At 48.1% G+C, this 144,179-nt stretch overlaps 1 protein-coding gene and 1 long non-coding RNA gene across 2 annotated transcripts; both read right to left on the minus strand.

Annotated features, from left to right (window-relative positions):
• Positions 1-37,279: 37,279 nt before the first annotated feature.
• On the minus strand, positions 37,280-38,332 carry LOC126537819 (histone H3-like). The gene is made up of 2 exons (XM_050184902.3): positions 38,150-38,332; positions 37,280-37,677 (listed from the first exon to the last, which is right to left on the minus strand). The coding sequence occupies exons 1-2, from the start codon at positions 38,280-38,282 to the stop codon at positions 37,400-37,402; spliced, it is 411 nt and encodes a 136-aa protein (XP_050040859.1). The 5' UTR covers positions 38,283-38,332; the 3' UTR covers positions 37,280-37,399.
• A 6,516-nt stretch (positions 38,333-44,848) lies between these two features.
• LOC129386469 (uncharacterized) lies at positions 44,849-107,213 on the minus strand. Its single transcript, XR_011893918.1, has 3 exons — positions 107,097-107,213; positions 85,581-85,673; positions 44,849-45,256 (listed from the first exon to the last, which is right to left on the minus strand). It is a non-coding gene; the product is annotated as an uncharacterized lncRNA (long non-coding RNA).
• Between the last annotated feature and the right edge of the window lie 36,966 nt (positions 107,214-144,179).

Consider the following 144,179-nt stretch of genomic DNA (forward strand, 5'->3'; position numbering starts at 1 on the left):
TCGATATAAGAGGTGTATGTTTCCCCGGGAAGTTGCGTGCGTCCATCAAGCTTTGTCTTGGCGATCTGAGAGCGAACGTTGGGAGCGCCAAAAATCTGCCGAATCTGGTGTTTCAATGCCGCCCAGTCAGGCAAGGTGCTCTCGTGGTTGAGAAACCAAGTCCTGGCAACGTCAGTGAGGTAGAATGCGACGTTGCGAAGTTTGTGCGTGTCATCCCACCGGTTCGACTCACTCACGCGGTCATAATTGTCCAGCCAGTCATCAACGTCTTCACTACGAAGGCCAGGAAACATGGTGGGATCGCGCTGCCGCGCGCTGACGGTCCCTGAAGGGACGGCCGGTGGGGCAGACACGGTGACGCCGGAGGCCCCTGGAGGATCTTCTTGGGGCATGGAGGCGGAAAGGCGGAGCAAGCGGCGGCCGGAACGAAGCTCCAGGGAAACTCGAAGGCATAGAGGACCAAGGGATCGAAAGTAGCCTCCACCACTTGCGAGACAGCTGTTAAGTCTCAAGGGTAAAGTAATGCTCACAATATATATATATATATATATCTATATATATATTGTGACGAAGAAGATCGGCAGGCTGAAAGGCCCCGTTGCCATCGCGTGACACGTACCCAGTTCGTTCGCTGGCTGCGCCCTACCTGCTGTAGCCGCGTTGGTCGCTGCTTCTCTACGACCCGAATTAACCCCCCCTTTAAAATTGGTGGAGCTGCTGGGTACAACCGGAATTCTAGAACTTCGCAACTGGACACTGCAGCCTGTTTTCATTATGCCGGAAGAAGGACCACCGCAACCACAACCCGCTGCCCCGGTGACTACCATGGTCTGCCCCGGCCCGTTGTGTCAACGCGACCCACCCATCTTCAGCGGTGCCGAAGACCATGACGTAGAGGACTGGCTCGCTGACTACGACCGGGTAAGCATCCACAACCACTGGGACGACACGAAAAAACTGAATTACGTATCGTTTTATTTGAGCGGTGTCGCCAGCGTGTGGCACCGCAACCGTGAACGTGATCGCACGACGTGGACAGCCTTCAAAACTAACGTGACGGAGGTATTCGGGCGCCCCGCCGTTCGCAAGCTTCGCGCCGAGTAACGTTTGCGCAGTCGTGTGCATCAGAAGATAGAAGATGTTGTTGACCTCTGCAACCGCGTCGACCTCACAATGGCTGATGCCGAGAAGATCCGCCATATCTTACAAGGCATTGAAGACGACGCCTTCCAGATGCTGTTCGCGAAAAATCCGGCTACAGCCTCTGAACTCGTCAGTCTTTGCCAAAGCTTCGATGAACTCCGCAAACAACGCATAGCCACCCGCCAATCTCCTCCTCAGGCGACTTCAATGTCGAGCTTGGCTGTTTCCCCGGATAACACGTCGCTACTGCTACAGATCAAGGAGTTCGTGCGTGAAGAGGTGGCTCATCAGCTTTCTCTGATTCCCCTTACACACGGCGAGTCGAATACTCCATTGGCGCCCGCTCTCCAATTTGCCATCAAGGAGCAGGTAGCCGACCACATTCGACTTTCTTTCCAGCAGACTCCGGTTGCCGCTCCCCTGGTGTACGCCGAATTCGCTTCGACGCCTGCACCACAGACCTACGGTCCCCATCGCCCGCTTTTGAGCCCGCCCGTATCCGCTCCAGTCCCGCCACTGGTGCAGTATGCACGACCTCAAGCTCATTGGCACACGGAAGACAATCATCCGATTTGTTTTTCTTGTGGTCGCCCTGGACACGTAGCACGTCACTGTCGCCTCCTTACACCAAACCTCCCAAACAATGTGCGTCCATACGCGCCACGTTTCCAAAAACGCCGCAACTATTCGGACACCTTTAAATCTCCTCCTGTCGTCGACACCGCATTCTCAGCCGCTCGCCGTTCTCCTTCTCCTCGCCGCCGCTCCATTTCCCCTATGCACCGGCGTCGGAGCCCTCGGCGCCAGGAAAATTAAATATCGCAGTTCAGGTGACGAGAACTGCGGTGTCAGCGAAAGGTACAAGGCCTCACACTTCTCCGAACAATCTCATTGAAGTCGCTATCGAAGGAACATTGACGCTAGCACTTATGACTCGCTTCTGCGTTGCCGCGCTCTAGAAAAACAAATCATGGCTGTTCGGAATGCCCGCGACCGGGCCGGAGGGCAAGCATGCAGGTCCCGACGTGGGACTAGCCGTGTGCGCGACGAGTTCGCGTCCTCGCCGGACCTATAAAAAAGTTTTTCACTCACTCACTCACTCACTCACTCACTCACTCACTCACTCACTCACTCACTCACTCACTCACTCACTCACTATTCACAGTTGTCCCCATGCTATCGCCTAACATCACTATGCGGCTGCAGTTCATGTTCACCAGCAGTTCCAATGATTCTTTGTATGCTCCCCCTTATGCAACAGAAGCTTTTTATCATTACTACACCATCTTACATCAAGCCTCCTATTTCCCTACTTTTCACAGTAGATACCATGTTGAAATTCTGCTATATTTAGAATTCCGAATTGATAAAATATGATACATTTACTAGTTTATTGCATATTAACTCATACGCCTTTCAGATGTATACTAAACATTGTTTCTGTGTCTTTGTCGAAGACTGACGTAGCCCGGCATTTATGCAAATTAGGGCACGGTATGGCAGTGGAAAAGGTGGCACACAGCTGGAATCATCCAGCATCAATTTCATTCTCTCAACCTATCTATGCAACTGCGGCTGCTACCTGAGCTTCGCCCAAGAGAGTAAAGAATGCTGTGCCGCTTAGCCTGGACGTCGCATTCGTCAGTGCTTGGTGGTGAATAGTGGTGAATGCAGTGCCTATGGTGTGGAGGAGACTACAGAGCACACACTGCGCCTCCGCCCATATTTTAGAGATGAAAGACGACTTCTGCTCGTCCATGAAACAGCTTAGTAGAAAACCATTCAACTAGAACAAGCGTATGGGCCTATGGCCTCGCATATCGCAGCTACAAAAGATCGTAAAAGTGCTAAAAATGCTGTTGAGATTCTTGAGAGCTACAGGATTGTGTGAGCATCTCTATCCGGACAGAGTGACCGTGTGCGATATAGAGCAGAAAACTGTTACTTCGTCGCGATATTCATAGCCCACTTTCCGTTTTTCTCCAAAACTTTCCCTCCCATTTACCCTTCCTCCAGTACCGGATAGCCAACCGTGCTCAATCCTGGTGAATCTCTTTGCCTTTCATACATCCTTCCATATTGACAAGCGAATGCGATAGCAAAGAGGGATGATATCTCACTATGTGGCATATAGCCGAATCAACGAGACTCTCAGAATTACCGCTACACGTGTGAAATGAACACTAGTTCGCGTACATGGTCTGTCTCTTTTTTTGCTCAATTGCTCTTGTTTGAATGCCTCTTCTGCTGAATAGTTGCACCACATTTCTTTTCTTGTGGGGTATTTTTGAATGCGAAAGTGTTCGGCAGACTTAAAGCTATACGTAGCACAGATGCGTTCTTTATTCACTCTACATTGACATTCTGCTATTGTAGATGGAATGGTGGCTCTCACCTGACAAGGCAACGGGTCAGTTTCATACAAGCCCGGCAAGGACCTTTCACTTCCATTTGACACAGTAGGAATTTTCGACACGATGAAAAACGTCACGTGCACTACAAGGAAATGAGAAGGTGAACAAGTACTTTTGTTAAATATCACTGATGACGTACGCGCTCCATGCATTCTAGGTTCAGGAGCATCAGCTTTGTTCTTTTGTCATTTTCATGGAAAGATGCTTACGCACTTCCTTTATGCTAGAGTACAGATATTGTTCTTCCTGACCTCCTCGCAGGGTCAATGGATTTTGAAACGTGAACAGAGTTAACGAAAGCATGATCCTCATGCGTCATTTGTGAAACTTCGTGATTTGATATTTCGTCGACATTTCAGCAGATATTTCACGCAGATTCGTAGACTGCTACCACTTTGTAGTAAAACACATTGATCTGCCCTTCTGACCTCCATCATATTCTTGCTGTTGTCACTTCAACTCTAACAATGTGTTCCAAAAATTCCTAAATGTGGCCAACACTTCCCCAATATAGTACTAAAAGAATTTTCCTGCTGAAACCACTGCGAAATATGAAACAAAATAAAACACTGGTGGGTAAATGCGAAGTACCATGTATTTCTTATGCAGTGTAGTATACAACGCAGTTACGAATAGCGTGGCAGTGGTGCGCGAAGTGCGTAGGTACTGTTAATCTTTCGCCTTGCTCGCTGGCTCAGATTACTAGTTATTTTCCGTATGCATTGTCAGGTACGCTCTAAGCCACTGCTCGAAATGTTCTCGTTGAACGGGAGAACATGTTTTTTTCTTTATAAAGAATGGCGAGCTACGCCAAAAAGTCTGATAAATACAAAGCGATGACTTGCCTAATTGCATCACCAGTTTCATCCACAAAAGCACTGGGGGTCATTGCTGTAGACGCGCTTGTTAGGTTTGAACGGGGGGGGGGGGGGGGGGGAGGCGGAACTTGAAGACAAGTGCCTCGTCCTAACATACCGGCTGGACTGCGCAAACACACGATGGTGGACATACCACAGCGGCGCTCTCCAGAAGTAAGTGAAGAGCCTTTGCAAGACCTTGTTGTGCTTGAATATGAGAGATGTGATTGATGTCAACTGCTATGTTGAAGCTTTGAGTCCCAAGCACCGCGAATCTGCTTCACGGTGCACAAGCCATGCTTTTAGTGATAACATGCGCTGTTACCTTGGCCGTAGCTTTTATGAGGCAGACGCTTTTAACAAGCAATGGGTGCAAAGCATGACCAGCGTGTTTTTCTGGATCTTTGAACGGTGTCTATTTGGTATTTCTTTAGTTTTGCACAATACAATCGTTTCTATCTACACAGCAGTGTGTGTCTGAGCCTAAAGAAACGATAGATGACCCAAGAAATATTTAGAAGCAATAAGACTTTATAAGTATTAGCAGCTTCTTCATTTTATTAACAGTAAAAACAATATGCGGTCATTTTCCTTAAACCTCATCAGCTAATCTGTATCACCATTCTCGATTCCGCAAGCCTATTATCTTGCTCATAAATTGCACAGACGCACCATTCAATCCTCCGAACCCTTAGCACACCAAAGAGCTTAGGAAGAGAGCCTTCGCCAGCTCCGACCTCGAGGATCAGTGACGGCTGATTACGAGTGCCCAGGACGTGGCCCAAGCTCTAAGAGTTCTGGAATGAGCACGCCTCTCCATAGCTGCATTTTCCTAATAAAAAAGTTTATTCTCGCTCTCTCTCTTGCTCACACACACACACACACACACACACACACGCACGCACACACACACACACACACGTATATATATATATATACATATACATATATATATATATTGTAAGGTGGGTTTATTCGGTTCGCAGAGCAGCAGCGACAAACTCAGCACCAGCAGGTAGGGTGCAGCCAGGGAACAAACAGGGGTCGAGCCACGCGATGGCAACGGGGCTTTTCAGCCTGCAGATCTTCGTCACAATCACCCCCGTATTTTAAGAGTAGCCATCCTGGCGACTTGAGAAGAGGTTAGCTGGTCGGAATACTGTTTGAGCCGGTCCATGTGTACAGTCTCTCGCCCCCGAATACGCAGATCGGAAGATGGCGATACGGGTTCGACCACGTAGTTAAGTGGTGACCTTTGCGCAACCACGCAGTAGAGCCCGTGGTACTTCGGGAGGAGCTTGGACGAAACCCCAGGAGCAGCAACAGGCGGGACCCAAAACCACACGTGTGAGTCGACGGGGAAGGGGCGAGAGGGAGGATTAAGGTCATGACACTCTTTTTGGCGGGAGTTTGAGCAGACGTCAAAGAACGGGTCAGTTGTCGGCATTTCTCGGCTTGCTGAGCAACCGCAGAAACAGGTGAGCAATCAGCAGGGTCCGGCCGGTACGGGAGCATCTTATCATTGGTGCTGGAGGAATGGCGGCTGTAAAGCAGAAAGAATGGTGAGAATCCAGTAGTGGCATGAGAAACAGTGTTATATGCGTAAGTGACGAATGGAAGTACAAGATGCCAGTTGAAGTGGTCCAACACAACATACATTGATAGCAATTCACCAAAAGTTCTGTCGAATCGTTCTGTTAAGCCATTGATCTGTGGATGATAAGCAGTAGTAGTGTGGTGAATAATTCGGCATTAAGATAGGAGTGACTGCAGGACGTCCGAGAGGAATATGCGGCCCCTATCGCTCAACAATTCACGAGGTGCGCCATCGCGGAGAACGAAGTTATTTAGAATTATTGAGGTGACGTCTTTTGCTGATGCGGTAGGCAAGGCGGCGGTTTCAGCATACCGTGTCAAATTATGTACGGCGACAACAATCCATCGATTGCCAGCGCCAGTAGATGGAAGAGGCCCGTATATATCAACGCCGAAACGGTCAAATGGCTGAGCTGGGCATGGAAGTGGCTGGAGAGGTGTGTTGGAGAGATGCGGGACACATTTGTGTCGCTGGCAGGCAATTCAGGAGCGTACCTATTTGTGGACGAAGGTGTACATTCCTCACCAAGAATATCGTAGGCCAAGCCGTGTGTAGCTTTTGACACTGCGCCATGACCACACTGCGGGTCAGAGTAAAAAGCGGAGGATAAATCTTGTCGTAGCTGGCGGGGCACTACTAAGAGCCATTTGCAGCGGTCATTGTGGTAGTTACGGCGCTATAAAAGTCCGTCGCGGATTGTAAAATGCTGCGCCTGTCCGTATAACGCTCGAGGTGCCCATGCTGCCGGAGAACTTGACCAAAATCGAATATCATGAGGATCCATGGGTCTTTTCGCTGCTCCGATGCCATGTCCAGGATGTCAAGTGGTGAAATGCCATGTCTGTATGTAGAAGTACTTCTGTCTGAAGTAACTGGGAAGCGCGAGAGGGCATCGGCGCCAGAGTGTTTGCGTCCAGAGCGATAGGCAACACGTATATCATATTCCTGGATTCGGAGGGCCTACCGAGGGAGGCAGCACGCCGCTCTTTTAGCTTAGACAACCCTCAAAGAGCGTGATGATCCGTCACCACATCAAAGCGTCGATCGTAGAGATATGGGCGAAATTTTTGAAGAGCCCAGACAATAGCTAGGCACTCTTTTTCTGTTCCTCAATTGTTGGCCTCAGGTTTCGTGAGGGCACGACTCGCATAAGCGACCATGTATTCGGTATTAGTGTTCTCGCGTTTTGCGAGCACGGCACCAAGGCCGACAACGCTGGCCCCAGTGTGAAGTTCTTGGATATATATATATATATATATATATATATATATATATATATATATATATATATATATATATAGATATATATGCATATATATATTTATGCAGTCACAGCTTGGAAGCTGTGACTGCCCTGCCCGTCGACGTTGGGCTGCTCCGAGCTCTGCCTAATAAACACCGTTAGAATTGGTGGAGGTGCTGGGTACCCTCAGAAGATCATCCTGGAACTCCAGTCTCGTACCCTGCCATCTACCATGCCCCAAGACGCCTCCCAGCAAACGCCTCCTCCTGCACCCACTGCGTGTCCAAGGACCTTTCACGTCCGTCAAAGAACTGCGCACTTTTGTAGGTTTGTGTTCCTACTTCAGGCGCTTCATTCGCAATTTCGCCGCCATCATATCGCCCCTGACGAAGCTCCTTGGCAGCAACGGACCTCTCCATTCGTGGTCGTCCGAGTGCGACGAGGCGTTCACTAAGCTCCGCCGTTTGCTGACTTCTCCTCCCATTTTGCGCCACTACGACCCAACGGCACCTATTGAGGTACACACAGATGCCAGCGGTGTTGGCCTCGGCGCTGTCCTCGCGCAGCGCAAATGAGGGTTTTCTGAATATGTTGTGGCATATGCAAGCCGTATGCTTACTAAAGCCGAGACCAACTACACCGTCACGGAAAAAGAATGCCCGGCGATCATCTGGGCGCTTACCAAGTTCCGGCCCTATTTGTATGGTCTACAATTTGATGTCGTCACGGACCACCATGCATTATGCTGGCTGTCGTCATTGAAGGATCCCTCAGGCCGTCTCGCCCGCTGGGCGCTTCGCCTACAGGATTACGATATCCGCGTACTGTACCGGAACGGACGCCAGCACGCTGATGCTGACGCCCTCTCACGTTCTCCCTTGCCAGTCGACAATCCCTGCTGCGCAATATCCCAGCTTGACGTTTCTTCCGTCGACATTGGGACCATCTCTTCTGAGCAATGCAAGGACCCCTGGATTGCCTCCATCATGGACTGCCTTGCTGATCCGTCATCGCAACCAACCACTCGTGCATTGCGCCATCAAGCTCGCCATTTCGCCATTCGAGACGACCTGCTTCACCGACGCAATTACACCTCTGACGGCCGCGCCAGTGGTTATTAGTTGTACCTCGAAGCCTGCGTTCTGAAATCTGCGCATCGTTCCACTCTGATCCACAGTGTGCTCACTCGGGACTTTTCAAAACCTACCAGCGCCTCCGACGACGCTACTACTGACGGGGAATGTACAACTACATTCAAAAGTTCGTTCGCTCATGCCCTGACTGCCAGCGCCGAAAATCTTCACCCCACCACTCGCCAGCTGGGCTGCAGCCTCTACACTGCCCTACCCGGCCGTTCGGGTGCGTTGGCATTGCTTTGTATGGGCCACTTCCCCTGACGTTGTCTGGTAATCGCTGGGTCATTGTGGCGGTAGATCACCTTACACGATACGCTGAAACCGCCGCTCTCCCAGCAGCTACAGCGCGCGATGTTGCATCATTCCTGCTACGCCGATTCATCCTGCGGTATGGTCCACCTCAAGAACTGCTCAGTGATCGCGGACGCGTCTTCCTGTCCGAAGCAGTTGAAGCGATTCTCAAAGAGTGCCACGTTGTTCATCGTACGACTACGGCGTACCACCTTCAAACGAATGGCCTCACAGAACGCTTCAACCGTACGCTCGGCGACATGCTTTCAATGTACGTTGCCTCCGACCACACGAACTGGGACGCCGTTCTGCCATTCGTCACCTACGCGTATAATACCGCTACGCAGAGCACCACTGGATTTTCACCCTATTTCTTGCTTTATGGGCGACACCCTTCGCACACCATTGACACCATTCTGCCGTACCGGCCGGATGCATCCGAGTGCGTGCCTATTTCTGCCACGGTCAGACATGCAGAAGAGTGCCGCGACCTCGCACGGGCCTTTACTTCCGCTCATCAAGAGCGCCAGAGGAGCACTCGCGGTGACGCCACTGCCACGGTCACCTTCGATCCGGGAGCGCTCGTGTGGCTCTCAGTTCCTTTAACTGCCCCTGGCCTCTCATCGAAACTGGTCCCTAAGTATGAAGGCCCTTATCGTGTTCTCGAACGCGCATCTCCTGTGAATTGTCATCGAACCAGTTGAGCCATCTTCAGACATGCGCCGCCGTGGACCAGACATTGTCCATGTCGACCGTTTAAAGCCTTACTACGACCCGCTCATCGTGACGAGCTGTTAGGTCGCCGGACGGCTCCCATCTCGCTCCCGGGGGGTGATTGTAGCGAAGAGAGACGCTAGTGGGTTCAGCGCTACTGGCTCTAAACGGTAGTGGGTCGAGCGCTCCTGCTCAGCAACGGCTCTCGTGCTTGGAGTGAGTGAGTGAAGAAACTTTTATATATACATATATATATATATATATATATATATATATATATATATATATATATATATATATATATATATATATATATATATATATATTGTAACGGACAATTAAGGAAATCCAGATACAACTATTTATTGTGGGCGAACTTGTGCCCTGGGGTAAATAAAAAGCACTGCCGCGTTCTAAACGGGAGATCAGGAAGGCCTTCTTCTTCTCTCTCGAGCGTCGCTTCACCTCGTCTTCTTCTTGTAGACGCCGACAACGGCCACCTGCGATGCGAGTGCGTGCGGCGAAAACACGTGCCATTATTTCGTCGTCTTTTCCTTCAATACTCCGTTGTCGTCTTGAGGGGGCGCACGAACCTGCGCGCGTTGTTTAAATGTTTCTGCCTTGTATCATTATCCCCTCCTCCAAAACGCATCGTCCCGATGCGTAAAGCGACGAAATTGTTCACAAGCAGTTGTCCACACTAAAGTGGTATATGGCACAGAAAAGATGTTTGGTCGAATAATCACTGCCTGTCATAATATGGCTTCAGTCTGACCACATGTACAGTTTCTGTGCGACGCCGGCATCGTGATGAGCTCACTTGTCCTTCTGGCGTAACTTCGTAGTTCAGGGGACTGATGCGGCGAAGTACTCGGTAAGGGCCGAAGTAACGGCGCAAAATCTTTTCGGACAGGCCGCACGTCCGCACGGGGATCCACACCCATACTCTGTCACCTGGTGCATACTCGACTTCCCTTCGTCGCAGGTTGTAACGGTCCGCGTCGATGCGCTGCCTTTGTTGAATGCGATGTCGCGCCAGCTGACGTGCTTCTTCGGCCCTCTATGTAAAGTCACTGACGTCAGGGTTCTGTTCTGTACTGTCGCTGACAGGCAGCATTGCATCCAAGGGTGTGGTAACTGTTCGACCAAAAACAAGTTGGAATGGCGTTACTTGAGTGATTTCTTGCAATGCGGTATTGTAGGCAAATGTCGCATAGGGTAGGATCTTGTCCCATGTACGGTGTTCTAAGTCTACGTAAATTGACAACATATCGGTCAGCGTCCTGTTCAATCGCTCGGTTAACCCATTTGTTTGAGGATGATAGGCAGTTGTTTTCCTGTGGCTGGTATGAGTCAATTTCATGATGGATTGCGTCAAATCGGCGGTGAACGAAGTTCCTCGGTCCGTGATAATAATTGCAGGGGCACCGTGTCGTAATACTATCTTGGTGACAAAGAATTCAGCCACTTCAACGGCCGTTGCACTGATTAGAGAGGATGTCTCGGCATATCGGGTTAGGTAATCGGTCGCTACTACAATCCATCGTTTCCCCGATGACGATGTCGGAAAAGGACCAAGCAAGTCCATTCCTACTTGTTCGAACGGGGCTCCTGGGGGTTCTATTGGTTGAAGGAGGCCTGCGGGCTTTAATGGAGGCGTTTTGCGTCTTTGGCAATACCGACATGTTCGTACATAATGCTGCACTGAATTCAATAGCTTTGGCCAGTAGTATTTAGCATGAATTCGGGCGAAGGTTCTGCTCACTCCGAGGTGTCCTGCTGATGGGTCATCGTGACAGGCTTCTAAGATTTCCGATCGCAAAGCTGAAGGAACAACGAGTAGAAATTTCTCTGTGCTGTGCTCAAAATTTCTTTTGTACAGGGGTGCTATGCAGGATGCGCCGAGTTTCTCGTTCACCCGAGTTTTACCCGAGTTTGCCCGACGGCAGTCAGTGAACGGAGATAGCGCAGAACGCGCAAAAGCTACAGGCAAAAAAATATGTAGACAAAAAGCCGCGTATGACAACGTGAGCGCACCCTGCGCGGCACGCTGCTTCCACGTTTCAAGCGCAGAAGGCTACACAACGAAACGCGCCAGCGCCGCGTATTGTTATCAGCGGATTATCGCAACTTAGCAATACCGTGACTGTCCCGCTGTCTGTCTGCACACTTGCCGTGAACCGCTTGCCACGCCTTTCCCGGGCGCGTCTAGGGCGTGCCTCCTCTTTCGTGCACTATCATTCTTTCCTCCTTCGAATGCGAACAGGGTACATGAAGCGCATTCTTGCACCTACACTTTCACTCAAACGAATACGTTAAAGTACAACAAATAAAATAACGAACATTTTTATTGCTTTAAGTATCTGTTTTTTTGTTTTCAGTGCTAGAAATTTGTGATGACAAACGGAGATCGAGCAAATTATTAAATTTTGCACTTCTTGCCGCGAGTGGCGACAGTGAGGCGAAAGCTTAGAAGCAGATACATTGAAGAGGGTCACACACACGAGGGCGTTCATACAGTGATAAGTTGCCTAGGGGCGCTGCAGTACCATTCTCAATAAAGTCAGTCAAGATCCATGGAGAGTCATGGCCACTCTTTCTCTATTAAGGGAATAGAAACGCAGCGCCGCGGTACGGCTGTTCATCGCAGGCGCTTCACTAGGCTTTTAAGGTCCCCGCTTTAGCAACTAAAAACGACACAACGGCTGTCGTTGCAAAATGGCGGTATGTTATTTTAGAGTCCGTAGTGACGCAGTTCAGTGAAAATGTATCAGTTTATTTTTGTGCGCGAAGCCTCTGCGATACATTGCGAAAAGTGCGTGCTTCCCAGCGACACAATTCATCGCTTGTCATCGCTTGCCCAGTGAAGGTGCCTCTGAGCGCATGTACGCAGTATATGAGAGTGTTGTGCAGTCGAAGGTGCTTGCGGATGACCTCTGCTGGAGCCAGCAGCGATCGCAGATGGATATCGTAACGACACCGCAGCAATCGCATTTGGCAGGTGAGGGCTCTTGTGTGCAGTTATGAAATCAGACTTCGAACGGAGAGAGGTGTTGGAACTGTTGAGTGCGCAGTGCTTGTGATGAAGAAATGCCATTGCACTGGGTCTAGAAGACGAGCGATTCTCGAACGCTGATCGTGTTTACGACGCTGTGGCTCCGTTTCATCACCGATGACAGAGCAGCCATCTCATACGACTGCTGCGATACGCACTCCTTAGCATCGTCGTCCCCCTCGGCGCATCGACGCCTTGCAAGCAGCTACAGTGACGTGCCGACAATTTACTGTGCGCTACGCGCCTCAATGCAGGCAATGAAACCGTGTTGTGGGGCCATCTGAGCCCGAGAAGATGTATGCATAAGCCAGCGACAGCCAACGCTTTGTTTTTGATAGTGGTGCTCAGTACATCACCGATGACAGGGCGTTGTGCGTGCTTTATGTCGGCGGTCAAGATTGTTGATGCCTCTCAGCTCGACACCGCGTCGCTGTTGCCGGAAGATAAGTTGGGCGTGGCCCAACTGTAGTGGGTGCGCGCACAAGAGTTACATGCCTCGCGTGGGGCGTGACCTCTGGTTTTGATTGACAGGCGAACTCGTGCTAAACTCGTACATCGCGAAACCCCCTCCGAGTTCAACTCGGGAACATGGCGGCGGCAGCAGCAGCCTGTGTCAATGCATCCAGCGGCAGCAAGCGTCAGTATGACCGTCCGGACCCGTTCACCTACATGACCGACGGAAAGTTTCAGCGTCATTTTCGCTTGTCGAAGACATCAGTGCGCTTGCTGTGTGACGTGCTAGGCGAAGGCTCTCGTCTGCGGAGACAGCGTGGCGGGCTTCATTCGCTCACCGTCGTAGAGAAAGTCCTCTGTGCCCTCTGTTTCTACGGGACTGGGACTTTTCAGGGAAGCGTCGGCGCCGAGCGTTACATTGGACGCCATCAAACTACTGTTAGCCACTGTGTCAGAGATGTGTCTGACGCGCTTATCGATGCGGCAGTGCGTAAGCGGTGGCTAGCTTTCCCGAATACTGCGGCTGAGCGGGCATATATAAAAGAATGCTTCCTACTTCGTGGGAACATTACGAACGTAGTCGGGTGTGTCGACGGAACGTACGTAGGAATGAATTCGCCTTCAATGTCAGCGTTACTGTGATTAACATTGAAGCAATATTTAGACGCGCCATACTGCCAAATTTCTCACATCTGTGTAGCCGACTGAAATTTTGTGTTAGCGACATCTCACATGCGGCTGCTTATGATACTGACTTTTTCGCTGGTTGATGACTTTTGTCCGGTTGTTCTACTTGTCTGTCAGGGTGCCTTCCAAATGGCTCACTTTCTTGGGAAAGAGGTTAATTAAGTATAAATAGATAAATGGATATCACAAATTGTGTGAAGTAACCTATGAATGCTAATTTCATAAAGAACTTGGGGTTCTTCATTGGTGAAGTAATTTAGTATGCACAATGCTGAACTTTGGTCATGCGTAATCTATCGGCCGCACTATGAAACAGCGAGGCATTGCACAATTTGTTGCAGCGCGAGATGTGGACGTTGCGCCAAGCCGGTTGTGCCTATGCATTTGTGACGAAATGAAAATGCATTAAGAATCCTGGTGTATTGGCTTGCATGAAGAAAATACTTCAGAGTGTTTGCTCTGTTCGCTGTCGATGCATGTGCCAGAGGGTCAATGCATCTTCTTTTTTTTGGAGGGGGGGGGGGCGGCGTTATTCTGGATAGATAAATCATATATTTTCGTCTCATAATGGGGCTCTAATTCTTAAGCAGTAGAACAATGCACTTCCAATGCTCTGCAGAACTCTCTGTACGTGAAGATGTCATGAAGCACCAAGGCAAAATTACATATCGGGAGAAATGTGGTGCAGATGCCAATGAAAAGTGGGTCTTTAACCCACCATGATAAAAATAAATATTGCAGAGCATATAGACCGTTTGTACAGCTTTAGAGCAATGATTACACAAAATGTGATACGCTCAAATGAGTAAACACTTGCCACAATGCCAAAGTAGGATGAGCGACATGCAGCATATATTGGCATTGAACATGTCTCGTAACCGTTATTTTTATTGTAAGCCCTCTCTGTCACACCTTTCCCTCCAGCACTCCCTTTACTGAAATGTGGCACTGTCTTTCCGTTGGTGTCATGATGGTAATGGTAACGGCAGCAGCAAGGCTGGTTAATGCTTGCCCCTTTGATTTGTGTGAGTTTAGTGGTAAAAAATATGGCACGTGCATACATACACCTGTGCTGCAAAATTTAACACTTGTGATTTTTCGGAGAGCTAATTTGTGTTGGGGTATTTCAAAGATGTGCGCCATTGTGGCCTAATAACTAGAGCATTGGTGAGGTTGAAGACTGGGTGTTTTGGTATAGAAGCTTGAAATTGAATTGCACAACAATTCGACGGGACATAAAGAGAAATACAGACAGCAGAATGCTCTGCTGTATGTGTTACTCTTCTTCGGGTGCCGTCGAATTGTTGTGCGATCCAAGTTCAAATAGAGCATTGGGCTTCTTTGGTGCAGGACCGAGGAAGTGTGAGCTATTCGACAATATGCCAGTGCCTTGCCACACAATTATGGAAGTCGGAAGGTTTGCAAACAAAGCTTTGCTTTCACATCCACCTGCTCATGTAATACAAGCACTGATTGAAAGAACCATCATACAAAAATAATGGTAAAATCAATGGCCTGTGAAAAGTGTAATTTGTATATTTACACTGTTGACACAATAGCTGCCATACCGGCCTCAAAATTGTACTGGACAGAGCAGTTTGTTTCCTATGTGAAGCACAACCTTCCATTACATGCTGTGCAGATAACCAAGTTCAGTTTGTTTTGACGTGCTACAGAACATTCACTGTAATCTGTTTTTGATTCTAAAGAAGTGCCAAACACCACCTCTTTTTCAAGGATGTCATGGGAATATTTGGCGAGACCTTTTTACAGCCCCTCATAATGGAAGTGTGGCCAGCCAGCTTTGCTTGGATGCCTTTATAGATTTCTGCTCCTGATCATTGTGTGCTATCAAGTTGCAGAAGTCTATGCAACTGGTGCAAGGCATTACATGTTTCTCTAGTCGGATACAACTTTAGGAGGCTGCGGAATCTGCACTTTAAGGCAGGTGAACACAAGCCTGCACCAATGGGCACGCACTCTAGACTGACATCGTGTCGCCAGACAGACAAATACCTGCTCGTTGGAAAGGGACTATTTCTTTAGACATAGAGGCAATCGACTGCTGCGCTTTGGTCATCTGGGTGGGGCCTCTCCTGTCTTCTGAAGTTTTATCCGACTCTAAAGGATGCTGCTTTTCATACTACACGAAAGGACAAAGTGTACAATTATTTGGCCTATGAAATAGATACACAAGAAGTGTGCTATGCAAGGGCTTAAGATGTGTGAAAATTAGTACATGCAATTATAAGACAATGTTAAAGAATATGTGGTATCGAACATGTATGTAACGGCACATTTGAATCTGGGAGTGTTGCAGTCATTTGCACAGTCTATAGGTGATAGCATGATTAAACTCCTGCTGTTTCCTGTCTTCATTGTGAATTATGCACACCGTTCATCTTGTGGCTAATCAACACGCACTGTATTCTTGCACATAGAAAGAACAAACAACGCAATGACGTGTATGCTGCATTATTCTATTTTTATTTACATGGTGAAAGAGTGGCACAGGTTGTCTTACGTTTTTGCCTATTTTGAAGGGACACCAAGTGCATGTTACAAGTCTCCTAATATGCAAAGCACAATGTTTACTGCAATAATTTTATTCATCTTCTTGAATAATAAACAAAATATTAAACTGAAAGCTCCTTTATAAGGTGCCTTCTGTGGGCTCGACAGGAGAGCAGTGAGGGCACCGATACTACTGTTGCAGAGCAGCCCTCTGGACCTCTGCCACACACTGAAGAGCACGTGCCTGGCGCTCGCCTACTGCCACCAGGCGGTTGAGTGCCTCTAGCAGCAGAATGTTTTGCTGCAAAAAAAGTGTATTGGAATGAATCAGCCGCATACAAACCATTATTTACAAAGAAAAATGCTCGTTGCACTATTAGTACCAAGTGCTATTAACTGTGGAAGCCTTTAGTGTAGTATGCATAATAAAACAATGTGTCGGGACAACGTTGCTTTATTTTTCATAACTGGGGTTTTCTTTTTCAGAGCCAATTGTCATGTTGATTAGTGTGCCAGCAGCTGAGGTGCCCCCCACCTTCACGAGTCTCTACTGTCAGCACCACAAACCTATTTTTGTTCGCTGCAAAACAAATGCTTCACCCTACAATCCCGTCTTATACGAGCTGATTGCATCCTATGCCTACAAACATATTTTTATCCCATTACGCAATGTTCTACCATACTCGGCTGTAGTTCTCTCTCCTGTCATGCTTATGTAATCACCTGTTATGAATTGGCAACAAGTGATCGAATACGTGCATGGCCTGCCTGCAGATTCCATTTTTTTTCTTAATCTCAACTAGCATATCTGTTGCCACGGTTTACTACGCCACTGTCTTCCTGCCTTAATGCTATCTCCAACAATTTTTGTTACATCGCTTTCTGCACAGTCCTTGACATCTCAAGTTTCTTTGTTAACCTCCAGGTATATGTCCCATATTGCATAATCGGTAGAATGCAATGATTCTAAACTTTTTTCAAGGATATCGGTAACGTGGCGATCACGATTCGGTAATGCCTTCCATGTGCTGTTCAACCCGTGAAATTTTTGTATAAGTTTCCTGCTTTATATCAGTACCTGCTATTGATATTTCACCTGGATAAAGATACTCTTCCATAAATTTTGCGGGCTTGATGTCACTCATGAATTTCTGTTATCTCGCGAAGTTAGTGAAGGTTACCTTCATCTTTTCCATATTTTCGCTGGCCCGCTTGCATGTAAAAGCACGAACACTCATTGGTTCTCACTGCCTTCTTTAAGCTGCTGGACATTCAGTTCGTTACTACGAAAGTGACTTAATCCGTGCACTCTTATTATGCTACATATGAAACAGTAGAAATATACTTATCTGCAGTTTGTAGATGTCTCCTTCACTGTGTTGGTAGCGAGATCCATCGTCGGTACCACCTCCTTGTCGCATCGTAGCTATATAGGCTGTCTTCCTTTTTTACACACTATGTAATGTTCGTGACGCTCGCAGTCACGCAGAGTGGATGAACTCGCAGAAGCAGCACCGGACAAGTTGTTTCTTCAGCACGGCGCCGTGAACAGTAGGTGCGCGTTGCGATATGTAAAATCGCCGAAGCTATTGGCAGTCTTACGGTGTGCCCGGAAAGATTGCTGACGGAGGAACAGAACTATCCAAGAAATAGTGGTCATTGTCGAGCCTGATCACTACGTCGCGCACTGCATGCTCGTTATACGAGTTTGTTTACACTGGGCCTCTTCGATGTTTAGCCGCCATGCTCGCCCGGTGAATGGATGTGATGACGCCACCACAGCGTTCCCTCGTGGTATAATGCGAAGCGTACTAAATTACAAATTAGTCTATGGCATATTCAGTGTACACGTTGTAAGCTTTAAAATGCTTCTATACCACGTTAAAGTAACTAATAATATTGTACTAAATGCATTTGTTTTATAACTTGCTTGTGCATGTAATGCACTCGGTGGAACGACAAACAAGTGAAAGAAGGCACGACCATGCACCGACGATATGATCACGTGAGCCCCAGTTTGTCGACCGCCCAGAAGGCAACGCCCAAGGAATGATAGCCAGCCAGGGTGAATCTAGATAAACCAATGAAACTGGAGGCTTGTCGAAAGATAAACTGTGTCTCGGTACCATTAGTGCTTTCATCTTGGGGTGTCGCCAGAGCTCGTGAAGATCCCGAGTTTCGCCAAACTCGGCGCATCCTGCATAGCACCCCAGGACGCCATTTCTCATCACATACGATGACAATCCCCGGCAGAAAACTCGCGGAACATGGACGGGGTGTCACTCGAGGTGCCTGATGAGTAGAAGCAACTCGGCGTCAGACTGCTGGTGTTTGGCCATCTCAGACGTGATCACGGCTCCAAGAAACGGAAATTCGTCTCCATCTTTCACAGGAGCAGATTCGACCGGAGCACGTGACAAACAATCAGCGTCACTGTGCTTGCGACCTGACTTGTACACGACCGTTATGTCGTATTCCTGCAGCCTCAGACTCCATCTAGCAAGTCGTCCAGACGGATCTTTCAGGTTTGCAAGCCAGCACAATGAGTGATGGTCACTGATTGCTCGGAACGGTCTACCGTATAAGTATGGTCGGAATTTTCCTATGGCCCATATTACTGCGAGGCATTCTTTTTCGGTGGCTGAATAGTTGGTTCCAGCCCTCGAAAGAGTGCGGCTAGCGTATGCAATCACTCTTTCCTCTCCGTTTTGCCATTGAACGAGGACGGCACCAAGTCCTAAATTGCTGGCGTCTGTGTGGATGTCTGTTTCCGCTTCCTCATCAAAGTGCGCAAGGACCGGGTGGTTTTGAAGTCGCCGTCGCAGCTCATTGAATGCATCTTCTTGTTCACTGTGCCATACGAAAGGCATATCTTCTTTCGTTAATCGCGTTAACGGCTCGGCAATCTTCGAAAAGTTTTTGACGAAACGCCTGTAATAGGCACAAAGTCCTAGGAATCGCCTAATGGCCTTTTTGTTGGTTGGTCTAGGAAACTTTTCTACTGCTGTGGTCTTCTCAGGGTCAGGACGGATGCCTTCGGAGCTAATCACATGGCCGAGGAAAAGGAGCTCATGGAAGCCGAAGTGACATTTTTGTGGCTTTATCGTCAGCCCTGCTGAACTAATAGCTTTGAGCACAGTCCTTAGTCGTTCCACATGCTGAGCAAAGGTGGTAGAAAAAATCACGACATCGTCGAGATAAACCAGACAGGACGGCCACTTTAACCCGGAGAGCACAGTGTCCATCATCCGCTGAAAGGTGGCAGGCGCGGAACAGAGGCCGAACGGAAGTACCTTGAATTCGTATAGTCCGTCTGGTGTGACGAATGCTGTCTTCTCACGATCCCGTTCGTCCACTTCTATTTGCCAGTATCCGCTTTTGAGGTCGAGAGAGGAAAAGAATTTCGCATCCCGTAGTCTGTCGAGGGTGTCATCGATCCTCGGAAGTGGATAGACATCCCGCTTTGTGACGACGTTTAGCTTCCGATAATCAACTTAGAAGCGCAAGGTCTGATCCTTTTTCTTTACCAGCACCACAGGCGAAGCCCATGGGCTGGTCGATGGTTGAATTACGTCGTCTCGAAGCATTTCTTCGACTTGTTTGCTGATGATCTCTCTCTCCTTCGGTGACACTCGGTAGGGGTGCTGGCAAATAGGCCTCACAGCTTCGTCGACAATGATGGGGTGTCTGGCGATGGATGTTCTCTGGACTTTCGATGTCGTTGAGAAACATGAGGCGAATTCTCGTACAAGGTTCTCTATTTGCTGCTTCTGGCTCGGTGATAGTGCTACTTCGATGTGGACGGATGCGAGTATGGAGTCTTCGTTGTAAGACTCCAGTAGTGCACCATCGGAAGAGCTCAAATCCGTAATTTGTTCATAATTGTTAAGGCGGGCAATGACGGTTCCCTTCGCAACATGCTGAACTTCATTTCCAAAATTAGTCAGGAAGACATTTGAACACCCGTAACGCAGCCGAACAAGGCCCCTTGCCATACAGATCCCTTTTTCGAGTAAGAGCCCAGTGTTACTGTCGGCTATTCCTTCATAGTCGCTGAATACGGTGCCTCTTACGGCGACAGCTATGCTGGATCTTGGGGGTATTGTGACGTCGTCGTCTATATTCTGAAGCGCATCGAATCGTTCTTCACACTCGAACGTCGCGATGGCGTGCTTCGTTGAGAACGACACACAGGATTCCTGCAAGTTGATAACTGCACCGTTCGCCTGCAAAAAGTCCATTCCAATAATTACATCCCTTGAGCATTCTGATAGGACAATGAAACTGGCGACATATGTAAAGCCGCGTATTCCGATTCTAGAAGTGCACCTGCCCACCGGGTTGATAAGGTGTCCACCGGCGGTTCGAATATGCGGTCCTCTCCTAGGAGTCAACACTTTTTTCAGTCTTCTGGCAAGTATTTTGCTCATAACGGAATTGTCTGCGCCTGTGTCTACTAAAGCAGTAATTTCGCAGCCGTCTATAAACACACATAAATCGGAAGCTACGTCACTCTTTTCGCAACTGCTCTCGCGTCCGTCGTTATATTTCAGAATCAGCGCTGGAGGCTCCGTTCTTGCGTCGACAGCGGCCTCACCTTCACAGGTCACCGGTATTAGTTTTCCTGACGTGGGCTTTGGGGGCGTCGCCTTGGGGAGCTTGAGTATGGACGCGGGCTCGGTGATCGATGCCTCAACGGCACTGTTGACCGAGGTTGGTGTTGCTGTGAAGTCTGCGGGCTTTGGCGCGTTGACAAATACTCCTGGATCTCGAAAGGGCGTTCACCGTTTCTTGGGCAAGGAGCGTTTATGGAAAACCCCCGAAGTCCCGCTCTGCGGTATTCGCACATCCTGTAGAGATGACCAGCTTCGCCGCAGTGGTAGCACAGCGGGATTCTATCAGGAGTGCGCCATATGTCAGCTTTCCGGAATCTCGTCTCCGGCGGAGACGGCAAGAACCGAGGTTCAGGTACATGCGCAGTTGCCGCGACGAAAGTACGTCCTGGAGATCCTCTGAGTACCTCGGCGTACGATACCGTCGGCCGTACCGGTTACGACGCTTGCGGCTGTGCTGGTGTGTGCTGTTCGCGGACGGCTTGTCTCACTTCTTCGCGAACCACTTCTGCTAACGAAGAGACCTCTGTGGGGCCGTTGTTCCGCTGTTGCCTCTGGAGCTCTTCTCGAACCACAGACCTTATGAGTTCTCGTAAGACCTCGACGCTGTTCCCGAACATTGCCGGCATCGCATCCACAGAGGCGACGTTCATATCGCGGTTGTAGAGTCTCGCACGCTGTTGAAGAGTCCTTTCCATAGTTGTCGCCTCGGAGCGGAATTCGGCGACGGTGCGTGGAGGGCTGCGAACCAAACCAGCAAAAAGCTCCTGCTTCACGCCGCGCATCAGGTGCCGAAGCTTCTTGTCCTCGCTCATGCTCGGGTCGGCCCCGCGGAATGAGCGGGACATATCTTCGAGATACATTGCCACGCTTTCGTTGTTTCGCTGGCTTCTTGCTTGCAAAGCGGCTTCAGCTCTTTCCCGGCGGTCTGTGCTCGGATACGTGGCCAACAGCTCCTGTCGGAAGTCATCCCACGACCGGAGGACCGCTTCGTGGTCTTCAAACCACGTTCGCGCACAGTCTTGCAACGCGAAGTAAACGTTGCGGAGCTTCCGGTTTTCGTCCCATCCGTTGTAGTCAGCGACGCGCTCGAAGCCTTCCAACCAGTCCTCGGCGTCTTCGAAGGTGTCGCCGTGAAAAAGCTCGGGCGGTCGCGGCTGATCAACCACGATGCGGGTTGAGGCTGTCTGGGATGTCATTTCTGTATTGTCTGCTGCTGCTATTATAGTCTGCTCCGGCAAAAGAGGAAACTCGGGCGGCTCACCACGTAGGCGACGGCTCGTGCGCTGGTGGACGGGCGTAAGCTCGTTGGGTCTGAGATGGCGTGGTTCCGGGCTGCTTTCTCCAACTCGAATTGGGCTGGAAATCATTACCTCGCACCTCCACCAGAATTGTAACGGACAGTTAAGGAAATCCAGATACAACTATTTATTGTGGGCGAACTTGTGCCCTGGGGTAAATAAAAGGCACTGCCGCGTTCTAAACGGGAGATCAGGAAGGCCTTCTTCTTCTCTCTCGAGCGTCGCTTCACCTCGTCTTCTTCTTGTAGACGCCGACAACGGCCACCTGCGATGCGAGTGCGTGCGGCGAAAAGACGTGCCATTATTTCGTCCTCTTTTCCTTCAATACTCCGTTGTTGTCTTGAGGGGGCGCACGAACCTGCGCGCGTTGTTTACATGTTTCTGCCTTGTATCAATATATATATATATATATATATATATATATATACGTATATCTTGTGACGAAGAAGATCGGCAGGCTGAAAAGCCCCGTTGCCATCGCGTGGCACGTACCCAGTTCGTTCGCTGGCTGCGCCCTACCTGCTGTAGCCACGTTGGTCGCTGCTTCTCTAGGACCCGAATTAACCCCCCCCTCCTTTAAAATTGGTGGAGCTGCTGGGTACAACCGGAATTCTAGAACTTCGCAACCGGACACTGCAGCCTGTCTTCATTATGCCGGAAGAAGGACCACCGCAACCACAACCCGCTGCCCCGGTGACTACCATGGTCTGCCCCGGCCCGTTGTGTCAACGCGACACACCCATCTTCAGCGGTGCCGAAGACCATGACGTAGAGGACTGGCTCGCTGACTACGACCGGGTAAGCATCCACAACCACTGGGACGACATCAAAAAACTGAATTACGTATCGTTTTATTTGAGCGGTGTCGCCAGGGTGTGGCACCGCAACCATGAACGTGATCGCACGACGTGGACAGCCTTCAAAACTAACGTGACGGAGGTATTCGGGCGCCCCGTTGTTCGCAAGCTTCGCGCCGAGTAACATTTGCGCAGTCGTGTGCATCAGAAGATAGAAGATGTTGTCGACCTCTGCAACCGCGTGGACGTCACAATGGCTGATGCCGAGAAGATCCGCCATATCTTAAAAGGCATTGAAGACGACGCCTTCAAGATGCTGTTGGCGAAAAATCCGGCGACAGTCTCTGAAGTCCTCAGTCTCTGCCAAAGCTTCGACAAACTCCGCAAACAACGCATAGCCACCCGCCAATCTCCTCCTCAGGCGACTTCAATGTCGAGCTTGGCTGTTTCTCCGGATAACACGTGGCTACTGCTACAGATCAAGGAGTTCGTCCGTGAAGAGGTGGCTCGTCAGCTTTCTCTGATTCCCCTTACAGACGGCGAGTCGAATTCTCCATTGGCGCCCGCTCTCCAATTTGTCATCAAGGAGCAGGTAGCCGACCACATTCCACCTTCTTTCCAGCAGACTCCGGTTGCCGCTCCCCTGATGTACGCCGAAGTCGCTTCGACGCCTGCACCATAGACCTACGGTCCCCTTCGCCCGCTTTTGAGCCCGCCCGTATCCGCTCCAGTCCCGCCACTGGTGCAGTATGCACGACCTCAAGATCATTGGCAAACGGAAGACAATCATCCGCTTTGTTTTTCTTGTGGCCGTCCTGGACACGTAGCACGTCACTGTCGCCTTCTTACACCAAACGTCCCAAACAATGTGCGTCCATATGCGCCACGTTTCCAAAAACGCCGCAACTATTCGGACACCTTTAAATCTCCTCCTGTCGTCGACACCGCATTCTCAGCCGCTCGCAGTTCACCTTCTCCTCGCCGCCGCTCGCTTTCCCCCATGCACCGGCGTCGGAGCCGTTTGCGCCAGGAAAACTAAATATCGCAGTTCAGGAGGCGAGAACTGCGGTACCAGCGAAATGTATAAGGCCTCACACTTCCCCGAAGAACGTTATTGAAGTCGCAATAGAAGGAACATTGACGCTAGCACTTGTCGACACCGGCGCTGCACTTTCAGCGATAGATGCCCGTATTTGCCGCAAGATAGGAAAAGTGACGACGCCGCTTTCTGGAGTGTCTCTTAGAACTGCCAACGCGCAGCACATCGAGCCATCCGGCGCCTGCACTGCTCGTGTCGTAATTCAGGAAGTCCTCTATATCACAGACTTCATCGTGTTGCCATCATGTTCACACGACGTCATATCAGGTTGGGACTTTCTCTCCACAAATCATGCGATCACTGACTGCGCCCGCGTCGAAATCGAGCTGTTTCAGTTTTCGACCGATATTATCACTGACCATAAGGACCATTGTCGCAAAATCTCAGTTTCAGAAGACACCGTTCTACCTGCCTGGTCTTTCACTTTTGTCAGTATCTCTTGTGACTATGTAGATGACGGCACAGTACTCTTCGCTCCGTCTGAACTCTTAGTTCGCCGCCGTTCACTACCACTGCCGTTTGCCGTCCTCGAGTTCAAAGCTGGCGCCTCTCTCATGTGCGTCTCAAACCCATCGGCTGAACCAATTACTTTACGCCGCCGTGAAAGCCTTGGCAGAGCAGAGCCACTGACCTCATCTTCAATATTTGACACGATGGACGACTCCACTTATATTGCTGCTCTCGAGGCATCGCGTCCTCAGTCACTGCCGCGTTCTTTTACGCCAGCTACTGCCAGTGACCTTACGACGACGCAGCGCGACGAACTTCTTCCCTTGCCCCAAGGCTTCTCTTCCTCGTTTGATTGCCAAACAACATCACTCGGCCGCACAACGACTGTTTTGCACACTATCGACACTGGGAGCCACGCACCAATTCGACAGCGTCCCTACCGAGTATCGGCGACTGAAATACACGTTATCAATGACAAGGTGAAAGATATGCTCAATCGCGGCGTCATCCAGCCTTCTAGTAGTCCTTGGGCATCACCAGTCGTCCTAGTTAAAAAAGAAGACGGCACCATACGATTTTGCATCGACTATCGACGGCTTAAAAAGATTACCCGAAAGGATGTATACCCGTTGCCACGTATTGACGACGCACTTGACTGTTTGCTAGGAGCGGAGTATTTTCCTCCTTAGATCTCCGTTCTGGCTACTGGCAGATGCCCATGGCTGACGCTGACTGTTCTAAAACCGCGTTTGTAACACCAGATGGCTTGTATGAATTCACTGTAATGCCGTTCGGTCTGTGCAATGCGCCCGCCACCTTCGAGCGCATGATGGACGGCATCCTACGTGGCCTGAAGTGCCATACTTGCCTCTGCTGCCTCGACGACGTTGTCGTCTTTCCACCTGAATTTCTGACCCATCTTCGGCGTTTACATCAAGTTTTGACCTGTCTCCGGAATGCTGGTCTCCAGATTAACTTAAAGAATTGCCCATTTGCAGCTCAAAACTGATTGTAATAGGCCACGATGTATCCGAAGAAAGCATTCTTCCTGATCCTGCTAAACTTTGCGCCGTATCGGAATTTCCGAAGCCCACTAACTTGAAAGCACTACGCAGCTTCATTGGCCTATGCTCCTATTTTCGAAATTTCGTTCGCAATTTCGCTACTGTGATCGCACCACTTAACCAAGTTCTCCAAGGTGACAATGAACTTTCTGCTTGGTCGGAAGCCTCTGATGATGCCTTTACAACTCTTCGTCACCTACTCACGTCTCCGCCAATCTTGCGCCATGTTGATCCAAGCGCACCTACAGAACTTCACACTGACGCCAGTGGTGTCGGCCTTGGTGTCGTGCTCGCACAACGCAAGGACACTGATGCCGAATACGCTGTCGCTTATGCCACTTGTGCCCTCACGAATCCTGAAGCGAATTACTCAGTCACAGAAAAAGAGCGCCTGACTATCGTATGCACTCTTCACAAATTTCGTCCATATCTCTACGGTCGACGCTTTGACGTGGTGACGGATCATCACGCTCTTTGCTGGTTGTCCAACTTAAAGGACCCGTAGGGCCACCTCGCTCGGTGGGCCCTCCGAATCCAGGAATATGATATCCGTGTCGTCTATCGCTCTGGACGCAAACACTCTGACGCCGATGCCCTCTCGCGCTCCCCAGTTACTTCAGACAGCAGCACTTCTACCTACAGACATGACATCTCACCACTTGACATCCTGGACATGGCATCGGAGCAACGAAAAGACCCATGGATCGTCATGATTATCGACTTTTTGTCAAATCCTCCGGGAAATTCGGCACCTCGAGCGTTACGCCGACAGGCGCAGCATTTCACAATCCGCGACGGACTTTTATACCGCCGCAACCACCACAATGACAGCCGCAAATGGCTCTTAGTAGTGTCTCGCCACCTACGACAAGATTTGTGCTCCACTTTTCATTCTGACCCGCAGTGTGGTCACGGCGGAGCGTCAAAAACCTTCACACGGCTTCGCCTGCGATAATATTGGCGAGGGATGTACAACTTCGTCCACAAATACGTACGCTCCTGCATTGTGTCCCGCATCTCTCCACCGCACCTCTACAACCACTTCTCTGCCCAGATCAGCCATTTGATGTGTCTGCATTGATATATACGGGCCTCTTCCATCTACTGGCGCTGGCAACCGATGGATTGTTGTCGCCGTAGATCATTTGACACGGTATGCTGAAACCGCCGCCTTGCCTGCCGCATCAGCAAAAGACATCGCCTCGTTCATTCTAAAAACTTCGTTCTTCGCCATGGCGCCCCTCGTGAACTCTTGAGCGATCGGGACCGCGATATTCCTCTCGGACATCCTGCAGTCACTCCTATCTGAATGCCAAATTATTCACCCCACTAGTGCTGCTTATCATTCGCATTCCAATGGCTTAACAGAGCGATTCAACAGAACTCTTGGTGACATGATATCAATGTATGTTGCATCTGGCCACTCCAACTGGGATCTTGTACTTCCGTTCGTCACTTACGCATATAACACTGCCTCTCAAGCCACTACCGGATTCTCACTATTCTTTCTGCTTTACGGCCGCCATCCCTCCTGTTCTCCCGTACCGGCCGGACCCTGCTGAATGCTCACCTGTTTCTGCGATTGCTCAGCACGCCGAGAAATGCCGACAACTGGCCCGTTCTTTGACGTCCACTCAACGGTGCCGCCAAAAAGAGCGCCATGACCTCAATCCTCCCCTCATCCCTTCCCCGTCGACTCACTCGTGTGGCTTGAGTGAAGAAATTTTTATTGCAGGTCCGGCGAGGACGCGAACTGGTCGCACACCTGGCTAGTCCCACGTCGGGACCGGCAGGTCTAGCCCACCGGCCCGGTCGCGGGCACGCCGGACAGCCAGGACTTGCTTCTCTAGAGCGGGGCTACGCAGAAGCGAGTCCCACTCCTCCTTGATGAACTTGGGGTATGTCGACCCGCACTCCCACAGCATGTGCGCTAGAGTGGAGGTCTGCCCGCAGGAGGGGCAGGCGTCGTCGTGATACACGTCCGGGTAAGCCTCGTGGAGAACGGACAGACACGGATACGTACGGTCTGCAGAAGCCTAAACGAAACGGCGTCAAGAGCGTCGACGGCGTCAAGAGCATGAGCAATATGGTTATATATCCGAAGAGCAAACTGGCCTCCGTCCTGCAACGGGCGGCCAGAGAACCTCCTACTGCTCTTCATTTCACCCATCCTTCTCTTGTCCGTACGCTACCAACACGCCTCTGAAATCTCGAGCTTCTCGCCGCAAATGCCTTCTCCACGTCGTCGTTCAGTATCACCTCTCAGACCTTCCTCTCATGTCTCCAACGCTCATTTAGAATTTCTCGTATTTTTACAAAGTATCAGAAGAATTCTTCTTACGTGTCTGTGCTCCGAGATAACCGACTCCAAATTTTATTTTCATTCGTAGGATTACGGCCTTCAGGAGAGGATCGGCGCAAAGCTCTTCCCTAATGTGACGCCGCTGTTGCCTGTGGCGTTTACTCTGGCGACGGGGCGGGTTGATTGTCAAAGATTATAACTGACCTTTTCGCCGCCCGAATGGCGAAATAAGAAAAAACCGAATCCGGAACCGCGGTTGTAACACGTGACCTGTAACCATGGCGGCAGCTGCCATGCCACGGTAATGGCGCGAGCGGAGAAGCTGGAGGGCAGTGCGGAATCGTAATGGTGACTAGACGAGCGGGCATGGTCCTTGCCTGGTCTACGTAAATGAAGTGACTGCTGATTTTCATGTATTGTAAACTTTATTGAAATCCAGAGGCCCACCGCACTGTCATATCTTGATTTCGCCAGCTAAGTGGGGAAGGGGAACCATTATCATCTATGTCTATGCCTCCGCCCTGTTGTCAGAAGAAGCACTGCACGTGGGTGCCGCGTCAAGTCAGGGAGGAACTTTGCACCGATCTTCACTCTCTTACATGCGTAATCATACGAACGACAATTTGGAGTCGGTTATCTCGGAGCACCGACATGCTAGAAGAATTCTTCGAAGTCAAACTGTGCAGAAATATGACTGCCTCTAACTTTTGAATACAAACAGAAACAGTTACTGCAGTCAATAAAATGTTAATTATTCAATTTTAGTTAATTCGGCTGCTGACAGCGATAATTATGATGTCACTTTGTGTCCCCCTGGCCACAAGACTTATTTGCACAGGTGGTGATCGAGTGCCCCCAGTGCCTAATTTTAAGAAAACCATAAAGCTTAATTTTAAACACCCGGTTAATTAAAAATCTTAACCTTCGTTCTAACTCAACTTTCTGATTACAACTCTTCTTCTTACACCGCTCAATACCTGAATCATCTTATATTAACACCGTACAGCATGTTATACTTTGAATACAAGCTTTGTGCTGCAAATGGCTCATGTCACTTAATGTTAGACAGGCCATCATTTCTTTCCGCCGCCACCGTCAATATGCAACTCCCACCTAGCGCCTTTATGATGGTGCTTTAATACTAACAAACTGTCTGAAGTACCTAGACCTTCGATTTTCTTCTGATTTAGTATGAACCGTACGTATGGCAGATCACAAATTCAGCTAGCATAGCACTTGGATACAAGCACCGTAACCTAGCCCTAGCACCCTATTCTCTTAACTGGCGGACCTCCCTGTCTTTACGTCTCGCCCGCACTACTTTTATTGGCCCAAAATTATAGTACGCTAGCGCTGTCCTAGTTCGACATCAGTGGCACAATCGGAGATAATTCTCCGAAATGGGAGTTCACTTTGCGTTCAGTTTCGCTTTGGCGAATCCTGTGAGGTGAAACTGAACGCAAACTAAATTCGCGTTTCCAACAACGATCTCCGGTCACGCCTCAGCTTAACCTAAAAAGCATATCTGAACCAGTTCCAAGCCGGACAGGTAGATTCTTCGTTTGCATTTAGATCAATAACCCTAGCATATCAGCAGTAAAAATCAATTGATTTCTCCACCCTTAGCCTCTCGCCGTAAGACAGCACACATTTGCTTTTATGAACGATTCTTCCATTTTCTCCCAGTGGTTAAAAACTTCATCCGGTCAACTTATTGCATTTCCCGCCACAGCCATTCGATGGTAACGTAGTAGGCAACAGCATGAGGGCTACCGGATGACTAAGCTGCAATAATGACAATGGCACAATCGCTATGTTATGGTGACTACCGTATCACAACGGATCCGTAGCAATGTCTGTCTCACGACGACATAAAGACGATGATGGCTTGACAAGGGCCATATAGTTATGATCGAAAGACAACAAGATAATTATAGAATGAGGAAGAAAGACATCGATAGAAAGGAAAATGTGTTGTCGCAACAACGGCTTGACGACAAAAGGATGACGTTTCTCAAGTAATAACGATAGCAAAAAGACAGCATGATGACATCGACATACCGACTACAGAATGACTAAGTTCGAATGACAACGGTACAACCACCACAACGCCATTGCGACGATGGTGCGAAAATGAATATATGATGACGTTTGTATTACAGCGAATGAATGACGTTAGTGACATAACAATACTATGAGCACAATGAGATGACGACGATGGCGTGACGACTACTCAATTCGTACGGCGACTGACTGTAGACGACTACGGCATGACAATGATGTCATCAAAAGCGTCGAATGACGAAGCTGGGGAGGCGATGGTGAAATGAGCACGATGGCCTCACGGCGAAAGTATGGCGAATGCATGACGACAGCATGACGACGCTGGATGGGAAGTCAGCAGGATGACGATAGTCTTATGACAAACCTGAAATGACGACAATGCAACGATCATGAGGGTATCACGATCACATTTATTGTGGCCTAAGCTATTACAGAACGTGGGTGACTGGGTCGGTGTAAAAGCCCTGTCGACGACTAATGACGAGAGCCTGAAGGGATGACGACAACGCAGTCGCTACGACAGTACGGCAGCCACGAGCACATGCCTAGTAGCATGCCATATAAGAAAACTTGGAGCCCAGTGGCCAATAGAAACGGCGGCGGACGCGGTCGTACGTGAGGTTTACCCCAAGATGTCCTGAAGAACAGGCAGGTCAAGGCGGAGAGTACTGGCGGAAGAATCGATGAGAGCAGAATGTGCGGAGAAGAAGTCTAAGCCGAGGATGATGTCGCGGGGACAGTGGGCGATGATTGTGAATTGCACAATAGTGGAGTGATCGGTGAAGGAGAAGCGGGCGGTGCACGTGCCAATTACAGGGGCTGTTGCGCCATCGCCGACACGGACAACAGGCGTTGTGGGGGGCGTGATTATTTTCTTTAGCCGGTTACGAAGGTGAGCGCTCATTACCGACAAAAGCGCCCCAGCGTCTATAAGATCACACACGCAAACACCGTCGATTTGCACGTCAAGAAGGGTCATATGAGTGGGCAACGTCAGTAGAGGATTTGTCGGCGTAGGGAGCAATGCAGCGTCACCGCGAGGCGCGCCATCGTCTAGTTTTGCGGCTGGGAGCGGCGTCCGAAAGGAGCCGGCGAATAGGAGCAACGGGGCTGGGGAAAGGATGATTGTCGTCGTTGGGGCGAAGGCGAACGAGAGTAGCAGTGGTTCCGCGCAGGAGAATCATTGGCGGCTGCGGTATCCTGTGTTGGCTTCTGGTTTCGGTTTTGGGTCGTTTACGTCAGGGCGCCACTCAGCCCCAAACGCTGTAAGTTCCCTGCAGCGTTTCCCCTCGCAGAAATAAAATCATTCTTGGTCTGGTCCCCAACTGAAGCAGTACGGCTTTTTCTTGCGGCGTTGCGCGCCCTGGCCGTTTAGGCCTCATGCCATAGATCCTCCATCCGGCCGCCCCGTCGAAGCTACAAAAAACTGGCGACGAGGATGGGATACGAACCCACGCGGGTCACACTCAACGGGACCACGACAGAAATTTGCAAACCGTCCTGTGTACAATAAGTAATGCAGGCATGCAGCTTAATCACAAGTGCGTATTCTGTGTCCCAGAATTTACTTTCTTAGGACATAAAATTACTGCAAACGGCATCCGGTGGATAGCAAAATTCAGGCAATCGTGGAGGCACCAAAGCCTAAGGACAGACAGGCTCTACATTCATTTCTGGGCCTTACGGGATATTATGTTTAATTCATGCCGCAGTATGCCGACGTAGTGGAACCGTTAAGGAAACTCCTAAGGCAAGGACAAGCCTTTGTCTGAGATCGGGATACTGAATATAGCTTTCAAGCGTACTTGCATGACGCCCGGTAGTACGCATGTTTCAACCGCATTTTCCTATTGTTGTGACAGTTGATGCTTCTGATGTTGGCATAGGAGCCGTCCTGCAGCAAAAATGCGGAAATGAGCTCTTTACAGTAACTTTTGATTCTCGTACGTTGTCTTCCGCAGAACGACGGTACTCTGTAGGCGAACGGGAAGCATTGGCATGTCTGCTTGCGAGTGAACACTAGCATGTTTACTTGTGGGGTCGACAGTTGACTCTACGAACTGATCACCGAGCTCTAGTCGCATTGCTATCTTCAAAGGGTCTTGTACAGCTCCCATGAAGAATCGCAACGTGGAATACAACATTGCTACAGAGCTACAGGCATATGCTGCTGTACAGTCCGAATTGTCCTACATGGATAATCTGCTTCTCCGAGGTGAACGTATCGTTCCTCCTGCTTCCCTGCTTCAGACACTCATCTCTATTGCTCATGAAGGCCACTTAGGCATTACGAAAAGCAAGCTCAGATTGGGATGCATCTACTGGTGGCCTCCCATGGATAGGCACGTTGAGGAACTTGTGGGAAACTGCTTTGTGTGCCAACAAGTAGATAAATCTGCCAAACAATCTTTTGCTCCATTGCAACCTATCGAGTGACCGTTAAGACGATGGAAGAAGTTAGCCATGGACATAATAGGGAAGATAACCGATTGTCATTAAGGGTTACGGACTGGATTCGAAGGGAAGGGTAGCGTGGCAAGGGGCGGCAGAAAGTTAGGTGGGCGGATGAGATTAAGGGACGACATGGCCACAAATAGTACATGACCGGGGTTGTTAAAGAAGTATGGGAGAGGCCTTTGCCCTGCAGTGGGCGCAACTAGGCTGATGATGATGATGATGATGATGATGATGATGATGATGATGATGATGATGATAATAGGTCCTCTTGATCGTACTCCACAGTGTGCACGTTTTGCTTTGGTCATGGTTGACTATCATTCCAATTGGCCCGAAGTTGCTCGTATGCCTTCCGTCACAAGGGAAGCCATCATGCACAGTCTCATGTCCATATTCAGTAGAGAGGGATTTCCTGATGCTATAGTGTCCGAGAATGAACCTCAGTTTGTTTCTGCACAGTTCGAAAACTTCCTGAAGGAAAGAGGCATTAAGCATTTCTTGTCTTCTCTTTACTACCCACAGGCTAATGGCGAGGTAGAAAGATTTAACCATGTCCTTAAAGAATTCATAAAGATTTCTATTTTGGAACAGCGAGACCTCAGGCTTGCGGTCTTAGAATACTTGGCAATTTGCTGGTTTACTCCACATATGACTACCGGTGTGTCTCCAGCTATGTTGCTCCATAGTCGACGGTGACGTACTCGGCTGGACGTTGCAAACATGCATCCAATTCATCCTGAATTTGCTTCTCCAAAGTAGCGCCAGGACGTGCAGAGCACAGTACGTAAAAAGCGGGAAAATCCTAAAAAGTGTGTGAATCGTCGTCGCGCAACCAAATGTCCTCAGTGTCAGCCAGGCGATCTGGTTAGGGTACGTACTTCACGGAAATCTAGTCCTAAATACTCCGGTCTGTTCAAGATTTATCGCAAAGTAGGTCGAAGTACTTTCCAGTTGGAACTGGTACCCAAAACAACACACAGACAAAATGCCAGCGCACTGCAGCGCGTATGGATGTACGAATAATCGCGGCAAGAAGAACGTCATTTTTTGTTATTTAGTTGTTTCCGTCCGTGTAGCGTTACCCGCTACAATGAGCGTAGTGGATGAACGCCGTAAAGCGGCTGAATGCGGACGACTCGAGTTCGGTAAATCCGGAATTTGGATTCGTAGCGAGCATTTTATAACAGGTATACGTCACAAATTTTGGTCTGCAATTAGTGCTGTGCATTAATACCTGCCCTTCTTCAATTTTAGGCCAGCCTTCAAACTTTTCTAGCCACCCTGACAACGTGCCAACTGTTTTCACATACACCCGAATTTCCGGTCAGGCTGCGGTGGAGCGGCACGGTCGTTGCATGGATAAAAAGGCGTGTAAGAGCAATGTTAATGACAGCGAACTAAGATTTCAGTGTGGCATGTGCGCGGCGGCGTCGGCTGGTGCTTTCAGAGCACGCTTTCGTGTTTGGTGTAGGTAATAGCTATCAGCGCGTGGGCTCGCTCCGCCGGCGTATCGCCCGGCTTAAAGCATGCGCGTGTGCGTGCGCCAGCTAACGCACGCATTTTTATTGCGAGAGGAAATGAAAACCAAGGGCCGCATTTGCTAACGATTATTTGGAAAATCATGTCATACCGTCTCGCACGTCGCTGCGCATTCGATAGCACACAGATTGGCGACTTGATGGGACGAGTTATATTACATAAATGCCGTCCGCTGGAACATAGGGTGCAAGGTCCGAGATCAATGTATGCTGCCAGTCAAAGTGCGAGATAAGTGAGCGATATGAAGTAAAGGTGAGCCGCTGGAATGCAACCCGCTTCGACATAGAGAGAGAGAGAGAGAGAGAGAGAAGAACTTTTGTTTTTACGCCAGCGTCCGGCGCTCACAGCTTCGACAGCTGACGATGCGACAGGTTTTATGTGTTAGCGTCTAGCTGTGCCATTCGTTCGAACCCTGAGCTTAATTTTAGCTGTGTTTTAATACATACAAGTAACAGTAACAGTAATAGCCAGCCACTTCAATGAACATGGTCATATATTCGACTATATACTACATATATACTACAAATAAATTTCCGTTCACCTCGCGAGATGAAATTTACGGAATCATACCTCATACATAAGTTTAAATGGCTATACCCGACGGGAATTCTTTTGGTGCGGGGCAGCTTAAAATCTTAAAAAGCGATAGCTTAAGTATGAAATTCTCACATCATCAATGAAGGCACAAACCACATTGTACCACCCGCTAACCTTAGTTTTTAGCCTCACGTATTCCTCCATCCAATTCTTTTTCTGCCTACTACTCAATTTAACACACTGCTTCTTGTTTTTACGTTTATATCAACTGTACGACCCCTTTTTTTATGTACATCTGCCCCCGCCCGCTTCTACTCATCTCACTCTCCCATTTGTTATTCCGGTTTTGGTTCTCCCTCCTTTTTTGGCTGTCTTTTATTAAATATGTATTTTTGAAACTCTCTCACTAACACATTCCAAAGTCCCAGACGCCGGGATCCTTTTTCGGCTCCTTAGCCACACAGGGTACCCCATTTCTGATTACCGCTGTAACGACACCTACGTTGAGCTACTAAGGCTAACGTTCCTTGAAAGACCATGCCGCTTCCATCCAGTTACCGCATGCATTGCACCCCAGACTCCTTGTCACCGCCTTAACTCCTTCAAAATTACGCAACCAATTGCTGCTACGGTACAAAAGTGTGGTACTAAAGTGTGCTACGGTACTAAAGTACTTTGTGGGTCTTGTTACTCGCGCACAGAGTGCCTGACCGGCTCTCCTAAAGCCACAAAAACATGACGCCAGTGACACCGCTGAATGCTCCCTAATCTCTCGCTTCCCCAAAACCCCCCCGTGCACTTCATTTTCTTGTTCTTTTTTTTTCTATTGATGCCTTCTTTTTATTTCTTTTCTTCCCGCCTTCCCACTCTCCCGCTCTTGTACCCTCGTCTAAAGAACCACGCTTACAGACGTCATGCGACAGCGCTCATTCGCTCATTCTTTCCTTTTACAACGCGCCGCCACCGGCAACAACCGCACGTGACGTCAGTCTACTAAACCTTAACGCTAACATGCCAAGGATGACGAGGCCGCCTTGGACGAAGGTAGGTCCTCCTATCAAAACGTTTGGCAGCCAGCCTTTCTGAAGCACCTCATTCCTGTTTATAAGCATTATACCACAGTGTTCTTTTATAGACGCATTTGCTCAATCCGGCTTTCTAATTTGCGCTGTTACTGATCGATATCTGTGCTCCCACTCATGCATTTCTTCTTATAATGTCAGGGCGTGGGCGCATGCTCTCAATAGAAATGCTAAAGTTGTCCACTAAGATTTAATGGACGTTTTGCGTTTCTTTTTTGTAGTGCCGCCTGGCCAGCAAATTATAAACAATAGGCGCGTGCGAATATAAAAATTTTTTTAATACCAATCGAATAGTGCTTCCTACCGAATCCTTATGCAAACTGAATTCAGAATATTTGAAATTGTCGATTATTTATTTCACTTGAAATAACAGGAACAATAGCGCTTGTCAGAATATAGCGGGATAAATCCAGTAAAGTGCACGAAATGGTTTTATCGGAGCATAACATCGCATCTGTGCGGCGGTTCTACTTGTCGATGTGGAGAGCAAAAAAAAGCAACGTGAACCTATACCTATACCAGTTATTTACGCTATTTTTGCGGCATACGCCGAGTTCGAATGTCTTCCTTTACCAAATAACGTGTTTCCACAGGTGTAGCGCGTTGAACAGCTATAGATTATGCAGGACGATTTCCTTCCTGGGAAGTCAGTCGGAGACTGAACCTTCCGCTCGCCGAAGGAGGTATGGGGCTGTGAAGAGACGACGACCGTTGTATGTCAATTTGACAAACTTCAGGTTGGCAGGCAACATGTGTGGGTCCTTGATCTTGTTTATAACTGAACATGTTCCCAATAAAGGCGCCACACTACTGAATACAAGGTGTTGGTGCGATCTAACGACACTTAACCTGTCAGTAGAGAGTCCAGTTCTTTCAGAACGCTTGTCTTTGCACAGGTGGCTGTTTTTGCTTGACACGCCCAAGCTAAGAGATGTAGCCTAGCAAGGCACACCATCAATGAAATGAACCAGCAATTTCTGATGTTAACGTTGCGCTACCAAACATGGCAATGTAGTCACCTGAAACGAGATTACGTTATTAAAGAGCTTAATTCACAGTGGAAATTTATGGCGAACAACAATGTGTAGAATCATATCACATAAATGCAAGCGTCAAAACCAGCCTGTAATGTAAATGGCCAAATTATGAAAGAATTTTTCCTACCTCTAAGGTATATGAAGTTCCCAAAAGTAATTTATCTATTGAAAAATTTGCGATATACGATTTCGCGAGGCCGATTTTGCGTTCCTACGGGATAGTATTATTAGAAAAATTTGAGGTGCGCCGACCATACTGTGCATCGGGAAGTTTCGCGCACATCGCGATGAGCGATTATTCGCGTCCGGTCAGCGACGCATAGACGAAGATAGCCAATGCAGATTTTGCTGCACGCGAACGGAATTTTCTGGACTCCTGGCTACTACACAGTCGACGTGAAACCGCGAGCCAGCTTTTCGCGTCTGTGTTCGTCTCGGTCGGAGACGAGCTTACATAAGGACAGCCAGCTCGCGGTGAATAGACGCATAGCAAACGCCGATATTAAGCCTAGTCGATCTTTTTTTTTGCGTATACGTTTGTGCTCGGCTATTGCGTTTGTTTTGCTGGAGCGACATATACATAGTACCAGCTGCCGCAGAAAGCAAATCTGCGCTAGTAGTGCCGGCGTGCAGACATTACTCCAAAGTCTGCGCAGAACTTAAAATCAAGCAGGCGGTACCGAAAGGAGGAAGGTGAAGACTTAACAAGGCCGGTGCAATAGTGCAGCACTAGGGCAGCGCACAAGAAATCGAACGTGAGAAACACAGAGTACGTAGGAGCCACGCAGTGACGCCTACAAAGCGCATGAGCTTACTCACAACAGAAATCCTGGTCAGCATAAAACCAGTGGAGAAGCCCTTTATTGCGCTAGATGATGCTAAAAACAGTCATACTAATGATTTGACGACAGCGCCGAAAATGAAGAGGATCAGCACGCAGTGCTGGAAGGTGCCTACGCTCGTTCTCCACGGATGCGCCGTGCAAGTTGTACATCCTTGGGCATTATGGTGACGCGTTTAGCGTGAATTGCACACAAGTTGCAGTCTTCGAAGAGGCCGACAAGGTACGCTTCCGAGGCTTCTTGCATGGCCTGCACGGCGGAACTCTGAAACCGCAGGTCAGTCTTGAAGTCCTGCGCTATTTCACGAACCAAGCGCTGAAAGGGTAGCTTGCGGATCAGCAAATCAGTCGATTTCTGGTACCGCCGAATTTCGCGAAGAGCCACTGTGCCTGCAGAAAACACAAGGAAAGAAAGAAAAGACTGGCTATAGCAACACAAGGCAACTGGAAATAGGAATACAGAGTATGATTGACGCCACGCAGTGCGGCCAGTATTTGTGTGCAAAAAGGAGCACAGTTTCGAGCACGAGATAAGACAGACTGAAAAAGAGAACTGCAAAAATTTAAGCACTCTACGATTCACTCTTAAATGGCGTCCGACCCTTCTGAGCTTATCTTCTCGCACAGAAATAATCGTCGCCGGACTGTGTTTTCTTTCATGAAAGCTCTGCACTCATTACCTTCCTATCAAAAATACAGTGCCACGTTCATAACGCATATGCCCTTCGTGACCCTTCCTGACGGGGGTGCACAGCATTAAATAATGTGAAATCATCCAGGGTGACGTATCGCCAATGTATTTGTCGCACTACGCTTCATTGCAAATGAAAGTGATGAGCTTAAAATATAAACACGAACTTACCAGGCCTATACCGATGCGGTTTCTTTATGCCTCCGGTGGCGGGCGCGGACTTCCGAGCTGCCTTCGTGGCCAGCTGCTTGCGAGGCGCCTTTCCACCAGTTGACTTTCGCGCAGTCTGCTTGGTCCTAGCCATGGCGTGCTGTAGCGTGCTGCGGGTGATCCGCTAACCGATTGCGATTCAGTGCAAAGTTGGCCGCCTTTTTATGGTCACGACACGAGCATGCGCACTCTGTAGAGAACGTCACGTCAGCATCAGTCCTTTGTATTATCGGAACAGTCCTGTCCACTTCCATTCGTAGTGGCGCTGAAAACGGTTAGCCACTCCTGATAAGAACGGTTTATCACGTTCCATGCGCAGCACAAGGCACCACACTTTCTTCTGCAAGACTCGTGGCGGAACGACTACGTACGGCGCTGCAAAGTAAGCGTGCATCACTCTTTAATATAGTGATTACTAAATGTATTGTGGAAACGAGGAAGATTGTGGCGTGACAAAACGATTGTTTTTATTCTCGTAAGGGTTGTCGGGTTGGCTATAGTCGTATATAAACGTCATGCTCACAAAAAAAATAGCCATAGTTGTGGGGTTTAAGATTCAACAGTTGGTTACCAGGGACCCTGCAGTGGAGGGACTCGCAATACCCTTGACCACAAGGGGTTCTTTATTAAATTAAAATGAAATTATAGGGCTTTACGTGCTAAAACCACTTTCCGATTACGAGGCACACCTTAGCTGGAGACTGGAAATTTGGAACTCCTGGGGTTCTTTAAGGCGCATCTAAATCTTAGTACCCGGTTGTCTTCGCATTTTGCCCATGCCGAAATGCCGCCGCCGTGGCCGGCATTCTATCCCGCGAGCTCTACCAGCCCAACACCATACCCCTATCTAACCACCACGGGTGGGTTCATTATGTCTCGCTTAAATAAGGTACGCTACCCCGTTTTTCACTTGTGTACATCAGCCTATCTTTTACAACGATGTTCATAGATAAAGGTATCAGCAAGACCATTGGTTCGCGGATTTCCTCAATAAGAATTATACCAGCATTCTGGAGCGCTTTGTGGGGCTGTGAGGAAGTAACTAAGGTATTAATGAACGTTTTTTTTCACGCTGTCTAATTAGCATGAAGGCGCGGTCCGAGATATAATACTAGAGTGGGCGAGCGTCTCATTTTGCTACGTCGTTGTATGCGTATCTTCATAATCATACCCCGCATGAGGCTTAAGATCACACAGTAAGTACACTCACCCATGTCTATGGATATAAAGATGTTTATAAATAATTCGTACCATATTTCTGTCTCTATTTTATGCACCAGTAAATGAGCCCCAATGACAAAGGCTGAAAAGCTTCACTGAAATGTTCAAAATGTGCGTAATTAAGCTGACGATTCTTGCTTAACAAACACGGGAGGGGAAGATAACCATTAACGAGAAAAAACGGGCATTTAGAAAGCTTCCACGTCAAATACCGATATAGACTGGTAAAACTACGAAAAGCTGTCAAAGTTTACAGTGACCTCCATCAGAGAAGCTGAAAACAAATACTTTAATTGAATTCTGCCCAATCTGATGATTACCAGCCCTGGAAAATTTTGGCGGGCAATAAACAAGAAAGGAAAGTTAACTAGTGCACATCCCAAATGGGAAAATGGTGACCCACTGTCGATAGAAGCATTTGCTTAAAAATTTTATTAAACATTTTACTTCGGTTTTCTCGCTGCCACTGCAAACTACGATGCTTCATGCGCAAGCAAATTCGAGCGAGTTTCCAGCTCTCTCAATAACAGAAACGGGCGTAGCATGAGCAATAGAGAGGCTTCCATGCAAGACTTTCCCTGCACCGGATGGCATTAGTGCAAAACTTTTAAAGCTAACATCAGATAACTCATCTTATCTTTTGTCACTAATCTTTCAACAGTCAGTGGACACTGGGTTTATTCCAGATGACTGGAAGATTGCGCATATAATTCCTTGCTTTAAATCTGGAATCATGTACTTCGCGATCAATTATTGCCCCTTTCCATTACATATATTTACTGCAAACTACTTGGACATATCGCATAGAGTCACATATTGCCTGAATTTGAAACGAATAAATTACTTTTGAGAACCAACACGTCTATCACAAAAAAAAAACAGATCCTGTAACACCCAACTGTTTGATATTGCAGCCGATTTACATATCTGCATGAATTGGTCATTCTTCAAAAATGCTAATTTTATTGACTCCTCTAAATTATTGCATCGCCTCCCTCACAAACGCCTACTTATAAACATACGTAGCCTATAACTAGATGACCAAACGTTTATGCGGGTTAAGGGCTTTCTAAGTGATAGACTTCCGAGTGTTAAATTCAATCACAACATATGTCACGAGTCTCACAGTGATCAGTTTTATTTGCCGCTGCATTTTTTAACCTAGATAAAGGATATATCGACTAAAACGCAGTCTTCCATGCGTCTTTTTTGCAGATGACTGCATATTATTAACAAAATAACCAACTAGAACGTCACTTCAACCCTACAGTCCGACTGAATGACGCCTTCAGGTTGGTGTAGCCAATGTCAGATGAAAATTACCATTGAGAAAGCTAAACACTTTGAATTTGTCCCAGTCTCAATTCATTACCTAAAGAATACCTAACAATTTTGCAGTTTAAACAATTTCGTCAAATAAATACCTAGGAGTTCTGTTCAATTACAGTCTAGAATAGAATGATCATGTATAATTAACGACTTGCAAAGCATGTAGAAAGCATGCGTTCTAAGACATCACCAAGCCTTCCAAACAGAGACACTAAACTAAAAAGTAATTCTAGCCTCTCCAACTACGTCATCCGCAGAGACAAAAAGTTATATGGTTGACGTTTTATTTCTATCTTTTTTAGCCTTACAGCTCTCCACGCGCCTTATATTTTTAACAGCACCGGGTGGCACTTTTTCCTCCGGGTGGTAGCATTACGATACCATCAACAGCTGCTCAAGAGACGAGCGGACGCAGAAAAGATGATGAGGTGTCTGGGCTTTTGGCGTGAACGTGTCTGCGTAGTGGTGCGGCTCCAGTGTAATTATACTCCAAATAGTATCATTTGGCTCGGTCTTTCCACGGTTAATAATACCAACCGATAAGGATGATAAAGCCGGGGTCGAGCCTGATTATGTTGATAACAGATAATGGTCGATAAGGGTTACACTGTTCGGATCGAGTTTCATAACGTTGATATTGACACGAGGCTGCGTGGTTATGAGGAAGGGGCACAATGCTTACGCATACTTAGGACACCTCCCAGAGAACTTTCTGCGTGAACTTTTTAACTACTATGCTAAGACTATAGCTGCAGACTATGCAGCAGTATCTCACTGTTCTTATGCACAATCTAGTCCTGAAACCTTGCAGCAAAATCATGATATATACATTATTTAACACTTCATTCTACAGTACACTTACTTTAGGGCACTCGCATTCCATGTCGGTCTCCGCTTTATTTGGACGTGTGGAACCTGCAAACGTGGAAAATATACTAAAATTGCCCTCATATATGTTACGATAATATTGAAAGATTTCTCGACACATAGCTTCATCGATGTATACAACTCTGTAGTTGTAATCGGCACATTTACGGGTACCATGTCTGCCTTATATTTATTCTCCAGGCAGGATAGTTATTCCACTATGTTTAACCAAAACAAAACACTTAGCATATACAATAGTGGGCATATTTATATGTTTGCTGCAAGATTTGCATTAATGTGAAGCACCTTTGTGATCAAACGGCTTATCTGGTCATCCGAAATTCACAAACAACATATATATCATGACATGCTGTTGCAAAATTATATTCGCAAACGTCTATTTCCCAAGCACGATTCTACATTTTTACTACATGGTAAAGAAGCCATTTTATCACATAGCACTCCGTTGTGGTAGGAGAAAGCGTGAAAGTGGGCGAAGTAAAAGGAAAGGCCGGGTGCCCCCACCCTACTTGCCCGGCTTGAGTGGCAGCACTGGTTATGGTTTATGTATGGTATTCAATCCTTTTTCTTGAACCCTCCCGTCAGGTAGAGCTGTTCTTTTTTACGATAATTAATTAACCCGGTAGTCAGTGTTTGCCTATGAGGAATCTGAAAATCCCCAGAATAAAGAAGATGGATGGGCAGAGGGGGGCTATATAATCGAGGGGGAATGAGCGTCTGTCAGGTGCCACCGAAATTGGTATATTGTCATTGCAGCAAAAAAAGAAAAAAGAAAAAATAAAGAAAACGAAAGTGGCACTTTAGGAACAGAAAATTCGCCATTGATTGTCACTGCATTTCTCTTCCCCTTCCCTGTTATTGTTTTTTCCTGTGTTTCCATGTATCTATTGCCTTCGTTTATCCATATACCAAGGTGTATCCATATACAGCGGCGACGTAACGTTGTACGGAACGGGCAAGCCCCGGCCAGAAAAAACGGCGGCGTACTCGATCTTAGGTACGAGGAGCGAGGAGAAAGTTCACATCAACAAGGGACTGAGGTAGGGGTGCCCTTTATCCCCGCTGCTGATTATGATGTACTTGGTGAGGACGGAGAGGGCGCTCGAAGGAAGTAATATTGGGTTTAATCTCTCATAGAAACAGGGGAGTACAGAAGTAGAGCAGCAGCTGCGAGGTTTATTTTATGCGGACGAAATTGTGTTGCTAGCTAACAAGCAAAGTGATTTGCAACGTCTGGCTAATTCTGTGGGCAGGAAGGCAACCATTTAGGTTTGAAATTTAGTGTTAGAAAATCAGGTGTTATGGTATTCAATGAAAACAGTGAATAGACAGTGGAGATACAGGGCCAGGAAATAGCTCGGGTTATAGAATATAAATACCTTGGTATATGGATAAACGAAGGCAATATATATCTGTAAACGCAGGAAAAAACAATAACAGTGAAGGGGAAGAGAAATGCAACCATTATGAAGCACAGAGCGCTATGGGGATACAATCGGTACGAGGTCCTCCGATGTATGTGGAATGGTGTAATGGCTCCACGACTTACTTTTAGAAATGCGGTTGTTTGCTTTAAATAAGGGGTACACTCAGGACTCGATGGGAACCAAAGGTCAGTGGGTCGCCTCGCATTGGGCGCGCTCACGGGAACAGTACAAACGAAGCTCTGCAGGGTGATACGGGCTGGACTAGTTTTGAAGTGAGCGAAGCTCGCAGTAAAATTGAGTATGAAGAACGGCTGAGGAATATGGAAGAAAGTGAATGGGCTGGGAGAGGGTTCAGGTATCTGTATGGAAAAACTGGTTCATAGTGCAGGAAAAGACCTAGGAAGCTTACCAGCAAGTATGCAGCCTGTAGGGCGGGCAACACAGCAACAACGAATGGCAAGCGGAAAGTAAGAGAGGCTGAAATAATCTCATGGGTGGCGGCAATGGAAAATAAACCTGCCATGAATAACTACTTAATAGGAAAAAACGAAATCAGGAAATAAACAATTTATGATAACTCAAAGGGAAGCTTATTACTTTTCGAAGCGGGATCGGGATGCCTTAGAACACGCACCTATAAAGCTAGACATAAGGAAGAAGAAGCATGTGCTTGCTGCGTTAAAGCTAAGGAAACTATGGAGCATATTTTATTAGAATGTGAAGACGTCTACCCAGCGGTCGATTTAGGCACCACTCGCCTCCTTGAAGTCCTTGGGTTCCGCTGGAGCAGTGGAAAAATAAACATGTCCGCAGTAGGCATTAGTAGGAGGTGATTGGAGGATTGGTGGAAGAAGAGTAGGGAAACGACAAAAAACGGAGACTTACAGTTCGCAATAGCACAGTTCACAATAGGGGATCAGAAAGCTTGGGTGTGGCAGTTCATAGTGTTTTTTTTTTCCTGCTTTATTGTTTAACCTAGGTAGGACATTAGGCAGTATAATAGTTAGAGCTTGGTGGCGCAATCCCCCGCCCCGTTCCAAAGGGGACGCTCATAGCATCCACCCATCCATCCATCCATCCATCCATCCATCCATCCATCCATCCATCCGTCCGTCCGTCCATCCGTCCATCCGTCCATCCATCCATTCATCCATCCATCCATTCATCCATCCGTCGGTCCGTCCGTCCGTCCATCCGTCCATCCATCCATCCATCCATCCATCCATCCATCCATCCATCCATCCATCCATCCATCCATCCATCCATCCATCCATCCATCCATCCATCCATCCATCCATCCATCCATTCGGGGTAAGGAACAGCATAACCGAGTTTTACAACCTGGCTAATAAACGTGATTTTAAAAGTAGTATCACACGTGCGTGGGTCATAGGTGGTTTGGCATTTTTGATGATTACGTCGCCATGCTACCAACGCACCATGTGGCAGAGGGGCTAGACTGTGAAGAGCAGTGGAAAGGCAAAGGAAAAAAAATCTATTTTCTTTTTGTTACGATAGATCAAACCGACAGGAAACAGAAGCGGTGAAGCGCTGGCGGTCGTAGGCCACCAGCGGCAATAACTAAGGTAAAATTTTGACAGAAATTTCTAATATTATAAAAGAAGAACTACAGATCCCAGAGCAAAGCTTGCAGATCCCATAGACATTTCTGCCGGTCTTATAGGTCTTCTACTGGGCTATACATTGTTATATAAGGAACAAAAAATTTGCTTTATGGATCCCAATTGAACCAGTAAAAGTAAGGATTTAAACTCGAATAAATACAATGCTGTGTATTACCTAATAGATGCAATAGAAGTAGGGATCATGATATAAACTAGCAGACGTGCCCAACATTGAGAAGGAAAGTGCAGCAGGCGGTAATAAAATAAAAGGTTTATGCTTAAATTTCGGAGGTGCATATTTTTTGCACTGAGAATATTTAGGTACCGATTGCTTTTTCACTGCATAATTCGTACCAATACAAACAGGTTTCCCAGCATGCAAAATGACAGCTACGCCAATCATCAGGCATTTGCTGCCCACAGACATCCTAATTTTTTTCGGAGGTGATTGTAATGTTATTCACACTTATGTCAGAACCGTGCACTAGCTAATAAGCAGGCACACTTACCGAACGGTAGCATCAGGCAGGGAAGCGCAATGTTTAAAAAAAGTTTGAAACTTGCCATCAGAATACTACCTGAAAAAAAAAAAAACTTATCTCATTAAACCAAGCAAATTTAAGCACAAATATGTACTTGTGATTATGGGATTGTTGGTGAGCGTAAGGTGCAATTCGTTTGAAAGCATTAAATTATTTTTGACAAATGGTGCTGTGCCTCCGCATCTCCTGCCCCTCCAACAAAAAAAAAAAAAAACCTCCTTTCGACACGCATATCCGTAGTATATTACCGGAAAGCCGCGCAACTTTCTTGCCTACCAGGCTTGTGTGCAACATTGTTAATCTATAGGCCTCACAGCGTCAGAAACAGAAACATATCCTACAGGTTTCCCAGAGTGCCTTATTAGGCTATTCCTGCCATAAAGCATGCACAAAAATTTTCTGTTGCTTTGATCATGTCTTTCCCGCGACGCGCCAATGTTCATCTGTTAATAGGTGGTATTCAACTCTACGCCGCAGCTACTGCTCTTTTAGGGTGACAGCAGCAGATCTTGAAGGCCACGTTTTTAGTAATTTCTTGCATTGGAAGAAATTGCAGGGCCGGGAAAACGTCATGGACATCTTGTTCTGCACAGCACCTATTGTACTCATTGCACGTGCTGCTTACGCTTCGAAAGCCGTAATTGTGAGCTCAATTTATCTAAGTGGTGGCGGCGGCTACAAAATCCCGGTATAACAATGGCAGACATCTAGAAACAAGCATCAATGCCAGGATGTATAATGTCGACTGCGTGTCCGCTCTCTCGGCTATCATTACTCGAGGAACGATTTCTGCTTTCCTCTTGTAACTTAGTAAAAAAAAAGCTTTAACATTCCTTTTCGATTGTAATCCGTCATTTCTGTCTGCGTTTTGAAACATGAACTTCGCAGAAAATGCATTCCTAAAACAGCAAGATGTTTATGCCTCAATATATTTGTTATGGAAATCCACATAATGCTACTCATGAACGCCGTCGAGATTTAAGTCGGCAGTAAGGTATTTGTGACCGTCTTGCAGTATTCTTCAGATGGGTTAACATGTTTTTTTGCTTCACGCTTAGCCAAGTGGCTCTACATATTAAGTGGTCATGACCTTGAGACTCAGTGACGCGCGTGCGGCAAGTAAGGTGCGCTGCACTATTATCTCGTAAGCTATATACATAGAAGTTTGCTTGTACTACGAATGTTGTACAGACACCGACATTCTCAGCGAAAATTCGTAGCCGCGTTTTTCTTGTCTGTCAGTCGGCAAGAAAGTAATAGCGCGTGTACATATGCGTCATCACATGGGTAAACATTGCCAAGAAGCCCTCGCTCAGTAAAAATAGCAAGTAAAGGCTTTCCCAAGAAGATTTGGTTCGGTGAAAAAAAATGAGGAAAGGGATTCTGGAGGTAGCATCGGGGCTGCCTTACTGTAACGCAGCACAGAGGAAATGTTCAATAAAAGTGGCTCAGTAAGGAGATTGCCAAAATAACGCAGTCAGGGCCTAGCCGAAATGAAGGCTTTCTGGATTCAGAATTTGGGCGGTTGTCTATCCCGTAGACAGGGCACGACACTATTTCAAGCATGTCTTTCTCACGAAAGCTGCTATTGCAGATTGTCATGACATGTGCTTTCTACTCCGGAAGTCTCGCACCCTACGAGCTCGGTGAAACTTGCCCACTTCCTGGATGTCCTGCGGCAACGAACGCAACACCAAGCATGGGTACCGCCCAATCGCTCGTCTGGCAACCAGGAACCCTAACGACTACATTCGACACTGGCAGGGGGAGGAGGGGATTTAAAGTCCAGCGAGCCATCTTTCATTTCGGGCACGACACCACTTCAAACATGTCTTTCTCACGAATGCCGTTATTGCAGATTGTCATGATATGTGCTTTCAGCTTCGACAGTCTCGGTCCCTACAAACACGGTGAAATTGGCCTACTTACTGCATGTCCCGTGGCGACGAACGCAACACCAAGCACGGGCACCGCCCAATCGCTCGTCTGGCAACCAGGAACCACTACGACTACATTCAACACTGGCATGGGGGAGGGGGGGTATTTAAAGGCTAACCAGTCATCGTTCACTTCGGGCATGACCCCATTTAAATCGTGCCTTTCTCAAGAATTCCCCTATTGAAAGTTATCCAAAGTCAGGAAAGGGGCTGACAGATGGAATAGCACACTGTGATATAAAGGTTATAAACAGGGATAAGGTGCCTCAGAAAGGCTGGCCAACGTTTCGATAGGAGGACCTATCGTCGTCAAAGGCGGCCTCGTCATCTTCGGCATGTTAGTTTTAAAGGGTTAGCCGAGTGACCTCACGTGCGATTGTTTTCGGTGGCGGCTGGTTTTAAAGGGAGAGATTTCAAAGAGAATGAGCGCTGTCGCCTGTCGTTACGGAGCGTGGTTTCCAAGACGAGTGGGAAGAGCGAGAGAGTGGGAAGGCGGGGAGAAAAGAGAAAAAAACAACAAGGTCACCAAGAGAGAAAAAAAGAACAAGAAAAGAAAAAGAAGAATGGCATGGGAGGCTGTGGGGGAAGCGAGAGTTTAGGGAGCATTCAGGGGTGTCGTTGGCGGCATGTTACTGTGGCTTTACAAGAGGCGGTCAGTGCGCGAGTAAGAAAAAAAGACCCCAAAAGACGTCACTTGAAAGAATGACATTAGTAGCGTAGCAGCGATGCATCGAGTAATTTCGAAAGAGTTATGATGGCGACAAGGAGTCTGGGTTTGAATGCATGGGGCAACTGGAAAGGAACGGCATGGTCTTTCAAGGGACGTTAGCACCAGTAGCTCAAGTAGGTGTCGTTACGGCGGCATACAAAAATGGCGATACTCTGTGTGAATGAGGTGCCGAAAAAGTCATCCTGGCGTCTGGAACTTGGGAATGTGTTGGTGAGCGTGTGTCAAAACATACATAATTAAAACCGACAAAAAAAGGGGGTGAACCAAAACCGGAATAACAAATACGAGAGTGAGGTGCCCAGAAGCGGGCGGGTCCATGTGTACTTGGGAAAATGGGGTCGTACAGTTGATAAACGTAAAAACACGAAAGAATATATTAAATTGAGTAGTAGGCAGAAAAAGTTTTTGAAATGGAGGGATAGGTGAGGTGAAGTGAATTAAGGTCAGCTGCTGGCGTAATGTGTTTTGTGCCGTGGTTGATGTTATGAGAATTTCAGATTTAAGTTAGTTACTTTGAAGGTGTTCGTTCCGCTAAGACTAGTGATTATTATATTATAGCGGTGTCGTTCCCGACAGATTGGACTGACGCGGTTAAACGGTCGGTCTCATTGTTATCGAAAATCTGTTTTGCCTTTTTTTAGCTCTTACTTGTCCTCGCGGGCGACATTGAGCAGTATCCTGGCCCCATGTTCAAGGCAGAAGCAGATGCGTTTGCTACTGCCTTGGAAACGGCACGCAAGCTGAAGCTAACGATAGGGCTCTGCGCGCTGGCTTGAAACACGCGAACGAATGACGCGCAGCCACTGGGAAATGAATTAAATTAATAAAAACAAAGATATCGTTGTTCGAGACAGATATCCTATGTCAACAAGCTACCAAGTCTGAATCGTGTATTCAAACATTGCGGGACGTATCTAATCGGTGGAGTAAAATAACTTCTAGATGCGACGATACAGAAAACCGAATGAGGCGATCTAACCTGCTCTTCTTTGTTTTAGAAGACAAAGCTAAAGAAGACTGGTCTGCTTTAAAACAAAGGGTTAATGAATTCTGCTCCGAAAAATTGGGCATCGAAGGGTCGACTGCTCAGTTTGAAAGAGTCCATAGGATAGAAAAGTATTCGGAAGACATGAAAAGGCCTGTTATAGCTAAAATGACCTTCTTTAAAGACAAAGGGAGGATGCTGTCTTCTGCACGAAAATTTAAAGGCTCCAGCTTCTCTATCAGCACAGATTTTTCACCAACTACTCGAGACGAAAGTAGGCACTTGATTGCAATTGCTAAGGAAAAAGCCAAGTCTTTGTACGGACCGACTGCGCATTGAGGATGCAAATTATGTTTTTGAAAACACTAGTAAAAATATAGTCCTTCGTAGCAGATAGCTACAAACCACACCGTGCAATCCGATCGGTCGAAGGTCTGAGTCACCTACAACCACGCCAGCATTGTCACCATCATTCACAAGTATTAGAAGCCTGCTACCCAAGTGCGATCGTTTTGCCTCGTTTCTTGATGGCTGCAAATCTGGTATCATTGTACTCACTGAAACGAGGCTATATTCCGGACTAATCACTAACAAAATATTCCCTCGCAATAATTCTTGCAACATATATAGGTGTGACGGGATTGGTAAAAGAGGTGGTGGCATATTCTTGGGCGTCAAACGAACTATAGATCACATGTCGTTAAAACCGATTCCTGTATTGATATATGATCGTATGGGCAGAATGCCTAACCCGAACCACAAAGTGTTTTATGAGGACTGTTATCGCCCTCCCGATTCGATTCAGTGCTTTCTCCTTGAACTGCGCAGTAGCATTGCAAGCGCAATTCACATCTGTCAGGCTGATATCACTTGTCTCCTTGAAGATCAATCTCTCGGTGGAAGATTGAAATTCCCTATCATCATCCTGTCGATCGTCAACTGAATTCGTTTATTTAAAGCTAGATTATAATTTATTCCGAGTGGTCATCCAACCCACCCGCGGCAATAACATTTGAGACTTAGTTCTCACTAGCGCACCTGGAACATTTGGTAAAGTGACTTACTTAGAAGGCTTTAAGTGACCATAAGTTGCTTCAACATACTCTTAGTGTCGCCTTGCAGTCTACAAGCGTCACTATGAAAACTACCCGTGACTAAAAAAAAAGCGACTGCTACAAAATAAACGAGGAACTCGAGACGTTTCCTTCTGACACTTTATTGCCTTTGTTTTCTCCTGTGTTAGTTAAAGAAAACCGCGTTCTTTTCAAGGCAAAACTCTGCTCATTAGTAAAAATTCTATCCGACTAATCAAAATATCAGGTGATAAATCTTACCTACGGTTCACCCAACACATTCGAAGGTTAAGGAATAAGAAGAAACAGTTATACATGAATGCGCAACACACTGGCTGACCCATAGTTTGGGGCAGATATAATCTATGCTTGAAATGTTACTGCTCAGCTGTAAATGGGGCTAAAGATCAATACTGTACTCATGAGCTGCCCCCCCCTCCTCCTTCCGGGGAGGGCGAGCTCCGGCTATGTACACCATCATACCTATGTCCGCCAATGTCAGCTCCGACATTTCCGGCTATATACGCCATCCTTACGTCGTCTTATAGAACACCACCACCACCACCTAATGCTAGAGGCAGAGGCGCTGCAATGTGTAATGATACTTAAAAATTTGTGGACCAATTACAGCCCCACCGGAAGATTTCTATGCAGAATACTGGGAGCCTTATAACTGTGTCTAAGAAATAACGCCTCCTTTTACCTGCTGATTTGGAGGAACCCTATATGCATCGAAGTCCACTTATAGGGAAGAATGGGGGAGGGGGGGTCTTTAAGGATACGACTGTCGCAAGGTAAGCGGTGTCTGGATTATTTCTGCATTTGTAAAATTGTTCTAAGAAGTGCCTGACGACGTTAGTTGAATGCACGTAAGGTTACAAACGAACCAGTCATAAAAGTACAGCGTTTAAAACTACGTCGTTTAATTTCAGGCAGATGAAAGTTTTATTGCGACTGCTCGAAAAAAACAGATTGTTGGAAATTGCGATGTGATTGCGCATGATGACACAAACCTGCAAACTTTTCCACACTCTATGTCAATGTCGTAAAAAATGTAGGCAGCTGCATCATACAACATGCAATAAACACCTTTGATAAAATAAAAATAAAAAAATGAAGCCGCTGTACGGAATAACCCTTCGCCAGAAATCAAACAATGTAAGGACTATGGTATATTCCTAAAAAATGTATTCTTTGGCTAACGTCTTACTACCTAGTCGTGTTCGTGACCCGAATAGTGTTTCTCATTTTCGTACTTCTGCAGGGCAACCATTAAAACGACAATATGATCAGGTTAGTGTCATAGAATTGAACGAACTTTTTACGTTTATTTAGAAGGATGGATATCACGAAGGTGCTAAACACAGAGATAGAGTTGCAACCATCACATCTCGTTCCAGTGCAAGTTCCGTCTGCTGCTCACAGCCACTTTAAATGCTCCTCTCGTATGACAAGATGTGTCCGGGCGCTCTCAGCTCAGCACCCGGGCAGTTGCAGACATTACCAATTACCTCGATGATGCTTCACTGGTTGGCTCTCCCCGGGTCGTTGTTATTGGCCGGTAATGAGTCGTTTTCAGGAAATTGGGGCGGTTAGCTCTGAAATCAACCCTGGCTTTTTTTTTTTATAGCGAAGCTGTTAAGGCCTATTTGCTCCAAGATCGTGTCCGTATGTCGGCACAAAACTCGAGCCGTCTCCTCCGGGGTCCGCGTCAGACATCACCGGCATTTGTGCTGTCGAGTATGCGCTGTGATCGACGCGGACATATTAGAATAAAATGTTATTACGTAGACCGGTCCCGAAGGTAGTGCAATGCCGGCCCGACCCGCGGCAAAGGTGCAGTTCGCCATTAAGGGGCCCGCATACACAGCTTCACCGGTCATTTTTCTTCGCAGAGTAGAAAGGAACTGAGCTTTTTTCCCCAACGCGTTGTTTATTCGGCGTGTCCGAACGGCTTCCGCATGGTCACCGGCTAACCCACGCAGCTGCCGCCTTCTTCCACATTTTGTGGCTTATTTGGGGCTTTACGTTGGTGATGGATCCCCGGCCGCCCACTCACGCGCGCTCGCGCACACATTTCTTGACTGCCTCTTGTGACAAAGGGCGTCGAGCCCAACACTCCCTATATAAAAACACGCATTGTAGAGAGAAAGTGACCTTTTGTTTAGATTCGTTGTGTGGTTTTCAGCACAAACACTTGTCTACTCTGTACCTGATATCGGTAATGATATCTTCGCTCTAGTGAAAAACTATTCCTTAGTAATTTCACATCTTAGCTGTGATGTGTTTGTGCTCAAGTAACTATATAAAGATTATACCAATGCTTGAGTTGTTTAGGTTAGTGTGGTAAAATGTATTCGATTTCTGTTGCATTCATAATCAGCCTTGTTATGCTTTATTCTAATAATCAGTGTGGTGTACCTATAGTACTCATATAGTTCTACTAATATAACTGTTTGTACTTGTATATAACCAAACTATTCTACGCATTTAGATTATATACTACTAGGCATCATCTTTTGCAAAATATCTAAAAAGTCTCAGTCAAATTACGTCAGAATCAGTCTTACGGAGGCGTTAGAAGAGTTCACGCCATATGGAAGAAAAGAAACAACTTGCTAGGAACATTAGGTTATGCAGTCAGCCTTCTCAAGGGAACCTCATCTGGGTCTCCGCACGAAACGGACACAACGCGCTTTGAACTCTGGGCGAATTACGCCGCACCGTTCTCGGGTCGTAGAAGCGCTCTGTAGCGGAGACCACTGGAGTTCCCGCCGTATTCCTTAGCTTTTTGCTCGCCACACACGATGCCTTTATTTGTCGGACTCAACAGCTGCAAACACTGTCCCTGCTGTAACGTGAGCATTTTTATCTAGCGTCGTCGCTATTGAGAATTACATGTTCCTAGTTGTGCAGGAGATGAACAGACAACTAACAACGTGCAGCCACGTGAAATGACTTGAAACTACTGCCTGCCATTCCGCGTGTTGTTGTTTTGGCATGATTTATTATTTATGTTATGATTAGGCCTACATATTGTCACGTGACGCTATCTTCAAATTTTTTTTGCCTGGCGAGTATTTTATACTATGTGCTTCCGCTGAAGGGAAGCCAAAAACATAAGCTCTTCAAATGCCTGCTATATGTTTCACAGGTGCCCTTCTTCTCCTCAAAGTTTTGTCATAACTGGTAATTTAAAGGACCAGCTGCCGGACTAGGCTTAAATTTGCCGTAAGAAACTAACGCAAATTTATACTTACGAACTCTTCAATGCGACCGGAAACATATCGACCGAATTGACAGTTTTCATGCTTGAAGGTGAGTGTGTGAACAGATCATAAATGAAGGAAGTGTCCTTCGAAGGGAACGAGGAGAACCGCTTCATTGGAGTTCTTCAGGCGAGCAGAGAGGACGTACACAATAATGCACATGCACGCAGGCCGAGCAAGGCAAAGAAACAAATTGGAAACACCGAATCTCACTTCCGAATAGCAGACAGACGTGCCGCTGACGCATTCGGTCCTCTATTCTTCGTGTTTGTGTTCCTGTACTACAATTTCTTCAACAAATTTCAACGAACTTAACCAAGAACAAGTTATAAGGAGAAGAACCGCCTATTTCGATCAAAGTGTTTGAAAACATAGACATGTGTAGGGGGAACAGTCCTAGACTTGATAAGAAAGTTAAACACTGCAGACTTCCGTAATGATCGCTTCTGTGTTTAGACATACAGGTGGTTATAATGGACCGCACTCACGACAGCTTATCCTTCAGGGAGATAATTTATTTGAGAGGGAGATAATTTAGGACAGGGAGATAATTTATTTGAAGGAAGGAAGAGAGGTCAATGTGGAACAATATTTCAACGGTAGTGTCGTAGCTTGCATTGTGTATTCGAAGCAAATCCAATTAGACCTGTTTAGGAATTGCCGCGTGATAAATACAGGTACGTTATTCTGCACACCGACCCATGGCACAAGAACAAAGCTTCTTAGGCTATTCGGTTCGTTACTTAGAAATCTCAGCAGCTTTTTCTGCCCCTCAACAACTTGGAGAACGCTGCAGCTGCGCCTTTAATAGTGGAACGCGAGAGTGTTCATAGATCGCCGGCTGCTTGTGTTGTTTACCGCGGTTATACGTTTATATGTTTACCGCGAACGTTATACACGAAGACGAGCTTTCTGGTTGAAACGCCGCCTCCCGCGTGGGCCGATTTCGAAAAGCGTGCAATGCCACACCAAAAAAAAAAAAAAAAATTACATCACTTTCAGCTTTGGGCCGTCCAGCAAGCCGAAGATTTAGCGCGAGTCCAAGGTCTTCGAGCCGCCACTTGAGGGCACTACAACAAAACCTGCCAGACCATTCTTTTTAATAAAGTTTATTTTCTTCTTCATTTTCATGTTTCTGTTATTCTTTCGCACGTTTAAGTCGCAGAACATTTAACATAAAAGGCATGCGCTGTCAGGCGTTTTCTATCATAACATTTGCTAATTTCTAGGAAAAACATTGTCGAGAATGAGCAGCATTAGCGTTTGAATGATGTGCCAATACAACCTACATGCGCTGCATGTGATATAGCAAGGTTTGGCATATATGTAGACCTCAATATATTTGCAAAATTTTCGTCACGGACTACTCCACCCTCTCCGGCGCCGACATCAGATTTTCTGCGACACGGGGCCCTTAACGCTATCGCGTTAAAAGCCCTACCCTTATAAAAATTTCTAGCAACATTTTTTAGACAGTCTATAGACTTTTGTTACTAGAACCTACCAACAGTCAATTGAAATCCTACCAGCTGTCTTTATACATCCTAACAACGCTCTAGTAACACCCTAGAAACAATTGGCCACCAACTTTCAATAGAAACATGTTCATAGGATGTCTTTAAACTTCCTACCAATTTCCTATGAACATTTGTCTTTATACACCCTAGTAACATTCTTTCAAAAGAGAAATGTTCATATATTTTCAGTTAACTTCCTACCAACCCCCTATTAACAAGCTTTCTTTATACACCGTATTCACATTCTTTCAAAAGAAAAATGTTCATATATTTTCTGTTGACTTCCTACCAATCCCCTATTAACAAGCTTTCTTTATACGAAATATTAACATTCTTCCAATTGAACAATGTTTGTAAACGTTCTGCCAACTTCCTACCAATCACCTATTAACGTTTGTCTTTATACACCCTAGTAACATCCTATCAAGAATTGGTTCCTATCAAGAATTGGCTACCGTACTTCAACTGAAGCATGTTCATAGATGGTCTGTACACATTCTACTAACCGTCAACGAACACAAGTCTTTAGGCTCTTTAGTAACACTCTGGCAATATTTTACTTACATGTGCTTATGTACTTGCTATTGACGTCTTACTATTCCCCTAGTAACATTTGTCCCACATACGACCTAGTAGCATAGTGTAAACATTTGTCAGTATGTGTGAACATGTTGGTAAAAGGCAGTATGCAACCTAGAAGGTGCACGTAAATGGAAAACAAATGCAAGTTTGCACAGGAAGAAGTTTATTCACACGAAAATATTTACACAGAATTGTGAGAGAAGCAGTAGAGAAATTTAAAAAAATGAATAATGACTTAGTTGATTACGGCATGGCAGCTGCCGCAGAATCTCTAGCAAGCATCGATTATGCAAGCTGATGTCTCAGAATGCTTGCAGAATGAACCAACCCTGCACAGAAACAAGATGGTCAGTGTTAACATCATGTTCAGGTTAGCATATCACATACATAGAACAGCTTTTTAAGGTTCACATGAATGCTAAAATTGTGACCGTCATCCCTGTTTACTTGCAGAGGAGATGGGAAGGATTGGGCACATTATTCAATGCATATCCTTTGCTGCGTTGTATTTACTACGTGTTATTAAAATTAGGAAAGTGTACAAAATGGGTTTCTCTACCAATTACCTGCATAAATGAGTTACTCACTAAAAAAGTTAATTACATGGTTTATTCATGGTGAAATTTGTAGCACGCACAATAGACACGGACGCAGAGAAGGTGGACACGCGAGCGCTTACTCAAAGCTGGTTATTTTTGGAAGGAATGAACGTAACAGCGCCAGCTAGCTGCACCGAGCATGTGCAAAACGTGTCATCCATTTTTATATAAACAGATGACAGAGCTTGAAGCAGCATTCAAGAATACAAATGCTTTGTCAGTGATAGGAACCAATGGCTCACTGATGCATTTTTATGCACGCCTTATTATATGGAACGCTTCTGTAATTTTACGTGTTCGTTTACTTTTACTCGAAAACAAAATATCAGTGTCAAAAAATACCGGTTCACAATGACATAGGTTGCAGTGGTTAAACAGGTGCGAATGATTTTCTTTCACATTCGCACTTGTCTATCCAGTGCAACCTATGTCATTGTGAACCGGTTCGCTGAAAAATATGTAATTGTGAACCGTGAAGCTATACGCTCAATATTTTATTGTTTCTCATCCTGTGCAGCCAGAGTAGGAAAGAGCAAAGAATGAGTTCATGATCAGACAATATTTACCAGACCTTAGGTCATTGCGAACGCTGTGAAAACGAAGTATTTGTACGCTTCGTGTTTATAGCAACTTCAAGCGAACCCCATGACGCGGGGCAGCTGAAAAAGGTAAGAAAATCGTTCTTAAAACATTTCACGTCGTTACAGTTCGCGCTATAATAACCTGCCAAAATGCGGCATTAGAAACTGAAATAAAATAACATCAAAATAATATGTTTATGAAAAATGATGGAAAAGAACATACCTTTTATTATAATTTGGAGATAGAGAAAACTTCGGCGCATAGCAGTCTTGAGGAACAGCTGCTCGCTATTTGTGCAGTTTAAAACACGGACAGTGCCAATATTAAATCACTTCACACGACACTGCATCGCAGCTGGCAGAGAAGTTCCAGAAACGCTCACATCCCGGAACGAAGAAAGCACCGTGGGCCTCGCAAACACCTTGCTGGTTGCCTTGCATCGATGAATTAGCCACAACACAGCATAAGCATAAATAGCAGCAAAAATAGCTAGATTGCTGCTACAATACGCCACGAAACACCTACATCACTCCGACCGTACCATGCCGGCGTCGCAAAGGAACTGATGGCGATTGCGATGGTCTCCCTCTTTGCCTCGACTCGGCCAACTGTCAAATTTGTGCGCATGCGCGGGGAGGCATGTGACATTCTTTCCATCCACCCGCTTCGCCTTGACCGCCGCGGAACTAAAGCCCCTCTTTAAGCCGAAACATGCCCTCCCCTCCCCCGCTACCTTGCGATGGTCGACTCACACCTAGACATTCCTCGCCTCTTGGTGAAAGCTGTGGCTGGCCTATGTGTACGCACCCCTTTCTGGGAACTGCACTTAGAGGGAGGAATGTACCTCATGGCCGAGGTTGAAAAAAAACAAAAAAAAACTGAGAAGGCAGCCGGCTCAATTTTGTTGGGCATTTAGGGGCTGTATAGTTTTATCTTTCGAGACAATTATTGTTCTGAAAACCGACTTTTTTCTCGATATGTAATAAACATAGATAAATAAAATCATATAGGGTAAATTATGTGGTTATCCTATTTTGCGCAAGAGCATCCTTCAGCACTTGCTGCTTTCAAAGACAAAACATTGATCCCTGGCGCCCAGCGGTGAAGCACATTGTAGTACTATTTTTATAGTCAAATACATGTCCGAAGCGTGGCGGCTATGACGTTAGCAGTTTTCAGACGCCCGAAGCACGGCGAAAGCATGGCCTTTGATATCCTGGCTGTTGGTATACAGAATGCCATTATTACGGATGTCATGATGACTCCTTGTCGGAGCTCAAAATTTTGTCGCCGTGTTGTGAAGCAAGATCACTGAATGTTAAGAGTGCATAATTATTTCTTTTCGATCTGTTTTCACACTCAGCAAGCTACCATCGCCATAAAGCACATCAGTTGACATAGTTACTTTGCCTTCACTTTGATGCAAGGTCCTATTTCCTTTAATATGCAGAAGCCGTCGGTAGGAGGCAGGGACGAAAGCGTGCGAATAGGAACGCGTAGAAAGGTACATTTTTTATACTGTAAGGGTAATTTAATTATTTTTTCACAGAAAAGTGTTGCTTGCACAGAGTTCAGCTTTTCTTTCTATTCGACCTGTGCGCTTCTCAGGTCAATACCCGCTCTCACTCAGCAGTAGTTGTGTTTTGCAGCCTTTTTGACATTTGAGCGGCAACGTTCCTGCGCCGTGTTACCCTGAGTTTCGGCTCTTTTTCTTCTTTTTAACAAATATCGTGACGCTACTATGCTGACACGTTCCAGCTCAGGGCGTACTATTTATATCGCAGAATGCACTGACCTAATTATCTCGTTGCAAAGCTAATTGGTGGCATTGCAATAGCAGTGCGTGGTAAGGGCAAATTTACGCTCGAGCCTTACACCACACCACCCGCCTGCCCGCACGCATGTGGTCGGGTGAAAATTTGCACATTTCGTAGACTGGTACACACATTTCGGTTTACACTGCATGTACGAGCCCAGTGTATGCCAAAATTTGTGAACCAGTGGGCGAAATGTACAGTTTTCTGCACGACCGCACGCGTCACGGCTCAAGCGTAAATCGGCTTTAATTAACCAGCCCCAAGGTCGGGATAAAGCTCTGCAACTGGCGTGCGGCCTGCACAGTAGTCCGCTATCACACCGGTCAGGTGGTGCAGCGCAAGAAAATTTTCTCGGAGTGTGCTGACGTCACCGCACGCTCACGTAGTCCAGTAGATCCTCTAAAAGATTAGTTCTAACAATTTACGAACATATTTCTTTAAACATTTTAGGAGCAGTCCGTCAACAATTGGCTACCGACTTGGATTGGGACTATGATTTAAAACAAAGAGCTTGACTCCTGAGTATGTCATATATCGGCATTAATGTGTGTTAGAAACATTTATCAAAAACTCTCAGGTTACTTCCAATTCTAAATGTTTTTTGGCCAACAGTACGAGCTGTGGACGTACTGAGGATACATGTCCTTCAAACAAAAAAATATAGTTCGATGATGTATAGTACAACATTCTTTACACAAAAGTAACGAGCCTTCTGACGCAGTACTGAAGTGGTTATAGAGATAAAAGTTAGAAAAATACATGTTGATGGGGACCTTAAAATATTCTATGTGCAAAAGTAAGAAGAAAGTCTTTTACGGTGTATTAAATATATTCTTTATACAAAAGTAAGAAGGAAGTCTATTAACGGTTTATTTAAAACATTCTTTATAAAAAAAGTAAGAAGGAAGTCTCCTAACAGTGTATTGAAAATATTCTTTATACAAAAGTAAGAAGGAGGGCTTTTAACGGTGTATTTAAAACATTCTTTATACAAAAGTAAGAAGAAAGTCTGTTAACAGTGTATTGAAAATATTCTTTATACAAAAGTAAGAAGGAAGTCTTTTAACGGTGTATTTAAAACATTCTTTATACAAAAGTAAGAAGAAAGTCTGTTAACAGTGTATTGAAAACATTCTTTATAGAAAAGTAAGAAGAAAGTCTGTTAACGGTGTATTGAAAATATTCTTTATACAAAAGTAAGAAGGAAGTCTTTTGACTGTGTATGAACAAATGTTACTAGAATGTAAATGTTAATAGACTGTCAATAAAGTAAATAGAAAGTTGGTAGGAGTTCTAAAGAATGTTAACGTTCATTTTTATAAGGGTAGCACCGAATAGCGACAAACCGCGAATGCTGAAAACTGACAAAATTTTCCCAAACGTTGGGAAAACCCAAATAAACGGAAAAGTGGCAAACTTTTCGCTAACTTCAGGAAAACATAGATAAGTAGAGTCACTATAAAAAATAAATATTTTCCCAGTGGAGCACCACTGCGAAATTTGTGAGGCCACATCAGTACTTACCTGCTATTTTCGAAGAAGAAAGCCTGTTGATCGAAGACAACTTGTTAGTGTCCTCACTGATGAAAATATTTGTAGCAAGCGATTGAAGCTGGACGTTCTTGAGGCTTTCGCATTACTGTAGTGTCATCAGTCGCGTGACGCATTTGATGGACGTCATGGCTACGTACAGACTAGCTACAAATTGAACGGACAATGACGACTTTTTCTGGGTAGCGACAAATGCCGCCAGCTTTATGTATAAAGTCCGCTGCACTCGCTAGAATTACTTGGAAGCGTTGAGAGAATCCTCTAAAGACAGTTTTAGATCTGCTACGTTGGTAGAAGGAAGCAAGGTGACCCGCAATATAGCCTAGACTTTTTCCCTCTGCAGTATAAACGTTTAGCTGCCTGCATTGCCATCGAAAAATCTGAGTGCGAGCTGGTGCGGAAAAAGAAGCTTATGGATTTTATGTCCTGTTGTATTTATTCTGGGATAAGCGTTATTCGCTGTTCGTGGTGAACGTTATGTTTAGCAGCCATGTGCAAGTATAGAACGGAAGATAAAGATGGGCCTGATTGCCGCTGAAAACGCCTCAATCAACGCAAAGCAGCAACGCTGACACGCATTCCTGAAAAAGTATATCGCACACACTGAAGTGTCTTCCAAATTATTTGTATGCATGGCGTAAACATGTGTGCGTGCGTGTGTGTGTGTGTGTTTGTGTGTTGTGTGTGCGCGTGCGTGCGTGCGTGCGCGCGCGCGTGTGTGTGTGTGTGTGTGTGTGCGTGTGTGTGCGTGTGTGTGTGTGTGTGTGTGTGTGTGTGTGTGTGTGTGTGTGTGTGTGTGTGTGTGTGTGTGTGTGTGTGTGTGTGTGCGTGTGTGTGTGTGTGTGTGTGGGTGAGCGCTGCTAACATTTGTCCACGATTGCCTGTCCGTCGAAGGTGTTCTTGTACCGCTAAGCGCTTCTTCCGAGTTTCTCTCTTGCTCACTCAGTACACGTTTCGCCCAGTTTGATTTGTCTTATACCTCGTGTCTTTGTTGGTGTCTAGTGCTCCTGGTTATCAAGTGCCGCTTCGATATGAAATATGTTCAGTCCCTGCGTATAATGCCGTGATCGCCCGTGATAACTTAGTTTACACGATTTCCTTTAACGAATTGCACTATTTTTTTCTGGCTCGACAACAGAGAGCAGGTGGGATGAGCGCGAAAGAGGTAAAGGACGCTATGCTTTAAAATTCGTGCTGCTGGTCGAACCAACGGTCCGCCATACAAGCACCACTACCACACGCGCAATTATTTTGTCTGAGCGCGTTAATGACAGTGATATAGAATAACGATAGCTGCGAGGGCAGCACAGGCTAAAATTGCACGCGCTCACCTGTAGCTAGGAATCGACGCGCACCAGTATTTACCGTAGCATAATCTAATTTCTCCCTGGTGGCTTGGGTCACGGCCTTGGTACAGTCGGTAGCAGCCACGGGTAGCAGCACACTAAAGGTGTAAGACACTTAGTTTCTCTACTCACTTTACTTCTGTAAATGTAAAATCAGTCCTAAAAGCTACTTCAGACATCGACATTCTAAACAACTAGACATGCGCATGCTCACACCCCTCAAACGTACTTCCCGTGCACTAATCTTTTAAAGTGTTCCTTTTTTCCACGAACCATCAATGAATGGAACGCTTTACCGTTGATGCACATGGGGGCCAAAGGTAAACCGCTTCGCTGTATAATAAACCACCACAGGTGTAATTGCTTTCATTGAACTGCTGTATAGCTCTCATGCAAAGAGAACTGCTATCTAGAACTGAGGCTGCCAACAAATGGAAGTCCTAAGACAAGTTTTCGAATTTTTTTGTTAAAGTGAATGCCACGGCTACTTTTACAAATACTGACAGCCAAAAGTTAAGGAAATAACATGGCAAAAGAGAGAAGAATCAAAGAATACAGGCTTTTCGATACACAAAGAAGGTTTCGTCAACACAACTGCTCAGTCCTAGCGTCGATCACGAAGAAAAGGACAAGCGCAGTGCCCACTTTGCGCAAGATTGTACGCAGGTATCTCTGACCAAACATACCACATCACTGTAACAAATAGACCTTACGAACATCTGCACAAAATTTAAATATCAGCATAGTGGACTACATCGCATAAACCTCACCTGCACGTTTGTGAATGCAGGGAAAATTTAGGCCGACTCCTTAGTGTTCATGCCACAAATCCTCGGGAGCGCTTAGCGACAGTGCCTTTATTCTTGAGGCGCTTCGTTGGCACAATCAAGACCCGCCGTGGTTGCTCAGTGGCTATGGTGTTAGGCTGCTGAGCACGAGGTCGCAGGATCGAATCCCGGCCACGGCGGCCGCATTTCGGTGGGGGCGAAATGCGAAAACACCCGTGTACTTAGATTTAGGTGCACGTTAAAGAACCCCAGGTGGTCGAAATTTCCGGAGTCCTCCACTACGGCGTGCCTCATAATCAGAAAGTGGTTTTGGCACGTAAAACCCCATAATTTTGGCACAATCAACAAAGGACAAGGCGAAGCAGAGGACGAGGCTAAGAGAGTTGAACTGTACATCATGCTGTTTCCTCAGCAAAAATTCCTAGGCGAATATGGACATCGGGGCTTATCCAGATGGGGCACTAAGCCCATCAGGCCGAGCCATTTTTAACTTACACCTTAAAGTGTCTACAATGGGGGTCGTAAACTTCGACTAACCAGACTTCACAACGGCACTGATGATCCACTGGGTACGAAAGTCGTAAGAAGGCTAGAGCATGAACAGGTGAACACGCATTCGGCTCATAAGAGAGTTCCTAAAACACGAAAATAAGGTGCCTAATAAACCACAGATTATCGAAGTGAAGCTCTTAGATGATTTCAGAAATAACAAGAGCGTGTAAACGCTGGCGCGGAAGCTGCAGAAGATGCACCTAGCAAGTCGTCTAATGGCGCATCGCATTGGGCAAACAGGAGCATTCAAAGCATATCCAAAGTGCTCTCCCATGAGTAGCTGTATTCCAATGGGCGTATAGGAGCAGTAGCGCTGTGATTCAATGGCAGACCAGCAGCCATTTGGTAACATTGATTACAGTCGAGAGCAGTTCGACTTCCTCTCGCGCGAATAGTGAAGTACGAAGGATGTGGCATGCACAAGCACGTCATTTACTTCTATTTTGGTTGCGCTTTCGTTGTTTTCGTACAGTCTATGGCAAGAATGGTGGCTGAGAAGGGAAGTTCGCGGAATAATAACCGCGGAAAGGCAAAAAATTTGGTCACCTAATGCAACCTTCGCTATCGCCCCTGCTCTTGGAACGCATGAAACGGTTCAATAAGGGAGCAAGCAGTAGCACTCACTGCGCTATTACTCTGCTCCTCTTTGCATTCGGTCGCGTTCTGCCAATGAAATGCCTAATAAGCCGAGCTTACAAGAAGCAATGATCGAGCACACGGAGCAGAGTTCAAGCGAGAGCTATTCGCGACGCTTAGCCAGGACGAGGCCGTTTTGCGCGCAGCTTCGTCTAGCAGTGGTGAGAGTGCCCACCAGCTCGTAAGTTTTGTTGCCGGTGCGATGATATTGAAAGTAAGATGTTAGGACACCAAGCAGCTATCCCGTTCACAAGAACGGGAAAAAATAAAGCAACGCCAGTTCGCGGTCATCCCGAACGGAAGCGCATGCACTTCATTCTCAACATTCGGGATTGCCAGCCTTAGGGACGCAAGCCACCTTGCTCGTTGCAGCTTGTGGCTACAGAAGTTCAAAATTATATTCATCAACAAACCAGACTAAAAGCATTGCGACGCAGGTTGGCATTCGATATGCCTTTTTTTTACGTGACGCTAGCATACTAGCATACTAGCATACTAGCAACTTCCCGCCGACCGCATCAATGTACAGGGCCTGTTACATATACGCGGAACGCCTGATTAGTATTCAAGCACTTATAGCAGCTGGTGTTGGGCACAAAATAAAGACAACTATTCTTTCAGTTATCGGCATCATCATTAGGCGACGTATTGTGGTCGTTTCAGCCATGATGTAGATGACATGTTGAAGTTATACCAGCGCCGATAACAATTAGGCGTTTACTCTCAAACTGGACGACGCTGTACCTTTTAGAGCGCAGCTCTTTGGCGTCCGTTCCTGGGTTTCGCGTCGTCGTCGGCGTTGTCGTCGGCCTCGTAACCAGCTCCGCCCCCCTTTCATCCCCCCAGCGCTAGCAGCGACCGACTGATACCGCTGGATGCCGCTGACGCCGCTAGAGAGTCAAGATAACGTGACTGCATAGAACACCGTCGCCGCCATGCAGAAAGAGGACGAAAGGGTCCCCCCCCCCCCTGTTCTTGTGTGGCGGATAGGGTGCTCTTCAGTTGCCGACGCGCCGGTTATTTCACGTAGGCCCCGGCACGTCGACGAATACGTGACCACCTTCCCACGGCTAGACCTGGTTCTTAGCGCTGCGGAAGCGAGGGTATCATATTGTTTGTGTCGGCATCGGCGGCGTTGTCCCTGAAACCAACTCCGCAGCTGGGGTTGACTCACTATCGGCGTCAGCGGCATCAGTCAGTCGCTGCTATCTCTTCCCTCCTCCCTTTATCGTGTTGTCCGCTTGCTGCGCGCGCTTCTGCCCCCATCGTTTGCCGCTGGGTGTACACGCCGCCCCCCTCCCCCCTCTTCCTGCGAGTCTCCGGTTGTCAAAGCGCCGGCTCGAACTTAATTCCTTTCTTCGCTCCTCCTCCAATGCAACCCCTGTGCGGTGGCAATCAGAGAGCCAGATCGGTGGCGGCGGATGTGTATATGTGCACCGCCCGAGCCGAAATTGCCGCTGCCGTTCGCCCTGTGCGGTGGCAATCAGAGAGCCAGATCGGTGGCGGCGGATCTGTATATGTGCACCGCCCGAGCCGAAATTGCCGCTGCCGTTCGCCACTGCGAAATTATCTTGCTGGTAGTAGCTGCCTACTTCGCCCCTACCGCACTCACGAAAGACGTCGTGCACTTCCTGCAACTCGCATTAACCGTCCATCGATCCACACCGATGTTAGTAGTGGGGGACTTTAATGTTGACATAAAGACAAACAGCAATTTCCTAACACTTATGCGGGAGAACATCCCGTTCCTCTCGCTCGTAACGCGTCCCACGGCTGTGACAACCTCGCGAGGCACTTGTATAGATCTCGTCTTTGAGAATCAAGCATTGGTGTACCAAGTCGAACATATATCAGTCTATTTCTCCGACCACAAAGCTTCCTTCATGACTGTCAAGAACTGTTAGTGGAGTCTTTGTTAAAGGAATACGTGTGAAAAATAAAAAAAAAATTCTGTGATAGCGCATACATGTGTTGCTCGATTTCTTTGCCTCAATCTATCGAAAAGGTGAAACAGCTTATTTGCTGCGCTCAAATTTCGCATCAGGAAGTAACGTAATCGTCGGTAATTTTTTGTTATGCAAGTGCATATGCATTAAAAACATGTTAGAGGCATTTCGCGATGAAACAACGACAAGACATTGTGGAGTGATTAGCTATTTCCTAGAAAATTTTTGAAATATATTATTGACGGCGTACATTCTTACATCAGTCAACGCTAAGTCAGAACCTACTAAATCTCTCAACGAAAGGAAGCGCAATAGTGAGGCCGGTAGGACTTCTGCACCCAATCGTGCTACCATCGATAGTTTTTCATCATACTGAGACGGAACTTCTCGACCATTTTCTGATGTACAATTGCGTGAGCTAGTGGAAAGCGATAAATGCTGACTACCTAAAGTGCTTAACAAAGATGAAATTATTGCTATCCTGCACTTAAATTTAGGTGGCCATGTTTCCTCATCAAATTGGCTACTCTCTTGTCGGGGCGTCCTCATGACTGACTGGAAGACGTCAGTTACGGCAGATCTTAAACAATATTGAGTTTCATCCGTCCGAGCCGTATAAAAACAACCATGTAACAATAAAGGATGAAGGGCTTTACAGAGCGCTTGAGCAATACACTCTCCGACGTGCTCGCCATGTAAGTTGACGTGGAGCAGAAAACTTTGGGCGAAGTCATTCCGTACATTGTGTTCGCGTACAACATGGCAGCGCCGGAGAGGGCGCTCGTCATAAAGTCGGTCTAGTGGCGACCAGCCACTATAGTGCTTGATGCACGTGGACGAACATGTATAATGATGATGTTCACATAGACATTCATCATCATCATCAGCCTGGTTACGCCCACTGCAGGGCAAAATCCTCTCCTATACTTCTCCAACAACCCCCGTCATGTACTAATTGTGGCCATGTCGTCCCTGCAAACTTCTTAATCTCATCCGCCCACCTAACTTTCTGCCTCCCCCTGCTACGCTTCCCTTCCCTTGGAATCCAAGGGAAGGGAAGCGTAGCAAGGGGCGGGAAACATAGACATTGCCACCCTTCAAGGGGTCGCTTAGTTTAGAGGGTGCAAGTTCACCCAATGAACCCTTTACAGTTTATTGATGGTCTCTGTATTCCGGCCTGTATACTGGCCACGAAGGTTCCATGAATGGAGCCGGGAGAAAGAAAGGTCCCGAGCGACGTTTAAGGGATGAGAAAAGGTTAGTAAAGAAAAGTACATGATCAATTTTACAAACACGGCTGCAAATCTCGGAGCGCATTACATGCTAGAGTCTCTAAGTCCGAGCCCCTCCTCTCACACCAGTGCAGATGGGCTTCTTATGCCGTTTATTTCCCTCTTTCTCTTAACGAGGGAATTACCTGGCCAATCACAAGCGCCGAACCGTTCCCCACCTCCTGTCTCCACCATCCCAACGTCGCCGGCTTTCTTGTCTCCAACTTTGCACAATACGAGGCAACGAAGTGGCAAAACATGAACCCGCAGTTGACATCCTATTTCCCCGGGAATCCTTGACCATGACCTTGTCATCAACTAGTTGCCTCTTCAGGACAGTCAATCTATCAAGATCGGGAGACTGGTGTTCGCGGTAGTCGGAGGACGACGTTGTTGTTTTGAAGTAAGCTATCATCTCTGGGCGTTCGAAAAGCCGAAGATCTGGAATCTGAGTGCTTGTCCGTAAGACTCAGCTCACACTGCTTAAATTGCCTGAAACGAACGATGAGGGGTGATCAGCACCCTTGACAGCTGCGTGTCTGCCGGTGGAGCATCATTTGTTCCGAGGGATTGCGAGGCACAAGAGCAGCCCCGCCACCAGATGGTGCATCGGGAGGTCGTGTTGTTCGATGCATCTTGGCCGGCTTGATGGCTGCAATGCTCAAAGCCGTGGGGCAAGAGCTTCCAAGAAAGAAGTTCTTCTGGCCGAAGGCCTCTTGATGGGTACGCTTTGACTGGACTGCATCAATGCAACATGGCAAGCTCCAAGGAGCGGCCTTTGTGAGGCACACACAATGCCGAAAACGCCACATGCAAGCCACTCACATCGCCAGACTGTACAAATTCAAATAATGTGAAAACCCCCATATCTGAAGGAAAACATTGAAACGCAAGGTTCACGTTGGTCTGGACAAGCTCCAAGAAATTTGCACCGATGTGTCCGTGCAAATGCACACCAACGCGGTTTATGTAATGAAGTAACCATGAATTGGAAATTCCATGGATTAGGAAGGCGAAAGGAGAACTGGCCTTCAGTAATTCACAGTCCGTAATACTCAGCAAAACCTAGCGACACGATCATGATATAATACGAAATTGTGAAATTACAAAAGAGAAATCATCTTCAACCCTAACCAAGTTTATAAATTGTTTGAGAAGGCCTGACTAGTTCCGCCTTTCTTCTAGCGCACTTACAAATTATGTCACTATAAAGCTACGCCCCATTCGAGCAGCTGGCCGTTTTTATGTGACGTACCTTTACATAATACGACGGAGCGTGATTAGAATAAATGACCCAATTTCCCCAAAACCATCAAAAATTTAAAGAATAGTGCGAATTGTTCGAACAAGTCGCAGTCAAAATTACACTGAGGCTTTTTATCTTCAGCCTACATTTACGTGCAACTAAAGAAAATCAAAATATTGACTCTTTCCCTTCTCGAGCGTTCAGCTGCCACGTTGTCAGGAAAGTAATAAAACTAAGATAAAAAATCTGCCATAGCACAAGCAGAAGACACCAAAGATGTCCTCTAACAAAAGCTCTTAAAATTTAAGCTTTTAAAAACATTTATTATCGTTCAAGAAATGAAATGGCCTGATCTCAGTCTACAAAACGTGCCTCTAAAAGGTCACCCCTGCGAAATAAAACAGGACTCGTTTGAACTTCAACAAAAGCGTAACGTATCCACTTGCGCGTGATCTTCCAAACTGTCTGCATCACTGACCCTGTTTGGCTTACGATTCTGCACGTGTCGGTGAGTAAACTTTCCATTTCAAATTGGGGATCTAACCTGAGTCGAAAAAACTGTAACGTACCAAAATTTGGTGGCATTTGTTACGCTTGCCAAATGTTCCGTGCGCAACTAATCTCCTACAAACAAAACCATTTTGAAACGCGTCTTCTTTATTTTCTTTTCGGGCTCAAAATATATCATTTCAGGCAAGCTCGAGAGGGTCGCGCATTCCGGGGTGTTTGCAAGAGCGGTCTCGTAGAACGCAAAAGCCGCTAATTTGCCTAAACCACCTAGTATCTGTGGGTTCAAAACAGCAGCTTCTGGGAGAAAGGTAGATTAACAGACTCGCGCAGGCACTGTCCTTTTATGTGGTAGGCAGTTGCCTTTGTTCGCCTCCGCGAGAAACCGGCTCTTGTAGCAGCCTCTCGAACGCTTCCCTTCCTCCCTCTGCTTGCAATGAGATGGCCTCAATGCGGATAGGCGACGGTTACTACGCGTCTTGGCGTCTTCGCAATCTTCGCGAAACTCTCCTTTTCGCGACGAGCGTCACGCCGATCCCCGACCTCCGCAAACTCCCACGCTTGAGCGTTTCCTTCCTTCTCTTTTACACAGTCTCTGGCTGGATCCTGACCTTCGCGAGTTTGCCTCTCTCGCCTTGGCGCTTCGCACATTTGATTCTAGACACCTCGACCGTGTCCGCCTTTCTCATTTTGTGCCTACGCCTTCTTTGTTTGGCTTCATTCGCACACTCACTTGAACTTTCGTTAGCATTTTCCGTTTGAGGAATTTGCTCTGACCTATTCGAAAATACACAGACAACTTTTTCCAGTAGTCTGGCTAAACTGCACACTTGGCTTAATGACCCCCCCGTTTCTTGTGCGAGAAAATCGCGCCTCTCTACCGGCTTCCCCTCGCTTCCAGCTACTAACACGTTTGACTCGTCACTGCGCGCAGCTGCCTCAGGAATTATTCCATAGCCTTCTGACCGCTGCTTAATAGGGAATACGCCTATCAGTCTCTGAGTCCCCGCCCGTGTTTTCGCCCTTAAAGCTGCCACATTCGGGAGGGTTCTCCTCGTTGCGTTATCGTTCGCTCCGACTTATTCGAAGAGCAATAGTTGACTTGAACTGGCAGGCTGGCCGAAACTGCTATCTCCTTACACGCCTGGCCGTTCACTGAAAGCTGTCGCATGTACGGCTACAACAGCTGCAGCTTCTTATCGGAGTCATAAAAAGTGGCAAATCACGCCCGCTTCTCACAGCTCCTGGCCATGTGGCCTTTTTCTCAGCAGTTGTAACAAACAACTTTCTTTCGGGCTTCCAACGCGCGTACACCGTCAGCGGGAGCCTTCGTTTCTTGCACTATTCTAGGTGCGACACCGTCTTTCTCCTGATTCGTGCCGCGCAAATTTGAAGTCTCCGGTATAAATTCCTATGGAAAAAATTTTTACCCTTTGGCATCCCGGAACCAAATCCCGTTTTGTCAGCTTTATCTGATCGCCGTGGTGCACTGCGGAAACTTCGGCGCATTCAGTAATCCTGTGAGAGTTCTGCCGGTCTCTCTTTTTGGCCTTCGAAGTCGGCGCGAAATACGAGACTAAAATGTCTCAACGAAGCCTTCTTAGTCCTATCGTAGTCACGCGCTTTCTCCTCGGACAGGTAGTTCACGGAACACTTAGCAATACTAACCACGATTAGCCTTGGTATTATCTATGTCTACAACTCCCGGCGTGCTCCTTCTTTCTCACACACTCGTTCAAAACCGGCGAGGAAATTAACTATATCTTCGTCTGCCCTGCAAGTGTGAAGCTGGCGTCGCGCTATCTGCAATATAGGTATCTCACTTTCCCGCTCAACCTATTCCATCAAAATACCGTGCCGTAGAGCTTCGTCCTGCTCGCACCACTCGTGCATTTCTGCTTCCAGCTCTAGCCTCACCCAGTCCTCTGTTTTTTTTTTTTATTTCTTTCAACAATGGTTTCGCAAGCATTGTTAGCTTCCTCAACCATCACATCATCTGTGCTCATGACGTCGAGAACTGCTTTTTCGTTTTTTTGCGGATCAGGTGGAAATACCCAACTCCTCGGAAGTTAGGAGGTCCTGCACTTCAAATTTCTCCATACTGAATTTCTTATCCTTCAAAATTCAACGTTCCTTAAGATTGAAGTTCGCTATTTAAAGAAGGTGAATTTTCGAAACAGTGCCCGCAAGAAAAGAAACATTCTTTCGTAGCATCTGCTTACTTGTACTAGAGAGAGTTCTGGCAACATGAAGAGCAAACATCACGCACTCGAAGAGCAAACACACACACTTGCAAAACATTTTTGCTAGTGTCACCGGTCTTCTCCCAACTCCTCTCCTTACTCTACAAAAGCTCTCGCCATTTGTCTTTCTCACGATCAGCCGAAATGCGCAATTGCTCTCACACTTTTTGAGTTCCTGGGTTTTCAACTTATCCATGCTCAGTGTGTACCCAGTGTTTCTTCCCCACTAGTAACTTACCTTACAAGACACTATACTCATGGTCTATAAGACAGAATCACTCACAACACTGAACACAATTAACGACTGTCTGCGCTAAGGAGTCTGGCGAAAAGGGAAGCAAACACGTAGCGCTCAACACACCAATTTAACCAACGCCGACCGATTCGATAAGCGGCCACCCACTGTTTTGAATGTCGCAGGCCTCGAAAGTTTCCTGGATGGTGCTGAGCCAGGTGCTGGGAGAAAGAAAGGCCCCCAGCGACTTTTAAGAGATGAGAAAAAAGGTTTATAAACAAAAGTACATGAACAAGTTTTACAAACACGGCTCCAACTCTAGGAGCACACTATATGCGTGTCCGAGGTCTTCACACACCGGTACTGATGGGCTTTTTATGCCGTTTATTTCCCTCTTTCACTTGACAAGAGCATTCACTCACCAATCACAAATGCCGAACCGTTCAGCAGCTCTTGCTTCCAACGTCCCACCCTTGCCGATTCCCTTGTCCCCAACGTTGCACAATACGAGGGGACCATCTAGGAAACTGCACCCGCCGTCGACATCATTTCCACGGAAGTCCTTGACAATTACCCTGTCATCAATTACTGGCCTCTTCGTGATGGCCAATCTGTCAGTATCAGGAGACCAGCCTTCGCGGTAGTCGGAAGGCGACGTAGTTGTCTTGCAGTGACCTGTCATTTGTGGGCGTTGGAAAAGACGAAAATAAGGAACCTGACTGATTGTCCGTAAGACTCAGGTGACCCTGAGTGAGTTGCCTAGAGTGAACGATGTGGCGTGATCAGCACCCGTAACAACTGCATGTGTGCCGGTGAAGCATCCTTTCTTCCGAGGAATCGCCAGGGACAGCAGTACCGCCACTTCCCCGTAAAACATACACCAATAGGCCAAGTGCTCTTTTTCACTGCAGTATGCTTAGTTTTTTTTTTGCGTTCTTTTTTTCTGCGGAGGTGGGGGTGAGACGGAACTTCCTATTTAAATATGCAATTCTACCGAAAGCTTAGCCTGGAAAAGAAAAACGTTTTCTAATGGCGCAAGAATGTAAAATAATTGTAGCATGTTTCTGTCACGCTTCTCGAACACTAGCCCTCCGGTATTGGGGAAACATTTTTCTGGCTATGGTCATCTCACCTGTCTGTCGCATGATGCCATAAAAGCACGAAATCTAGCCATGTAAAGATTATCTGTAGGCACGAAAGACCCAACATCATCATCATCATTAGCCTGGTTACGCCCACTGCAGGGCAAAGACCTCTCCCATACTTCTCCAACTACCCCGGTCATGTACTAATTGTGGCCATGTCGTCGCTGCAAACTTCTTAATCTCATCCGCCCACCTAACCTTCTGCCTCCCCCTGGTACGCTTTCCATAACTTGGAATCCAGTCAGTAACCCTTAATGACCATCGGTTATCTTCCTTCCTCGTTACATGTCCTGCCCATGCCCATTTCTTTTTCTTAATTTGATTGATTTTCTTGATTTTCTTTTCTTGATTGCACTGCAAGAAACCGGGGCTGCGGTTAAGCTCTCAGGCTAGAACGTTTTTCAGCGAGACCCGTCCACCTGTCTCCTAGTCAATAAAGGCTACACAGCGCAGTAGGTTGATCTCGACCTAAATCTGGAATATTCGTACGTGATGGTCTCTGTGCTCCCCCTGCGGCGAACAGATAGCCCAGTACACACACTTAATATATACTGCCCCCCGAAACTAAAAAAACGTCACTTTTTCTAAGATCTTGAGCGCAGCGCTAAAGATCGCGGGTCACGATCCCCTGATGATAGTGGGCAATTTAACGCCCCCTGTCCCATGTGGGGCTATTAAAAGATTAAATTAAATTATGGGGTTTTACGTGCCAAAACCACTTTCTGATTATGAGGCACGCCGTAGTGGAGGACTCCGGAAATTTCGACCACCTGGGGTTCTTTAACGTGCACCTAAATCTAAGTACACGGGTGTTTTCGCATTTCGCCCCCATCGAAATGCGGCCGCCGAGGCCGGGATTCGATCCCGCGACCTCGTGCTCAGCAGCCTAACACCATAGCCACTGAGCAACCACGGCGGGTGCCCGTGTTCTTAGGCTGAACAGTGAAATGCAACAGAAGGTTGCATTTGCTGGCAGAAGGTTAGTTTCAAAGTAATTAAGCTATCTCGACCTGTCCATGCTGCTTTTCAAAAGTAAATATTATGTTTGTATTATTTCTGTTCAGCATTACCTATTTTTTAAAATAATGTGTCTCTTTTTTTGCTGTGATAGCACTTGTTTCAGTGGCCTCTAATGTGACAGCTTATTCTGCGTCAGTTATGTGGGTCTTTTATGCTTATTAAGCATTGCAGGAAACCTTTTAATTTTCTTAGGGATTGTTCAGTACCTCATGCGTTCTGAATTCTGAATCATAGTTATGTGTGCGCACATCGGCGAAACTGCTTATTATCGGCGAAATTGTGGTATTTTATTGCACGAGTCGGGAGAAATTGCTGGCTTTTGTTTACTGAAGCAACGCATTCCAATGGTCTTTCATCAGCAGACTGGGTGTATGGAAGTATCACTTGAAGGTCAATAAAGAAACGCCTGTGAGACATATGGTTTCCTCTTGCTTAAGATCGAAACACTTCGTTAGTAATGAAAGCTCGAATAGGTGCACAGAATTTCCTATCTAAAGTGTACTCTTACTTACAAGTACAAGCCACTACTTCAACCTACATTTTCTCTCCTCAAAGTTACGCTTAGCGTACATTTGTGAACAGAGCAATATACCAACACAACACTGCAGTAAGGTCATTGCAGGTCATCGTGTATGTAGTACACTCAGGGAATTTCCTTTTGATTGTTACAGTAAAATGAAAATGAGGTACACAGTCTTATTCCAGGGTTCATACTTTCGCATATCATACAAGCTCCTTAATCTTGTATGCACTGAGCTCGTAGAAACGAACTCGTGTACAGTGAACACACCGTAGATTATACGAGAGAGAGGGGAATGTAAGGAAGGCAGGGATGTTAATCAGTCACGAGTCTCTTTGGCTACCATACGGTGGGGGAGGGGAGAAGGGGAAGAGAGACAATGGAGGGAGAGAGGGTATAGAGACGTGCACAGACACTCATTGAGACAATCCCGCTCCTGCAAACCAGAGGCTCTCAGAAAGCACAAAAGTGCCTTCACTGCCTTCTGATCCGATGATCGGTGGGGACGGTGCTGTAGTACACTCTGCTCACTCAGGACGATCATCTAGTTTTCTCAATGTGTTGGACAAAGATTGTGTTTGTACTTGAAATTCAGTACAGTGGCACAATAAGTGGTCGATGTTCTTGCATCCGCAAACATCGCGTTAGTAATATCAGCCATTCTAATTGGTCCTGAGGAAGCTTTCGTAAAGCCAACTCCCAGCCACAGCCTACCCAGAAGGGACGCTTCGCATACAGACCGGCGGGAAGTGTGGGTTGCAGTGAAGGGTTTAGTCTATGCGACCTGGTGCGCCTCGTATGTGCGGTATTCCACTCTGCTAAGTAGAGCATGTGCGCTAGAATGCCAAGTTGTCTCGCAGCGTCAGTCCTTGAGAAAGGAACGGGGACGCAGCAGTCTTCTTTTTGTGACGTCCGAGCTGGCTTATCTGCATCATAATTTCCAATGATACCGCAATGAGCTGGTATCCATTGAAATAAGATACCATGGCCTTTTTCTCTCAAGGTGTGGACAACTTCCACGATTGCACAGGTGAGCTGATCGTGAGTTACATGTCGGAGAAACGGCTGCATACATTGCAACGCAGGCCTTGAATCGCAGAAGGCTGCCCATTTTCGAGGACTTTCATCACTTATCACATGAAGCGCGTCGGTGAGAGCCGCGAGCTCTCCAGCCCTAGACGTAGCGATATGGGAAGTCTTGAAGCGCTGGGCGATTCCCATTGTTGGTGTAACTGCAGTGCCACCGGAACTGGTTGATGTAGTTGAGCCATCAGTGCAGACGTGCGTGTGTGCAGTGGCTGTATTTCTCGTGCCAGAGGAGTAAAGTAAGTCGCTTGAGTGCTGATACTGGCAAGTTCGACTTTTTTTGAAGTCCTGGTATTGTAAGGTTTGCTTGAGTAGGGCTCAGACACCCTGGACGAATCAAAATTCTTGCCGCAGATCCGTAACCTGACCTGAGAGAGGGACGGTGCGCGAAGACAGTTGCACTGAATGTCGTGCTAGATCATACGAAGCTCGTTAATGATCTACGAGAATCTCGTTCAGTGATCTCGTACACGTGTATAGTACAAGAACTCGTTCAGTCCACGAAAAATTGTTCAGTATACGAGGAATCATACAGCCTACCAGAAATCTCACCCTCTATAAAGCAATCATCAAGTAAAATATTTCTGGTAAATTTTCCTTACATTTTTCGATAGGTTTGAAACGGCACTCCTGATGCTCAGAAAAATTACGTCAGTATGCCTGAAATCTTTTTCTGTTGATCTTGTCGCAAGCATATCCAAGTATATTACACTAACTAGCCATATTTACACCTTTTCTTCAGCTACTGTGTTGTCAGATTGTTCTTTATAACATAAAACGGGATTTTATTTTATATTATTTTATTTTATTTTATTTTATTTTATTTTATATATACTGCAATCACCATGCGGTAATTTTCGAAGCGGCATGTGCAGAAAAATGGGATGAAGAATAAATTGCGCATTCAGTGTTTGAAAACGTCTACCTTGTTCGTTCGAATATTTGTAAGACTGCTCCATCTCTTGCATGTATTCAAACACGGAAACACTTCCCACAAAATTGCAATATAAGAAGAAACTTCTTACCGCTTATCATGAGGTTTTCTTTATTACTTCATATTGCTGCATGTGTTTAGTCAGCGAACGATACAGCATACTATCACAAAATATAAACTTAATTGCTGCAGTGCAAAAGGCGAACAAAAAGGGAAGACAGAAAACTACAGCACCTCGTTTATTCGGCCGCACTGCAGGAATTATGAATCAGTACGAACTAGTCAAATTCACCGTTCCACGAAATGTTCTCGAGCAAGAAATTTTTACTTTCCACAAGGTAACCAAAACAATTAGTCTTTATGCACAGGAAATGTTCCAGTGGTAATAAAGAGCTGCTCAGATTTCCAAAATGAAACTTTCTTAGCAGGCCAACGGAGTTAACATTCCTTGCAAAGAACTTTGCCAGTATCCTCTCTCTGGCATATACCCTTCGTATAGTTTCTCTGGCCAACACGATGCTGAAATAGAAAGATTGCATTGTGTCGATGGTGCACCATTATTATATATCCTGAGGCAATGCTTTATCCGCTATGAAGCAAGCAACTGTGCGTCATTTAAAATTACTGCTGATGGTTCTCCTTGACTCCGAGATCACAGAACCTTTTTACTAATATGCGCACTGAGGAGCCCACACTGCTACAGTCGCAATGTTACATACATGTACAAGGCCCGTTTTATATAGGTATATTATATATATATATATATATATATTATATATATATATATATTATATATATATATTATATATATATATATATATATATATATATATATATATATATATATATATATAGGTATTATATATATAGAAAAGCGCTAAATTAGATACGAAAGAGGTGGTTATTATAATTGGCTGAATATTAAACATGATATAAATACGTCTACACTCTTAAAAGTTTGCACCCTTCGGGACTTATCTTGTCCCACAACGGTAATCGTCCTCTGCCTTGTACGCGTTTCCTTTCTTAAAAACTCTGCGCTGGCCACTTTCCTGTACGGAAATATATATCACGCTGATAACGCGAATGTCGTTCATGGCCTGGAATTACTGGGCGAGCAGCGTTATAAAATGGAAAGGCGCGCAAGACACGTGACGATTATTGTTGTGAAACAAGATAAGCTCCAAAGGCGCAAACTTTTTTAAGAGTGGATGTTTTAATAACTTTATCTGAAAAGAAAGCTTTATAATATGTTGTAAAACGTGCTTTTGCCGTGATTCAATGTAGCCAGCTTTTATTTCGGATTATTTCGCCTGCTTTAGAGACATCTTTCGAAGTATCAATACCTGCTTCGACTGAGGGTTGATGCATTTATAAGGCGGCGTTTTCATATTGTTTTCGGCGTTGAATTTTGGCTGCTTGTAGAAAACAAGCGACGGCACCACCTCATCTGATAAAGATGCATAGCTGCATCAGTGAATTCCAAGGGAAGGTAAAAGGATGCCCTTTTACTTACTTAAACTATTCGGCCAGTAACCTTCGGAATTTCATTACATTGAGCAGGCCCGACAATGGTGACATACACGTGCAGATAAAAGCGTAATGATATTATAATAATGCCCATTGTTTGCTCATTGCCCAATTAAAAAAGAACCAGGCTAGGTTAAACAGAAAAAATATCAGGCGCATGTCTTGCTGCAATAACCACAGTGCACAAGAACATGAGATACCAAAGATAATAAAACGGTTAGTTTGCCTGCCCACTGTGCTGCCATGATGCGCGAACCAAGATTTTATTTGCTCAAGATACTTGGAAAAAGCAATAACAAATTCGGCCCAAAAATTTGGGAGATTACTATGTTCAAAAAAGGCGTATTGCCTGGGTCAATAAGATTATATCGTTCATTAGAGCGGAAACGTCCATTCCAGATTATAAAGGGCTTTCTCGATAAATTCTGTGCACGGGACTGGAGCGCTGGCGAAGGGCAATGACATTACTGTTCTTGTTATTGTATGCGCTTACACAGTGGATCTTGACATCGTATTACATCATATAACATCCCAGATTCACTCACTCCCAGACCTCACTTGTTCCTCCTCTTTACCTGCTTGCCGTAATTAGTAAACAATCGTTTGAGTGAACGTCCGGCCCACTAATATGTTTTGTTCATGAGGACGTTTTATTTTGTGAATCGTACCATAAATTTTTATACAGGGTGTCCCAGCTAACATTAGCAAAGCTGTTCAAATATTTTCTGTTTCGCCTGACTAGCGCTGTATTCACAACAATATTATTAGCATTGGGCTAGAACTCTTCAGACGGTTTACTACCTATATATATATGCGCGCGTCCAATATGCTGGCGCGACGCAGGAGCCAAGGCAACAGCTGCTGGTTAGAAAAAATTCAGCGATGATTACAATTCGCCGTAATGCGAAATTTGAACGCAGCTTTGTATACGTGTTTTGATTTCTTGGCTGGCGCCGACAATCTGTCTCATGCGGCACGTTGCAAACGGAACGAACTGTGGTGTGACTGCCTCGCTAATCGAGTGACTGCGAGATGCAGCGCGTGGGTGACCCGTGGGCCCGATTAACAGCAGCCGCCGCAGAGAGACCTCTGTTCGTGCACCGTTTTTATTTATATATATCGCTCCGGTGGCGTCATCGGGCGTCACGGTTCCGCTGCACCCTCCGCCTCTCCTTTTCTTCTCGCACTGTCTTCGCTATCGCCGTCTTTCATTCCCCGCTGCGATCCGCGTTCGCTCATTGATCCTTCGCTTGGCTCGTTCGCTCGGTTACGCTTAGGACGCGGACACTGACGCTCGCCGTAGGAACGGCGCCTAAGAGCTGCGACCAATACAGACAGCAACCAGCCATGTCACAATGATGGCGTAATAAAGAGCACTGGCAGTGGCATCACAGTCGTCGTGCCTCGGCGGTGCACTAGGTGAGACCGACGGAAAATAGTCGGTGTTAGTCAGTATAAAGGGAAATGTTGAATAACTTTAGCTTGAGCTTTGCTGTCTGTGCTACTCTTACCAATGCATACACAGACCAGCTGAGCAGGACCATTATTGCGTTCTTATAATCATGTCATGTACATGCGTACAGCGATCATGCAGCCGCGTAAGTAGAGAAGTGCATGCCGCTGCCGTTGCTCCACTTCCGAGCAAATTCAACGGTACGCTCATCATGAGGATATAAATTTTTAATGCAAAGAAAATATTGGAGAATGATTGGGGCCCTTGTTTCAGGGCTCTTGTGCTGGCCGCTGCTGCCTTGAGCGGCTCAATCTGGCTACATTGGTCCTGTGAGTGCGACCTGAGCAGCGCAGCTTCCCAGGTCTCCGATAAAGGGCTCGGAATGCGAGAGAGGAATAGGTGCGATATTTAGGCCCACGAGAAGCGGTTTGGGAAAGCGTATTCCACGCAATGTGCGTAGCTAACTGGGCTTATGGTCGAATAGAACATGTCGAGGAAGGCAATGTGTTTACAATTGTGAGCTGGTAACCGGCGCCAGATCACAGCCTTTTTCCACGTAAGGCGCTGGTTTCGAATCGGGAATTCATATCCTAGACCATTGTCAAGCATTTCCTAGTATTAGTGAGGCACGGGAACAAATTTGGGGACTTTGGTGTGGTCTGTTGTGTGTACCACCCGGTACGTGCAGGTTCAGTCTACGGCACGGGCTTGTCGATCTCCAGCCAGATTCTTGGTCTGGGGTGCATATGAGCGTTAAGCGGGAAACTCTTGTGCGGAATCCCGACCTGCGCGCCGCACCGATCACCGCTTAAGAACTTCCGCTGGATTGTCGGCGGGAATACATGGGAGCGAAGGTTGCAGAGGCGCGCCGGTGGCGCCGCTTCGGTCAAGCCCCACCTATTTTCAATGTTACTGGAGTGCACTGCACCTATTTGGAATCCGCGTGAAGAAATCGAAAACATATGGGCAATTCACATTTTGTTAACGCATGGTAACATGATCTTTCATTATACACTCCCTCGTAAATTTTAGTGTGCCATAATTGCTGTAATAAAAGAGTTACAAAAGATGCTTAACTTTCGTGCAAGCTTTGTTATGACGCTAGTAACATGTTTCTATAGTGGGTTTCGTCTTCTTTTTGTTTTATTGAGGAGTGCCGCTGCGTTAGCTGCAACGTCATCGTGACGTTGTGCTCTCCTCGCTCTTATTGGCTGCTGCTGTTCGCCGGTGTGGGGCTTCGCATGCGGCATGCCGGTCATATCAACTCCGCTGCACGCAGGCGGCCGCCGCCGATCTGTGATTGCGACCGGTGCTACACCGGCCCGCCGTGGCGAACTTCGCAGCGCTCTCCGCTCATGTGTCCCCGCCTCTACGTAGAGCACATGGTGTGATCTTGTCGACGAGGAATCCTTGCAGGGCAATTCTGTAGTCGCCGCGTATGGGGGTGTGTTGCTTGCCGGAAGTAATTGCTAGGGCGATGATAGTTGATTCTGCCCTTACCGGATTGCTATTGCATATGGAAGCTGTAGCTACCTTTCTGTGGTCGTAGTATATCACACTGATAGCAGCCGCTGGTTGGTCCGAATCATAACATTATCTGTGAACCGGTGTCTGCTTTGCTACTATGCATGCGTTGGAGTGCCCTACTTCGGGCAACGTAGCGCTGGAGTGGAGAATCGGCTTGAATGTGGTGCCGTCTGGTTGTCCACATGCTAATTTTTCTTTTCACTGTGCCGTAAACCGGGATGTACAGGTTTTGGTGCACTGTGGAGTCCGTGTGGGGAGGTAGGGGGGAGGGCAAGTTTTTCTTGCTCGCTAGTGAGGTACGCTTTCACGAGCTTTGAAGGGTGTGATGTGCACTCATGGATATGTGGTTATCTGTGGGGGAGTACAGTGGCGGCTTCAGGGCAATTTGAAGGATTTGCGGATGAGTATATTAAGTATTTTTTTTCTCACTGTGGTCTAGTGTGGAAAACGTTATCCAGATGCTTCGAGAGTTTGTGCATCAAGCGGTTAAAAAGTGAGTGACAAGACGCTGTCCTGGTGCGATGCCCTTATTCAGGACGGGTGTATGACTCGTTCGGAGGAAATCTAGGCCAATATTGGCTTTACAGTTGCGAAAAATTTTTAAAATGTACTTATAGGTCTTTCTCCCCAGTCTGCAGAGGCTAAATTCTGGAGAATCAGGAAGAGGCTTATGTTATCGAAAGCCTCTTTTATGTCCACGGCGAGGTGAGCTTGAATGGCGGAGGAGGATTTGTCCAAAAGATATTCTTGAAATTCGAAGAGCATCTCCTGAGTGGAAAGGTGTGCTCTGGATATAAATACGGTGTTTAATAAGGTTGCTGTCCCTTGAGTGAAAGGCTCTGACGATTGAGTAAAACGTGTCCGAACAGCTTCTCGAGGCATGGTGTAAGGCACATAGGTGCTAGATTACTCAGCGTGGGTGGTTGAAGTACTTCATTGAATGTCGTTGAAGTACTTATTGATGTTTCCGGTAGAGTGAGAATCTAGATTGCAGAGAAGGCGGATTATGATGTCATCTTTATCGGAGGCGATGTATTTGGTGAGAATGGGGTTTAGTGGTTTCCGTTCTGAAAATTCAATCCAGGCTGGGTCGCTAGGTCCCATGTAAATTGCGTACAGTCTTTAGCAATACTACACCCTTTGGGTCGTATCTTGCCACACAACAATATTCCTCATCTCTCTTGTCTGCATTTCCTTTTTTTAACACTGCGAGCCCGGTACTTGCAAGTCACCAACTGCTTGCGCGTTATCAGCACGACAGAGCATTCTCGACAGGACAGTAGCGAGCGCAGCGTTTTCAAGCGAGGAACGCAAGCAACACAGACGATGATTGTTGTGTGGCAAGATATGACCCAAAAGGTGTACATCTGCTTAAGAGTCTAGACAGTATTGATCTCGGGGCTAAGGTAGTTGTGAGTTCTAGAATAATGTCATTGTTCGTGGCCGGGAGATCACAGTTGATTGACGATGCGTTTGGTTAGACTGCCGTTTGCTCTTTATGAGACCGAGCAGTTGTCCCAGGATACACCACGTGCGTACAGTGGCTAGCGTGCCCTTAAACCTGTTACATACCTTGGGGCAGTTGGACTGCACTACTTGGTTGGCCAATCATACCGCTCTTCTGTTTGTTGTACAAATCCAAAGTTTAGTTTGTGTTTAAATATTTGGCGGTTCCATCGCTTAAGGAGAACTCACCTCGCTTCCCAGAGGTGGCGGTGCTTCTGCTTCGTCCCGTTGTGTTTTTTTTTTTTTCTTATGAACGCAGTCCGCGTCTCCACAGATTCTACGGCGCGCATGTGCCATGTGTAGCGGGACAGCCTGATGGCGGCGGCGGTTGCTGCAGCGGTGCGGACGGTGTATATGCGCCTCGTTGTCTCTACTTAATGACTGACTTGGCAACACCTGGGTCAATGCGTAGGGTGCGAACATCACGCAAGACAGGCACCTCGCGATCAACAGAAGGCAACCCTGACCCTATGCTAGTTACAGACAGTAACATAGTCAAGAAGTGGGCGCAGTTCGTTTGTAGCGGCGAAAGCCGTTTGTAGCCTCGAAAGCCGGCGAAGAAGAAGAGTGTGTGCGTGAAGGTAGCGCGAGAAATAAAACACGCACGCACACTCGACCTGAGCGGCCATGGTGTCGGCCACTCGCGAGATCTAGTGGCACCGTGGCTAGGCGGCCTAAATAAACATTGCCTACGGCGGCTAGCTCTTCTCGACGCCTCCCACAAACTGTTGACCCAGACGACAGAGCCCAGCCATCCCAAATATTGGTGACCCGGACGACCGCGCCCAGCCATGCCAGCGTCAGCGCCCTGATTCTACAATAGCGAGTTGTGACGTGGTCTCACTTGGTCCAGCAGACGTCCCGCGATTATAGGTCTCCGGGAATTCTACATCGACATGCCAGACATCTCGGCCATCCAACTGAACATTTATTTCCTTCTCAAGTAGGTTCCATGCTTCCGCTGCGTTCCAGGCTCCGGCTGTCGTTCTCCAGTCCTGACAGACACCTGCGCACACTCGCGGGCAGCCGTGCTTGTTCACAACGGCACCTCGCTGGCTCAGTCTCCTCCAGCTGCTGCTCCTCCACAACAGCTCTCACCATTTGACTCATCCCGTCATTCCGCGTCTTGTCGTCCTACATCACCTGCGTCCACCGGTGCCGATCGTAAGCACGTGCTGGCCTCAGCACCAAACCTCAACTCGGTCCGTGCGCCCCTACCCTAAGAGGCAGCCAAGAGACGACTCTTTCCAAGGAATTAACTGGGCCAAACGCGAGTGCTTTCAGTTCCTCTACGGCCCACCGCTCTCCTTCCTCGGACGTTCCCGCATACTCTCCAGTTCCATTCGGAGGCACCTCACTCACTATCTATTTAGAGGCTCTGCCACCGGCTCCACTAGGCCCAAATTTTCCTCTCGCTGGCATGGCGGCGCCACAAGCACAACCTTGGCGATGCCTTCAGGGATCACCGCAGCCCTGATACTATCGGCATTTAACATTTCGCCGCAAGCAGCAGCAGGCGATTCTTCCGATGTTCTGTGGTCGCACCTTCCCGGGATGAATGGCCTAGCGAAGTTTTCCAGGATCAGCTCTACCATCTGGTTTATTCAGCTCCAGAATCACGTCTACATCAACAACTTGTGCGACCAACGTTTTCGCTATCTCCATGCACGTCGCGAGCAGCCAGGTGAACTTCATTTAGAGCTGTGACTTCTACCAGGCCCGATCCCCTGCGAGAACCTGCGGCAGGTTGTGATTTCGTAATACGGCATCACTGCGGCGGCGTGTCGCTCACAACCTACGCTGCCGGTGCTGCCTCGTACATCTTTCCCGGATTGCATGGACCCTACACAATCAACGACGTCCTCAACGCACAAGGCAATGGGCCCTGAGGGGAGCCCTGTAGCGGCGCGACTATCGCCTCCAAAGCTGGCGAAGAAAAAGGGCTCGTGTGTAGGTAGCACGAGAAATAGAACCTGCAAGGCGCACTTGATCTGAGTGGCCGTGGTGTCGGCCGCACTCAAACTGCAGTGGCAGCTTGACTGGCCGGCCTAAATATACCGTGACTATTGTGGCTACCTCTTCGTGCCGTCTCGCACAAGTTCTTTCGAATCGCTCTTAATGTGTTAGCATTCCTAGGGTACTTGACGTAGTCTCTAGGAGGTATGTTTGCGTCTATGTATGTTTGCACCTCGATTGCGGTGAGCGGAAAGGAACACTGACATACTTCCACTTCCACTCTGTAACTGAGTCAGACGATCAGCGCAATTCTTACAAACCATTTTAGTGGGATAGCATTCTTACCGTACTTCACGCACTTTCCGGGGCCTACGTTGGTAGGTAGGTATGTTTGTATATACCCTTCTTTCCACCTGCCTGTGTCACTGGATAGTTTACGGTCAAATAGGTAGCGCATCGGGCTACTGTAACAAGGGTACAGCGTTCGAAAGCAACCTGTTTTAGGCGGCATCAGTCAATATAGATGCGGGGCATGGTAGGCACCACTGCTCGAAGAAACTCTGTTCGAGTACTGGGTATGTGCCACACAACCTTTGCTTGTCCTCAATGAACCTCTTTCATACTAACTGGGGTAACTGGGTACGTGCCAATAAGTGTGTGCCGCTCTTCAACGTACACTCGCCCATAAAATATTGCGGGGCGCACGAGCGCGTGGCGAAACGACCCTCGTCCTCCGCTAGCGGGGAACCCCTGGTGTCGAGACCGGCGCCTGCAAGCACGCGCGTCCCTCCGAGACTGCAAGCGTGCATGCTTCCGCGCTTCCTCCTTGCGCGCCGGCGATATCCGAATGCAGCCGCGAGCTTCCCCTCTTGCGATTGGCGCTGTGGCGGCTTCGACGGGCACAACTATGTGAAGCCTATTTAGAATCTTGCTCGCGCCGCTGCGGCCGCTTTTTGTCGAGTCACGAACGCTGACGCATAGGGCCCAGGGGTGAACACAAGTATTTTTCTTTTTGCGCTCTACCTTTTCGTTGCCAATCTTCGTTATTTCTTTCTTTATACGAACAGGGCGTTCTCCCGCAGAAGAGCGTGGCAGAAAAGGCGCTCTATAGAAGGAGACAGGCAAGACGAAAATGAACTCTTGATTTCTATTGTATAAACGAAGTTTTGCCCGTCGAAGCCACCACAGCGCCAATCGCAAGAGGGGCACCTCGCGGCTGCATTTGGATACCGCCGGTGCGCAAGGAGGAACCGCGGAAACATGCACACTTGCCGTCTCGGAGGGACGCGCATGCGTGATTGCGTTGGTCTCGACACCAGGGGTTCCCCGCTAGCAGGGGAGGAGAGTCGTTTTGCCACGCGCTCGCGCACCCCGCAATATTTTGTGAGCGAGTGTACGTCTTTGAAACCAACTTAGGCAAGTAGGCACGTACCATTGGGAGTGGGCCGCTCCACAGTGACTGAAAATATCCCTTAAATTTCTTCGATACGTATTAATTAATGCCTTTCACATCAACGCTTTAACAAGCTGTGCCATAAATGCACTGGGTATTTGCCGCTATTCAATGAACCTCTCGCCAACTTGGGTGACTGAGCCTGTGCCACTGAGTGCGCGGCAAGCGAGGGAAATATTCTGAGCGTTCGCAGGCAGCTGCGCGCCACGCTTCTTGTTAAAGAAAACACGCACGGACTACCGGACTTCTCAGCAGTGCCACTAGATGGCGCAGCGTGTCTAGAAACAAACTTCAGGGAGGAGCCCGGTTGCCACAATACGCGTTTCGCAGCGTTTTCACGCACCGGTGCGCCATGTATCTCAGAGGCCACGCGTATCCTTCGCCGCGGTGCTGCTTAATGGCGCCGAGTGTTTATAGGCAAGTGCGAAGCAGAAATCGTGCTGAAGTATACGTTTCATACATAACTCGTTTCGACAGTGGTGACACGTTTTGTCCGTAATTGACTCAATGGTAAACGCATTACTGTCGACAGTCATAGTGAGTTCGGTTCTGGTGCAATACTTGCACCACCAGTGTCTTCCCGGTGCCCAATCAGGTGGCAGTTTTCACTTGCAATGCGCTATGGCTAAAGCGGGTTAGAAAAGAATTGCGTAAGTGAATTCTTGTGCCTCTGTGGCACGAGTATTATTGGCAACCATTTTCAGGCCTACTGATGGCAAAAAAGGCTATTTACGTTGACTGCTCTAAATTACTTTATTTTACAAAAAACACAAATGACTTTATAATGCTTTTATATGACACAACGCAAGATTTCTTACCTTACACGGCGAACCTTCACGTAGCCAACCAAACTCTCTTTTTCCCTTATTCAGACATATGAAGGCACAACCAACTTGCTGACCATAGCTGAGCTGAAAGAGAGGTATACAAAATTATAAGCAAGCATCGTACATTTTCGTTACATAACCATAACACGGTTTCATTATATACAGTTCTGACAGAACAAGAGCAATACGAAGAAAGAAAAGGGTAGAAAGATTTAAGCAACCCTCTAGCGACTGTTTATTCACGGTTCTGGGCACGTAAGGAGAAGGCTTCTGATAACGTGCAATACACGCCGCAATACATTTATGACGTATTAGACTATTTCATGGCAGCCGTTTCGGAAAACCTCACAACTCAAGAATACAAGCTGTTGCATGCATCGCTAACAAATTCTGATGCCTAACAAAACGCAGCGTTTGCACCAGTTTCTTCGAAGTATGTCGACAATCTGAACTTCTTGCGAACAATACTATTGTGAGCAAATTTAATTGCAGTCAGAAAAATGCTGATTGGATTGGAAAAACTTTAATAGGAGTCCTGCAGGACGCACGTCAGCGCGCAGTGGGCGTCTCCCACGCAGGGACCGACAGGGAGTACCTGGCGGCCGCTGCGCGAGCCTGCTGGACGGCCCATTGCTGATCTTGTAGGAGAGGGCTTCGTATCGTCTTCTCCCACTTGTCGGAGGTAGAGTCGGGCGGAGCGTTTCTGCACTCCCAGAGCACGTGTGCGAGTGTCGCCGTGACCCCGCACGAGGGGCACGCATCGTCTGGGTGCCCCTCGTGCGGTGCCCCTCGTGCGGGGTAGATTATGTGTAAGGTGGCGGGGTTCGGATAGGTATCTGTCTGTAATAAGCGTAGCGTTAGCGCCTGTGGCCTGTTTAGTTTGGGGTGCGGGGGCGGAAAGAGACGTCGTCCCAAGTAAAAGTGTTTGGTTATTTCATTGTAGGTTACTGGGGCGTCCCTGTTCGCCTCCAACTCATCGAGACGTGGTTGCCCGGGGGTGACGGCGCGGTCGGTAAGCGCGCGCGCAGCGTCGTGGGCTGTCTCATTGAGGTTGGGCGGGGCGCCCGGGATCCGACCCAGGTGGGCGGGAAACCAGACGACGGTGTGGTGTTTGAGGGTGCTTGGATCAGCGCCGCGGAGAATGCGCAACGCCTTGACGGAGACGACTCCTCTCTCGAATGCTTTGATGGCCGGTCTCGAGTCGCTGAATATTGTCGTTCGCTTATCGTCGAGCATTGCCAGGGCTATGGCCACTTGCTCCGCCACCTCGGGATCACGTGTGCGTACCGTTGCGGCGTTTAAAGTCCGTTGCGAGGACGAGACGGCTACCGCGGCGAAGGCTCCGTTGCATCGGTAGGCGGCGGCGTCCACGAAAGCGACGTCGTCCGCTTTCTCGTTTATTGGTTTGAGGAACGCGGTGGCCCGGGCTAGGCGCCTGCCTCGATTGTGTTCCGGATGGACGTTTCGCGGAATGGGTGCGATTGTGATCAGGTCGCGGAGCTCGCGGGGAACCGGCGTAAGCTCCGGTGGATCCTGGGTGTTCGGTGGAAAGTACCCCAGCTCGCGCAAGATGTAACGGCCAGTCTTCGTCATCGTCAGACGTATCATCTGCGCTCTCTCCTGAGCCTCAGCGATCTCTTCGAGGGTATTGTGCACCCCGAGCTCGAGGAGTCGAAACGTCGGCGTCGTGATCGGGAGCCCAAGGGCCCGCTTCACTGCCTTTCGTACGAGTGCATTGAGCTGACTATACAATTTTATAGGCGATTGGCATGCATGTTGAGGCGTTCAATTGCGCATGAAGTTTTCTGCTTAACGAAGCACTCGCCGTATCTCATGAAAATTTTATTTGTTGTTGCGCATACGAGAGGAAAACGCGTAGGAAATAATCAGGAGCAGATGGCACAACTGTCGATTTATTCAAAGATAAGGCCATATTATACTTGTAAAGCTTGAGCCCCTTTATACCCGATGAGTCGCGACTTCAAGTGTACCAGAGAACAGAAGGGATGACAACAAAAATATGAATTTATAATAAGGAAGACGTTAAGGAATTGAATAAACTTAAGACCATTAGTTTGTTTTCAATAATGTATAAAACATTCACCAAAATAACTTCCAGTAGAATCAGGGCAACACTTGACTCAACCAAGAGAACTGGCTGGCTTCAGAAAGAGATATAGAGTGGAAGACATCGATGCCATCAATAAGGCAATTGAGAAAGCTACGGAGTACAATCAACCATTAGAAAGTTGTCATCCGGTGAGTTGCGGGACTGTATTGCAGGATGAACCTCTCTATATAATTTTCATAGATTCTGAAAAGGCATTTAATTCAACACAGATTCCCTCACTCATGAAGGCAATGCGTAATCAAACAGTAGAGGATGCATACGGGAATATCTTGGGAAATACCTGGAAAGATTTCACAGCTTCTTTGGTTCTTTATAAGATAGGTGCAAAATAACCTTTCAAGAAAAGGGTCAAGCAAGGGGACGCAATCTCTCCAGTGTTATTCATTTCATCCTTAGAAGTATTGAAGTTATCAGACTTTGACGGCTTAGGGTCGAGGATCGAAGGCGAATATCTCAGCAACCTTCGGTTTGTACACGACATTGTCCTATGCAGCAACAATGAGGAGGAATCGCAACAAATGATCGAGGACCTTACTCGTGAAAATGTAACCGTGGGGTGGAAGATTGATATGCAGACGGAAAAGGTAATTTTAAATAGCCTGACAACGGAATGAGAACCAATGATCACCACTCGGCCTCTAGAGTCTGCACAGGAGTACATTTATCTAGGTGAATTACTAACAATGGACACAGATCGTTACAATTAAATTTGCAGAAGAATAAAAATTGGTAAAAGTGCGCAAGGCAGGCATTTCCAAATACTTACTGGGACCTTGCCACTGCCATTGAAAAGAAAAATCTACAATCATTGCTCTCTGCCGGTGCTAACATATGGCGCAGAAACTTGGAGTTTAACAAAGAAGCTCGAGAACAAGTTAATCATCATGCAAAGAGCGATGGAACTAAAAGTGTTCTGGAAAAAAATTAACTAGAAATCGAAAATACTAAATGTAACATCAGGTGTGGGGAAATACGTATCCATGCGCGAACAGCTAGTAAAACAAGAAATGTGTTACTTTTGAATTAAAAACTAAGCGGTAAACCAATAAAACAATAGATGCATTTCAAGTACTGCGGCGTTACGATATCAGATGAGTCTGATTTTTGAGAAAATATTACTAATTATGTAATCACTAACTTAAGCAATGCCGCCGAGGTTAAACTTTGGTCACTAAGACGTAGGTTTAAACTTGCTCCCGGAGATCTTAAAACTAACTTCAAATCTGGCAGTAGTACGTTCCTCGTTGAAATATGCTAGCATAATATGGGATCCATATCGGAAGAATGAAATGAAATTGAGAAAACACAGAGGCTTGGAGCAATGATTATTATGACGAAATGTAGGTAAAAGGATTCAGTGGCTGAAATGCTAAGTTTGCCAGAGCTTTCATTGCGACAAAAGGTGGCTAGACTAAAGTTTATTTATTTAATTAAACATATTAGCTACAATTTCAACACTCAAAGATATATACAAAACAAAATTTAACGGATTGCAAGGCCCGTCAGATCTGGGCAGGAGGATACATATAGGGACATACTTGCGAAGGCTGACGCATTTGAGTGCTCCCTCTTTCCAATAATGATTCAAGAATGGAACGCGCTGCCGTGCATATCCAGCTTTTCTGGACACGTACCAACTAGCGCACCAAGCGGCCCCGGCACGAAGCTAGCGTGTTTTCAACGGAACGAGCGGGTTTTTGACGAATAACAAAAGCTGCAGGTCGATTATTGAAAAAGGCAGGTGACATACAAGATCTGGAAGACAATCCACACGAACAAAATGCAGTGATCACGCTGTGGCAGGCAAGAATTCTCTTCCCAGAGCGGTTACAGATTCAGCAATGAAAGCCTATGGAAACGACGAAAATGTGTGCTCAATTTCGAGACAAAAACGGCACCTGTGATAAAATTACGGCGTCTGTCGTAAAATTCGCTGCAGCGTATGTAGTCTGGAAACTCCGCTTTCGATGGATGTTGTTCTTGACTCTCTGCACATGCGTAAAGGCGGAACCGCATGGCGCGATTTCAGGCGCGATTGACGCGCGGATGGTGGGACGCGCGCGTCATTTTGACGCGTGCCCAGCATGATCCGCCACGAAATCGCGCCGCCGCGTGCTGCTGCTCGGAGTAGAAAAAAACGCGTCGCGCGGCGCGTCCACCAATCAGAGTTCAGGTAAGTCACGTGGCATTTGGTCACGTGGCATTTTGGTTCTTTTTTTGCCACCAGATGGCCCTGCTCTCTGCGCATCTCGACGGAACCTCCTCGGCGTAATTTTTTTTCTCGGCAGAACTGGCGCGCGCGTCAAGGAAAACATGTGCTACCGTGATTTCGTTCGCGCATCGTGTTGGTTCGCGCATCGTGTTCACCTAAGATGAACAAAGCAACCTTCAACGAGGCCCTAATAACTAAAGTGGAGAAGCGTCGCGTCTCATCGCTAATACTGGCAAGACAATTTGCTAATAATATTACCAGTGTATGGTGCTCGCCCTCTTCACAACCAGGCAGGCCGCACCCACATGTACCTCCTGACCCGCATTTTTTCTTGCTTCAGTATCAGCATCCCCCTTAATAGTAGCAATCGCCTCTTCTGCTCGGTAGTAAGCGGCCGACCCTCCTTTTTATATGTGAAGTTGTAAACAAGCAGCGGCTTTTCAGCATGCGGAAGGTACATAGTCGCAGTTTCGCACACAATATTGCTGCTTGAAATTAAGCTTGATAAATACACTTCGGAAAGAAATGTCGCTGTCTAATTACACTCAGATTATTTTTATTGTAGTGTTCTGTAAGTTTAAGGGCATAATATATATGCGGTAACAGAGACAATACATGTCGTTGAGAGTTATGTTGTCTGGCAACCCGGAAAACGCGGCGCGAAAGCGCCGCTCCTTTTTTTTCGTACGGGTGCTCGCGTGTCGGCGGCAACGCGGGCGTTTGCCGCCCGTCGCGTTTTTCGCTGGCGAAAAACGCGTCATGCGGTTCCAGCTTCACACTGTTCCCAAAAGCGATTTTTGAAACACAGCCGTGAAAGTTCACGTGGTGTCTATAAAAACCTGAGCGTATCACTCGTGGAAACGTTGGAAGCCATGGCCGAGTCGTTTAATCGCTCGCACCTATAGTTCCACGTCATCCTGGCAGCGGCTTGCTGCCGTGCTGAGCGGTATCTCCTTTTTCTTTTTTTAACGCCACGTAGGACTCAGTTCGACGGTCTACCACCAGATGGCCGAAACACAAAATTTAATATTTCGTTTCAGTTTTGGTTTTTTCAGGAGTGCTCTTCAAATATTAATTGTCTACTTTTGCTTCCGAAAACGTACTAATGGGTTGCTTATTTGTTAAGTCATCGCTTTTATCATCAGATTTTATTCCTTTGACAACATAATAACAAGCATGCGCATGTCTTTGTATTACGTTACAAAAATCCTATCGTGCCTTCCAGCATAGACGTACTCAGGAATTCTCGACATTGCAACTTCCCCATCCTGTGGAACTTACACTAGACTGTAGATCGTCGAATTTTCGTCGATGTAGCGTAATTGCGCCACGCGTGCAATGCGTTCGTGTTAAGCCGGACTATACCGCCCATTTGGCTTGGCCACCCAAATGCGCTCTGCTTCGAGTGGAGGCAGACCGCACCCAGGCCTCGCTGTTTAACGTAGACAACTAGATAGAGAAAATTGGCTGGACTACTGCACGTAAAAAGAACATCGCGGGCATACAACAGCGTTGTCACAGCGCACGTAGCAGTTAAAGTATACTAACCCTCTGGCTAGCAGACTTGCGGGTCATGTTCGCTGATGCACCGAAACTGAATACAAGCAAGGAGGAAAGCAGACAGCAAAGGTGCTGGTTCTCCAGATTCCTCCCTCTACGTCATTTCCACCAAGCCGGCTTTTTTTTTTTTAGTTTCGGTATGAAAAATATCAATTTTTGCGAACTCTTTGTGACGGATTGACCTGTATTTTGAGCGTAAAATTTTGCACAGAGGCTACTGCATGTCTAAATTGTATGAAACTGGACTTTTTAGGCGGTCGAAAATTTTTTTGCAGTTGGCCTTTAAGTGTGCTTCAAATAACTTTTTTTCTCTTTAGTCTAAGCCTCCTTATCGCAGCCCTAAACCAGTGCCCACTACTAGAACATACGGCACTATGTGCCTGCTTACTTATAACAGCAGGAAACAGGTCACTTCCTCCTTGTTACTTTTACGCAGTTGCAAAGTCAGAAGTTGCAAAGAGCGCAGGCAACTCTGTCTCAGAAAAAGAAATTACAATCAAACGTACAGTGCCCTGTATCTGCCTTTTTAACATAGCTATTGGACTTGACAAATAAAACTTCAGCGTACTAGAAGTTACAGCTTGAGTGATATTGTGAACATTTGGATGAACTTGGAAGAAATATTTCTTATAACACCTTTGGGTAGTAAATAGGGTATGTAATGTGGTCTTGACCGGTTGCCTAGATGATCTCGTTTTGTTCTCGTAACTTGCGAAGATCTCATTTCAGTGCCCGGATTATGCGGTCGCTTGTGGCTCAAGATCACTTGAATGTCGCCTACAACGGGAGCTAAAATCATATCATGCTTAAGGTTTATGATTTCATAATGTATGCAGCGCACGCATGCAGCCTAGAGAGCTTCGCTTGTAATTCATCCCGGGATGAATGTTACGGCGCCACGAATTTTATGAATATAATGTTCAGTGGTCCTTTATGGCATCAGTGCTTCGAATTCTCAGAACGTACATCCGCCTGATTTGTTGCTTGCATTTAAGCATACCTTGCAAGCGGTGTAGTGCGTATACATAAGCGATGCATGAGATAGTTCATGTAACCAGCTCTGGAGTTAGGGTGCACATGATCAAAAAAAAACTGTTGTATGCATATCGTTTAGTTGTATTGACATAACTACTGCACGATAATTCCCGTCATATTTTAAGGTGTCCATCGGATCTGCGTATTGCTCTTTCTATTACGTTTCTGGTTTGCTTCCGCATACACTCAGAAAAACTGCAGACTGGACAGTCCATTCGGCCGTCTATGAGTCTTGCTTACAAAAACTTCCAATTAGTAGGTATTATTCTTGCCAGGTAACCTCTTTGTCATAGCACAGTCATAGCAAACCAGGAGCCAACCAAACTCAAAGATGCGTACTGGAGCCTCTTGTAAACTTGAAGAGTGGCTACTTTCCCGGCTCTAGTTAATCGCCAGAAGATTGCAGTAAGTAGGCCGTTTATCAGTATGACGCCATGTTCCGGGTAACCAGGGCACGAGTGTGCAGGTTTTAGTGAGCCTTCGATTTTATACAGTGAAATGGGGTAACGCCGCTCAGTTTATCATGCGATAAAATACAGAGAAGTCGGGCCTGCGTAACAAACCTCTCAGGTGCGATACATCCTCTTTCATTACGACAAACAAAACAAAAGAACTCAGTGCCCTTTCACACTGTGAAGAAGGATGACCAACGAAGCTGTGTATGTGGGCCCCTTAATGGCGAACCTGCGCCGTGGGTCGGCCCGGTATTGCACCATCTTCGGGATTGCTCCACGTATGGGGCGTTTCGCTTCTACACACGGACACGACCCTGGGGGAACTAGCCCTTAGCTGCTTCGCTGTTCTTGTGTTTCCTAATTAACAATTTAATAACGTGATTAATTAATGACAACGACGACGGCGAGTGCGGGAGCACTGGCACGAGAGCGTTCGCGAGGTACCGCCGAGGGGCACCAACAAGCCAGCTGTGGAAGAAGACAACAATGCTGGAGCCAATCGCATGGCGACAGTTTTGTGTTAACACAGGGAAAGGATCCGGGGGAAATACCCCATAACAGCTTCGCTATAATAAACTGCAGTTATTTACAGATGTGTTAGGCTGATGGCTCTGGAGGTTACAGCGTGTAAAGAAAGTAGAACGTATAAATACTACCAAAGTAAACACAAATGTTCAAATTTTCGACTACACTCCTGTCGTTGTCGTTGGCGTGGCTGCCTCAGTGACCTGCTCGAGGCTGGCGTTGGCGGCGAACTGTCCGAGATGTCAGCGGCCGTCGTAGCACCGTTACTCTGCACTGCATCAGTGATGCGCTCAGCAGACGTCGAGCCTTCAGGTTCTGCGTTGTTGCCGTTGGTAATAAAGTCACGTCGGCAAGCATCCCCAGTCGGTACCAAGCGTTTGCGATTGCAATGAAGGGACCGCCCTTCCTCCATCATGAGATGGTAGGACCTTGGGTACGTTGACTGTTTCAGAACGTGTACTTCCGTGGTCAAAGTGGCGGTCTGCATTCGCACGACGTCGCCTTCGTGGAGTGTTGCTAGTGGCTGGGCAGAAGTTGGAAGCTGAAGATGCTTGACAACTTGATGAGCTGGTCCACATTCTAAGTCTGGCAGCACTGTCTGTAGTCGGCAGCCCTGTAGGGTCTATGCTGACGTCGGTCAAAGGAGAGGAGCTGTAAGAAAAAAGTACCAACCAGCAATCCTGTTGAGCTTGGGTAGTTTTGTTCACCAGTCCCTTCACCATATGTACCCCCTTTTCGTATAGCCCATTTGAGCGTTGGAATTCCTGAGCCCCGAATCTCATAGGTGCGCGAGAACTAGCAACATTCTCCTCTCGAAACGTGGGGACTCTTGTCTGAACCTTTATTTGTATGCCATGCCGAGTAAAACATAGCACTAGCCGCGTCAACGATGGTCCTGGCTATAGAGTTTCGAATGCATTCTACTTCTGGAAAGTTGGATAAGGCGTCATAGACGCACAGGTGGGTCTTGTCGCCGTAGTGAAAGATATCGATTTCAACACGAGACCAGGGTTTGTCAGGAACTGGATGTATCATAAGGGACTCCTTCGGTTGGTTATACGCATACTTTTTTCATGTAGTAAATTTTTGAGCAAGCACCTCAATTTACTGATTTATGCCAGTCCAGAAGACGAGATGACGAGGCTTAGTTTTACACTTGCCGATTCGTAGATGAGCTTCGTGACTCTTCTGAAAAAGTCTCTCGCCTCATACTGTTTGGTATTGCGAGCTCACACTCCTTGGACAGGACACCTTTGATATGAGAAAAGTTGCAAGAAAACGGTTTAAACAGACCATCTGTTCGTTCACCCGCCATCTATTGGTTCACCCTTTTCAGAAAACTATCCTTAGCCGTTTCTGCGACTAAAGACTTCCGTGTTTCCTCACTGATAAATGATATCGTATTCATGGTGTGCACTTCTATGTCATTGGTGCATATGGCATCACTGCCACGACTACTGGGTGCTCAAGACAGCATGCCCGCAAGCATGAGCTGCTTGCCTGATAAGAAATGCGGGTCGAAGTCATACCTGAGCAATCGCATAATAAAGCGCTGCAGCCTGGGTTGCATGTGGCTGATCGCTTTCTTACAGATAGCAATCAAACCGTGATGGTCGGTTTCAATGACGACCTTTCGGCCGTGCACAAAATGGTCGAATTTTTCACAGCTGTCTTTAATGATCAGTGTTTCTTTTTCTATTTGCCAATAGCGTTTTACGCTTCCGAGTGTGTTCTTGATACATACACGGTAGGCTCCACGTGCGGTTGAAGCTCTGCAAGAGCGCAGCGCCTACGCCACTGTTAGACGCGTCACCCGAGACCACTATTTCTCCTGCTGGATCGAACACCGACAGCAACGGTTGGCTACGCAAACTGTGACCTGCTTGACTACATTCTTCTACGTCGTTTAACGTAGTAAAACACTGCGTCCTTGTTTATTATGATACGCAAAAGTTTCGTCCTTTCTGCCAGTGTTTAAATAAACTTGCCAAAATAAATTACAACACCGACCATTCCTTGTGCGCTTTTTTGACACGTCGTTCTGAATGCTACAGCATACTGAACGAGGGAAGGACTTAACCTGATGCCTTCTGCAGAAATTACCTCCCATATAATACCGATTGCGGTGACTCTAACAACATATATGTATGGGTTGCATGGCAGCTCCGCTGTTTCAGCATGGTTTAGCACGAAGTTCAGTCGTTCATCATGCTCTTGCCTTGATGCGCTTAAACTAGTATGTCATCGACATTTACTTTCGTTCCTGCAGGTACACTAGTGTCAGGAGTGACAAGCGTAGAAAGAAGACGAAGAAGGAGCGAAGCGATGGCGTGGAGCCGCCATATTGGAGAAGGGGCGCGCAGGGAGGGACGTGGTGGCCGGGCGCAGCGTTCCAGGAGAAGACAGCCGGAGATCGCCTCTCTACGTCCTGCCCCAGTTCCTAGGCGACGCATCGACGTCCCGCCCGAATACCAGGCTCGGCGAGCAGATGACCGACGTCCCCGGAACTACCGCTGGCCCGGACCTACCTGCCAGGACACGTCAGCGTTTGCGCCGCTGAACATAGACGCACGGAGGCTGGCTGCAGCCAGTCACCGTCCCGTCTAGGGAACTAAGCTGGGCCGGCGCGCACCGGGAGCGCCAGTCGGCACAAGCCCTGCTCTGCCGGAGCGCGACAGCTCAGCGACCGTGCCTTCATCACGTCAGCCGGGGCATCGGTGACGCCGGACACCAGCGACGACTGAAGGCGACCGAATGGCAACGACGAACCACAGACCAGAGGACGCCGACATCCACACCGAACAGAACCGGTACTGTGAGCGCCCCTACTATAGCGAATAGACGATCGCCGCACAGAAGTTTCCAAGCGCGGTAGTGCGAGCGTAAAGCTTAGCAAGGGAGAACGCAATCCGTGTGCAGTAAGTTTCGAACGGTGCCGTGTGTTACTGTTGTTAAAAGTCCATATTGAATGAATGTTGTATGTGCTGCACCTTGCCTTCATGTGTTCCTTCTGCATGCTCAAGCAAGCGTACCAGGCGTTAACGTATGCGTGACAACTAGAATACCTCCATTATTGACGATATGCCGAAAGACATCGCGGAAGGCCATTCTCTCGAAGTTTTTTGTGTAGCGGGGTCTGGTAGAACGCTGAAATAGCATTAGGCGTGCGAACACTTTAGCCCCAGTCAGCTTAGACTCAATGTCCTCTTCACTTGGCATGTCGAAGTGTTCTCTTTTAATAGCCTCGTTTAACTTATGCGGGTCCATTCACACGCGTACTTTACCCTCCGTTTTGAGGTCAATCATTCATTCTGTAGAAGGGATCACTTTTGTGATTGTCTTCCCGCTCCAAGCATCACAGCTCCTTTCCAAGCTGCTCCTTCAAGGCCAATGGTATTCAACGCGCCGGCTGGATGACTGGTAGGGCTCCGTTGCATCGTATCATGCGGTAGCTTCGTTGGGTACAACCTATGCGAGAAGAAAGGTGGCAAAATTCGTGCAGAACGTTTTTCTGAGCTGTTTTGCGATACGCTGTATACTTTTCCGGATATTAGCCCCACGCCGGCTGGCCGACAATTGGTTGGCCTCCCTTGCGGACAATGAAGTCCCAAGTGGAATGTGGCAAACAAAGAGCGCAGCACACTAATGACTGCTGTTGATGTCGGGCTGTTCATCGGTCGCACCTACACCCACTTGGTGGAAGCGTCGACAACAACCAAAAAGGTATGGCCTTCTACCCGACCTGCAAAGTCCACGTGCAATGTGTGCCATGGTGTCGTTGGCTGCGTCCAATTTGGAACTGGAGCCTTTTTTGGATCGCTCTGGGTGCGCTGGCACTGGTCGCATGACTTGACAGTTGTTTCGATCTCGGCGTCCAAGCCAGGCCACCAAAGATAACTACGCGCACAAGCTTTTATGGCTACAATTCCACGATGGCCTGCGTGAACCAATGAAATGGCCTGTTCTCGTGCTCCTGCCGGTATGACAATTCTTGAGCCCCAGCTGATACATCCTCGATGGATAGCAAGTTCGGTGGCTCTTCTGCGGTATGGGGTGAAACTGTCTCCCTGCAGATGCTGCACGGTGCCATTCTGTACTGCTGAAAAGACCTCTGCCAGAATTGGATCCTCTTGCGTTAGTGTAGCCACAACCTCAGCTTTCAGCGGTGGTCGTGGTAACGCCTCGAACATGAGCACGTCTCCAGGTGGGTTAGACTCTTCAATGCCCGTCTGGCAGAGGCAGTCTACTCAGCGCATCTGCATTCCGATGACGACTACCGGCACGATACTGGAGGTCGTAGCTGTATGCTGACAGTTTAAGGCACCACCTTTTCATTCGGGGCGAAAGCATTTCTGGTACCGGCTTCCGTGGTCCAAGAATCCCCAGTAACGGCTGGTGGTCAGTCACGAACGTGACTTCTCGACCCACAATGTACTTGTGGAAGAGTGTGGCTGCAAAGACTACAGCAAGACCTTCACGGTCAGGTTGTGCATAGTTACGTTCAGCAGCACCCAATGTTCGGGATGCAAACGCAGTCGGTGCCTCTCTGCCTTGGCTGTCCAGCTGAGTAAGCACAGCACCTACACCATAAGGTGAAGCATCACATGAAATCAAGAGGGACTTGTTTCCGTCATAGTGTGACAGGACAGTCCTCAACAACAAGCACTGTTTGAGCTCATCAAACGCTTTTTGATGCTGTTGTTCCCACTTCCAAGTCTTGGCCTTTGCCAGAAGTTGATACAGGGTTGCTGCCACTGTAGCACGACGCTCCAGAAAGCGATTATAGAAGGCAAACATGCCTAAATATGACAGCAGGGTCTGCTTACTTGTGGGCGCTGGTGCATTCACGATAGCTTCCACTTTTTCCTCAGATGTGTGAATCCCTGCTGCATCAATCTTAGACCCAGCAATTTAACCTCTGCCACACCAAGCTGACACATGGATTTGCACAATCGTAGGTTAGCCTGAGCCAGCCGCTGGAGAACTGACACTAGGCGGTCCTTGTGCTCTTTTTCGGTTGCTCCACTCACGATGATATCGTCCAGGTAAACACAAACTCCCGGCAAGCCGCTCAAGGTAGTCTCGATAAACCGATGAAAAATTGCTGGGGCGGCTGAAACACCAAATGGAAGCCTGTTTACCTTGTACAGCCCTTTTGTAGTGATTACTGTGAGAATCTGTGCTGTCGCTGGAGTCACATGAAGTTGAGCGTAAGCTTGAGCCAAGTCCAAGGTGGTAAAAACCCGGCCACCTTTCAAAGTGCTAGATACTTCGTCTGTTGTGGGCAGGGGGTATGAAGCCTTTTTTGCAGCTTCATTCACTGTACAGCGGTAGTCACCGCAGGCGCGCAAGCTTCCATCTTTTTTCCGCACCCATACTAGCGGTGTAGCCCAGTCCGAGTGTTGGACCGACTCCCAAATGCCGTCTTCTACGTACTTGGCAATCTGTGCCTCTGTTGATGCGCGCATGGCAAAGAGCACAGGCCGTGCCTTCAAAAACTTGGGGCTTGCCCCCTCCTTCAGTTCCAGATTCACTGGCGCACCCGTGTGTCCTGTGGTGTCTTCACAAAAAATGTCTTCATGCTTCTGTAGCAACTCGGTCAAACTGCCTTCCTCCGTTGTCTGGTGAATGCCGTGAAGCTCGATGCCCAGCTTGTCAAACCAATTACGTCCCAACAAGCTGCATCCACTGCCCTCGACAACGAGAAGTGGTAGCTTGCAAGCTGTGGTCTTGTGACGAACCATTACTGTCGCCGTTCCGACAACCTGCAGTTGCTGACCTGACCAGGTGCGCAGATGTATCTTCTCCTGCCTCAGAGAGGGTGGGTGTGCATGCCATACGGTTTGAAATGTGTCTCTGCTAACCATGGCACACGCTGCACCTGAGTCGACCTAAAAAGTCACAGGTCTGCCGTGCACTGTAAGCGTCAGAGTAAACTTCGGGGTGCTGAATCCGTCTGCCACTGCACAGAGGTCACGCAACGTTGAAACCTCATGTTTGGTTTCGTTAGTCACTTCCGCAGTCCGTGAAGTTTCTAAGGAGATGCTACGCTGGTATGTCTTTTTCTCAGCCTTCTTCCTAGAAATAGAAGCCTTGACAATGTGTCCTTGTTTCCGGCAGTAATTGCAAATAGTTGTGCTGAACTTGCACGTCTTGGGACTGTGCGAACCATCGCGACGCCAGCAGCGTTGCCCTTGGTGAGAATTCGTCTTGGAGATCGAAACACTGTCGCCGGCGCGCGTAGCCGCCTTGTTGACTTCCGCATGATCAGATTTTATCTGTCGCTGCTGCTGGACGGCGCTTTCCGCTCGAATAGCGAAATCATAAGCCTTGCAAAAAGTCAAATCCTTCTCTGCAAACAGTCGCTGTTGAAGATTCTGGTCGCGGAGACCACACACGAAGCGATTGCGCAACATCACATCTAACGGCAGAAGCGTTGGATAGCAGCCCGTAGCTCCCTGCTGTGTTGGTGATGCCGTTCCTTCAGCTGGCGTCGCCGTAGCTATTGTTGCAGTCGGCAGCATGTCGAAATGGCAGCTCGTAGCCAACTTGCGTAGAGCGGCAACGTAGTCGTTTACCGATTCACCTGGAAGCTGATCTCGCCTTTCGAACATCGCAAGACTGTAGACTTCGGGCGGTCGAGGGTCGTAGTGTGCCTGAAGTGCGGCCACGATATCGGCATAGCTCACTTGGTCGGGCGTCTTCGGTGGAAGCAGCGCACAAACCACGTCGTAAATTTGAGCACCGCACAGTGTAAGCAAGTGCGCTCGTTGCTTGACAGGGTGAGTCACATCGTTGGCCTCGAAGAAAAATTGTAGCCGGCCGAACCACGATGTCCAGTTGGAGCCAGTAAACTCCTCCAAACGTGCAGAAAAATCATGCTGGCGCTCAGCCATGACTCACTGGATGCTCCACGATGCCCTGGGGGCTTCCCTGCCACGGATTATCCGCCTCGTCGCCAATGTTATGTACTGGAAATTACTTTATTCCTCACATAGTACACATAAAGAACGTAGCCTTGCCGGAGAGATGGCGACCACACTACATCACTTGGCGTGAACACACTGTCCACGTGATTGACCCACACCAGGGCTTGCCAGGGATGTGGCTCTACCCATCGGCACAGTGGGGAACGTTCACATGTAGTTCCGGAAAATGTCACTATGTGGCTGCACCCGTCCGCATCCGAGGGTCGAAACCCGAACTAATCACGGACACAGTACAGAGCACCAACGTAGACCTTTACGCATCGCGGATGATGACGTCACCATCCCACCGCGCTTATGTTCTCTTCTGTCGGTGACATGCGGCATACCGAGCAACTCCGATGCTGCCACCGAACAAATTCCGGCGCTGCTATTTAGGCCATGACATATCCTCTGCAAGAGACGTTGTTAACGTCAACTGTGCACTCACAGAAATTCTCGTAACAAACTTTAGCCATGAGTGCCGGCATCTAACGAGAGGTATGACAGTCGCGTACGCCGAAAAGTTCACTCAGGTCACAGATTGATTCACTGTAGCGCAAGGTGGTTCCACCAGCCTGACTCAGGTGCTTCCAGATCTATCCAACGATGTTGGGCCAAGCTTGCCGCCTGCGCAGAAACAAAGCCTCGTGGAGATTGTACATCAGTTTCAGGACTGCTTCTCGTCGACATAAAAAGTTGGTCAAACGCGCTGACCAAACATCGAATTATAACCGTTGATACAGCCAGCCCCATACGGCAGAGCCCGTATCGGGTGACCCCACGGAAACGCTAAGCCATAGAAAGTCAGGTAAAAGGAATGCTTGAAGACGACGTAATTCAGCCGTCGAAGTGACCTTGGGCATCGCCAGTAGTGTGTGTAAAAAATAAAAAGAATGACAGCTTACGCTTCTCCGTTCATTACCGCAAGCTCAACAAGATAACCAAGAAAGACGTTTATATGCTCCCCCGCATACACGATTCCTTACATAGACTGCGACATGCAAGCTATTTCTTGTCGATGGATTTAAGGAGCACGTACTGACAAATAGATGTTCACGAGAGAGACCGAGAAAAAACTGCATTCGTGACATCTGGCGGGCTCTATGAATTTAAGGTACCTCGCTTCGCCTTGTGCTCTGCGCGGCAACATTTCAGCGGCTAACGAATACAGTACTCTCTAGCCTCAAGTGGCAAACGTGTTTAGTATACTTACACGATGCGATTGTGTTTTCTGCAACATTTGACGAGCACTTGAGGCCACAACATACGGGTTTTCAAGCCGTCTGATCTGCCGGTCTCACGCTGAAGCCTGAAGGATGCCACTTTGGCTTTGAAGAGATTCTCTTCCTCGGTCATGTGGTCAGCAATGAAGGTGTACGGCCTGATCGAGACAAAATAGCCGCCGTTGCAAATTTCCCAGCGCTACCTTGCAAAAAGGCAGTTAGACAGTTTTTCAGGATTGTGCGCATATTACCGACCCTTCATTCGGAACTTTTCATGAATTCCAGAGCCGTTGACACGCTTCACCAGGGAAGGCGTCGCATTCGTATGGGGTCAAGAACAGCAGCAAGCGTTGAACGAGCTGGGGCAACGCCTCCAAAAGCCCGCAGTCCTCGGACACATTGACGAGGACTCCCTGACAGCGGTTCACGCCGACGCCAGCAATGTCGACTTGGAGCAGTACTCGTGCAGTGGCAAGACGGCGCTGAACGAGTAATCGCTTATGCAAGCAGAATCTTTCCCGTGCGGAGCCGAATTATTCCAACACGAAAAAGAGTGTCTTGCGGTGGTGTGAACCGTTATAAATTTGTACGGCCGCTCCTATAATTTTGTCAGTGACCACCACTCCCTTTCTTGGCTGATGAACTTAAAAGATCCAGCACGACGATTGGCGCGATGAAGCCTTAAGCTTCAAGAAATCGACATGGTTATTATCTATAAATCGGGAAAGCGGCATACGGATGCCGACTGCCTTTCTCGCGCCCCATTCGAATCTGCGAAGGCAGAAGGTGACGAAGGTGCAGGCTTTGTCGTAATTGTCAGCACAGCTACAATCGCACAGCAGCAAGGCGACGACCCAAAATTGCAACCCATTATTAGTTTCTTGGAGAGTCACACTTCCGTTGTTCCAAGGCTTTTTGTAAGTGGCCTGCCCAATTGCAAAAACCAGCCCCTTCCAGTGGCTTCCATGGTGAAACCAGCGCCTTTTTTGACACTGGATCGCACTTGGACGTTGGCGCTCGCTGGGACTGACTGCACACCGGTGAGGACGCTGGGTAAGAGCTGGGTCATATTGGACGAGATGCTGGTTCCACTGCCATGACGCTGGGGCGCACTGGTTTGTGATGTACAGGCGCTGGTTCTCGCTGCATTTCGCTGGTTCGCATTGGAAACTGCGGTGGTTGCGTTTGTGCCGCACTGCTTCTAGTGCGCGAGGACGAGCCTGCTGATTATTAAGTGCTTTATACAATTTCATCACTTGATACTAGTCTGTTGTCCTAAATAACGCAATATCTTGGGGTCATAAACTCCATTTCGTGTCGCACCTTGGAATAAAGGTGCGTGAGCAGCCCTGTTTGTGCATGCACATTAGACACTGGAGATCACTTTCGTTTTTTGCATTTCCCTTTTGACTCGGCGGATGGCTAAATTGGTCAACGAAACCACGCAAACGCAGAGGAGAGCGCGTTATTTAGTAGTATGTAAATAACACATGACTGGAAGTTGCCGTTGTCGCAGTGTTCTGGAATGGACATGAAATCGAGTGTCGTCCAGACGCGCTCGTACGGACCCCAAGTTCGAAGCCTACCGCTGGTTGATATTATCGCCCCTATAACAAAGCTGAGGCGATTCGTGCGCTTCCGCTTTCCCTATTGTACTAGAAAAGGGTTCTGAGGCTCAAATACACACATTTTAGCTTTCGCCAGCTGCCCGCACCGAGATTGGTCCCCATCGAAGCTTAGGCCTATAGCGTATCTGGCGAGTCCGTCTGCACGCTATCGGCGCATCTGGGATCAGGAATCAACAAGTCTAACAAGAATAAATCACTCTATATTTCAGCTTTCGCGTCGGTGTTCTTAAATAAACAATTTTTTCGTGTGTACAGTGCCAGTACTTGCAAGAAGCGATGAGCGCCGATGTGGCGGGTCATAAACACATGTATATGTGCTCTCGTCTAAGGCTGCCAGCACTATTGTGCGCTTCTTTGACGAAGATGTATGACTGGACAGACATGTCGATTGAAACGAACCACTGAACTAAGAAAACAATGCAGAACCCTTGCGTGAAGAACAAGAAGTGGCTATCGAAATTGCCAATAACTGCCCATACAGCGTCGCGGGTCGACGGTTTATTTAGGACTTTTTTAAGTTAAGATACCAATCGCAACAGAAAATCGATGTTGCACTTGTAAGCCTATTGCGGAATACGGGTAGCAACATTTCTTTCTGGTACAGGCTCGAGTTCTAGTTGCTGGGCGATAGCGCAGCTACCATGTCTTTGTGAGACGTATTTCTGTGCAACTAAAACTGCCTCTCAATCTTAACAAGGCAAATTAGTCATCCATGTCCATCTCCGAGCGCGGCGCAAAGGGCCCAACGCCGGTAAAGTACCTGCCTTGGGGTCTGTACATCGATGATCGAATCCTGGTAAAAGCATATGTACCTTTTTTGTTGCCCTAAAACGCTCTCTGTTGCTTTCTATATATATATATATATATATATATATATATACACACACGGTGGCCAACGCGCTGGAGCTGTTTTTCGCACCAGTATTCAGCGCCTCTCAGCACGCCGCGCCGGCCTAGCGCCCCAGTATCCAGCGCGCGACACAGGGCCCATAATCCGGCGTGGCAATGGACACTGGGTACTGGGTTTTCCAGTAGGCTACCATCATTTTGCTTGCGTAACGACGTCCTGTATAAGGCAAAGTTATCTCCGAACGGAAACACCTACTTACTCGCTGTCCCGACGCCTTTCATGATTGAACTATTACAGGTGTGCCATGATGATGCAAGTTCCGGTCATTTGGGCTACACACGAACACTATGTAGGGTGAGGCAAAAATATTATTGGCCAAGACTCACAGCGAACGTTCAACAATACGTCCGGACATGCCTTGAATGCCGGCGGCGAAAAGTGCCAGCAGTCACACCAGCAGGCTTCCTCCATGCAGTTTAAGTGCTCAAAACTCCATTTGCTCAAGTCGGAATGGATCTTCTGGGCCCATTCGGAATTTCTGCCGTGGGTCACAGATGGATTTTCGTAGCCACAGACTACTTCACTTGCTACGCCAAAACCAAGGCTCTGGAGCGGAGCACGGCAAGTCAAGAAGCCCATTTTTTTATACAGAATGTTGTACTGAGGCACGGTGCTCCAGCAGTACTATTAACTGAGAGGGCTTAGTGGAACAGCTCACCGGCGAATAACGGCGTACCATGCGCAAAGAGACTGACAAAATGCCTGAATAAGACGCTCGCAGATATGCTCTTCATGTTCGTGGATGTTGAGCACTAGAACTGGGATGAAATGTTGCCGTATGTCAACTTCGCATACAACATGGCTCGGCAAGAGACAACAGGAATGACACCATTCCGTCTCCTACATGGTCGTGAAGTCTCACCTACGCTAGATACGATGCGGCCACATGAAGCGATGGCATCGGAATGGATGGTGAGGACTTCACTTTGCGTGCTGAAGAAGCGCGGCAACTTGCTGGCTTACGTATTCATAGGCAGCAGAATTACCACTCGAGACGCTATAATCTTCCTCACCCACCAGTCTCCTACGAGCCCGGAGAGAGAGTTTGGGTTTGGACTTCCATTCGCAGTCGCGGCCTTTCGGAGAAACTGTTAAGTCACAACTTTGGACAGTATGAAGTTCTTCGGCGGCTCATTGATGTCAATTATGACATTGCTCCCGATAGTCAACATTGCTCAAGGCGTCGACGGCATCTACAGGAGGTTGTGCGCGTCCGATCGACATTCACTGCACCGCAAGCGTGTCCTCGTCCTGTTACCGTGACGATAAAGCATGGGGAGTATGCTTTTATGAAGAGAGGCTAAAGCCACGAGTAAAAGTCAGCAACAGAACAGAAAAAAATGAATTGAGGCACATAAGCAGTGACCACGCTCCCTTTAAAGAAAACAAAGTTGGCACGGCGGCTCTTCTGGTCTCTGAATACAGAACTGGTTTTTGTTTCTCGCAACCTTGTCCTGCAGCTGTTTGTTTTTCTTGACGTCGTGACAATGTTGATGGCCGTAAGAAGCGCACGTGCCTTGTATATAGCCTGTACTTCATTACAAAATTTCATAAATTATTAACATATGACTTTATTCCACTTCGTTTCCTTCGGTATTTTTTTATTTTTCTATTTTATCAAGAGGGACATTCATTGATTAAGGTGGGACACAGTAAACTCTCAAAGTCATTGGCCGACACAAATGGGCCTATGCACGCTTGATTAGGCGTTCAATAGCTGATTATTAAGCTCTTTTAGAGGACGGCTGCATTCCATAGCATGGTGAGCGCTAAAACCTCCTCGTGGAAACAATTCTGCTGTACAATCAGACAACAATGAATTTTTAAAGGGACACTAAAATATAAAATGATTTCTTCTGCATCAGTAAGTTACCTTTCTACAAGACCAAAAACACCACTCTTACAACGATACGACGTTTGGTAAGCCAGAAAAAGCCCAAGAACGAAATACGGGTGGCGACGCCTACTTAAGTTCCTGCACCTGGTGGCTGTGACGTCATGAATTTTTATGGCACCTTCTAGGGCCTAGTAATTATATATAGCGGTGCAGATAGACTAGATTCTGTTCTAAAGGAACCGAATAATAAACATGGCAAGTTTCGGCAACATTTTTTCAGCCAACGCGGCCCAAATGCGAAAACATGCTTTGGAATCCCTGACGTCACGGTGACGTCCCGGCGCTGGGGTTTCGACGCGAAATTCAAATACTGGTACTTGGGCCTTCATTTTCTCATCTAATAATCAAACTATTTTTTCGAAATGACTGCCCGCAGGGTTCTGAAACAATTCTTCATTAGTCTAAACTGATTTATTGTTTCGCTTTAGTGTCCCTTTAACGATGTACTTGAACTTGTCAATATGACAAAACACTGAGAAACTGAAGTCGATCCCATCGAGCACTGATATATGCACTGCTCTTACGGGTATGACGAATAATATTAGCACTCGTCATGCTCGTAATATAAGTGCAAACTTTGGATGGCTACCCATCGTGTTCTTCCGTTCCATTTTCCTGTTTTGCAGCTCTTCACTCGCGCATACTACATTAAATTTTAGGTACACTGTGTTTAGCTGGGCACAGTTGTGAGTTCACAAACATCCCGTTCACTTCTTGTTCTTTTCTTGCCTTGCGCTACGGTACTCGCAGTGAACAAAAAAGAACCTTAGCTTGATTACACGTCGCAATAGCCATCCGTATCCAAAGCGAAAATTTAACAACCTGCAAAAATATTCAAATTCATAAGGTATAAGACATGAAACAGAACTTAATCGGCGCTGTGCGAAAAAGAAAGCTACATAACACTCTCAAGACTTGATGCACGCCATTATTGCACAGCGTATTCGTACCGCACTTGCTTACCGCTGTTTTCAGATCATCCGAAACATGATCACAGCCAAGGGGAATAACAGTGTATTTACATGTTCCGTTAATGCAGGTTCCTCGCTTGTAACCCTCCTCACCGTTATAGCCTTCAGTAAATACCTGAAAAGATTGCCTTATGTCAGAGAAATTCCTTGCATTGATAAATAGTTAAAGGCATTTTATAGTTACATCAACAAAATGCTGATAATCCTTTTTACGTGTAACTAAAATTAATGTACGGTATACTGTGAGCAACAATAATCTTCTCTTAACATTATAACAATAAATACATAACACGCGAAGAGAAGTTATAGTAGACCCCACAATAAGTGACTTTTGTTAGATCAATTTCAAACATAGTAAAGGGTCATTTCACGCCTACTGCGCAGGTCGACGCCGTCGACCATATTATAGTTTTTTTTTATGCGATAAGTAATATGCCATCAATATTCTCACATTGACTGTAATTCACCAAAATATTTCATGTCGCAACGAGCACTGTTCTTCAAAGCCTAAAAAAAAGGCAGTATCGCGTTGACAGCTGTAACCAGATTTGGCATTGCGCTCCAGCTGCTCAGACAGTGCGCCAAGAATACAAAGCTAAAACAGTTTCACCCGACACAGCACTGCGAAGCGACTGCTGCTGAGCCGCACACACAGCGACGTGGCAGCTATTAGGCGTCTTACAACGCTGGTGTGTTGAGAGCCGCCCCCAGCGTTGAAGGCATCGCATCTTAATGGTACATACAAGATGTGGCAGAAGCAAAAAGCGTGACCGTTTGTTGTTTGAACTGTACTAGGGAGTTACAGCTTAGGGGGTTTACGGGCCAGCGTGCACGGCGGGCCAGCGGAGATGCCACTCCGCATGTGTGGTACGCTGGAGCGGCCAGCGTCTTCGCAAAGCGCGGCATTCGTTCACTGGTATCCTTTCCACAACAAAGAAACCGCAGCCGGCCAGCGTTCTTGCGAAACAAACATGGGGACCACCCGCACGAACGAGCGGCATGTTGATGGAGTCGTCTTCAAACAGGGCGTTGGCACGCCTGCAGGAGAAAAAGCCTAGAGGGTGTTTCACGACTGAAGACGACCTCGAGAGGTTTAAGCAACGAGGCCGTTTGACGATGACTTGAAGCCGGAACCTGAAGCCAGCGTACTGATCTTTCCACAGCAACTCCGACCTTATCCGACAAGTGGCGCCACTTGTCGGACATAAGTGTGACGGGCAGACCACGTGAGGAGTGGGTAACCAGCTACAGACCATTGTTTACTCTCTGATGACAGAAGGAATTCATGATAAGCTGACAGAAACGTTCATTGACGAGGAAAGGTGTAGCAGCAGAGGAATTGACCATAAAAGCATAATTTTGAAAATGGGATACGTAGTTGGGAAAGAGAGCAAGGAGCGCAAAATGGCCAGTCCAAATTTGAAAGTTGAACAAATAACAAGTATAGTGGCAAGAGTTGAGGAAGAACTTGGAAATGGCCAAGCAACAAGTGGGAATATAGTGACCTTTTAAGTGTAATAAAGACAGAAATACGAAAAGAGAAGTAACATGCTCTTTTGAAAGGAAAAACGAAACCAGAAAATTCGTGAAACAGGGACATACAATAAGCGATCGCCAAACGACAGAAAGCAACCACAGAACACAGGAGACAAACAAGCGCAGTTGCCGCATGATCAAGTAGCCCGCAAATGTAAAATATACAGGCAGGGAAAATCTATCGTTCAACTTCAATTACTAGTTCAAGCAAAGGTAAAAGGTGAAAGTGAATGATGGTTGTCAGACACCCACAAAAAAAAGAAGGCCGCACCTAGAATATTTTGGAACCACATTAGCTTATTAGGCAAGAAATGTGACACAATACATAACATATCCTAGACGAAGATGGAAACAAACAGGAAGGAGACGTGGCATTAAATTACATCGAAAAAATAGCAGCAAATCTTTTCAAGGTTTATTCCAGGAAAAGAGAGCATGAAAGAGAACGAGATGGAAAAGAAGCTGGTGCTAACAAATTTCAACTGCAAGAAAGCTGAAGAGAGAATTCCTAAGCGCACAGCCACAGGCCTAGACGAGGTTCCCGTTGGGCTGATTCTTGAACAAGGACCGAAAAGTAAGGAAGTTCTGTGGAAAACTGTAGAAAAAATTGAAATATAGACGAATACCAGGCAGTTGGCGACAAAGAAGAATGAATTTATTTCATAAATGTTAGGGGGAGAAAGAATTCATTCATATAGACCGTTGACCATTACGTAGGTAATATACAGGTTAACAATGCAGGCAATTAAATTAAAGCTGCAAGCAGGGGCAGAGAATAATTACATTTTGGGAGAACTTCAGAATTGCTTGAGAATAGGTAGGCGTCTGGATGATAACTTATTTGTCCTTACTAAGTATATTGAAATATACAGAGAAGAAAGCAGACCGTTATATGTGGCCTTTTTTGGATATTATAGGAGCGTATGACAGCGCAGACCACTACATTTTGTGGGCTATTCTGGAAAGGGAAGACTTGGGTGACGGTTGTATACAGCATTTGAGAGAGATTTACCTAGAAAATACCATTTGCGTTGAATGGGAAAGGATGAGGAGCGAGGAGAAAGTTCACATCAACAAGGCACTGAGGCAGGGGTGCATTTATCCCCACTGCTGTTTATCATGTACATGGTGAGGATAGAAAAGCGCTAGAGGGAACTAATATTGGGTTTAATCTCTCGTGCAAACAGGCGGGTACATTAGTAGAGCAGCAGCTTTCAGGTTTTTTTGCATGCGGACAACATTGTGTTGCTAGCTATGAAGCAATGGAATATGCAATGTCTGGCGGTCAGGGACGCCATAATTTACATCTGAAATTTAGCGTTAAAAACAATCAGGTCCTATGATATTCAATAAAAACAGTGAACAGAGAGTGTCAATACCGGGCCAGGAAATACCTCGCGTGAAAGCATATAAATACTTTGGTATATGGATAAACGAAGTCAATACATATATATATATATATATATATATATATATATATATATATATATATATATATATATATATATATATATATATATATATATATATATATATAGAACCATAGAACCGCATGAAAAACAATAACTGTAAATGGGAATAAAAAATGCGGCCATAATGAAACACAGATTGCTATAGGGATACAGTAGCTACGAAGTGCTCCGGGGTATGTGGAAGACTTTGATGATTCCAGGACATCCATTTGCAAATGCAGTTGCTTGATTGAAATCAAGGGTACAATCAGGACTTGGGATGCCTACAAAAGTCCTTGGGATGCCTCGCATTGGTCGGTCACGGGTAGACTCCAAATGAAACTGTGCAGCGTGATATGGGCTGCACAAGTTTGGAGTGAGGGAAGCTCACAGTAAAATTGATTATGAAGAACGACTGAATAATACGGAAGAAAGCAAATGGGCTGGGACAGTGCCCAGATATTTGTACAGGGAAAACATTGATTCAATGTGGAGGAAAATAACCAGGAAGCTCACCAGCAAGTATGCGGCCAATGTCGTGACTAACACGGCAACAAAGAACGTGAAGCAAAAAATCAAATTAGCTGGGATAATCTCATGTGTGGCGGCAAAGGAAAAGAAACCTGCCGTGACTATTTGAGAGGAAAAAAACGAAATTAGGAAAAAAAACAATTCATGACAACTCACAAGGAAGCTCTGCTTTTTGAAGCGAGATTAGGATACCCTAGAATGCGCACGTGTAAAGCGAGACACAGAAAGGAAGAAGCATGTGCTTGCTGCTGCAACGCTAGTGAAACAATGAACCATATTTTATTCACGAAGATGTATGCCCAGCGGTCGCTTTAGGCACATCTGGCCACCTTGAAGATCCCGGGTTCAGCGAGAGCAGGGTAAAATAAGCATGTCCGCAATAGATATAAGTAAGAAGTGATTGGAAGGTTGGTGGACGAAAAGCAAGAAAACGACAACGCAACAACGGATGCGTACAAAAACAAAGTTCGCAATAGGGGTTCACAACGTTTGGTTATGAAAATTTATCGTGGGTTTTTCTCCTTTTCTTCCTTTCCTTTCTTAACATAGGTGGGATATGAGGCAATATAGTAACATGACCTTGGTGGCGCAACCCACGACCCCGTTCCGAGGTGACGCTCGTAGCATCCCTCCATCCATGCATCCTCGACAGAACGAGAGATTGTTACCTAAAACTCCGCCTTTCGTGCGGTGCTCCGTTGCGGTTCCGCTCGCCCGCACACCTGCTCGCCCGTATACCCGCTTAACTATAGCTCTCTACTGTTCGTTCCGCCCAGACCGCTGCACGCGCTACCGTATCATATGCACGCAGGTGCACTGCCCGAACGCTATTAATTTTTCGCACAAGCAACGGAACCAGTAGAAGTCGAAGCGCCATCCTGGCTCCACTGCAGAGCTGATTAAGCGCAGCCTGTCGGTGTGCAAATTTTGTGTCTTCGTGTTTGCAGCAGAGATAGTGAGACAGAGAGTGAACTTTAGTTGCTAAAGTAGTACGAAATTCCTTCTCTATGAGTTGAGCCGGCAGCCCAAGGCTCCATTCCATTGCGCGACTCCGCGAGCCCGCTAGGCCAGTCGTTGCTGTTCCGGCCGGCATGAACTTAGCAGCGCAGATTCCGAAGAGGAAGGGGTAAGGTTTAGTATAGGAGACGCCTGAAGGGCTAGGGCAGTGTCACGTAGAGTGATATACTGTTCGTTTGTCCCCACAGTAGGGGCAGTAGGACGGCTATAGTCTGGAATGAAACAGTTGAACCAGGTGAAGACAAGGAGAGGCATTGGCGACGGAGTCTACCCTACTAATCGAATGATAAGGAGGCGGATAGATGTGGCGGCCCTGTCGGCAGTACTAGAGGGTCACGTTTCAATATACAGGAGCTGCCAGTGAGTCAGTCATAGGGGTTATACAGCTCTTTCTATGGTGCCTGGCTTGCCAGACTTCTGGTGAGCGCAATAACAGGCTCTTTATCGTGAGGAGAGGCGTGTCCAGGAGTCCACACCATAGTGGAAAAACAGATAACGTGGCTGAACGAGGCTGTCGCGCCGACCATTTGTTCGGTTGGGGTTTACACCTCTTTCGGCAGCTAGCGCAGATCATTCGGTGATCAACCATGGCAGCGTGAGCGGCGCGTGCGCCCGTAATACATATTTCTCCTCCTCAATAGAATGGCTAGTAGATAGTCCGATATATGCCTTTGTACCCTTCCAACCATCTGGCTAGTCTTTGGGGAGCAACATTAAATATATCATCCTAAATATCTATGCTTCGTAGCGCCATCGAGACCTTATTGTGCTGTGCAACTCATGAAAGTCCACATGTCGTGACAGCGTGTTTAGAAATGTTCAACTCGGTTACAAATGCCAAAACATCCGGCTATTGCAAAGTGCAGTTTTACAGCGAAGCTGTTTATGCGGATTGTGTGCCGTCGTTGTACTTTGTTAAAAAGGGGCCGCGTGAGCTAGCACGAGAGGACAATAGGAGCTCAACAGGGGGAAAGGGGTTGGAGGGACCATTTCCCCCTCTGAGAATGCTATCTTATGCATAATCGGTTGAGACACGGTGCATTTTAGGTGATCGAGCTAGATTGGCATCGAATCTGTCGACAATTGATTCTACCCGCCCGCGAACGAAACCAATGTCAAACTGGCGGTTTGCGGCCAACGAACAGTGCCGAGCGATTGAAACGTGGTCCCAGGAGTGCGTGGCTGCCGGCACATTTTCCTGGCGCAAGAAGTGCCGGCAGCCACGTGAATAATCCAGCCAATCCAACCAATCGTAAAAAGCAATTGCAGCGCTCGCCTCTCCAAGGGTGGGCTTTGCGCCCAAAATACAGAGCTCCAGATGCCCTCTACCAATTAAAGGTTGTGCCGTTCGGTTTAGGCAATGCCTCCGCCACGCTCGAAGAGATGATCGACTCTCTGCTTCAAGGTTTCAAATGGTGAACTTGCCTTTGTTACCTCGACGACGTCCTTCTGTTTTCTCCTATAGTTAGAACGCACCGTGAGCGCGTCGCAGCTGTCCTTGACGTCTTCCGCAAGGCTGGGCTCCAATAAACTTATCGACATGCCGCCTCGGGCGCCGACATATTACAGTGCTAGGCCATCTCCTCCATGCTTCCGGAGTACAACCCGACCCGGAGAAGGTTCGCGCAGTAACGACTTTTCCTGTACCTCAGTGTGTCAAGGACGCCCGGAGTTTTGGGGGGCTCTGTTCTTATTTCCGACGGTTCGTGAAAGAGGCTTGAAGCGAGGGTGGCACCTTCGCAAAATGTGTCCAACTTTAGCGTGCTCGGTGGCGCTGGGATTAGCGCCTCGAAAGAATTCCTGTATGGCCCGAACATATTCTCGCAGACCCTCATCTGGGTGTTGCGTTCGGGCGTCCTGCTCGCGTGGGATGCGGTAGTCGTAGTCTACTGGAAGAAACTGCGCTCGGAAGGCCGCGACGAATTGGTCCCAAGAAAGGAACGGAGGCTGCAGACGCAGCCACTGTGCCACGGTACCTGGATGAGACACGGGCAACACTCGTTAGAGCAAGTCAAGCTCCGAGACATCCGAAGGCTTGCTGTAAAGCGCGAAATCATCCAGTAAATTAGTAACAGATTTCCCGGCGCTGCGGTCTCTAAACGTTGGAACGTCCAACGGCAGCTTCGTCAATGCGACGGGCTGCGCACGCTTGTGGCGCATGCGCGGGGCGGTGGCCATGTCCTCAAGCAGAGCCATTAACGTGTGACACAACGCGGCAATCTAGCCCAAGGGCGACGAGGCCATCGTGTCTCGGCGCTCACTGGCTTCGCCGACTCGACCTCCGGCCACAGTCGAGGCTGCTGGTAGCTGTTGGTCTTCCAAGGTTGCTCTGTGTTCCGAAGAGCGCGTCTCCAGGAAAATAAGACAAAATAAACCAGGCAAACAAGACGCTAAAGATGTAAGCATACTAGTAACACCGCGCAAAAAAGGTACCACTACCGCTGCCGGCAAAATGACAAAAACGCCAGCTAAGAAACCAGAAGCCCCGATGCCTATCTCCGAGAGCCACGAGCTCTCGGAGATAGCAAAGTGATATCGGAGATTACACGTTGGCCGCCAAATGTGGGCTCAGGGACGTGGCTTCAGAGCCAGTGGCCGGCTGAGGCTCTCAGAGACACTACATAGTGCGGGAGACGTGCGAAGGACAACCTTTATTGTCCGGAGCGCAAACAACTGAGACCAAACCCAGTTTCATGATCGCCACTCCCCGTGCCAGGCTCGCTGCGCGTGGCCCGGGCGCATGAGCCCCGCTGCGACGATGATGATGGCGGCACGCTGTGCCGCCATGCGGCTGGTATTCCTCATACCACTGACGCAAGCATCGGGTGGTAAACCTCAGTTTGTTTGACAAGCTCTGTCAAAAGCGGTTCTTGTTTATAGGATGTAACTATCTTTTGTTTTCAAAGCAAGTAGTATTTTCTACAATTAGAAGTTTTTCTTATCTAATTGCCTGAGAAGAGGCGAGGAGCACGCTCAAGTGGAGATTTTCGATGGGGCCGAGCGAGCGCAGTGAAAGTAGATAGCCGGATGAAGAGGGTGGTGCCAGCGTCTGGATTGGTTCGCTTCCCATTGCTTTGCTTGCGGTAGCTGGTCGAAAATCGCAGCAGCGTACAACGGAATGTTAAAAATGCTGTTAAACCCGCCGTGGTTGCTCAGTGGCTATGGTGTTAGGCTGCTGAGCACGAGGTCGCGGTATCGAATCCCGGCCACGGCGGCCGCATTTCGATGGGGGCGAAATGCGAAAACACCCGTCTACTTAGATTTAGGTGCACGTTAAAGAACCCCAGGTAGTCGAAATTTCCGGGGTCCTCCACTACGGCGTGCCTCATAATCAGAAAGTGGTTTTGGTACGTAAAACCCCATAATTTAAAAATGCTGGTAAAATAAATTCTCAGCAAAGAAGATTTGGCAGAGCGACATCATTTACGTGCTGAAAGGTCTCAATAACCTTATACTCCCCCGGAATTTTTTTTATTATACGCAAATAAATGCATGCTCCCCTGCAGCTCCGAGTTACCAGTGCCACAGTGAAAGGCGGGCAGCCATCTTCCATTCGTTTTGGAACGGGGCACCTTACGGCTATTCAGAAAAAACTTTCAGTTTTGTTCGGCATATTAATAAGCCTTTTGCGCGTACACGTCACTTTGACGTGGAGAGTTTTCGTGGTTTTGTGATGCAGCGTGACAGACAGGTAAAGTGGGTGCAACCCGAAAGCGTTTGACCAATAGCAATTTGTCCAATGACGCCCTTTTTCGCTAATGGTGAAAAACACGTCGAATCATAAATTATTATTTTTCTTTTGTTCGGCCTGCTCGTGCATATTCAATGTGTACATATCAAGTCAGATGGGGCGTTTAGGCGTTTTTGGTGACGTCGTGTGACAGGCGCAGTGGGTGGTGGATCGAAAATTTTTTGACCAGTCGTGGAGGGCTCCGATTGCACCGATTTCCATCCGCAGCGAAGAATGACAAGCTGCGCCACCGGTGGATAGCTGCAGTGAATAGGAAGAACTACCAACCCAGTGAGAATGCACGAGTGAGTATTCGATCTGTGTATATTTTGGTGCCACGTTCAACTTTGCGCCCTACGAACGTAATATGTGTAATACGCAGGTTTGCTCCGAGCACTTTCTGGACAGCAAGCCTACAGAGCAGAATCCCGCGCCGGTGCTCCGCCTTGGCTATAACAAGAAGGCAAGCCTTTTCGTGTTTTCATTCAAGCAGAGCTCCCGACGGTTAAGCGGAACAGCTGAGTTTGCGGTTAGCGATACTTGCAGCTGGTGCACGGCATGACCATTAAGCGTGAACGACAAGTTGTAAGCAATAGTATGTTGCCCTGCTGGTGAACGTTATTGCTAATGAAAGTAAACCGAAGTCTGCTCGTCACGTAGCATACGTCAACAAAACGTAAACGACGACTGCTCGTCGCCGAAGGCGTTCTTGCAGCGCACCTGTCTTTACGAGCTGGTGTTGCAGCTGCCATTCGTAACGAATTCATTTGAGCCTCCTGAGCTCTACACTGCGTGCGGGCTGTTATGCGGGGCAAAGCTCAAATTTTTCCGTTCATATGGCGAGGAAAATAAGGTGCTTAATTGTTGTATTTTCTAACAAAATTGTGCTTGTTCTCACCAGTTTTTTTTACTGTTTTCTTTTCTAAGGGAGCACCAACAATCCGATATGGCCTCGCACAAGCGAAACAGGTCTGATACCAGATAGCTGCAGTTGGTGGGGCAAATTTTTTGGAATGCGGGTGCGGTTGTTGTCTTGTACCAAAGGGGTCCCTGATGATGCAGCTTTAAGTAGGGATGGTAATTTTATGTGCCCTGTCATGGTTTGTGCAACTGTACGACACCTGCATCTGTCATGCTCGCCCTGATATACGGGCTTTGACTGCACATGTAGTTGAACATTATAACTACTGTAGTTGCTCATTTTCCAATGAGTGCCGGTTTAGCATTATATGCTGCTTGTTCGAATGCTGTAGGCTTGTTCTGAATGTTGTACTCTTAAGTGGTTGCACGATACAATTGGCCTGGTGCATTTTCTATTTCATTTTGAGAGGACTTTATATCTTCGCAACAGTGATGGCATGGGAAAGAACTACATCCCTTCTTATCTATATTGTTTTCAATGTGCAGGTGTTGAAGGGCAGGCGTCTGCTAATCAGGCAGTCAAACGACCTCGCCAGTTGGTTGCCAAACGCGGCCAACCCAGTAGTGACCATGACAAACAAGACCAAACTGAAAGTGCAGAGGACAATGTTCTGCGTGCTTTAATAATATATGGCACCAACACAGTGCTGTAAAATCCTTCAGAGGTTACGTGCCGAAAAGCTCGCACGTGTTCTAGCATATAGCGCGCGGTTTGTTCAAACGTAATAGCGTACTTACCCGATGTATTCGCTTCTGCAGTCTGCACAGCACTCAGTGTGGCCATTGCGGACTTGCATGAGGTCTTGAAGTTTGATTGAATCGAGACAGCGAAAATGACAGGCTAGAAAAAACGCGAAACACGCCTTCCGCCCAGCTAAAAAGCCCAAGTTTCGCTTTCGCGCCGGGTCACATCTCCCGGCGTGGCAGCCCAGGCCTGCTACTTCGTGGCGCTTGGGATAGATGGCGCGACCGGCGCTCATCAATATGGCGGCGCGCTTTGAATTCACGGTGTGCTGGTGTTATGCCCGGCGCCGATATGGCTCCTGAGCCATTCGCGCATCGGAGTCGGCGGAACTCTCGCACCACAATGCATTGCGCGCGAAGAAAAAGGCGCCAACACAACTCCGCAGACGCCTTTTGCGGACGGCGTGCGACTTGCCGAACGTTCTGCGCATGCTCCAAAGATAGCAGCGGACGGCGCGCGCGTTGAAGTATTGAGGGGATGGCATCTCGGCTGGCGCACTGCAACCGACGTAGCGTGACTGACAGCGAACGACGCTCTCCCGGGCGCCGATAATGTCGGACTATAAACGTGCCTTAATTAAAACTGAGTCCTCGTTGCAGTATCGGGGCCCAAACACGGTCACCGGGCTGGTACTCGACGAAGCGTCGTCGGAGGTTATAGTGTCGGCTGTGTCGGTTCGCTGCTAGTTCTTGATCCGTAGGCGGGCGAGCTGTCGGGCTTCGGCGCGCTGGAGATATCTAGCGACGTCAACATTCTCTTCGTCAGTGACGTGCGGCAGCATGGCGTCGAGCGTCGTCGTCGGGTTCCTGCCGTACACCAGCTTGAACAGCGTGATCTGTGTTGTTTCTTGCACAGCCGTGTTGTAAGCAAAGGTTGCGTACGGCAGGACCGCGTCTTGTGCTCGACGTCGACGTACATTGCTAACATATCGGCGAGGGCCTTGTTCAGGCGCTCCGTGAGATCATTCGTCTGCGGTTGGCAGGCAGTTGTTCTCCTGTGGCTTGTATGGCTGTATTGCAGAATGGCTTGGGTGAGCTCTGCTGCTAAGGCTGTTCCTCTGTCAGTGATGAGGACTTCTGGGGCACCATGTCGCAACAGGACGTTCTCGACGAAAAATTTCGCCACTTCGGCTGCGCTGCCTTTCGGTAGAGCTTTAGTTTCAGCGAAGCGGGTGTGATAGTCCGTCGCTACGACGACCCACTTATTTCCGGATGTTGACGCCGGAAATGGTCCCAACAAATTCATACCGATCTGCTGAAATGGTCGGCAAGGAGATTTGATCGCCTGTAGTAATCCTGCTGGCCTGGTCGGTGGTGTCTTGCGTCGCTGACAGTCTCTGCATGTCTTGACGTAACGGGCGATGTCGGCGGTGAGACGCGGCCAGTAATACCTTTCCTGTACCCTCGACAGCGTTCGGGAGAATCCGAGGTGCCCAGCGGTTGGATCGTCATGTAGGGCGTGCAGTACTTCTGGGCGCTGCGCTGACGGAACAACAAGAAGGTAGCTGGCGCGGACTGGTGAGGAGTTCTTTACGAGCAGGTTGTTTTGTAACGTGAACGAAGACAATCCGCGCTTAAATGCCCTAGGGACCACGCCGGTGTTCTCTGCCAAGTACTCGACGAGGCCTTTTAGTTCCGGGTCTGCTCGTTGCTGTTTAGTGAAGTCTTCCACGCTTATTATTCCGAGGAATGCGTCGTCATCCTCGTCGTCTTGCGGCGGGGCATCGATGAGGGCGCATGATAGGCAGTCGGCGTCAGAGTGTTATCGTCCGGACTTGTAGATTAGCGTGACGTCATATTCTTGCAGTCTGAGGCTCCACCCCGCCAGCCGTCCTGAAGGGTCCTTTAAGTTAGCTAGCCAACACAACGCGTGATGGTCGCATATGACTTTGAATGGCCTGTCATATAGGTAAGGGCGGAATGTTGCTGTAGCCCCAATAATGTCGAGGCATTCCTTTTCAATCGTAGAATAATTGCGTTCCACTTTTGACAGCGATTGGCTAGCATATATCACCCGCTCATGGCCGTCTTGCTGGCGCGCTGTTATCTGAACCCGCCAGCGATGCCGCCGCCCGGCCTGCTGCCGGCGGCGATCACTGCTCGTCCAAGTTTCGTGCTTTGATGGCCTCGCCGACGCAGCCCGTGCTCCCTAACGATGTACCACTGTCTGATGACATGGACCCACAGGCTCCGGACGACCAGGCTGCCTCGTTTGCGCCGCTGACTTTAACGAAAAACTCGGCTGCCGCTGTTATACCTTCAAGGGTGCTGCTGCTGCCGGACACCAACGCCTTCGCCCCACTCATGGACCTAGAGGAACAGCATGGCGTTGAAGGCAAGTCTGCGAATACTTTTTGCCAAGCTCGCGTCATTTCCACCGCACCGAATGGAGAAAAACGTGCGTGAGGCTCGCTTATGCTGACGCCCGAACGACAGTACACGAGTATACCCAGGGATTACCCCTGTGCGAGAGGCGCACGTCGCATGCCTCCTGCTCCCGTCAGTCGGCAGGACGAAGAGGACAACTGGGTATTTGTTCGTTCTCGACGGACAAAGCAGAACCGTACGACGGACGCGGCGACGCCGAGCTCAAGTGCCCCGCGTAAACATCAACACACCGTCATCCTTCGGCCTAAGCAGCCGTGCCGCATTATGGATGAGCAGTTCATATGGTTAGACAAAGTCATAACGCGCCACATTTCGGCTCATCTCGGTCTCTCTAAGGAAGACCAAATACCGGAGTTCTCGGTTCGCTACTTAAGTCAGAGCAATAAGCTCGCTGTCGACGCGTCCGCACCCGAGGTGCGCAACGCACTTCTCGCAATAGTGTCCCTGCCAATCCGTGGACAGTATGTGCCCTGTCAAGCATACGAAGACATTGGTCCTAATGAAATCAGAGGCATCATTAGAAATGCTGGGAACATAACCTCTGAGGAACTAATGAACTCCTTGCATTGCCGCAAGTGCAAAATCCTGCAAGCCCGCCCACTTGGTGACAAAGGTACTGCCATGGTCACATTTGAACGTAACAGCCTACCCTAGAAGGTCGGCCTGCGGTCATTTACTATCCGTGTCTTCTCCGTACCGTACACGAGTGGCAGTTTGTGACATATGTCACAAGATCGGGCACCACAAGGAGCAATGCCCCAACACTCTGGCAGCGAGATGCTCTACATGCGGTCTGCGGCAAGACGAAGCGGGAACACAGTGCCCGAACGCAGAACCGAAGTGCCGTAGCTGTGGTGGTTCTCACTTGGCCACAGGCACAAACTGTCCAAAACGACAAGTCAACAAGAAAATTGAACAAAAACGCAAGCCAACTGCCCAAAGGCCACGTAGGAAATGGCAGAGGGGCGTCAGCACCGCTGTCCCGAGAGCGGAACTGAACAAAATTTATCTAGACCCATGCTAAAGGCAACGCGCCAGTATTTCCACACCGGGCCACTGGTATCCCCAGCTGCAAAGTCAGAAGCCAACGGAAAAGCCACTTTCGCGGATGTAGTTAGACAAGCGAACGCGCACCTAACAATCAGTTCCAGCAATAGTACAGCGCTTCCCTCAACCTCAACACTCTCATCCTCTGCGCTGCAACCACCCTCAGATGAAGTGGCGCAGTATACGCGCAGGGCCCCAGCTCAGTTAACGGTGCTTACACCTCCCAGCGATAATCCATATCTTCCCGCCCCAACGACACTTCACGATCTCGAGCGGCGTCTTGAAAATCATATGGCGCAAATAGAGAAGTCCATCCATCAAAGCTTCCAACAGCTTACTAACAGGGCCATAGAAACATGCGTCCACACCATCATGGAGCGTATCATGCTTTCCGGCACTCCCTTTTGGCACAACCTCTCCGACGTCCGCAGGAGCACCAGCAATGCATACGCCTTGGGTACCACCAAGCTTCATTGCTGATGAAACAACACAGCCTCACGATGTCTAGCTCTTCAAATTCATCACCATGGGCAACTGTCCTGCAATGGAATTGTCGTTCTCTTCGTAACAAGAGGGCTGACATGACCGCACACAGATGCACGCGCTCGACCGGTTACTTAACGAAGCCAAACGCATTGTAACTGGACTCCCAAGGTACACAAGCCTCGAAGCGCTTAAAGGTTGCAGCAAACTCAACCACCTGTCCGAGCTCGTAGACATGCACATCTATGCACAAGAGACGAGACTTCGCGCCACAAAAGCCGGACGACACACACTCATGCTCTTCGGGTATGACGTCCACAAAATGCCCATTTTGCCCAACAACGCGCCGCCGTGGGAAATCACGGCTCTCACCGATGGCAGGCCACATCCTCTCAATATGGACCCTACTCAGCGAATGCGGCGCCTTGCATATGCCAAGACGCATGCCAATGCTACGAGTTCACTCTCCTTGACTGAACGCATCGTATACACGGACGCTGCACTGCCTGCAGACGACGCTAGTAACACCTGTTATGCCACTGCGTGGTACGACCAGACAAATGAAAATCAGAACCGCCGCCATCATATATCAGCAGAAGCAATGTCCAGCACCCGCGCTGAGCTAATGGCCATCCTAGATTATTTGGAGTGGGCCCTCGCAACTTCGTCTCAAACTGACCCTGTTCACCGTCATGTGTACACAGATTCCCAGGCTACCCATCTGGCATATGCTAATGTTATTTACACAGATCCCGTACGGCAGAAGGTCCGGCACCAGGCACGCCTGCTGCGCGAATGCGGTCACGATGTTACCATTCACTGAGTCCCTGCACACTGCGGTATCCCCGGAAACGAGAAAGCTCATAGACGGGCGCGCGCTCATCTCTCTACCGCGCTAGCCAGAGCCTCCGATAATCCTTATCCTCTCCTAGCTACCACACATGAGGTAGCAGACCCAATGGCAGACAAGTGTGCGACCAAACAATGACGTGCCGCCTACCACGCAGCAGTGGGCAATCCACTCTCTATACCTTCGCTTCCACCGAAGGTATTCACACGGCGAGAGTCAGTCTTGCTTCGGAGAATTCAGACAAGCACCCTCCTTACTCCTCACTTGTTGAACCGTTTCCACAGGGGTGGCACACCACCACCCGTAAGTGGGTTCTGTTCCATGTGCACATGTGCTGATCTCAACCACCTTTGTTGGGAGTGCCCCCTCTACATCCCACCAAGGCGTCGTGCCCTGGCCACCATACAGCGGAGACCCTGGCCTTCTCTCCAGACTTGGGCTTGCCCGGATACCACGTCTCCGGACCATGCCATCGAGCTCTGGCGAGCACTGCTGCTGTTCCTCCAGGACCCTGCGGCACCATCCGTCGGCGATCGGCTCCGCGACAGCCACAAGCGTCATGCGGCCCCCACTTAGCTGCCTCCAGGACGTTCGTTAATAAAACGGAGTCAGCCGTACCCTTCACCTTTTGCAAATACACCCCTCCCCTTTCCACCGCAGCGTCTTCGGCGCATTTTAATGTGGAATAAACGTGGTTTCATTCATTCATTCATGGCCGTCTTTCTTCTGGACTAGGACGGCAATGAGGCCTAGGCTACTGGCGTCAGTGTGGATTTCGGTATCGGTGGCTTCGTCGAAATGTGGAAGTACTGGCGGCGACTGCATGCGTCGTTTTAGTTCTTGAAATGCGTCAGTCTGCGGCGTGTGCCACTTGAACTCGACGTCAGAGTTGGTTAGATGCGTTTAGCGGCTCAGCGATGCGTGAAAAGTCATTGACAAAGCGCCTGTAGTAGGCATACATGCCAACGAATGTACGCACTGCCTTCTTGTCGATGGGCTGTGGGGACTTTGCGATGGCAGCTGTTTTCTGCAGGTCGGGGCGTACTCCGGATTTGCTGATGACGTGGCCTAGGAACAGAAGCTCATCTTAAGCGAAGCGACACTTTCACGGCTTTAGAATGAGCCCTGATGACTTGATCGTATCTAATACTGTCGCAAGCCGCCTAAGGTGGTCGTCGAAATTTCCGCCGAAGACAACGACATCATCCAAGTAAACAAGACACGTCTGCCACTTCAATCCTGCTAACACGGTGTCCATGACGCATCGAAACGTTGCAGGTGCCGGCAACAGTCCCAATGACATGACCTTGAACCGTAGAGGCCGTCTGGCTTGATGAAGGCGGTCTTTTCGCGATCTCTCTCGTCGACTTTTATTTGCCAGTAGCCAGACTTCAGGTCCATCGACGAGAAGTATTTAGCGTTGCAGAGCCGATACAATGCGTCATCTATCCATGGAAGGGGGTATACGTCCTTCTTCGTGATATTTTCCAGTCGACGATAATCGACGCAGAAACGTAGGGCTCCGTCCTGTTTCTTCGCGAGGACAACAGGCGATGCCCACGGGCTTTTCGATGGCTGGATGATGTCGTCGTGGAGCATTTCGTTGACTTGTTGCCTAATAGCTTCACGTTCTCGCGTCGAAACTCGGTAAGGGCTATGGCGGAGTGGTTGAGGGCACTCTTCGGGTATTATGCGATGCTTTGCAACTGGTATTTGTCGAATCCTCGATGACGTCGAAAAGCCGTCTTTGTATCGTCGGAGCAGACTTCTCAGCTGTTGCTGCGTAATCATAGGGAGAGTTGGATTTACGTCGAACTCCGGTTCGGGGACAATGCTCGGCGGGGTAAATGATCGGCGGGGCAGAATCTCAGAGGACAAAGGCATTGCTCGTTTCCACAATTTCCTCGATGTACGCGATTGTCCTGCCCTTGCTGATGTGCTTGAACTCTTGGCTGAAGTTGCTTAGCATCACTTCCGCTTTCCCTCCGTGGAGTCCAGCGATCCCTCTTGCGATGTAAATTTCACGGTCGAGTATAAGATGTTGGTCACCCTCTATGACGTCCTCTACGTCAGCGGGTGTTTCGGTGCCGACGGATATAACAATTCTGGAAAGCGGTGGAGGCTCATTTGATATTCGAGCACACTCAAGATGTGGTGACCACGAGAGCTCTACGGTGGTATCGCTTGATCTTGCCAGTGTTATTGATTTCGACTTCAGGTCGATGATTGCGCCGTGGTGGTTCAGGAAGTCCATGCCAAGAATGACGTCTCGTGAACGATGTTGGAGGATAACGAAGGTGGTAGGGTAAGTCCGGTCAAGAACGGTAATTCTTGCTGTGCGGATTCCAGTCGGCGCAATGAGGTGTCCTCGGGCGGTATGAATTTGGAGGTCCTCCCATGCAGTCTTAACCTTCTTCAACTGGGTGGCGATGTGTCCACTCATGACGGATTAATCGGCCCCTGTGTCGGCTAAGGCAGTGACAGCGTGGCCGTCGAGAAGCACGTCGAGTTCGGTGGTTCTTTGTCTTGCGTTACAGTTAGGTCTTGGCGTCGCATCACGGCTGCGTCGCGTTGACCTGTGACTGGAACGTCGCGTCGTCAGGTCGTCTTTCATCAGCGTGTTCTTTGCTGCGAGACGATTATTTTTTCGGCGTCTTCGTCGGCGGCGCAGGATCTTCATTAGTTCGACGAACAGCAACCACACCTCCATCGTTTGCTGCTTTTAGTTTTCCGGATATTGACTGAGGGACCGGTCCCGGGCGCTGGTCTCCAGCGTATGATCGTCGTCGCGGCGACATGTAGCGGCCGAGAGTGCTACTGAGTGGCGGCTAGGTAGTCGGCGATGTCACGTGGGCGCTCCCCAAGCTGTGGACGCGGCGCGTTGACGGCGCACCCGCTCAGTCCCAAGTTGCGGTATGGGCATCGGCTGTACACATGGCTGGCTTCTCCGCAGTGATAGCAGAGCGGGCGGTGGTCGGGGGCTCGCTAAATGTCCGTCTTCCTCGCGTAGGTGCGCTGGGCGATGGGTGGGCGTGCTGGCGGCGGCGGCGGTGGAGGGCGTAATTGCGGCGTTACAGGGCCCTGGCGCGGTCGCGGAGGGAGGCCGTGACGGCGTGCGACGGCGGCGTACGTCATCGCTTGTGGCTGGGCCGCGGTAATTGAGGTTGCACCTCAGGAACTCCAAGGGATAGCTGAACCTCATCTTTCACGATGTCGGCAATTGATGCCACTTGAGGCTGCGACGAAGGCAAGACCTTGTGCAGTTATTCGTGCACAATGGCCTTGATGGTCTTCTGAAGGTCGCCGGAACCCAATCCCTGGATGGCGTACTGCGGCGTGAGCACCTGGTGGTTGGTTATATTGCCGGGTGCGCATTTCCAGAGTTTTCTCGATCGTCGATGCCTCTGCAGAAAATTTAGCGATGGTCTTCGGCGGGTTACGAATAAGTCCGGCGAAAAGTTCTTGCTCGACGCCCCGCATGAGGAAGCGGACATTTTTTTTTCTCCGACTTTTCCGGGTCAGCGTGCCGGAAAAGAGGGGCCATCTCCTCCTTGAAGATCGCGATCGTCTCCATTCGGTAGCTGCACTCTGGTTTCTAGTACAGCTTGGGCTGGCTCTTTTCGCACGACGCTTGTAAATGTTTGCAAGAAGCCGCTTCAGAACTAGCCCCACGTCGTTAAGGTGGCTTCTAGATTCTCGAACCAGGTCCTGGCGGCGTCTTCCAATGCGAAATAGACTTGTTGCAGCTTGTTGTCGCTGTCCCAACTGTTAAACGTAGCGACCCTCTCATACGTCTCCAGCCAGCTTTCCGGGTACTCATATTTGCAACAGCGGAACGTCGGTGGCTCCCTGGGCTGCTGAAGAACTATTGGGCCCTCTGCGGTTGCCATTCGGACTGTCTTCTTCGTCTTATCTGGACGATCTTCTCTGACGATCTTCTTGGTCGTCTCTGGTAGAATTCCGTGTTCCGGGGGCAGCTGCTGTAGCCGGCGGCTTGCTGGATGGTCTGGGACGACGTTGGTGTTGTCTTTAGGGTCCAGGCTTTGATTACGGCTTGACGGGGGCGTGCGGTACATAAACGTAAAGCACCTCCACTAGATGCCACGTAGTAGTGACGGGGAAGAAGGCAGCAAAACTGTGATTATAGGAACTAGCGTTTTATTGGGCGAACTTGCGCCCTCAAAAGCAGGCTACACTCAAAAGAGCAACGATAGCGGCGAACACACTCGGCGATCGTCGAAAATCTGATCAGCGGGTCAAGCGCGTCGGCTTTTATACAGCAGTCGTCGAATGTTCCAGACAAATCGCTGGGACCAGCGTGTCTTCCACAAAGTGCTACACCATTCGCGTCACGCGATGAAATCAGATAACACAAGGTTCGGCGACAACAGACAGCGGATAGAAGCATCGATAACATTCCAGAAACTTCCGATACCTGCAGGCGCGTCCCTTGCTGTGCGATAAAATTTGTTAGGCGGCGAAACGTGGTCGCCCGATAAAGATAGGCAAGTGCACGCGTCAATATATTCATTGGGATTACTTATAGAACGTACAACACAGCGTACGTTTCAATAAATACCAATCTCAGAACAAGCATATGTCATCATCAGAAATGGCTCAAGCCCCTCTAAGCAAACAAGAAATGCAATCGCTTATACCCTCCTGAAGGCAGAAGCTACAAGCGCTCGCCAAAGTGAAGCTAACGGTGCATGCAGTAATTGATATCACCCATACAACACACAGATAAGCATACGTTTCAATAAAGAACAACATCGAAACAAGCATCTGAACCATCAATAAAACATTGCAAACCCCCTCAGGAGTTGTAGTGAAGGGTTTGCAGCAGGTTCGCTCGACATCCACTTTCGCAAGACCTGGATGGGGAGTCACTTTTTATAAAATATAGCACAAACGCATCGTCCCGAACCTTGAACTTCTATTTATCCATTTTGTCCGCAACGAGTGTTGTGTCTTGCAGTAGCATTTCCTTGCCTTCTGAAGTCGCATTTGCCCTCTCCCATCCTCCTCACATATATGGTAGCTGTGTGCAAGGAGTGGCAAGGCTGTTATTTACTCGTTTGTTGGCTGTGTCGGTTTTACCCGTTCTCTGCCTCCTCTCTACCATTCTATCAAGCTCCCCTCGGGGCTGTTGTACGCAAGTACAAAGGTATGCGCTTAAGCTTCTACAATGCTTCGACGGGGGGTCGCGAATAATTACAGCAGTCGGGAGGGTATTGAGGCGACGCTAATGGAACTTCAAAGGGCATTATGACCACTGTCAATATAAGGATTCAAACGTGTTTCTCACGTCGCATCTACTCTATTATAATCTCGTGGCGTTCATAGGCCTGCGCTGAACCAACTCCAGACGCAGCATTCAAGGCAGAGACAGCAGCAGCAGCAGCAATAGTGGGAAAGTCGAAGGAAGAGGCAAAGAAAGCTTCGCTTTAATAACAGCGCCGATCGTGAGAGCAATAACTAAACGTTCACGCTCCACTGACATTAAAGGCGACACAGGATCTGTGCTCAACGCCGGCAAATTTTCTAGTTAGTGCCTGTAATCAAGAAAAGTGCAATGAGCACGATTATTCGAGAGGCACAATATAATAAACAGCACTAAGTAAGACTATAACTTGCACGTTTGCAGGAATCGCAGTTTGAACCAGATGAGGTGATCCGTTTCATATTGGCCGAGGGTTTACGTGCGGTTATATTGAATGACTGGCCGTCGCTGATTCACTCCATTCTATTAACAGCACTAGTCTACATGGAAGACATGGTAGCATAATATGGAGCACGGATGGCAAGTTGCCGCTGAAAGCAAGGTGAAATGGAGCATTCTTTCTCCATGGATTGTAGTGCGCGCAGAAATGACAGATATAATAATCTCGTCCTGCGTCTTATGCTCGATGTCCCGGTACATTTATAGCATGTCTGAAATGGCCTTATTACGCCATCAGCCCATTTGTCTGCGGATGGCAGGCGGTTTTCTTGCAGTAGTTGGTACGTTTAGCTCGAAAACGTTTTGTGCCATCGGCACTCTAAATGCTGGTCCCCCAACTGTGAATACGTGGGACGGGGCGCCGTGCCTTAGCACGATGCATGAAGAATTGGGCTACTTTTGTTGCCGTGCCCCGAGGTAACGGCTTGGTCTTACTATATTGCGTTTGTTTCACAAGGAGTACAAGGACAACCGTCTGTGAAGGTCCATGCCCACGAGATCAAGCGGTGTTACGGTGGCACAATCGGTTAAATTATTCAGGCGGACTTCATCTGCGGCGGCTTGCGGCAGTGGTAGTAGCAGCAGCTATTTGAGTAACCGTTGCTCGCTAGTCGATTGTCGCAGCTAGTAGTACGCGAGAAACGTGTCGAGGAAAGAAGACATTGCGGCCCTCTAGGTGATCATTGAGAAGTCGTAATTCATGACCAGCGAGCTGCTTTCACGACAAGCTGGAGGTGTCACCTGATCTATCAAAACCACTCTCCTTGTCTGTGTGCTAAGGCAGTTTCCACAACTGAGCTAGAAAGCATGTCGGCGCGTTTGTGCTCGTGATCAGACTTGTACTCCACAAAGATGTCTAATGCTTTCAACCGCATGAACCATCGAGCGAGACTACCGAGTACCCGTATCTCCGAGATGAGCTAACCAGCATAACAAGTGATTTTTATTCGCCATTTTGAAGGCACTGCCAAGAGGTTGGGTCAAAATTTCGTCATTACCTGTGAATATTCGTTCTTGTATTGGTATCACGAACGCAAGGGGCCTCTGTACCTTTGTTGAAAGGCGCTGCAGAAATAGTTCCCGGAAGAAGCTGTGATGCATGACTCTTCTGTTGCTACTCGTTATCTGTCACATAATGCGAATGAACAGTCTCAAGCGGCGGTCACCGAATTGCTTTAAAGAAAGCAACTGCTGGTTGCAAGCTCATTATAACGCTGTTATGCACTCGAGCACTGCAGCCGATTCAGCAGTTCTTGGGGAAGTCTGTCACAGCGTTCCTGCGGAGCACCCCGCAAAGTTTTGTATAACTCACGTTACCTCTAGACTCAAGTCACGGTTCGGGTGGGCTCAATGGCCGAGGTGGTCCTCGAGCAGAATTCATCAATCATCATTTCCGTGCACAACGAAAACTGAGCGTATATCGAGCAGCTGAGGCGCTTGAAGCAAGCATCCAAACGTCTTTTTTTTTGGTGTACGTGATCGAGAAGCGTATAATACATTACGAGAGGATAAAAGAGAGGATAAAATAATGGAGGCAGTTTCTGATAGACTTGTGGAGCATTAATGCTGGCTATTAGAAAGGAAAAGGGGCCATCTTCCGGTAAAAGAAAATGCACCATAATAATTGCTTAAAATCAGTTTTTATATTACATAGGCGTTTTCGTTTCATTTAATGCCTATTCTGACTTTTAAAATCTTGATTGTAACAAGCGACACCGTCATCGCTGCAATGAATGCTACGGAGAATCGAAACAGCTTTTCAACTAAACACATATTGACAAATTCACTTCTTAATTAATTACTTTACAGCATATGTTTAAATTTTCTAGTATTAGCCGGTGAGCTTGCAGGACTCATCAATTGGAAATGATTTTACAAAATGTCACCAGCTGCGAGATATTATATCCCGAAATGTGGAACAAAATGCATTTACTTTTAGCCACTTTTGTGCTTAAATGCATAAAATTACGCTTTGTTAAAACTGCAAATGGACCAACAGGGTATACTTAAGGCGACTTTGATGGCGCATATCTCCGATCTGGTAGAATTTTGAAAATTCATTCCGAGAGGATACATCAAAGAATATGACCGGCTTCAATTCGTAAATGACTGATCAAGCAATATTTAAAAAAAAATTTAATAATTAGTTCCATACGTGTTTGTCTTTTTCTTGGAAGTAATGTTGGCCTCTCTGAACAATCCAACTCAGGGACAAGAATTATGTTATCCACAACAGGGGATTTTTAAGAATAGTCTAAATAATAAAAATGATTACCCCGTAGATCCAGATCAGCTGATTTTGCCATATCACGTTCATCAGTACAGCAATTTCAAATAATAAAATGAAAATACTGCATCAGAAATGTTGACTATATCTGCTTCTATTTATATTTGTGTAGCCGCTGTATTCACAGACTATCAAATTAAACTGTTCACGGCTACTCAAGATTAAGAGGGCGCAGTTTCTTTCGAACAGCGTCGAAGCTAACATGAAAACAAATATGCATTTTTAACCAGCATTGCCAGGAGTAGAAGTGATGATGTACTTACATAACAAGAAGAGTTTTCTGGGTAACTGTACTTCGTTACTCCACTGGTACAGGTGCAGTTATCCCTAGGTATCTGAAATGAAGTGAAAGTATGTTAAAATATACTTACATGTATGCTTTTTACTTGACTACCACCGAATGTGATTAAAGTTTAATAATTACCTTTTAACACGAACACCAAAATACCCGCACATGCTTATTGCAACCAAAGGTAGTGGGAATGTTACGTTTAATCACAATTATAATCTTTAATTATATGCACGTCATTCTTCATCAATAATAAAAAGGGGAAAATAACATTTTTATGCGCGTATGCATAATTGTTTAATTATGTAGTTTCAAAATCAGAATTCCAATAAAAGATGTCACGTGCAGACTAGGCAACACAACAAAGCTGCAAAATTAAGCGTAGTTGTTTAGTGCCTCGTTTTAAGAGGTAGAAAGCATTGCGAAATTGCAAACTGCATGTGATATGCCAGGTCTTACACCATGAAGTGCAGTGAATATTTAATTAATTACGTGTCGCTGTTGCCTAGTTCACTTGCTTTTTGTAGTGATATGTCGTATTTTTATTATATTGTTACCAATCACACACGTTCATTTACAGATGAAGGCTGGAAAAGGTGATAGATTGAGAAGATAACCACTGAAAGGCTGTTGTTGTTGACCTGAGTGGTTCTGCCGCATACCCACAGTTCTGCCACTTGTCTTAGGGACCAACATTGTCTTCTCCTCAAAGTCCTATTCTCAGAGCGTTACAATCGTCGTTTCGCTGAATTTGCTGTCTGTGAAAGTAATTGTTCTGTGACAGGGAAGTACCGTTTAAGACGCCCAACATGGGCATTCAAGGTTTAGCTAGACATCAAACCTGTAGAAAAAGTCGACCGACCGCATTAACCACATAAGTTAGGTCACTCAAACTGTGTAAAACGGCGAACGGGACAACATACTGCGATTTAAGCAAGCTTGCTGCAAAAGCTGCACCCGAGCAGTGGTGTTCAAAGTTAAAATAAATCGCATTTTACAAACAAAAATGTTTGTGAGCGTTTTCGCACCGTTGTTGTGAGTAGTCTAGCAGTGCTACAGTGTGGAGAGCTGCTATTTGGGAGACGAGCTCGGCAAGCCGGAGTATCTAGTTGATTCAATGTGTAGTATATAGACAAAATGGCAGAATGGGGGGGGGGGGGGGCGTAACAAAGAAGCTCTGGCGCGATTGGGCACAAAGAAGGTGGAAACTGCTGTAGTCATTTGTATCATGCATCGCGGTTTTATAAACCTAAGTAATGAATTGCAAGACGTCAACTCAGTTCTTGTGGTCAGAGGACACGTCCTTGGATAGCAAGTTTGCCACAGTTCCGCTCGCCCGTTCCAGAAGACCGTATGTTCGTGGACGACATGGCGTCGATTGTCGGAATTGTGCCTGCGTAGGTGCGCCATAGCGTAGTATAACTAAACGCGACAAGAAAGCTACTACGCAAGCAGCGGTGAATGAAGCTGTTGCTGCGGTTTATACGCAGCAAGTAAATGATAAAGAAATACGATGAAGCATCGGTGGTTATTCGATGGCCATGGGATGGAATCTAGGAGGTCGATACAAACTTGTTCATAGGGGGTATGCAGAGGAATCAGGGATGGAGAAGGCCTGCTGAAGCAGTTGAAGGTCGCTAGTGGCGTTGGCATTGATCGCAACTGCTTACGTGTTGCTTGGTTCTTTGTCGCATCTGTGGCTAGTAAAAGCGATCCTGTACATGCTGCAGCGTGCGGGTGAATCCCAGATTACGTGATGTCGTCGCATCACGCATAGCGATTAACACGTCGCTACAAATACTTCCTTGGACAAGAACGAAGTGCACCCCGCCGCTGGGTAAATGATTTTATTCGTCGGCTCGTCATGGATATGAAAATGACCAATCGCTTTGCGACGGCGTAAAGCGACAAAAACAGTTTTCTAACTAATGCCATTGCGCTGTTCCTGTTGGAAAGGGGTAACATCGGAAAATTGTGAAGCAAGAGTGGCCCAGACATTCGTTGGTAGTTTGCAGAAATTCCGTTTGCAGACATATTACATCTTAAGAAAGGTAGTTCTGGGACACTGAATACGCATTCATTGTTGGACTGCATGCCAGCCTGACTTTTCTTAGAAAGGACCGTTTGCAAGTTTCTATTGTGGTCCAGTATATTGCAACCTCAAACAAAATCATCAAGGTGGCGTAATCCAGCGGGACAGTCTTGAGACAGATGACATAATCTGCTGAAAAGCAGATGGCGCAGATGCCAACCCGAAACGCACTCGCTTAAAGCTGAAGAGACCATCATGACTAATAAAAAGGGTGAGGTCGAAGCTTTTTTCGGATAATAGAACCTGGTGATATGTGGATTGTAAGTGCCACTTGCTGCAGTCAGTGGCATCACCAAGCCGATGCAACAGTTCATTAGCTTTCGGTAGCGGAAAAGCGTTGACCACGATGACCTTGTTGGGCTCCCGGAGATCGACACAAAGTAGAAAGAAATTGTCATCTTTTCGGAACCCCAAGGAACGGAGAAATTCACTCGGACGCAGAGACACATTCGATGATGTCAGCTGATTCCAGTCGATGGAGGTTAAACTCAAACTTACTCGCGGAGCACCAGGCGGTGAGGGCGAAATTTTGCAGAAACTGGTTGCACAGAAGCTCGTAGATGAGCTTCATGGTTGAAGCGCTTTACAAGTCCCAGTTGTCCTGATAACAATTGCGAGAATTCCACTGTAGCGTTGTGATGTACAGACAATGATTTGACAGCCGGATCAGCCGGAATTCCTGGCATTCGGCGACAAATGAAGATCCTTGAACATTGATGCTCAGGGCCTGAATGGCGTCTAGGCCCTGGGAAGAAGTGCCCTGGTCCGTGATGTGGAATGTTACTGCAGACGTATTGCGGTACTTCACTGCCATGGAGAAATGTCCTAAATGCATATATGTTTTTGCTGAGAGCAATTCTTGAGTCGGAGGCTCGAAGCGGACAATGGACAAACCCTGAAATGCTCTTCGTATGTGGCGTTGCTCATCAGAGAGGCCGTAGCTCCCATATCAATGAGCGACTTGAGCGAAGTATTTGCAATGAATACTTCAGCGTAAATTATTGCTGGACAGGAATTCGCTGCTTTATTGTTAGAACGGAAGAGACTGTACTTGCTCATCCTCTTTCAGCAGAAGAGGAAACGAGCTGAGCTCGTGCAGGAAACGCTCGATGCGTTCGATTCCACGAGTGGCAAAGAGTAACATAATGTCCCACTTTCTTCTAAGCGCCACAGGTGACAAGGAGATTGAGGACGCTAGGGGGTGCGATGTAGAGAAGTCGCCTTCACACCGAGCTCCGACGTAAATGTCCATATCTTGGGAAGTTTAAGCCCTAAAGTGAAAATTCAAAAACGAAAAGAACCGCGAACACCAGGCGATCACGGAACTACCGCCGTCACCACGGTAGGAGCACTTCTCTACTCTCTGCAAGAGTTTGAATTTTCGAGGCGGCGACGCCACCAGCTAAGCCTAACGCCTAGGGAACGCAACGGCGCAGCAACTCGCATAGCTGCTGCGCCGGCCCAAGCACGATGCAACCACGGACAGCGGCTGCAGCGTCGGCGGAGACGCCGGCAGAAGAGAAAAACGCTGAGGGAACGCAACGGCATAGCAGCTCGCACAGCTGCTGCTCCGGCCCAAGCATGACGCAGCCACGGGTAGCGGTTGCAGCGTCGGCGGGGACGCCGGCAGAAGAGCGAAGAAACGGAGTCGCAACAGCTGCGGATACTGCCGGAAGGGGCATCCAGCCAACGTCCTCGGATGGAAATCATGCGGAAAGAAGACTTCTCCACGCAGGTGAGGAGGAAGGAGAAAAAATGGACGTCGGCGCTTTCGCCGATAAAGAAGAAACCAAAGAGGGATGGTGCCGCTCTATAGGCGGCAGATACGTCCCGGAGGAGAAGGTGGAAGAAGTATTAGCAAGAAGAAGGGAACGAAAACCCCTAAACCTGAAGAAAAACAAGGCCATGGCAGAGAGGACGGTAGACAAGCTTCAAGTTCGCCTGCCATCGGGCACAGAGAAGATTGTCCTCCGACCAGCAGGAGGAATCGACAGCCTAAAGAAGAAGCTGGGGGTTCTCGCCGGAAACGCCATCCTGGAGGCGGCCGGGCTACTCCCCATGGCAGAAGAGGACATTGTCTTCAACAAGAACAACCAAACAATCTTAATATCAACCCCGAACAAGGAAAGGGCAGAGGCTTTCGCCAAAATCAAGAACATCCGAGCCGGGAAAGAAGATATCGAAATGACTGCCCATCCGGCGATGCCCGAGGGGGGCAAAGGCGTCATCTACGGAATTAACCTAGAGTTGACGGAAGAACAAATACACAGGGCGTTGGACAACCCACGGAACCCAACGTATACGGCAGTAAGAAGACTAGGAAGAACATCCGAGTCGGTCATCATTAACTTCAAAGATCTGGAAGTACCGAGGGCCGCAAAATTTTTCAGTCAATGGATTCCATGTCGCCTATATAAGAAAAAGTACGACGTGTGCTACGCATGCGGCAAGATTGGACATAGGCAAGACGTCTGTCCAGATCCAACAACCACCCGCTGCAGAGGCTGCGGGCTAAGAAATCAGCCGGAGGATCACGCCTGCGAGCCGAAGTGCCTCCTCTGCGGGAAGAAGCATCAGTTAGGGGATCCGACATGCAGGGAACTCTACAGGAAGCCCCACTGGGTTAAACAACGCGACGCGGCCCGGGCCGAGGCCAAGGCCGAACAAGAAAAGGGAGGAGCGACCGCGAGCAGAAGCAGGCCGACAACGAGGGTCACGCTACCGCCTGCGGCGAAAAAGCAACGATCCGAGTCCAGGGACAGAAGTGCATCCAGACCGCCACCCAGGGACGACGAGACCCACTGGCCAGGCCTCCAGAAACCAGGGGACAAGAGGACCCACTCTGGTATGCCTGTCAGCTTCGCAAGCGTGGTCTCCCAAGGTAGGACACCAGAATTAGAGGCACAGGCCAATTTATTTAAGAAAGAAATAGAAAAGAGAGATGAGGAAAATCGCCAACTAAGAGAAATAATCAAAACCCTAACCGAAACAGTAAACCAACTCAAAGAGCAAGTTGGGCAGCTAACGAACCCAACAGTGCGAGCTACGCAGGTGGCGCCAACAAGGCCGCTTACCCCAGTCCAGAGAGTAGCCGTCCCCGAGACGCAGGACGAGGGTAGCATGGTGGTAGATACGGCAGGCACCGCAAAAAGGAAGGCAGAGGGGCACGAGACGCCTCCACCCGAGAGAAGAAAAAAGATGAACAGAAAGATTAACGAAGATGAACTAGAGGCGCGCCTCAAGGAACACGAGGAAAGCATGCTAACCAAATTAAGCGTTATCATAGATAAGAAAATACAGGCTATATCAAATCATATGAACGCACTTCTGACCGTGCTAGGAGGCGAAGAACGAGCTCATCCTGATCCCGAGCCTGCCTCGAGCCCGGAAGCCCCGTTCTCTTCCTCATCATGGCCAGGACAGGAACTATAATTTGGCAGTGGAACTGCAGGGGTTTTAAAAAGAAAAAGGCGTTGCTGCAACAGCACATTCTAAATCAAGGAGAGCCTCCGCTTGCCGTGGCGTTACAAGAAACAGGCAAACCTCCAGTCAAAATTTCAGGGTACCGCACATTCGACAACGGAAGAGGGGAAAGATCTAGAGTAGCCACCCTAGTTAAGAATAACATAGCGGTAATTGAACACGATGCGAGTACGGACGAAGTGGAGGCCGTGCTCGTAGAAATCCTTACCGGCAAAAAGAATAGGGGAAGCATATTTGTCCTGAACGCATACAGCCCCCCTCGTCACAACAAGGCACAGTTCGAGGCCACATTTAAGAAAGCGCTGAGGGCAGCAAAATCGTGCCCCCTACTCGTATTAGGGGACTTTAATGCAAAGCATCACGAATGGGGCTACACCAAAATCGACAGGAAAGGTAGAATGCTGTGGGAAGCAATTCAGAACACAGGACTCTCGCTACTAACGGACCCGAACGAGCCTACCAGAACGGGTAACAGCATCTGCTGTGACACAACACCAGACCTAACACTAGGCCACAGGACGGGCAAAACATCTTGGAAGAACACGGGCGAAAACCTCGGCAGCGATCACTTTATAATCGAAATACAGATTGATAGGAAACTAGGGGTTCCCGTACATAAGCCAAAGCAGGCCACCGCAACTGACTGGGATAAATTCAGGGCTATCAGATCAACAGCAGACTTAGGCGAAATCGGAGACATAACAGAGTGGACCTCAACCGTCGTCTCACACGTAAAACAGGCCACCGAAACGGTAGAAGCAGATGAGCTCCCATTCAGATGAGACAACAAGCTTATAAATATGTGGAATCGAAAAACAACCCTCGAGAATAAGCTAAAGCGCCAGAAATGGAACCAGAACCTAAGGAAGAAAATAGCCGAGCACAATAAAGAAATAGAGAGCTACGCCTTCAAAGTAGAAGAGAAAAGGTGGGATCAAAAATGCGACGAGCTAGAGAAGAATATGAGCCGTCCCAACACTTGGCAGATGCTGCGCCACCTCATAGACCCCACCAACACCAAAACCCACGCCAACATAGAACAAATCAAGGCGAGATACAAATTTGACGGAACTGATGAAGAGCTCATCGACCGACTTAAAGAAATTTATATAGGCCCCGCATGCCCGGCAGCGGATAAAGAATATCGGGGATCGGAGAATCCGCTATTGGACGAACCAATTCTAGTTGCAGAGGTCAGAGCCGCGCTCTTTGATTTAAAAAGGAACACAGCCCCTGGCCCAGACAAGATCACCTACGGTATGCTAAGGAACTTAGACGACGACTCTATAGTTCAGCTGACAGCTTATCTGAACAAAGTGTGGGAATCAGGGGAAGTCCCTAAAGACTGGAAACACGCCAACATCATTTTAATCCACAAGAAGGGCAAAATTCCGGGTATTGAAAATCTCAGGCCAATTTCACTGACCTCGTGTCTAGGCAAATTAATGGAGAAGGTAATTCAGACGCGACTAACTCGATTCGCGGAAGAAAGCAGCATCTGACCTCACGAGATGGTAGGTTTCAGACCGCACCTTAGCGCTCAAGATACCATGCTAAGGCTCCAACACGATATCATAGACAAACGAAAGACCAAAGATACGAGAGCAATATTGGGCATAGACTTAACCAAAGCGTTTGATAATGTCAGCCACTCGGCCATCCTCGACAGCCTGTCAGATCTTAACGTAGGGAAGAGGACCTTCGCCTACGTAAAATCTTTTCTCAAGGACAGAACAGCAACCCTGCACATGCAGAGCCTCAGCTCAGAAGAGATCAAATTAGGAAACAGGGGCACCCCGCAAGGTGCCATCCTATCCCCCTTCCTATTTAATTTAGTAATGAAAGACCTCCCGGGCAAGTTAGGAAGGATCGAAGGACTAAAGACGAGCGTCTACGCAGACGACGTCAACGTTTGGCTCAATGAGGGCAGCGATGCGTCTATCAAAGAAAGGCTCCAGCGGGCAGCCGACATCGTAGACTTACATGCCAAAAGTAAAGGGCTGAGCTGCTCCCCGACGAAGTCGGAACTACTAATCATCAGGCCCAGGACGAGGACAAACAACGTATCTCCTCCCAAAATCTCGATAGACTTAGACGGGAAAGAAATTCCACAAGTAGATGAGATCCGAATTCTGGGCATGCTCATAAGCAAAACAGGAAACAATCACACGACTATAGCTAAGCTAGACACGCACGCGAACCAAGTGGTAAGCATCATTAGAAGAATCTCGGCCAGAGGCAGAGGGCTAAAGGAGAAGAACAAGTTAAGGCTAGTCCAGGCCTTCATCTTCAGTCGGATCTGTTACTCAACCCCATTCCTTAACATCAAAAAAGTAGAAAGAAACAAGTTAGACGTCATAATAAGGAAATGCACAAAACGGGCACTGGGACTACCAATCTCGACCTCAACTGAAGCACTAGAGGGAATGGGAGTGCATAACACATGGCAGGAGTTAGCGGAAGCGACGAGAACGGCACAACTCGAACGCCTGAGTCTAACCGAGACAGGACAGCAGATTCTAAACTGGGTAGGGCTACAAGCAAACAGAGGAACGAAATACCAGACGTTCCACATTGAGTCGAAAATTAGGAAAGCCCTCACGGTCGCACCGATACCTAAGAACATGCACCCACAACACGATCAGGAAAGACGCCAGCACAGAGCCAAACACTTGGCAACAAAGCTAAGCAGAATGCCACCCGAGACGGTTGCCTTCACAGACGCCGCCCTTGGCGGAGATGGAAGCTCCGTCTCAGTGGTAGTCGACGGGTCCGGCGCAGAACAGGGCGCGATATATACGAGCGGAGTAGACGCCACGGCAGCGGAGGAAGCAGCCATCGCCCTAGCGTGCGTTAGTACGGACGCGAGGGTGATCGTTAGCGACAGCAAATCGGCAGTAAGGAATTTCTGCAAAGGCAAAATATCAGACTACGCGTAGAGCATAATATCGAAAGGTAACATAGACAGAGGGATAGGTAACATAGACAGAGGGATCACCATAACCTGGGCCCCCGCTCACTCCAACATACCAGGAAACGAAGCCGCCAACGCCCTCGCCCGAGCGCTCATTATCCGGGGGGGACGGCAGCCTCAACCTAACTTTAAGGTCGAGACGCTCGCGACCTACCACGAGGTCACAGAGCACTACAGATTAGGACGTCGGAAATATCCACTCCCGGATAGGTCCCTCACGTCCGCAGAGGCAGTCACCTGGCGCCGCCTGCAAGCCAAAAACCACATGTCTCCCAGATGGAGATATCTCACGCAAACGGGAAACCCGGAGGACCAATTCTGCAGATTCTGCGATAAAATAGGAACCCTAAGACATATCCTATGGGAGTGCAGCTACTCCCCAGGATATAATTTATTCAAGGACGAAGAAGCATGGGAGACCGCGCTTCATAGCGAAGACCCGGCGGTACAGGCCAACATTGTCCGTCTGGCAGCCGAAGCGGCAAACCGCTTCGTCTACTAACACCTGCCCCTTAGGGTGACATCGGGCTCCCTGGACGCCTACGAGCGGTACCGGAGCTCCGGTGTCACCCATTACGGACAATAAAAGTTTTCTCACTCACTCAAGCGCCATAGGTAACGTGCTTGGCTCTACAGCCTGGATCTGATGCTTTGTGCTGAGTTGATCCACACGGGCAGCAATACACTGTTGCGTCTTGACTGGCTTTGCGAAATTCTTGCCAGGCCCCATATTGGCCGCGTTCCCCAGATCGCGCTTCCCGTCATGTTGTCGGGCGCCATCTTGAGCTCGTCGGGTGCAGGAAGAAGGTTAGCGAGGACCGCCACTTTAAGCACCCGGAAGAGGAAGGCGATGATTAACGACGCCACCTTACCGCTGCGTAGAGACGCGATGCACGGGCGAACTGTTGAAAATCTGAGGTTCTTTGGAAACTTGCTCGACGCTCCTTCCAACTTCTTCTGCCTTCGGTAGCATCAGTAAAGGTCCTTATTTCAGCAGCCTCTCACGAATTGTTGCAGACGCGACGCTTTGCAATATCTGGTCTCGGAGGAACTCGTCATGCCGAACGTCGAACGCGCTAGCAGGTGCCCACCTATTAGCGCGGCGACAAAATCTTGGCAAGTCTCTCCAGGTTGCTGTTGATGAGCCTGGAAGAGGATGCGATGTACAAGGCAGTTCTTACCCTTTATTATGCTTGTCAAAGATGCGCAAAAGGTCTGGAAAAGTTGTTGTTGCCAGGTCCACTTGCAAAGCGAGGTCGAATTACAAACGCTACCCCTCGAAGCCTAAGTTAGCTAGTTGTGCGGCGTTCCTTCGATCGTCCGCTATCGCCTCGCTTCCAATCGCCTGAAGAAATGCTTGAAAAGATCGTTTCCACGTTAGTCAAGCTGCTGTAGCAGTACCAGACCTAGCAAGGAATGGCGGTGGAGGAGGTGCGAACGCCATGCTGGGAGCAATGAACAAAGGAGGCGAAGAAATTGACATTGGCGAAGGAGAAATAACAGCAGAAGCCAAAGCATTTTCTATGCTGGAAGCCGAATAGTAGTAGCAGCTGAAGCGAGCAGTAGCAAAATATTTCTTTACCTCGTCGCCAGAACGTTGTGGTGCGTCGACGGGACGGCCGGAAGCGCGACCTACGGCGGGAGGCCTAACGGCCGGGCGCAAAGCACCGCAGAAAAGTGCGACTTTTTCCCTAGGCAACCCGACAATATCTGCGTTCATTTCAACAGTGAGCTTTGAGCGGGGCGCGTCCACATGGTGAAGCGTGCGAAACGCAGAGGAGGGGGTTGAGGTTGGGATGAATGAACGACGGCTATGACGTGTGGAAGAGTCGCGTTCCGGGCGGTCAACGTCAGGAAGTGGATAGCGGGTAGCGCCGTAGAAGTCCAACATAGCCTGTCGTAGCTATTCCTAGAGGTGCGTTCCAGGCAATAAAGCGCGATAAGGAAAGTAAAATAGCACAATTAAAAGGAGTACCGCATACTTGAACTCCTGGAGCATGATGTTCAGCGCTATGACCGCTTGAAACTGCTCAAACCATGCGATGAGACAGCGGCACCGGAATGGTGGTAGTGGTGCGCTAAAGTGGAGTTCCATCTAGGTAGCCATAGCAGCGTGTAGCTCAGTGTTAGGCGCGTTCTCCCGGGTCACCTATGTCGGGAAACAGAGGTTCGCCGCGGAGTGCACGACCAAGATAACCAGCGCAGCAGGCTTCTAGAACAACGCTGCGCGTGCCCTGCAAGCGTATTGAGCACGCGTCGCTCAACTTTATTTTTCTCTTTTATGCGAAGCATATTACTAGAGCTCAACCCAGCTCCTCAGGCGCGGCGGTGTCGCCTTCAATACCACGTGACACCGTGACGTCACGACAGAGGAGAATCGCGCCGTCGCTCGCGGCGTCGCGGCGGTATATAAGCAGCTGCGCTTGTTTCTAGGTGGCTTTGGCTCAACTCTTGCGAGATGGGCTGGGTGGAAATCGAACCAGGGTCTCCGGAGTGTGAGACGGAGACGCTACCACTGAGCCACGAGTACGATGCTTCAAAGCGGTACAAAAGCGCCTCTAGAGAATGCGGTGTTGCCTTAGAAACGAGCTTCGTTGCCGAAAAAACGCTGTTGGCGCGTCGGCGGCGACGAACGCGCTTAACCTCGGCTCCGCCAATGATCGTCTCTAATTGCGGTCATTCAACCCGGATCTCGCAAACTTTGGTACCATCGTCTCCGTGAAGATCAGCGGCACAAGTGGACACCACTTTCATCAAGGTGGGCCCATTCTTGACGAATTCCTGAGTGCTCGAAGATTTCGCCGACCGCCGCACCGCTAGGCCTAACGGCGGTGCGGCGTCTTTCTGGTGCGGCGTCCGCCAGCCCCGGCCGGAGACTGCCCGGCAATGGCGGCTCCGAAGACTGTGACTGGCTACGATCCTGCTTCTATGCAAGTCGTACGCATGGATACTGCTCAACTCGAGGACCTTCCACCATCCAAAGAAGAATATTTGGACGACATGGTCCGCATATGGCGGCGCAAGCAGAAGCCTCACGTTCCCAAAGTCGCCGGTGCCGCCAAGCAGCAACAGACGCCGGCTCGCTCCGCGCATGCTGCGCACGGGGACGCGGCTAGCGCGACCTTGAAAGGCGGAGCCCGCAAGCCCCAATGGCGGCCGCAGCAAACGCCGCGCTTTGGGCGCGACGAACTCATCGTGGTGCTCAAGCCATGCACAACATTGGATCTGAAAACGACCTTCGTTCCAGGCCAAGCCGGAGTTGCGGTGCGCAACCTCATACGTGACTGTGGAGAGGTGGACCTCTCTGTATGGCCTGTGTGGGATCAAATTGTGTTAGTGTGTGGACTGAACTCAGTGCCCGCCGCCGAGAGGCTCCTCGGGGACGTTATGCTGGTGGTAGGGGACCGCCAGCTCCCATTCCGTGGACACGCCAAAGCCTCGGGTGACGTCTGCAAGGGGGTCATCAACATTGACCCCAACGATACATCGGTCTCCCTTAAGCAAAAGGTGAGGTGGAGGCACGGCGAGATTTTCTCCGTGAGGAAACTGGGCGGCTCTAACGTCGCAGTGGTCACCTTCGAAGGGAAGAGGGTGCCCCGTCAAATCTACTGCAGCGACCAGGGCATCCCTGTAAGACTTTATAAGAAGACGATCCCCGCCTGTGACTGCTGTGGCACGGTGGGGCACCGGGCTGACGTCTGCCCGAATCCACAGTCAGGACGCTGCGCCCGCTGTGGCTCTCAAGTGGCTACCACTTCCGAGGGCCCTGCTGAACATGATTGCACCCCTCGTTGCCTCATCTGCGGGGGCAACCACCTCACCGGTGCTGCCGGCTGTATCGGCAAGTACCGGAAGCCTATCAAGCCGAGGACTCCACCGACCAACGCCAGGCGGAAGTCGGCTCCCAAGCAGGCTCCGCCCACCAATGTCAACAACAGGAAGTCTACCACTACGACGGGCAAGTCCGGACAAGTCAAGACGAACGCGAAGTACGGGACCAGGACGAAGGCGCCGACTTTCAACGCTGGGGATTTCCCGTCCCTGGAAAACGCCCAAACCAAGGTGAGCGGTTGGGTAAGGGCTGTCTCCGGGCCTCCCTCCCCCTTCCCAACCGAAGCCGCCCTACAGCGGCAAAATGCTGAACTCAGGCGCCAGACCGAAATTCTAGCTAACAAAATACAAGAGCTAGAGGCAAAATTGGCCAGGCTCACGGAGCCTCGGTAGCAGGTAGCAGAACAAGATGATAGGGCCTCGGTCACGTCAGGACTATCTAGCGTCTCGCAGTGCTCTGGCAGCACAACTGTCGAGCGCATGCCCATTGTAGAGCACCGTTTGGAAAATTTAGAACGCACAATTGCGGACATGCCAGGTAAAATTTTAGCAGACATCAGGGCTTCCTTCCGGGAACTCTGGGAACAACAGCTCCCGCACATTGTGCAGAGCATAACTCCAGCCGTGATAGACACTGTCCTGTCCACAGTACAGGAACGGGCTAGTGTCCAATTTAGGAACAGCCGCTCTCGCTCTCGTTCCCCGCGACCGGATTCGCGTGGGCGAAAGGTGGTCACTCGCCAGACCATAGGCTCCCAGGAACACAGTCCGGCTGCCGCCTCCCCGGAGATCGTGGTGCCTCTGTCTGAGGTGCCATCGCCTTCGGGGAGTGGGCATGCCCTTCCCAATTAAAAACAACCTTCACTATGGCTATCCGACCCCAGCGGAAAGCCCATAATAAAGCCGTAGAAGAGAAATTCGAGATCATACAGTGGAACTGCAGGGGTTTTCGGAGCTGGAAGAAACGGTCGCACCTCCAGCTCTACCTGCAGTCCCTCGGTTCCGTGCCGGCGGTCCTGGCTCTACAGGAACCCGGCGCGGAAGCTAAATTCTCGTTTCAAGGATGTCCTACAACGTGCATCCTGGTGAACAAGGCGTACACCGCAGTCCCGGTCGATCTCGACTTGGAGATTGAACAGGAATACACCAAGGTCAAGGTCCTGCCACTTAAGCGCCATTACCCGTCAATACATATTCTTAATATTTACTGCCCCCCGCACAAGCAGCGCGTAACTTTCAACGAAATCTTCTACCGCGCGCTCAAATTGGCTGACAAGGAACCTCTCGTGATTGTTGGGGACTTCAACGCTCCCAGCCTTCATTGGGGATACCACTTTGAGAAGGCCAGAGGACGCAAACTGGCGGAGTTAATATCCACACTTTGTCTCACGCTGCTCACAGATCCGGCATGGCCCACACGCGTGGGCAATTCGGTAACGCGTGACACATGCCCTGACCTATCTCTCGCTAAGAACGCTAAAGATGCCGCCTGGGAGAACCTGGGGGACTGTCTTGGTAGTGATCACTGCCTTCTCCGGATCACTCTTCTGGCGAAGGCGGCTCGCAAAAAGTGGAGCAAGGCCAAATTGACCGATTGGAATAAGTTCAGAATGCAGGAGGTACCTCCCTTGCTCTTTTCCAGCGGTTACGCTGAGTGGGCAAAGCAATTACACACAATACAGCAACAACACGTTACGAC

This window comes from Dermacentor andersoni, chromosome 4 (assembly GCF_023375885.2).
Source record: "Dermacentor andersoni chromosome 4, qqDerAnde1_hic_scaffold, whole genome shotgun sequence".
Lineage (NCBI taxonomy): Eukaryota > Metazoa > Arthropoda > Arachnida > Ixodida > Ixodidae > Dermacentor > Dermacentor andersoni.

What these genes read in the sequence shown, in the direction of transcription:
- LOC126537819 (XM_050184902.3), bottom strand. Translation starts at nt 38,282, where the DNA reads ATGGCTAGGACCAAGCAGACTGCGCGAAAGTCAACTGGTGGAAAGGCG. An exon ending in ACCGCATCGGTATAGGCCTG is followed by an intron (nt 37,678 to 38,149) that starts GTAAGTTCGTGT and finishes TGTTTTCTGCAG; the next exon opens with GCACAGTGGCTCTTCGCGAA.